The sequence below is a fragment of the Haemaphysalis longicornis genome, unplaced genomic scaffold (assembly GCF_048455015.1).
Source record: "Haemaphysalis longicornis isolate Haplotype H1 unplaced genomic scaffold, Haemaphysalis longicornis Haplotype H1 scaffold_6, whole genome shotgun sequence".
Classification (NCBI taxonomy): Eukaryota; Metazoa; Arthropoda; class Arachnida; order Ixodida; family Ixodidae; genus Haemaphysalis; species Haemaphysalis longicornis.
In genome coordinates, this window is record NW_027526407.1 from 186,452,116 (window position 1) to 186,596,294 (window position 144,179).

Consider the following 144,179-nt stretch of genomic DNA (forward strand, 5'->3'; position numbering starts at 1 on the left):
ACACGTGGAGAACGCATGGGTTGGAACTTTCGAAGGCGACGAAGACGATGCGGGCACGTAGCTCTACAGACGCCTAGGAAGAAGACGAAGACGACTAGGAGAGGTGACGAGATGGCTACTTACCCCCCGGTTCACTGCACATAGTGCAAATAGATGTGCTTTTTTTGACAACGCCCTCTTCCTTTGCCTTTCTGAACGTTTTCCTCATGGTGCCAAAACCCGGGACGTCATGCGACATGACGAGGTGAGCCATGGAGCGGAAATCTACTCTTCGACCGCATTACTCACCTCGAAGCGAGGAGCAGGTGTCAAGACAGATGAACCGGCTGAAGATTGTACAGAAAAGCCTTCTTGAATTCAATTAGAAGCTCATCGCCGAAGTTACGCCAACTCTGGAGCAAACGAAAGACGTCGAGGCCACTGTTTCATTAGCTAGGCTCCAGCACAGCGCCGACCGACTTGAGAGACTCAATAAGGAGCTGGAAGCACTGTTTAGTGGCGCCAACCTTGACGGCCAACACGACGACGCTCTAGAGTCGGTGGAACAAGCTGACAGGATAATCGCCTTAGTGAAAATAAGAGTTCGCGAACGAACTACTTCAACGACATTGATGGAGGTTCCAGTAGCAGGTGATCAAACCTAAGAATCTTCAAGCTTGCATACATCCCCAGGTCCAACGACGACATGCGGATGTGTGAATGACCAGTCGGGTGAAACGGCGCTTGAAACACGATAGACAACTCCGCCTTCCTTGATCTGAATGGAAGACGCCGTTACACTGAGAACTCCACACCAGCAGAGCGAAGTTATCTAGCAAGAATCACCACAGCGTATGCCAGCTCCATCAGCAACAGTAGAACAAACCCTGCAAGAGGGGTAACTTAAGAAGGAGACATCGTCAACGTATATAAGACTGAAGTACTCGAATCATCGTCTGCTTATACAGTGGCGACATGTCCGGACGACCGTATTCAAAACGACTTTTGCAAGACCCGAAATGTAAGTCTGGATGGCGGTGAAACACGAAGCAAAGTAAAGAAAACTGTGCCAGCCAAAACAGAGTCGTCCGTAAAAGACAAGTCTGACTGTGTTTCCGACACGTGTGACCATGACGAGACTTCGCACGACATATCAAGGCAAACCAAAATGCTCACCGACGGAAGCAACAACTCGTCCATGATATTAAAGGAAGCTGTTCTCCCACCCCAAGATGTGCCGTCAGCTATGACCGAGACAACGAAAGCAAAGCTGTTACCCGACAGCGAGGGCCGGGCGACACAAAGCAGAGTACTTGAATGCACTGACCAGAAAACAACGGACCACACAACCGCGACACGGCAGCGTCACGTCAAGCTGGTCACAACTGAAAAAAGCTGCGCATCGTCTCCTAGAAAGAGAGCAACAAGGGATACCTGCCCCAGCATAATGACATCCAGTATCAACCGGCCTCCAATGGTGTTCCGAAATCAAAAAAGGGGGAGGAGTAAGTGTAGCCACCGAATGTCACAGAGCGCAGAACGTGAATAGTAAAGATTCAAACCGAGATGTCAAGCGCAAACACAGGACCTCGATGAAGCGACTATCTCCGAAATCGGTTCTAACAAACCTATGTGGGAATACACGCTGTTGACTCATCCCATAACATAGTCGTGGTGCAGAAAAACAGATCGAAAGTCCGAAGAGAAGCAAAATCTAGAAGAAAAGGAAGGCTGAAGATCAGAAAAAAGTTTATTGAAGACACCGGCTGGATACGAACGACAGACGGACCTATATCTTCGCCCGGTATTCGGTTACGCGACATTAACGTTTGTTGATAGTACCAGCACCGATTTTGTTTTCCTCGCTCGCACAAACTGTTGTTTGGCGGAGGAATGTTGGAACTTTCGAAGGCTATGAAGACGATGCAGTCATGTAGCTCTACATACGCCTAGGAAGAAGACGAAGACGACCAGGTGGGGAGTCAAGATAGCTGATCAGCACCCGGTTGTCTGTACATAGTGTAAATATATCTGCTTTCTTTCAACGACGGCCTCCCTCCTTGCCACCCTGGACGTTTTCCATAGGATGGTAGTTCCCGGTGAGGGCGAAAAACATGTGAGGCGTAACTACTCTTGCTAGCTGATGTGGTGTGACGCTACACAAGCAGAACCACAAGCGACTAGTGCGCTAGCCTCGAAATGGTGGCTAACACATCATCATCATCATCACCACCACCACCTACATCAAAATCAACTCCTCTTCTACCATCCCCACCACCACCATAATCATCGTCGTCGTCATCAGCATGATCATCATCATGATTTTTTACGTTTAGGCCATTCCAGGCGTTTTTATTGATGCTGGCTACTTACAGTAGTGCGAGTATTCGCTAAATTAGTTAATTCTTCGGCGGATTTTCAAGTAAAATAGAAAAAAAAACAATTATTGACCAGCCCTGCGAGTTCGTTACATTAGGTTCATTGCTGCGACGTTTCGTTACATAGAGGTTGCCAACGCATGGGCTTCAATGGGGGTGGAAATGGGGAATCGAAAAACTTCGTTAAATCAAGGAACTCGTAAACAGAGGTTTGCTACATCTAGGTTTAACTTGAGTCACAAAGAACACTTCTAGTATTTTGGTAAATAGAAAGAATATAATCAATTTCATTCTCACCAAGCCGAAAACTGGGGCGAGAAAGCAGTAAATAACCTCGCCTGCATTTATTAAAATATATCGAGATATTGTAGAAGTGTGTGCATAGGATATCTTGATTGGTTGGTCACTTCTTGGTAGCAAACAATAAACTACGTATTTCACCTACTCACATTTGTGAAGCGAAAACATACAAGCATATGTTACAACATACATGCTACGGCATACATAAAAAAACAGTGTGCAAAAAAGGCTACCTGAACGTGGAGAAAATATTTTCAGCTGTAATACTTTGCATACTCAAATGATACACAGAGAATAGTCCCAGAAAAAGACCACAAACGATCATTTAAATGCCTAAATCTAAGGACTGAAGTTCATATTTGAAATAATCGGAAACCACATATGGGCTAAGGCAGCATAGTAGTGGCCCATAAATACAGTTTCACCAACTGAGAATCTTTAACTTGCCACAATACCGAGGCACACAAGAATTTTCGCTTGTTGCTTGCTCCAGGAAATCGGCAACAAACATCTCGGAAAATTTGTGGGGGCATCTCTACATAATTGCCAGGTCAATAAAAATAATATTTCAACAGCCTTTTTTCAGTATGGGGCCTCTTGCAGTGCATGTATGCAATTGATGCTGTGGTTTAAAGAAATCTAAATAAAAAAGAACACTAGGTGTCATTAGATTATTGTTTGTTTCTTTTCTTCCCAGTCGTATTTTAACTGACGGTCATCCCACGAACAATGTTTTTGTATTCGTACTGTGTGATGTTTTCTTATCATTTTTTAAGCCACGCTCTGTTATCCTATCCCGTTAGGCAATATCGACGCCTCTGTCTTTCGTGTGGTCTGCCGAGCGAAGGTTTGTTTTAAAAAAGATGGATTTTCCTGTTACACCTACACTGTGCATGGCTGATTGAATATCTTCCAGACTTACTTGAACGTTACCCGAAGGAGACAGTTCTGAGATGAATACACGGAGAACAAAGGTTACAGAATTCATTTGGCCGACGCCCTACTGCCCACAATATCGCGAAGATATATCTCTCTACAAAACACGCGGAATAATACAAGAATGTTTTCTCCGTCTTGATCGTGAGAGAGTATCGCCGGAGAACACTCCAACATACCTTTTCGAGCACGCATTAGGCAACCATGTACCTCAAATGGCTACAGGTTGGAATGAGTGTTTCAGCTCCAATCACTTCATTTGTGCTGACCGTTCAAGGACAAAAGAGGCTTTGGTGAGTGTCGCAGAGATCACTGTCAGTTAGCATGTATGACAAAACATGAAGCCCGTCGATTCATTAGTGATTATGACGGAGGAGGCTCTAATCCTTCCACCGCGTCGAACGCAAACTTTTGTGACGTGCGCCAGTCTCAAGATTTAGCAAGGCTTGAGAGGATCCTCGAATGATTTGATGTCTCCCGCCCGGTCTGCAGGTACTCGTTTGCCCACTTCCGCCAAAACGTTTGCAAAAGATCTTGCCTTATTGTCCGGAGGTTATCAAGATAGGGATGTTTAGGTGTCCGACATCCAATGATGTCGGGCAAGGAACAGAGGTCAGCTGGTTCACAGTTATAGAGTGGGCTGGAGTTTTCGGCTGCGGGTTCCGGCTGTCACTGAAACCATAAGGGATTGGCCTGGAATTATTAACGGCCTCCACTTTCGTGAGGACGGTAACAAGTTGATTTCTTGTCACACCATGTTGTCTCAGTCTTTCAGTGCTAGCTTCACTGAACGGATCAGACGCTCGTAAAATCTTCTCCACCACGATGCCCATTGCAAGACGAATTTTTGTTGAATGGTGTGCTTGACAAAGGAGTTCTTCCATTTTGAATATCGAATGGTATACGAAAGTTGAATAATTGTTGTGTTGCTCCGTTTGAAGGTGCGCACTTTATCTGTGCTCACCGCAGAGTGAACTCCTCTACACGAAACAAAGCAATGAAATGCACTCAAGAAGGATAGGGCTTTATGGTCGTCTATTAGTTCGAGATGTATAGTCCTTATTTCCGCGCAAGTAAACAGCACCAGGCCTTACGTACAATCAATGGTCTTTCGACGTGGATGCCGATGACAGTGAACTGGTCGGTATCCACGACTGTATGAATTGTCAAAGTAGGAACCACTTCCTCCAGATGTTTTGAATGGTGCCGTCGACAAACAGTAAATTCAGAAATAACTGACTTGACCAAGGATGCTGTACCGCTGTCGAAGCTGCATGGGCGTGTTTTTCGCACCAGAGTGTAGGAGCTTACAGGGAAGGTTTGCACAAGAATCTTGGAGTAGTTGTGTTACTAAGAGAGAGAGACAGAAAACATCTTTATTTGTCCTGCAAACGCGACGCGGCCTCACGTCGTGTCAGCCGGCCAATCGGCTTCCGTCACCTACTCATGCCTACCCCCGGGTGGGGGTGACACTTTCGGGCGTTGAAGCTCGAGGGCGTCCGACACTTGCTGGACGGCCATGTGTTGTATGACGTAGTCTTTGCACGCCGCCGCACTGACAAGGTACGGCGGGAACGTCTCTGCTGCACTTGCCTCGCTCGGGTGTCTTCTGCAGTCCCACAGGATGTGGGCCGCCGTGGCCCTGTCCTTCTTGCACATCACACACACATCACTGGGGTACACCTCCGGGCATATGTGTTTAGCTATTACTGGAGTCATCAGCGCACGTGTTTGCAGCTGCCTAAACACCACTGCTTCGCGTCGCGTCAGCTTAGGGTGGGGTGGGGGTAGCGTCCGGCGGTTAGTCCGGTACCACTCCAGGGTGTCCTTGTAGGTGGTGAGTGGCACCACCTCGTCGTCTTCCTCCGCCGCAAGTTGGGGGCTCGGGCTCGCGCCGCGGCTGGTGAACGCGCGTGCCGCCCGGTCCGCCTCCTCGTTGCGGTTCTCGCCCGTGCTCAACGGGCCGGCGTGCGCCGGGAACCACTTAATAGTCACGGATGATCGCCTGGGGAGTAGGGCCCCGCACACCCTCACAACACTGAGGGAGACACTATTCTTAGCGTAGTGCGAGATCGCCTGTCTAGCGTCACTGATGACTGTGGTGCACTCTGGGTTCGTAAGGGCTAAGGCGATCGCCATCTCTTCGGCCTGGTCCGTGCTCTTGGCCCTGACGGTGCCAGCCGTGTACAGCGCCCCGGTGGTGGCTGCTACCACCGCCGCGGCGTACGTGTTGGGCCGGTCCGGGTACTTGGCTACGTCCACGTAGTATGCTCCGGTGTCCATCGCGTGTGTCGCCGTGAGTGCCTTGGCTCTGGCGAGCCGTCGTTCCTGATTGTGCTCAGGATGCATGTGCCGGGGGATGGGTGGCACGTGGAGGTTGCGGAGCAGGTCCCGCGGGAGCGAGGCTCGTTCCGCTGCTGCAGTGCGGCCTCAATGTGGCCGTCACTGCCTCCCGTCATCCACAGGGTGATGTCGTCGGCGTAGATCGTGTGCTTGACGTCCGGGAGGCCGGCGAGCCTGTTGGCCACCCCGATCATCACCATGTTGAACAGAATAGGCGATATCACCGATCCCTGCGGCGTCCCGACACTGCCCAGCGTCTTGGTAGGTAGCTGTATATCCCCGACGTTGATTGCCGTCGTGCGCTCGGTGAGGAAATCCCTGATGTAGGCGAACGTTCTCTGCCCCATGTCGAGGCGGGACACTTGCTCAAGGATAGCTGCATGCTTGACGCGATCAAATGCACTTTGTAAATCTAGGCCCAGGACCGCTCGGTTGTCTAGAGAGTGGGTCGCTTGGTCGATCACCTCCTGCTTAAGCAACAACATGGCGTCCTGAGTGCTAAGCTGAGCCCGGAAGCCCAGGATCGTATCGGGGTAGAGTCCTTCTTCCTCCAGGTACGACTGCCATCGGTTGAGAAGCACATGCTCTAGCACCTTGCCCACGCACGACGTAAGCGATATCGGACGCAAGTTGGCAAATGTTGGGATGGAGCTCAGAATAAATGGCGGGACTAATTCATGATTCATAGGAGCCATGCAACATCCTAAGAAATCATGTTCACTATGACAAGATTTTTTAGCACAATACGTAAAAAAGAAATTACACATCGTTCATTTGATACCTGTGATATCCGTACTTCTGTTGTAAAAAACGTCATTGTAAGTCACGTGACTAATTCATGATGCATAGCAGTCACGCGACATCATAACGAAACATGCTCGCCCTGACAAGAATATTTTTTCACATCACGTGAACAAGTAATAAAACACCATTCATTTGACACCTATGATGCAATTACTCGTGAGGTAATGAACGTCATGGTAAGTAACGTGACGAGGCCATCATCCATGGAAGTCATGCGACATCATAAGAAATCATATTCACAAATAACATACTTCCTTCGGGCATCAAGTAGACAAGCAAGTAAGGAGCGTTCATGTAATGGCGCTGACGCGGTTGGTCGCACAAGTGCGAGCGATGTATTAAAGCTTACGGTAGTAAAGCTTAGGGTGTACTGTTTGTCTTCGTTACATGACTCACGCGTACGCTGCCTGTTACAAATCATTCTCGCTTGAGCTTACAATCTTTGCGCTCTAGCGGAACTGCAGTTCTCATGTGACATGGTATTATGAAGATGTCCCGCCATGTTACACGGTAAGGAGCCATTCAAATGCATTTGATTGATATTCATGACGCCATAATTTAGAGCAGGCTTCCGGTATAGCTAATGTCAGAATTACATGGCTATTTGGTCACGAAAGTTGGGCTTTGTGGTAGTTTCCCCTAACATATTAGGCAAATGAGCAATTTTAATGCATTGTTTTGTACCCATGACACCATCCTCGGGTTTCTATAGTAATTAAGCGAGAGTGGCTGAAAGTCACATGACTCTATTTCTGTGCGCACTTTTTAAGTTTTTTGCTTAAACAGGTTACGCAAGCTAGTTCACCCAACTTGGATAGAAGTGCAGTGCCTTTGTGGTATTCGTTGCGCCTCAGTTACAATGAACTCGCGTCTGTTCTTACCCGAGTTACTCCCGCATTATATTGGTCTGCGCCTGGATTATATTGGTTGGCACCTGGATAATATTCACTGGCGCTGGGAATATATTCACTGGCGGGTGGATTTTACTGAACGGAAGATCCTGTAAAAGTATCTACGGCATCCGTATTCGCGGACCGCAAATAAAACCCGATAATGAGTTCTTTTGGAAAGTACACAAAAATCACGAGACGGAGAACATTAGAGGAGTCCTCTTACGTGTATGGCCTTTAGTCCGGGAATATGTGCCTGGAGTGTATTATTGAGACGACGCAGATTAAGGACATTTGCAGATGAGCGGACAGGCTGCAGAGCTATGTGGCTTTCGATGTGACCTTCCACGATCATGTTCGATTTCGCAACTCAGTCGAGGAGTGTGTTCCTGATGCCTTTGTAGCATTTCGAGGTTGGGGTAAAGCCTGCGAAGGCACCCGATTCAGGTGCCAAAAGTGATGACCTGAGGTACGCAACTTGTCCCTGTAGGTAACCGTCGTATTGTTGAGGACCATGGACTCCAATTCATCCCAGAATGGTTTGCAGTTCCGCCGATCGCCGTAGAAGCTCCGTAGTCGACACGAAGGCACTGGATGCTGAAGCTGGTCTCTCGCAGTGTAGCTCGTTCCATCAAGGAGGCCGAAGAAACAGCGGCTGCAGCCCTCAATTTGATTATGCGTTCGCTCAGCTTGAAAGAGCACGTGACGGTGTGGTTTTTATACTCTGCCGTTCAAAGATACACTTGCTCCAGGCTCAGTTCCGCCAAATGAGCCTCTATGTCTCAGCCAGTTTGCTTCTGCTCGGAAGACATCGCACTAAAGCGATATTTGAAGGTAACGTGGTCCTTCAGACTCACCCCATCTCCAGCGAAGATGGAATCAGTTTAAAATTGAGCTTTGTTAGTAGAGACCGCGGCGACTTTCGCTTACGTTTCGGCAGATCTACGATGGCGCCGGCCGAGGTGTTCGGAAGGTCTAGCTGGGGTGGTTAGGGTAACCTTGAAAAGGTGGTTCGTATTTCATAGCGGTGGGTGCCTTCGCTGCTTCAGCGTTCGCGGGTGTCGGCCCCATGCTTGACAAGACGATGACACCTTTGAAGCACAAAAGGAGGCTTTATTGAGCTTCTCAGAGACCGCCGTCCGTCAGCGTCTATGACAAAATATGAAGCCGTTAAAGATGTATTGCACGTGCAGGGCCCATACCCGAAGCATGCAGGCAGGCCCACCACCACCTTTCGGTCTCACTTTATTTTCCTCTAAAATAAAAACACATGCCTTATGTTAGAATGTAGTGATCTCGCCAAAATTTATATGGAAAATTATTCTATCCTTTCCTAAACAAAAAGGTAAAGGCGTGAACCTAGTTGGTAAACTCGCAATGTACTCAGGCGTTCGTCGCTTGTTGGCCTTGTGGGATTCTACATTTCACACACTAGTTATTTCACACCCCGCCGCCATCGCGCACAGCATACATGCCTTGCGAGCTCCGGCTGAGGACGAGTCCGTTGTTTGCCGAGGCAGACAATAGCAGGAGGCGACAAAGGCAAAACACCAGTGGCAGCATTTATTCCAACCTGCAAATCAAATACACTGCGTAAAGACTAATCGTGGGACATAACGGTAACATTGGAAGCCAGGCATAAACAACGCTAGAGATCGAGATGGTTCGACTCACCGATGTAGTACTGGAGCAGCGGGGCGCCACGCGTGCAAGCACGGCTGCAGTCGCCCAGCTCGCCCGGACGCGTCCCTTTGTGGAGCTTTCCCCAGGTCCGGGCCAGCGCGACAAAACGTCTGCGCACTTCCGTATCCCCAAGACAAGAAACCGTCTTCTCTTCATGCTACATCCAACCAGACCTCGCCAAACAGTGGCGCTAGTGCTGAGAAAGAACTGGTAAGAAAGAGGGGAAAATTGCCCACTCCACCCCGGCGACAACACACACTCCGGTTGTGGTGTGCTCCCGTCGCGTGAGCAAGGCACGCTGTGCAACGCCGGTCGCGGTGGAAAGCTAGGCAGAAAGTGGTTCGCGTGCAAGTCGCGATCTCGACAACCCTCCCTCCTAAATTTCTTGCGTACGCCGGCGCGAGCTGACTACAGGACTAGAGGCGACGGAAAGTTCTTACGTCGATTAAATCGTTAGTCCCTGCAACGGGCTGCCTGCGCCGGCTTCCGTTCGTCCAATGCCACCGCTGGTGGTGTACCAGCAGGCCCGGTTTTCACCAGCTGATGTCTGCAGGCAGGTAGCCCAAGCAAGCGTTGCTCAAGTGGTGGTTCATCCGCGATGGCCTGTGGCCGCAAAGTGGCCAGAGCTCCTGACTCTCTCGGAAAAGCTGGCGGCGGCATGGGGCACCGCGCCGCTTCAGCAGGCTGGACAGCTGCAGACCACACGTCGTCGGGCACAGTATTTAGCAGCATAACCACGCTCCCTCATCTGGTCCAAGCCTTGGTGGCTCAGGTCCACAAAGAAAACTCCCGTACTTTCGGCGTAGGGCGGAACAATAGCTCTCCGATTGCAACGCCTTTGAGGCGCGATCCCAATTATAACTGCCAAGTTGTTAGCATTGCCTTCGCTTTGTAATGTCAACAAAGCCTAAATAATTGTCCAAACCCTAGAATGTCATGTCAATGCCAAAAGGCAAGAAAAACAATGGTGCAGTAGCCCTTTGGTCCCATTGATCACGTCACTTGACGTTGAATATCAAAACAGCCATGGCGTTGGCATATCTACCTGCTTGTTAACGTCAAAAAAGCATTGCCAAATTGTCCTAATCCTGCAGAGTGCAGGGTAGGCCGAATACAAACTCGATTGCATCAATGACGTGACACAATTCGATGGTTCAGCTGCTAAGTTTCTCCGCAATGCCACCGCTCTGGAAATGTCAACTGAGGTGGAACCTGTTCTAACTCTGCACGGTACAGGGCGAAAAGAACACACACGATCAGATCGGTCGCCCGGTGCGATGCTTAACAACACAAATCCGAAATCGTTATTTGCTAGCATCTGTAACACCACATTCATATATATGAACACGAAAACAGTATTAGCTCCCGACGACAGCCCTGTGTTTAAACATATGAACTTCGGTTGCGTAACAATTATGAATTATGTTTCGGCACATTGGCGCTTAGTGCACTTGAACATAGCTTGTACTCTCGAGCCGATCAAGAGGGCGCGTGCGCCGTTGCAATTAGCAGGCGCAAAGTTTGTCCCGCCTAATTATTCCCGTCAGTGGAAAACAGGGAGGGATGAGGCACCCCTTCAGTCCCATCAACAACGTGGCGCGACACTGAAAACAGCTACGTTGCGGAAAAAGGAGTTTTCCACGCAGCGAATGGTCAAAGCAGGAGAAATTTTTTTCTCTCGCGCGGGGCGATTAATAAAAGGGCTTTCTTTCTTTCTTTTATGTTTTGTGGACTACGGGATTCACTGCTCTGGGAGCCGTGTGGTCGGGCCACGTGTGCCGCAAAATACTAGCTGATATTGCAGCCTGGCACGGGTGCACCGATACTGCTGATTTCAGTAGTCGCCATTCGCTCATAAGCGGCTTGTGTTGCAGCGACCACGTACGACCTTAAACAAAGCATTATCTCCTCACGGCTGCACGTACGGGCAAGTTCAGAGTCTCTTTCGTTTGGTCTGTTTTATTTGTTTGTGTTTTTGGATGTGTGTCGTTTGCCGAAGTGAGACGACCTTGGGAACAATGCAAGGGTGCACGGCGCGCTCAGGGGTTTTCGCCGTGATACCGGTGGGACACTTTAACGAAAAGGGAACTGCAGCAGTTGCAAAGAACTTTAAGCCAGTGAACGTGAAATCCACACGTGTGAAATCCAAAGCAGTGGCGCTCTGCAAAGTACTGGAACTACGTAAGCTATCCAGCTATTACCAAGTGTAAAGGATACAAGCTGAATGTGTTTTTTTAGCAAAAACGCATAAGCCCGAGGTGCCATTTACAACGATTGTAAGGTAAAGGGGATCCTGGCAAAATGAGCTTAGTCGGTTTTTTTGCTCAAGCATTTAAGGCCTCTTAAGGTTAACGATCCTTTCGCCACTAAACGTTCAGAAGCGGTGGTCGAATTCTTACAGGCACACGGCTCTTTTGGAAACGCCTTTTCAATTGATGTTGAAGATCTATTTAACTCGGTCCCTCATGCGCCAATGTTTAAAGCAGTTCGAAATGCATTGAGTTTAATGGAGAAGTAGACTTCCAAAATGCAACAGGAGTGACTGTGGATAGCTTTTTAGCCCTGCTGTAGTTTTACCTCAACGCCACCTTTATTAGCTACGACGATGAAACTTACCTGCAAAAACAGGGCATATGCATAGACTCGTGTGTCGTACCTGTTTTATGCAACATTTTTTGGTCCGAGGTTGACCGTGCCCTGCATGACGTACTCGACACCGATGTTGTTGCAAATGTTTTTAGATATGTAGATGACTTCCTGGGTTTTTTTAAGAAAGCGACCTGGTTTTACAAATGACGAAGCCATTGCTGATGTTTTAAAGGCCTTTGAGGCGCATGGGGAAGGTATAACATTCACCCATGAACTTTCATCGACTAACCAAATGCAGTTTTTAGACATCACGATCACCTTTTTTGATAATCTTGTATGTTGGAGCTGCCACCCACGGTAGAAATAAGAGCTGCTCCCTTACGATTCTGCACACTCGAAGACCGAAAAAAAGAGGTATAGCCACTCAGTGCGTCCGATCATCACTTACGAAGTCATGCCCTTATTCTATGCATAACAGTTTCGCTGCACAGCTATCGCGCCTGAAGGTCAGTGAAAGTTGAAGGTCAGTGAACGAGCGATGACAGATGAGCAGCAGCGAGCCACCAAGCCTCATGTCATACGTTATGTCCATAGAACATCCTATAACCTTAAAAAGGTCGCCAACAAGTGCGGGATTAAGATGGTATTTTCGGCTCCTTTGAAACTTCAAGGCATGTGCTCACGCATCGCAGAAAGAAACAAGAAGCGTGAAGGGTGCCGCAAGAAAGACGCCAACCCCTACGGGGACTGCAAAGTGTGTGTGGTGTATCAAATAGCATTGAACTGTGGCAAAGTCTACGTAGGGCTGACCGGACGCTGTATCGATGACCATATGCATGAGCATGACCTCTCCATCAATGACAAAACTAATGCCCACTTGCCCACTCACTGTCTGGCCTGCAGGAGTGGTGAGTGTGAACGACTGCTAAAAGAAGTTTAGGTTCTGCGCAGGTCCAGCGACCCGAAGGCACGGGAAATTTTGGAGGCCTACCGTATAAGAAAGAAGCGAGAGCGATGCGTGAGTGCTACATCGGTGTTTCTTCACAAACCAGAGATTAAGTTTCTTGACGTGTGTGTGTAGTATTGTGATAGAGCTGCCTGTAAAGATTGTATTGATTGAAGGAATTCACATGTGTGACCAGATAGTAGTGTACCTATATGTGTATGATCTGTTCAATAAAATTTAGTTGAGAGTTTGCGCTCGTCCCGTCCGTCCTGTGTGTGGTGTCTTTTTCGCGCAAGGCCCGTGTTCATTCCCCAAGAAGCGGTGCGTTTAGTCGTTTAAGTTCCGCCAGCTCGTCACGCTTCGGTGTATCACGGGGAGGAGCTAGATGGGTCTGAGCATGTGGTGAGAGCGTCGGAACCCAGCTCACCTGTACTCCCATCGCATCTTCTGCGGCTCTTCGCTTGTCACTGGGTGTTCTTCTGCGGGACCTGGAAGTTGATCGTGTTTAGCTCCCGACTGCGAGGGGACCCTTGCATCTGGAGCGGGATCTTTACTCCCGGTGACCCTGGCTGGCTGGATTCGCACTGCTTTTTCCTCTTCTTGACTGGCGGAAGAAACCGTTGCGGGCATTCCTTGATAGCCGTGACGCCGTTCCCGCTGCAGAGTGCACACTTGGGCTTGCAGTCGCGTTCAGGGCCATGTTTAGTCTGCTGGCCGCAACGCTTGCAGTGGGCGTCTGCAAGCATGGTAGACGGAGGACAGATGTCGGCTCCGTGACATGTAGCATGACACAAGTGGCAACAGGCGTGGGTCCGCTTGTAGTTTCTACTCCTCTGATGTACATAAAGAACGAGAAGTTCTTTCCGGCGGATGTTATTAGCACGGTTTTTGACTTGCCAAGTCTTCTGCACGTGAGCGGCTCATAGCCAGGAGCAGAAAGGACCGCCATTTCTTGCTCCGTTGGGACACCGATAGAGATGTTGTGGATAACCCCTTTTCATGATTGGCCGGGTGATATTCCGTAGGCGTTCAACAGGAAAATGGTGTCTTCTATCTTCAGTTGTATTTATTAAGGGCTTTTGCCGCCGCCAAAAACGGAGTGCTCACTACCAGCATGTTTTAGTTTAAATATCCTGATCTTCATGTGCGCTTCTCTCCACGTGAGCTTTGCTTTATGCAAAATGCAGCTGGCATTTGTACGGCCTGATTTTTCGCAGTGCTAAGCCCTTGCGCGGGCGAATCGCCATCTTGTAATTATTCTCCGGAAGTCGGGGTGGTTTCGGCTTGTTTGAAGGTAGCTTGGAGTTTCTGGATGCCATGATTTCCGGTCTGAGCGGGCATCCGCCTACCGCAGTGGAGGTCGAGGGCTGATTCTTGCGTTGAGCTCGCGTGGTGATTTCTATCTATGGTGCAGTGGCGTCTTCGTCGTCTCCTGCGGAGCAGGAAGATGAGTGAGAAGGTTGCTGTTCCATGTCGTCGTCTTCGCCGTCAGGCAAGGGTGTTTGGCCAGGGACGACGGACGACGAAGCCTCCGTGGCACGACGTGAGATGACGTGGCATCCATAGGCGAGGCTCACCAAGCGGTGCCCACCGCCTCAAAGGTTGAAAAGGTCGTAAACTGGCGAAAATAGAACTTACGGCCAAACGTGGGATATTGGCGTGATCCGGGTCACTTATTGAGCACGATGGTAACACTTTTCGGTGATGCTGAGTGATATTTCCTCGAATATTCAAGTTTGATTGCAGAGCTGATGAGAACGAACCAGCTGCACTCTTCTTCACAGAGTTACAGATCGATTCATCCAACAAAGATTCAGACCCGATAACAATGTCACGACCGAAAGATGATACGAGCCCTGTTAAGTCGTCGGTTTTGTTCTTGATGCTTCGGCAATTGATGAGGATAACGTTTACCAGTGCAGGACGGAACGGCACATACTCAACGGGGCGGCATCGAGGAACGTTCACTGCACTTACAGAACCGTTAACTTCAGTTACAGGGATTGGTCGACGCTGTTTAGAGTTCAATTTTTTGCAGCGCAATATTATCAGTATCAGCATCGTAAATGATATCTCGTCCGTTCATAGAAGGCTTATCGTCTCTTAGCTTGTACATGGAGGACCGAGCCTTTGTAAATCGGTAAGTTTACTGTGCGCTAAGTGCACTGAGCAAGATAAGTCTTCTCTGATGGAAATGTCACTTCTATTCAACTTCGAACCCGTCCCCAACACCGCATCCTTATCTGTGAATCTAACAAAGCGAAAAATTATGAGGCGACTTTTATCTTCAGTTTAAGGACCCAGTTAATGCGCTCGATCAATATTAACTGGGTCAAGCGATACACCCAGCTTAGTAGAGCAGAACGCAACCAGTTTCTTCGGCTTGCTTCCAGGTTTCCGAAGGATTACCTTCGAAAATAAAAAAGAGAAAGTTGTTCCTTCGTAGCCTATTTTCGCAATCATCCGTGAAAGCTTTCAAAGTAGCTATTTCTGCAGACCAGGAGGCAGAAGAGTTACTGGACTGCGAGCGAGCTTGCTCTCGAAGGTCGACACGTTCAGTCAAGGTCTTCACGTTTTCGTCAGTGGCATATTTTCGACTCCGCGTGTCAGATAAATCCGACAAAGTTTTTTCTTGAACTCACTCAAGTCTGGCAAGCATCTGCAGGACTGCTGCATACGGTACAGCAGTCCTGTCACAACCACGAAGTTGAGGAGGTGCTGGAAGACCTGCCGGAGAGCGTCTGGACGCGCTGGGGACATGAAGCCTTCCAGATTGTGGCTTGGTGCACCGAGTCGCTGGAAGGTGGCCCGGAGTTCCTCCCTCGCGGTGTCATTCTGGTGGCAAGAGATCAATATGTGCTCGAGCGTCTCGGGCTCTGAGCAGTAGGCGCAGGTGGGGTATCCCCAGTAGCCCTGATGGTGCAGGCAGGCTCCCACGTTGCAGCAATTAAGCCGCAGGCGAAGCAGAAGCTACCGGGCGTCTCTGCTGATGCGTCCGGGAAGGACCCGTGGGGCATGGCCACTGACTACTATGCCAGGACTATGCCAGGATAGTCCTTGTAGTGTCAAATGACACCACATGACTCGAGGCTGGGACCCCTGCCTCGAGAGAAGCACCTTGGGGCAGGGCGTGTGCTACGTTATTCCAAATGATGTCCACGTGCGATGGCAGCCAATGAAGTCGCAGTGCACTGCCCTGGGCCTCCACTACATAAAGTTAGGCCGCCAGCGACCGCTCTACGTAGCCGCTGCAGCTGCCTGACTGGTCCGCAGCTCGCAGACGGAGGAGGGCAGACTGGGCGTCAGTCATGATGATGGTCCTCGGAACTGGGTTCCCTGCAGTAGAAGAAGGTCCTCGACCAAGTGAAGTCCAGCCAGGTCTGCTTGGGTGGATGAGGCCATGACTGGTTGAAGAATTCTAATGACCCCACTTAGAGGAATACTTTCTCGCTCATGCAACTGTGTCGGAGGATAGACTCACGAAAAGGTCGCAAAGGTGCAAATGCGCATATATTACAAATAATGGTCGCAGTATAAATCTTATTTCTGTCGTTATTGAAGGAGCCCCTTATTTCCCGCTTTTATTCGATACATGCATAGCGAGCGTCATTGTTCTGGCAGTCTTGGTGGCATAGGTAGTTTAAGACGGTTCAACACTAGTCGACACTATCCACACGTCGTAGACAGTTGACTCACAGCCCGGGGTTTAGAAAGATCTCCTTAAACCCGAGTAATCCGAGTGGCACTGGCTACCACCCCCAAGCGACGGAAACAAAAAAATACCTTAACATACATACCCGAGAAAGTGGTGGGGAAAGAGCACCGCCAGTAGCGTAGTGGTCATCGCACCAGACCGGTATTCTGGAGGTCGTGTGTTCAATTCTCACCCGGCGGGCATTTTTTCAGCACTGTCTTTCTGACTCTTTATAAAAATTCTTTATCTATTTCTATGACCTACCGCATTCCACCCTTTGCTTTCCGAGGTTTTCTTGACTGCCAACCCTTATTCTGTCTTAATGCAACGAGCCCCTCATTTCCCGTTTCAGATCCGCTACATGCTCTGCGAGGGCCTCTGTTCTGGCAGTCTTGGTGCCAAATATAGCTTAAGAGGGTTCAACTCTGGTCGACCACTCTCGACATGTCGTAGACAATTGAGTCACGGCCCGGGAGTTAAAAGGGTGGTCCCCTTCACCCTGAGTAGTTCGAGTGGCGATGGCTACTACCCTCAGGTTGTTTCCGCTCCTTTGGAGTGAGATGCACAGTACCCCTTCCTTATTTGTTTATTTTCCTAATATTGCTGTGCGTGGGTGGGCGGTGGCTGAAGGAAACGCGCTTCCTAAGTGCCTCGCTTTTGCTTCTCCCCGCGTTGTATATTGAGATGGATTACCTGCGCGCCCAGTCGTGCAGTACGTTTCTTTCCAATTGTTTCTTGCTGTACTTCCTTCTTGTACACTTTTGAAATCATGTGTCCACGTGCTCACAGCGCTCCCTAGGGGCCTACATATACCCTGTATTCGACCCTTGTGTGATAATGTTAACGTTCGGAAGACACAAGGACCACTTGCAGAGACGCAGGAATGAGGGTTCGCAACACGGGCTTCGGTAGAAGTCAGGACGATTACATTTATGACGAACGATCACAAGGATGGGACGGTAAACAGTACAAGAAAAATGGGTAAAACAAAAGCTTGGGGAAGTTAGTCCCAACGGAAGTAGAAATGTTCCTCACAAAACGTTCCTCACACCATGGAGCCCGTGGTCGTGGCGCAGGAAACGGCGGCGAGGGCAACAGGCGATGGGCAGGGGCAAGCGTCTCAGGGGCAGTGGGCTGGGGGATGCGGCACATTGTTGAAGGGGGGCTGGGGAGGACAACGTGAGCAGGACCACGAAGATAATGAGGTTGGTGGCGGTGAAAATACCGCCTCTGTCCAGCGTTGCTAGCGACGTGCTGCCCGGGCGTCCTTACGGCGGCCACAGATCACCTGGCCGTCCCGAAGACAGGCCCTGGAAGTGCCGCCGTGGAGATGCTGCTTCTCCAGCGTGAGCTTCTTCCTCCTTCTCTTCTTTCTTGTCGGAGCTTCCCCCGATCCCTGGCTGACTCGAATGCGGCGACACCTCGCGCCCATCTTTTTCTTCTTCGGATGTCCTTTGTGGTTCCGGGCGCCATGCCACACCTTGTACTTCGCTAGAGGAAGGCTGGATCCCAGCCGCAACGTCGTATAAATATTTTTGTTTTTCGTGGTGACATGTATATATCGTAATGAGGTAACGCGCGCTGCAATAATTAGGAACTGCGGACTAATTAGGAACTAAGTCAAACATCAACAGTCGAACACACGATTGACACTGGCTCGCACCCGCCGCTACGACAACGACCTTATCGCGTTTCCCACAAAGAACGACGTACTATCGATGAAAACGTGGACGACATGCTTAAGCGAGGCGTCATTAGGCCCTTCAACAGCCCCTGGGCGTCTCCCGTAGTCCTTGTGACCAAGAAGGACGGTTCGATACCCTTTTGCGTCGACTATCGGCGCCTCAATAAGATAACTAGAAAGGATGTCTACCCCCTCCCGCGTATAGATGACGCCCTCGACTGTCTGCAGGGTGCAGAATATTTCTCGTCGCTCGACTTGCGCTCCGGGTACTGGCAGGTACCTATGGCCGAGGCTGATCGCGCAAAGACGGCTTTCATAACACCTGACGGCCTGTATGAGTTTAATGTGATGCCGTTCGGCCTTTGTAATGCGCCTGCCACTTTCGAGCGCATGATGGACAGCATTTTGCGCAAACTAAAATTAAAAGCATGCCTGTGCTACCTTGACGACATCGTCGTTTTTTCTCCGGATTTCGAGACACATTTACGCCGATTAGAACAAGTTTTAACTTGTCTTGCCGACGCAAAGCTGCAGCTCAACCTCAAGAAATGTCGTTTCGCCGCTCGCAAGCTCACTATTTTGGGACACGTCGTTTCGAAGGATGGAGTTCTACCCGACACGTCTAAGCTGAAGGCAGTTGCGGAGTTCCCGAAGCCGACATCTACGAAGGCCCTCAGGAGCTTCCTCGGACTGTGTTCTTACTTCAGGCGCTTCGTCCGCCACTTTGCCACCATCGTTGCACTATTGACGCAGCTTCTGTCCGGTACCTCTAAAGAGCTCACTTCGTGGTCCCCTGCTTGTGAAAACGCGTTCGCGACATTGCGGAAGCTTCTTACGTCGCCACCCATCCTGCGGCATTTCGACCCGAACGCCCCACTGAGGTTCACACTGATGCCAGCGGCGTTGGTCTTGGGGCTGTGCTTGCTCAGCGAAAATCGGGCTTTGACGAGTACGTTGTCGCCTACGCTAGCCGTACCCTTACAAAGGCTGAGGCAAACTACTCCGTCACGGAAAAAGAGTGTTTGGTCATAGTTTGGGCACTAGATAAGTTCCGACCTTACTTGTACGGCCGCCCTTTCGACGTCGTCACAGACCATCATGCGCTATGCTGGTTGTCCACACTAATACTGTAGCGGGGGCAGTCCCACACTAGATGATGTAGGTCTGCCCTGGCATGGCAAGTGCTGCAGGTGCTCGGGGCACTGGGAGCGGCCCCACGGCGATGAAAACGATGGAGCAAAAATCAAAACACCCCCTCGCGACCGGCACGATCAAATGCAGAGCATTTCCGCGGGGGGCGTACCTGCAAGTCTTATGGATAACGTATTGGTTGTTGTTGTTGTAATTGTTGTCTTCAAGCGTAGACATTCTCGATGAAGTCGATGGTGAAACGTGAAACGTGCCGTGAACCCCCTGCCGCGGCTATTACGCAACGTGGAGAGGCTACGACGCAACGTGGTGCGGCTATGACGCAACACAATCCAACACAATCCACTTTAATCCAACCCAATCCAAATCTAATCCAAGCCAAGCCAAGCCAAGCCAATTCAATCCAATCCAATCCAATCCAATCGAATCCAATCCAATGCCCTTCGCGAGAGAGTGTTATAGCGCCGAAATCGCGCCACCACGTGAACGCGAACCGAACGCGGCGAGAGAGGGTGTTGCGAGCGGAGAGAAGGCGAGGAGGACGCGGGGGAGAGGGCGCACCTGTGCCCGGCGGTTGAATGAGTCAGGGACATAAGGCGCGTGCGTAACCTTCCATTCTGTGTCGGCTCCGTGGAGCAGTCGGTAAAGTGCCGTGTACCTTGCGTTCCGCCCGCAGAGTCGTGGGATCGAAACCTGGCGCCGGAAGGTATTATTTCTTTATATAGTGTAGGGTGCGGACTACGTAGTGATGCGGACTACGGACGCCAACGCGGGTGACATCGTGAGTTACTAAAATGCTCTGCATTTAAAAGATCCGTCTGGACGGCTAGCTCGCTGGGCTTTACGGCTACAAGAGTACGACATACGTGTCATATATCGGTCTGGCCGCAAACATTCCGACGCTGATGCCTTATCCCGTTCTCCAGTGTCACCAGAGAATGCCTGCATCCTGCCTGACGACGCTGTTGTGTCCCCTCTCTCTCTCGCAAGGACCTATGGATTGCTTCGCAAGGACCCATGAAAACGCAAGGACCCATAGATTGCTTCGCTCATCTCCTTGCTCTCGGACGTCTCCCGAACTGAACAACCTCGGGCCCTGCGCAGACAAGCTATACATTTCATGCTTCGTGACGGGTTGCTCTACCGGCGGAATTACCTCAACGAAGGGCGGAAGTGGCTGCTCGTAAATCCTCGGCACCTTCGCACCGACATTTGCGCATCGCTTCATGCCGACCCAACGTGTGCCCACGCTGGCTTGTTAAAAACATACCACCGTGTCCGTCTCCGCTATTACTGGCCCGGCATGTACACCTTTGTGCGCAAGTACGTTAGGTCATGCACTACCTGCCAGCGTCGCAAGTCTGCGCCTTCCAGCTCGGTGGGTACACTGCAGCCGCTTCCTTGCCCAGAGAAACCATTTGACCGTGTTGGTATAGACCTGTATGGACCTTTGCCCAACACAGTCTCCGGCAACTAATGGGTTATCGTCGCCGTCGATCACCTGACGCGCTATGCCGAAACTGCGGCTCTGCTTGCTGCCACAGAACGAGACGTCGCCTCTTTTATCATACGGCGCTTCATTCTGCGGCATGGGGCGCCACGTGAGCTCTTCAGCGACAGGGGACGTGTGTTTCTGTCAGACGTCATTCGTGCCCTCCTCGCTGAGTGCCGTGTTGTCCATCGAACAAGTACAGCGTACCATCCGCAGACAAACGGCCTCACTGAGCGCTTCAACCGCACCCTCGGCGACACGCTGCCGATGTACATCTCAGCGGATCACGACGACTGGGACCTTGTGCTGCCCTACGTGACCTATGCGTACAATACAGCCATTCAGGCCACAACAGGTTTCTCGCCCTTCTTCCTCCTGTATGGTCGCGAGCCGTCATGTACCCTCGATACGGTTCTCCCCTACCGACCGGATCGCTCTGAGTGCTCCCCAGCTTCTGAAGCTGCAAAGTACGCGGAAGAATGCCGCCAGCTTGCAAGGTCCTTTACGACTGAAGATCAGTTGCATCAAAAATCTCGGCACGGCGACACAGCTACCCACCCGACGTATTGTCCAGGATCTCTGGTGTGGCTGTGGATTCCCTCCACCACACCAGGATTGTGTAGCAAGCTTCTTTCTCGGTTTCACGGACCCTACCGTGTCCTCGAACGGACGTCACCGGTGAACTACGTCATAGAGCCCATGACACCTTCCACAGACCTCCGTCGCCGCGGGAAGGAGACTGTTCATGTCCAGCGTTTGAAGCCGTATTATGATCCCCTAGTGTCGTGTGCCCCGTGACAAGCCAGGATGGCGCTTTATTCCCCGGGGGGTAGTTGTAATGAGGTAACGCGCGCTGCAATAATTAGGAACTGCGGACAATCCCTTGTAATGGCTATGTGCCATCGGTCATCGCCATGTTGCTAGCAGACAGTCAGCCGCTCGTGTGAACGAAGAAGAAGCTCGGTCTGCGCGGCTTTGGGTGTGACCGTTCGTCGGCTCTCTCGCTCTCTGTGGTTCTGGACCTCTGCGACCGTCTGCATCTACCAGCCAATTAACCCCCTTTCAATATATATATATATATATATATATATATATATATATATATATATATATATATATATATATATATAGGGGCTCGTTCAAATTAACACGGAAATAAGGGTTGGCAGTCAAGAAAACCTCGGAAAGCAAAGGGGAGGATGTGGTAGGTCATTGAAACAGATAAAAAATTTGGAAAGTGGAGAAAAAATGCCCGCCAGGTGGGATCCGAACCCACGACCTCCAGAAGTCATGGGTTCGGTTCCCACCTGGCGCAGGCATGGACTGCCAACCATTATTTATTTGTTATATATATATATATATATATATATATATATATGTATATATATATATATATATATATATATATATATATATATATATATGTATATATATAAAGTAAGGCAATGAGGGGCTCGTTGAGGAAATACAGAAAGATAAGTCGGCAGTCTACAACGCCAAAGGAGGCGTAGGGGTGTAGTTAGGCTTTTTTTTTCTACTAGGGTTAAAGAAGTTACCATTTTTTTAATATACGGAAGAAAGAAAGAAAGAAAAACACGCGCCCAGAGTGAGGACCGAACCCACGCCTTTCAATTAGATCTCGAATGCCTTACCAATTCGGCTATCTGGGCGACTGTGTTCTCCTTCACTTTCTGGGCTATTTATATTTACTAGAAGTGTATCTGACACTTAAAGGTGGTAGCCAGCGCCACTCTGACTACACGGGGAAAAGGGGACCTTCTTTTCAGCCCCCGGGCCGTGACTCGAACGTCTATAGCCTGTCATGAGCGGGTGACTGGCGGGAAGCCCTCTTATGCTACTTAGGCATCAAGGCTGCCCCTCGCAAGGCTTTCGCAGAATAATTAGTAAGGAAATGAGGGGCTCGTTGAGGAAATAAAGAAAGATAAGTCGGCAGTCTACAACGCCAAAGGAGGCATAGGGGTGTAGGTAGGCTCTTTCGAGATCTAATCGAGGCATTCGAGATCTAATCGAAAGGCGTGGGTTCCCTACAATGGTAATTCTTCCCAGCCCCTTTCCTATCATTCAATTCATCCCTATTACAACTTCGGTTTTTGCAATTGCAGAGGCACGCCTATAGAGCTGAGAGACGCGCCATCGTAAACGGATGATTTCGGGGAGCATGCTAGGAAACCTGGGCCGAGCCGCTGCCGACAAGTGAAGATTCGAGAGCTCCTGAGCATTATAATACCACAATGAGATTAGCATCACCCGAAACAAAGTTAGAGGGGAAAAGGTCGCAACAGTTGACCTCTTCAACAAATGACACTGTTCGGCCTCCAATGGGTAGACTATCTGCGCTGAGAGCGTGACACCACGTGCGCGCGTGTGGATATTGAAAAAAACCTTTGCAGCTGTTGCTACGGCTCACGGAGCTCAACCCAACCTTTCTTACCACGTAGCTCTAAGGCAGACCAGTTTCTGCTGCCTTCAAAAGAGGCACTAGCGGCCAACCAATGTGAATTTTACGTAACCGCGAAACGAGAGACTGTTAGTCGTTCCGACGGCGACAACCAAACCACTTTTAAAGCGCGGGCGGCGACATCAGAATTGAGCGTTCGCAGATATGGTCGCCCCATTTGTAAGTAAGTCGGTAACATGTGCCCGGAGGACATCCCGCCGCCGTAGCGGCACCATATACCAAAAATGACTCATCATAAAAACGGGGACGTCTTGTCATCCCCGGTTTTAGCACAGATATTGTGGAGGCCTTACCCTGTTGGACCTGCCAAAAGAAAGAGGCAGAGGGTGGCACCGCAGCCACTTTAAGAAAAAGGTTGTACCTTCCGACGGCTTGTCTTTTCGGTGAATTTCTGATGTGTGTGTTCTACTTGTGTGTAATGTGTAAATATAGCAGCCCTGGACTCGGTGTCTCGACTTCTGGACTGCGATTAGTTTTGGTGAATTTATATTTTGCCGGGGGGGAGTTTCAAGTTCAGTTATGAGGACTAGACATTGTGTGCTGTTCTTCTCAAGGACTGGGTGCGTTATGTGTGGTGGACTATAACGGGACATTTTTGAGATAATCAATGCTTAAGTGAAGGGATGCACCACGCGCAGAAATGAAATCTGAAGGTAAGATAACTTGTTGAGAAGAAAGAGGACGAGAAGACCCAAGGACCGCGACGCCATGGTCTTTTCTGCCAGTTACGGCGCCGAGAGCTCGAGGTGAGATCGCGAGCTCTCGCAGAATGCTGGCCAATCGTGGCTGCCAGTGACAGCGGCGGTGAATAGAGGCGATCCCGAAGACGGACGAATAGAGTGGCCGTGTGGGACAGTGGCCGAGATGCATGCCGGTAGGTTGCCCAGACCATTGGCGCGTCTGAGTGGTTGCCCACAACTGAAAACGCTAGTACCTTTATTCAATCGCCTAGAGTCGTCTGGTCTGGTGGTCTCCAAAGAAGAAGGCAGCGCGTCCAAGGAAGGTGCGTTCAAGACACAAAAGGGAGCTTCGAACGCGCCGTGCCAGCGTGGACCAGACTTCTTACTTCGTCGATTGATGCCATCAAGTCGTGGCCGTGCTCCTATGGCGAGCGGTGGGATGGACCCGTAGAAGTGAGAAACAGGTAATCAGTCTTTTTCCTCCGTTCAACATTATCTTGGAGGTATAGCTCGCTCCTACCATTTGTGAGTTTATCTCTGTATGTTCTGTGCATTTGGTTTAAGTTCTGGGTAGCATAAACAGAAAGTCTCGTTCTCGGTGTGTCGCTCTTATTATCATTACTGTCGCGAACCTGAGAATAGGTGTGTTTGCAATAGCGTTAATTTTGGCCAAACATGGGATCAGAAACAACGCAGCTATGTTGCATGCATCGATCACTGTTAGTAGCAATTACTGAGTCTCGCTTGAAAAAGTGTAAAAATTTGTTGAGGTCGCATGACACAAACCTAAGTGGCCAAACATTTTTTATTGACTAATTTAAAAAACTATCCGCATGTACGCATTCCTCTCGTCACCAAAATAAGTGAGTTAAATCGGCCATTACGCATTCCCAGTTGAAAATGAAATTGTGTTTAAATTTATGTATAAATATATATTCCAAACAACAAATTACGTCATTATTAAAAAAAGCATACCAAATAAAATGGAAATATATTCGGATGACATTTTTGGCTGTCTTAGCGCAAGAAAGTTCACCACTTGGGCAGTTTTCCCAGTGTGTTAACCAATGTAGCTTTAAAGCGGAAAGCGTCCAGATATTCCTCTAAAATAGTGGCTTTCCCTCAACCGGGAATTGTAGGCCCGTACGGCGTGTCCCAGCCATCACAATAAACACACACGCCCGCTTTCCTGCTTCTCAACGCAGAGACGCGACTAGAAGACACTTGTAGCTTTTTGATACCTCACAGGCGGCAAACAAGTTTTACCTGGCAGGGTATAAAACCGGCGCTGTGCATAAGTACCGTGCTAGCAGAAGGAGGACTCCATTACTGCACTACCCCACTAACTTCTGAAGAAGGGTAGAAGCAAACATGCTTCGTAAATTGCAAAGGTATGTTTTGTATCTTCGTTTGGCTGGTTGTGTGTCCGTCGGGTTGGCGTTACAGGCTCTACAACGAAATAAAGCATCACTGCTTTGCTGTAACCCTATTCTACCCAGGTGGGAAACTTTTCGCATGTAATAAGTGATCCCTGGCACCTACTTTTCTTTTTAAATAATGCTGCTTCAAAGTGCATTCGTGGGTGTTTGTTTAATAATTTCTCTTCGGCCGCACTCGAAGTGACTGAGGCGGAAGGGCTAAAAAACTGTTGTTTATGGTTGGCGTAAACACGGCGTGTTTACCTTGCCTTCATCCACTTCTTGTGCATATGAATTGCAAACCATGTGCCACGAAATTTTTGTTTAGTTTTATCAAATCAGCATCCTATTTGCTACTAAGGTTCGGAAAGTAAATACCTGTCACTTGTAGTTTTGGCAGTTTCCGTCATTCTCAGCAAGAGACTAGGTTACAGCAAGACCACTGCTGCTTCAGATTAGAAAAGTGTTTTCGCCACAGCATAGGGCTCAATGAGTCCTAGCAAAACCGACGTCATACTTTATCCAGAGGCCCGAATCCTTGAAACTGATTATATCTCGTTAAACACCGGCGGGTAACAAGCACAAACCTGCTCTAACTAGCATTACTGCATCCTATTAAAACGAGCTGAGTATTCCACAATTTTTGAGAAAGCGTATAAAACACCAACGCAAGAAATATATGACCAAACATCCCCACATTCAACATCAATAACTGCTGTGCCAGTAATCACGGTGTGTAAAAGGGAGATGAAATTGGACAGGTCGTTCCACACACAAAGTACTTAGGATGTGCACGAGCACTGAAGGCGACTCTAAAAAATTGTCGCCGGTAGCCAGATATTGCTGCTTCTAATTGCTCTAGAATGGGGCACACTCCCGGCAGCTGGTATTTATTTACCGCAGGCTGGGGCAGAAGAATACGGTGTATGAATGGTAATAATGGAAGATTGTGGCGCAAGAAATCTGTTATTTTTCTCTTGTGATATGCAACGAGTAAATTTTTTGCCATTTTAAACGTGCTTGTTAAAAGCTCAAAATAGAAGCAGCGAAGTCTACAGCACACCGAGAGCCCTGCCGTGTCTCGTAATGGCTATAAACCATTGCGTAATAAATGTCGAAAGACCTGAAGACTGTTTTTGTATTTCTATACTCGTTCTGGGAAGAGGGACGGACGGTGTTTCTCCAGTTCCTTTCTGTGTGCCAGGTTCAAAATGTTGCCGATTGGTGCCACAGTTTTTTATCAGAGTTCTTTTATCATGTAATTATCCATGCAGTTTTTTCTGATCGCGCATTTGACCACAGTAATTAATACACAGGAAATCTAAACTGGGCAATATTGAGCTATCGATAAAGTCAATTAGGGTGAAATGACCCAGAAATTTTCTGAAGTGCCCTAATTACCATTTTACAGAAGAGGGCATGCCAACAGATATTCAAACACATACCGGGTATTTTAGGGCAAATTTATCTCACCGAGTTTTACTTCTGTGAACATGTAGTCTGTGGAGAAATGTTGCATAGTATGGCCATGGCGAATTCGAATCTCTGTGATTTAATGTTTGCTGGAGAGTTGATCGGTTAAAAATGTGCTTTTAAACCTTTTTTCTCTCGATATTTTAGGGGACACACATCCGAATTACGCTGAGTATATGACCTCGGTCGCAAATATTAGGGCATCACTCAAAACCAGCTTAACCGAAGCAGTCAAAGAAGTTCTGCTGGTAGCACCCTAGAACTTTCAAATCAGATTTTTAGGATCGAAGCACCTCAGGGAATCTGGCTGTCGCCGTCTCCTGTCGTTGTCTCCTGTTGTCATGGTAGTGAAACGCGGGGACACCACTTTTCCAACGCCTCGCGCTACAACGTACCGCGCACAAGAAAGGTTTATATTGAATCAAACGGATTTGAAATAAATTGACGTGATTTAAAGATTTGTGGAACGCTCCCTGTCCGCTTCAGCACTCGTTAAGCAGAAGCAGAAACTCCTTGTAAACGGGTTATATTTTGTATTGCACTCAGGTACCCACCGGCTCTAGACACCAGGCGTGATTGGGTCTGGTGCTCAGTTGAAGCAACAAAACGCATACTTACTTGGTGCCGAGGCATCGTTCATATACGAGGACATTCAGTGTGTGAACTGTTGCGGTTTTTATGTTCACTCCCACGCGTGAACTATGGTGTCTGAGTCTCGTGCCTCGGACATTATTGTAAAGGACCTTCGGTGCGGTGTACTAGTTGTTTTGTGAACTTCCATGATCTTCACTTCCTTTTCCTCTGTGGCACATTACGTAAATCCTGTGCTCTGTCGACCCGTGTAGTAGCTAACTACAGCGGGTCCTAGCTGTAACCTGTGTTTAATAAATTCTCTTTATGTGAGGACATTCAGGCGCGGGCGTTCCACTTCTCTCTTTCTTTTGGGGAGGAAAGACGGAGAGGGTAGCGCGGGCTTTCATGCGGCTCCCAACCAGCATGGGGGGGGATACAGCCTTCCATGCATGTCGACAATGTGCAGCGTCCTGGCGTTGCGTAGGTTTGTAGATTTGACGCGAAACCCGAACTACATAGGAAGCAGCTTTCTAAACTACTTCCTGGGCACATCGCGAGGTGTGTTTTACAGTGACCCTTACATCGGCCCTTTGGCAGAGGAACCGCCGTCGTTCTACACCTATGTCACGAAAACCTTTCGAGAACTGATAGCACAGATCCCCGACTTGGAAATTTCGGACATTGCCCCAAGCGAACTTTGCGAGCAACTTGCTGTGGCGGAACTCACTGCGGAGCAGAAAGCGCGCTCTAAAAAGGCGCGCTGGAGGCAGCTGACTTCTTCGGTCCTCCCAGCGGACGTCAAAGATTTCGGGTGGGAGCGTGGTTGGGGCGTTCTGCCCACTAGAGACCGCTTGACAGCGTGGGGCGTAACTCCGTCAGCGCGGTGCCCTCAATGCGGACAAAATGAAACTTTGCGACACGCAATCTTTCAGTGTTCTGTAGCGAGGACGTTTTGGACGCTGATGTCTAGGATGTTTAAAGTACGCCTAGGGGAGCGCACAAAATCGCGCGATGCCCTCGTAACTTTTCTGTTATGTGTGGGGGCCCTGGTTGTGTGGAGGCGTCGTGGTGTCGCCGCACTCCGGTCCAGGCCTCACAAGGCTATGTTCCCCATGTTGCTGCACATGCGCACGCGTCTGTTCGAACACCTGGAAGAGGAGGTCGCCACGCTGGGGGAAGAGGCGTTCCTCCTGCGTTGGTCGTGCCGCTTCATCAAGGTCAACAACGCACGTTTGGAAATAAGAATAGTTGAATATTAGCCCTGTAACTATACTAAAACAAGTTAGAATATTAGCCTTGTAATCAGACTAAATACGATACATAGTTATCTGCAGTGTTCACTTTACCATGTGTGTATCCGTAACTATGTAAGACTGTAGCACTTCTACCCACATTCATTGTGTTTCGACCCTGAAACTACTGTTCGCGTTTGCCAACAACTCGACTTTCTACTCTGTTTATGTTGTACCCTGCGTGGTACAAAATGTTGCAACTTGTGTGTAGGCCAGTGGCAGCCACTTCTGAATTGTTGTTTGTCTGTGTTTCCCTTTTGTAATGTATATTTGTTACCCGATGAGTAGTTCCATCGAGGCATGTTATGTATCTGCTTCGATGGACAAAATAAACCTCTTCTTCAGGCGCGGGCGTTCCACTTCGCTCGCTTTGAAACCTGCCACTACCCAAAACTGGGGTAGATGGGTCACGCAAATTGCTTGAATCCGGTTTTAACGCAAGAGATGGGTGCCCCGCCAGTGCAAGCGGGCAACTCGTCCACCCACCGGCGTTTCTGCTGGGCACAATCAGCGCGCGCCTTGCGGCGAGATGGAGATTTACACTCTGTGTACTCTTATGCACTGCATGCTTCTCCCCGGATTCCCGTTAGTAGGGATGGCCGATCTTTTTTTTTTTGGTCTGCAAGTAATACGGAGCCGGACAAACCATGAAAGGCCATGTGACAAAGCATGACAGGCCATGTGCCAACATTCTTTTAACTGTGCGTGAGATGAAAAGAGGCATGTAAAACTTTGCCCCCGGCTAAAACAAGAAGGTGCAGAGATAGAGAAAATATTTAATAAAAGCTGATGAGGTCAATTCAAGAATAATGTGCAGTCTTTCCTATTTCTTTATGCAATTTTGTAGCGTGAGCTTCACTGGCCGTAGTTGAGCGGTTTCGCGTGGCTTCTGGGAACCCGACGCGCTATCCCATGGACCACGCCGCCGGGCTGGCTCCTGGAAATGCGTGCTCCGCATGCTCGAAGGGGACTGCCGTCTCACGGTGCACAGCTGGCGCGCCACAGCTGCCGCCACCGCGACTGTATTGGATTAAATTGGACTAGATTGGATTGGATTGGATTGGATTAGAATGGATTGGATTCGATTGTATTGAATAGTAAATCGTTTTAGCAGCTGAAAGCATTATAATCAGCTAATCCTAGACAACCAGAAAATCTAAGAAAAACCAGCTGAACGTTATCTTAACTACGTACATGCTGGCATAGCCGAGCTAAGCCACTGATATTTTTTGAATGACGCATTGAAACCGGCGGCGTTGTTTTGATACATAAGGGAGTGTCAGGTTTGCACAATACACGGCTGGGCCTTTCATTCCTCGAAAGGATTTGTGCGAAATATAAATTTTTTCTGTCTATCAATTTTAAAATTTGTTGCGTTGTCTCCAGTATACCTAGTGACATTGCATATGAGCTAGAAGACATGCACTTCATAAAAATTGGTTTTCTGTAACTTCAAACTTTGGGCCCATCAAATGACTCATCAGCACCGCACTTCTTTTTTGTGGTCCGTTTTTTTTTTCGCCAGAACGCGGAGCACTCACTACATTACTGACCTATGTTGCGGAGGAGAATATCTTGGATTTGTCGGACGCGGCTTGTTTTGTCCATTTTTCTTTTTTAACTGAGTATATAGCTGGACTTATCAAGGGAAGTCCCTGGTTCCGTTATGCCTGAATAACTGCTAGGGTTCTGACCGAGTCGAATGCTTTCTCATAATCTATATAGGGGTTCAGAATACTCAGCGCAATTCTGTATCACCTGATTGATCGTGTGAATACGCTTTATTGTTGAATAACCTTTACGGAACCCTGTTTGTTATTTAGGTTGACTGAAATCTATTGTTGCAGACATTCTGTTACCGATTACCTTGGTAAGTACCTTGTAGAAGACTGACAGTAAGCTAATCGGCCTGTAATTTTTCAGGTCCTTCATGTCACCTTTCTCATGGATTAGGATGATGTTCGCGTTCTTCCCGTAGGCTTGCGGTAATTAGGCATTGCGTATACAGGTTTGCCGGTTTTTGAAGTACAATTTCTCCTCCATCCTTCAAGAGGTCTGCTGTTATCTGATTCTCACCAGGTGCTTTGCCCCCTTTCATTTCTTTCAAAGCCTTCCTTACCTCTTCGGTCGTTACTGGTGGGCTGTCTATCTCAGCTGAACTACTTTCTCGTTCGGCATTATCCTGGATGTCCTGGCTACTGTACAGATCCTTATAGAACTCCTCGGCCACTGTGACTATGTTATCCCTATTTGTGATGACATTGCCTTGCTTGTCTTTAAGTGCATACGTCTGATTTTTCCCCACGCCAAGACGCCTGTTTACTGCTTTCAGGCTACCTCCCTTCTCTACAGCATATTCGATCCTCACCATATTATACTTCCGTATGTCAACTGTCTTACACTTATTGATTAACTTAGAAAGCTCGGTTAGTTCTATTCTGTCTGCTGGGGTGGAGATTGTCTTGGTTTGCCGTTTCCTAATTACAGTGAAATCTCCATATAACGAACTTCAGGGGACCGCGGAAAGTTGCTCGTTATTCTGAAAGGTCGTTGTAGCGGAAATCGCCAAATTTAAGACAACAAATAACATTTCAATGCATAAAACGACCTACCTGTAGAGCTGTGCATCCTTGAAGTCATTTTTAAGAAAAATTGCTCAAGTGATCATGAAACAATGTACGTTTATTCAAAGCAGTTGGAAATTTTCTTCTGGTGCGTGCAGCACAAGCTTGCTAGCACGAAGAACTCCAAGTCTTCCACATTCCTGTGGATGGACTCAGTGAACGTGCGGTTTTTCCCCGGAAATATGCGGAGTTTTCGTATGCTGTCTGGCACATCCGCAGTCGTCGTGTGCTCGTCGCAGTCTTCGAGTGCTGCCGCGGCACCCTCTGAGGCATCGTCGTTCATGCCGTCCTCGCTGCCTTCTTCAACCTGAGCGCTCGTGCTCTGAAGATTGTCCTCTGTGGTCAGCTCCGCTGATATCCGTGAAGATCCCGCAAGGAACCCGAGCAGCGGCGGAACGTAGAAAAACTGGATGTGGGGCGCGAATAGCGCGGCCGCGGCTTTCTGGACGAGGCGGGGGGGGAGCGGGGGGGAGGGGTTAGTGAGGAGTAAGGGGGGGTCGTCAGAGCAGCGGAGCACCCATGCTTCATTTTTTCCCCTCCTCCTCAACTTATTTTTCTCTCTCTCTAGCATCGGCTCGCGCATTCCACGGAGCAAGTTACAAGACGTTCTCTTTTGCGCTGCGCTTTGCCGTGTCGTATGCTAGCATACGGCTCCAGTTGCCGCGATTGTTTAACGGAAATCTAAGAATCTCCGGCCTGAAAATATGAGTTCGTAGTACCGAGGCCTTGTTAACATGGCACGGAACTAAATAAAGCGATCGTTATATTGAAAAGTTCGCTATTCTGAAGTACGTAATAGTGAAATAATTTTACATTAAAACTATAAGCAGTCGGCATGGGATTTTTTAAATGCTCGTTAATCTGAAAAGTTCGTTAATGTGGTGTTCGTTGTACCGAGATTTGACTGTAGATCTTTCGTCTCTTGTGAACGTTTACCAGTATCCTCTCTAGCCATCGTGCCCGCGACTTCTACTACACACTTTTTGATAATGCGTGTAAGGTTGTCGCTGGCTTCCTGTGTCGTAACCTCGGCTTCCTCGGTAAGAGCTGAGTATCGGTTATGCAGCGCGATCCCGAGCTCTACTTTACGCCTTACTGTTAGCTCATTAATCGCCTTCTTTCGTATTAGCTTGTCACGGTACCTCCTCAAATCTAGCTTAGTTCCAGATGTTACCATACGATAGTCACTACACCTTACCCTTCCGAGCACTTCCACATCCTTCACAACGCCAGGGATATCGCATAATATGAAGTCTATTTCATTTTTATGGTCCTCATTCGTGCTCGTCCACTTCCACCTCCGGCTCTCCCGTTTAGAGAAGGTAATCATTATGCGTACGTTATTCCGTTCTGCAAACTCAACAAGTAGGTCCCCCTTTTATTTCCGCACCCCAGAACATAGTTCCCAACTGCCTTGTCTCCAGCCTGATGCTTGCGTACTTTAGCATTGAAATCTCCCAAAACTACGGTGTACTGTGTTTTTACTTTAGCCATTGCCGATTCCACATCGTCATAGAAGCGTTCCACTACCTGGTCGTCATGGCTGGATGTGGGGGCATAGCCCTGTACCAACTTGAGCTTGTACATCTTATTGAGCCTAATTACAAGACCTTTACTCCGGGTTAAATGTTTAATTTGGTTGTCACAGTCACGTTAAAAAAAAAACAACGTTTGAGTTTTCCAGTGTCCACAGCGATGTCTCAGTTCTAGTGTAATTATTTTTCGGTGCGTTACAATATTTCTAACGTTGTTCTTAAGAGTCCTTTCAGGAGTTAAAATAAGGACTGGTGGTCTCGGCTCGTGTTTCCGGGCAGGCGCATTGAACCTTTATTTTGTTGCAGAACCCGTACAATAGCTGCTCTTTTGGAATCGCCAGTGTATATGACTGAATAAAAAATTCGCACTAAGCGCGCCCTCAAAGAACCCCGGCTTTGTCAACGGAGGGTAATTTTGTGTAGCACTATTTCAATACAACAAAAAACTTAAGTTTCTTATTCCCCCTGGCCTATACCCCAATAATAATTTATCAAAAACAAACTACAGGTGGACTTCAAGTATTTGTATTTTCTTAATTTTACAATTCCTGCTTACTGGCGCGCAGAAAAGTACACCACTGGTGCATTCAGAATGGAGCAACCCACAAATAACTCATTATAAGCGTAAGATGAAGTTTTTTACGTTTCGAACTGATTTTTGTTTTATCACACCGTCTATAATTCTAATATATTCGTCGGCCCATTCTGTCTTACTTTCACCAAAATTGAGTTCGCCCTTTAGTTGTAGTTCTTTTGTGTGGTTACATAAACTTGGGTGGGTAAATGCCCCTCGCAGCTAGTTTCAAAATGAATTCCAAACAGTAAATAGATAGGCGGCTCTTGAATTATTAATTTTCTTTATTCTCTGTTCCCTGTATTTAGAGTTTTGCGTTATTTACTAAAATATTGGCTTCTACATTGGAATATTCGTTATAGTGTTCATGCTTAGCCAATCTACTTGAAGAAAATCCCCTTCAAAATTCCGTCATTCAAGGGGGGGGGGGCGATGGTGATATGACTCACCACAGACTTCCGCACATTTACATATATCAGTACAATCGGACAGCTGATAAACTATTGCTATTAATACAGAGCTGCAAATTTGTTTAGCGCGTGAACCTCGTTTTAAATATCGTACTATTAAAAACAACCGTTTTTGCACGTAACAAAAAGTTTCCCGAAATTGCTTTGCACATTTCTCAAAATACTTTCTGTGAACTTTTGAATTATACGTAATACGGAGCGGTCAATTGACCTCAAGAAGGCGATTACAAATACCCATTCAGCCGAACATTTTGTGGTCGTAGAATTCTTATATTGCTCTGACGTTGAACAACCGGTAATTTCTGTTTACCTTTATATGAGACTGAGACCGTGGGAAATTACAGAGGTTGCAACGAAATCATCAACACCACCCCGGTGAGAAACAATTCTGAACCGAGTTTTATATATAAGCTACGACTGGAGCAAGACACAATAGCTTCATCCTCCCGATGTTTATTAAAAACAAAATCAATAGTTAACCCAGACTACCAGCCAAGTCTAAAAAAACGATATAAAAACGCCTACTGTGAAGTGGATGGTGTGGGCTTGCGTACGCCTCATTACAAAGAAGATACCGGAAGGTGAGTTTCAGGTTCGGACTTAGATACCTAAAACACTTTCAGGCAAGGAAGATTTTTATTGCAAAACAAATTCAACAAGACTATTAATACTAATAATGGTTTATTCCGAACGAACTCATGTACCAGAAAAGTATCTCACTCAACTAAAAGCAGCTCACTAACAGAAAAAAGAACTGCATGAAAGCGCTTCTTTATTGAACGAGGAGGTCTTCCTATGCTAGCAATACATATTATTATATTACCGCAATTATACACAGTGAAACCTGATGATTTTGTTTGTATGGAATTGTCTTTTTCATACCGCTCTTTTCGACGAACGGATGAGGTTGCTATTTTGGCCTATGCAAAGAACCTGAGTGGTCTCTCTGTTCTGGCCACACCGGCACTGTACCCCAATTTAACGGCTTTATTGAAAACATGACTTCTCTTTGGACCTGTGAAATGCTTTTTCAGACATGTCTGGTGGGCTCTACCTACGTATCATTTGTTGCTATGAAGAATAGCCAAAAACAACGCTTCTAGTTTTTGTGTTCCAGCCTTAGTGTTATAAATCTTCGGATATGGCTTTTGCCCAGGAGGTGTTTCTCGAACTTTTAAGCGATATCAGTATTCTTAGTTCCATCCGTACGACAAAACAGCACGTTTCCAAAAAGCCAGGCCATCGTCGACCACTTGGTAGGGTACTGCAGATATGTTATTCTTCTTCAGGCATTCCTAAAATAAAAGAAGAAATTAAAATCGAAGCCATCGAGTTTTTTAAGTGCACAATGCTGTTGTACCGATTGTTTACGCTAAAGAGAACAAACGTTTCAAAGTCTGCCAAAGGTAGCAGGTGAACTAAGGCTGCCAAGGTATTCGAGCGCAGCATTCTCTGCAGAAGGTTTTGTAAGGGCTAAGATAGCACAGCTCTGAAGCTGGTGGCCGTCCTTTACAATGCTTAAAATATTTCGTTCCTGTGAACTATAACACACCTAAAAATGCATTCACTCAAATGAAGGTCATATAGCTCGCTCCTTGACCAGGGATGCTCTTGCACGAATAAAGGTTTTTATGAATTCAAGTGGCACACATAATTTAAAAACGCAAACGTGGGTCGGGTATCGATACAAAAAGAAAGTACTTACTTTTTAAATTTTGTTTCGGTGTAAATATGCTTAGTATAGTGCGTGTGACGGATCCTCTAATGCAACAATATCTACCTTGTATATGGGAACGTTGCGATCAATGCATCAGGAAGAACAATGAACACAGGAGGGAAGTTAAGCCATTACGCTATGCTGAAAAGGGAGTTTATTCATGAAAGATTTGTGTCATTTTTTGCATTACAGTGAGCAGGCAAGTTAGATTGCCGCAAATCGGAGATCCCAAAAACGGCAAAGAGATATGAAGTAGAGCTTTCTGCAGTGAGTGTTGTAAAACAAGACGCTTGCTTCATTGTTCGTATCAAACATGATTCGGTTGCGGTAAAACGACTATCCGAATGAAATTTTCATGAAGTGGTAGTTGGAGCGAAAGGTCCAGTTCCACGGGGAGCATAAACTGAAACTTACTTTAGTATGGTTTTCATGTGCACGAGTGAGAATAAGGGATGCGAACATGCGCCTTAGAGCACTGCGAGAGAGGTCTTTGAGGAGACGGTGGATATGCATTATATTACGCCACAAGGCGCGGACCTTATAGCGTGGACATTGGTAACGCCAAAAACAAAATAGCTAATTTTTCTGTCCTTATAACAAGCAACACTAATGACTCATATAATACGCTGACAGCCGTAGCTTTTTCATGATCGGTAAAAGACTCAAGTCATTACGCCGGCGTCTCCGGAACCAAACACAACGATCAGCTTACTTATATTTTGAGTGTGGCTCCCATAGGTATTAGGCAGTGTTCAACGCTTTGGTCTGATAGGATCTGTAATGTTGCTAACTTTCATGAAAAGCGTCTCCAATTAATCAGCATTGTTTCCGATTTAGCGATTAAAGCTAAATGCTTACTTTACCTCAGAAATTTGTTGCTAAATTCCATTTTTCTGTATTCATTTAAACAGACAGTATTGTTAGTGTGTGGCTACCAAATGTCTAGCTCAGTATTCGGACAGCCTTTTGTCAACCACTGTGCTTGGTTTACTCAACTTTTGAATTTTCGGTCCTTATTTTATACAGTCTATATTATCTTTTCACCAACAGTTATTTCGTTCTCTCAGCATTTAGCAAAATTGCATCATTTTTCTGCTTGAGGTATAGGCTTTTGATCGGGATAGTGCGGAAAGCAGCCCACGCGTGGGGAAGCACTGAGTGGTCACTGAGTCGGGCACTTTTAATGGTGTTGATTTTGCTAAACCGTACACAACACTGCCCTAGTCCATCAAACAACTTTCTTTCGCGGCGAGGAGAAGGAGGGAGTACTGCCTTTTAATGATGAAGAGAAGTAAGCCTGGCAGCGAGCTTGGCTTGCTACTCCATATAAACATGATATGTGCGAAAGTAAAAAAGTGAAGACACAAACACTCATACCGGCACTATAAACACAAAAAGGCTCACAGAATCTGACAGATGTTAATCGACCAGACTCAGGGTAAATCCCCAAGGTGGAGTACGTTACTGTGAAGGAAAGTTTACATGCACCTGAATACAGCCTTACGTCTACAAAGGAAATCTATACAGCTCTCTGAAACCGCACGGAAGTTTCTAAGAAAGCTGTATAGCTTTCCTTTGTAGCCGTACGGATGTATTCAGGTATACGGCGGTATTCATGAAGGAACGTTTGGCATCCACCTGAATAAAGTCATACTGCTACAAAGTAAAGCCATACAGATTTCGAAGATGCCCGGTATTCAACTGCGGAGTTTCTGAGAAAGCTGTATAGCTTTCCGTTGTAGCCGTACGGATGTATTAAGGTGGATTTGAAACTTTCCTTCACAGAAACAGACAGACGCAGGATGGGTTCGTATGTGTTATGTTGCATGAGTCCTTGCGGATGCATTTCCTACTGTGGCTGATGTTCCTGTATGGTCCTTTTACTGTCGTTCAGATTTAACGGTGGCTTTTGGGAGTGTGCTTGCAGCTGTATTTCTAAATTAGAGAATGAGCAGGGAAAGCATTTCTTTACTTGTAGTTTACTTTCTTTTTTCTTCATGAGCGTACATTGCGACAGGCAAGGCGGACGTCTTTCAGGCTCTGCTTGGGCTATGCAAATAGTTCGCTCGCGCTTCAGTGTCGGTTTCGATTCATCCGGAAGGTAATGCTTTCAATAGTAGTAAATATCGGTTTTCTGTCTCATCTTCTTTCTCATTGCATTCGCTCACCTTCGCCTGCTTATATCTGCTACTGAGGCGCCTAAATTATTTTTGAGGTCTTTATAAAACGTCGTTATCAACTATGTCTTCATGTAGCAGTCGCTGGCCTGTTATTGAGGACTGTTAATTGGACGAGGCATCTTCTTCGGCGCGAGCTACTTTATCGCTCTCGCAATCAAGAAAGCAGGAATAGGATTTCGTGGTGGAGTCCTCCCGACTAGACGCTCTACTTCGCAGCATAATTAGCAGCTTGAAGCTCCACGTATCGGGTTTCGGAGAACTATTTTTGTTTTGTTGGTTCTGTCCAGCTGCTGTTTCAGTGCAGTCCCGTTCATTGAGATCCCCTTAAATGTGAAAAGAACCCTGAAACTTTTTTTTCGTTTCAAAATTCTTTCACAACGTAATCAACATTACATCCACTACTTATAGTGAGTCACAAAGCATCATAGGTAAAAACGTTTTCTCTAGCCCTGCAGATAACAAGAAAACCTTGTCAAAAATGTTTTTTTATTTTCAGAGTCTTGGCGTTTATTGAGCGCTCGATTTAGATCACTGGAGCAATGTAGCGGCTATTAACCGCTGCCTTTCGGCTGCAGTAACGTATGCATTCTGTGCTCACTTAAAAAAGCTGACAAACCAAAGCAGAAACGGAAACCACATATTTCACATAGTTCTGCTGCGACAAGGAGATCACGCACTACGCATCCGGGCTTTTGATAACTATAGCTTCGGCAATGCTTCCGGGTGCAAAGGAAAAACTGAAAGCGGTAGTAGAAGTGTTGCCCAGTCCCTGTAAGATATGTACGCTTCTCCTCAGGCGTATCGGACCCTTCCGTTTCAGCTTGGACAGTACGTGTCGATAGTATTACATAGATTTTGCTGCCATTTCTAGAGTCGCCTATACGGTTGAATGGAGAAGTCACCAATTTACTTCATGCTTGAAGAGGTGAATTTGTTTGTGATGCGACGTCGCGCAAACTCACTTCTCGTAAGTGAGTATAAAAGAAAAGCGGAGACAGGCTTCTTCATAACTGAGGCCCGTAGAGTGGAAATGCCTTCAAGAAACCTGGGTTGCTTGCTTTAGGATGCATTGCTCTGATAAAATGACTTCACGGAATATCACAGTGTTCATGTATTTTTGTTCTTGGTCAATACCAGTAAGAAATGGTTGCATATGATTCTCAGTCTTTAGGAGTGCGTTGGAGTGGCAGTCACAGAAAACCGTAAAGGTACCGGATTCAATCCCGGGGTTTGATACCACTGTGTCGTGACTTCAACGCCTTCGCTAGAGGAACAACCCGCCTTTGTTTTTAATTACATTGAAAACTCGCTCGCTGGCCCCTTTGGTTTCTCTTCGTTGCCTGCCACCAACATCTGCCATCACTTCTTTAACTTAGAGAATAAACGTTTTAACTTATCCTTTCTAACCTGCTAGGTTACTGGCTACTCTTAGATTGCTGGGAAGGAGGTCGCAGATAAGAGGACTGCATCTGCCGCACTTCGTGAGGCACTAGTAAAACAGGGCAATAATACTGCAGTGTGAAACATACAACAAACCACATGCAATAAAAACCCTCCTGCGACACTTCACAATTGACACCTACAATGGATACGCGGATGTTGTCTTGGGCTACTGCTAGGCCACACTCATTTAACGCGTTCTCCCCTGCTCACTGGGCCAAACAGACTACTTTGTAGAAGGTGTGGACAACAGCTATCTGAAATCCACATTCCCATTCAATGCTTGGTGCATGACAGAACTCAACACAAACAGTTCCCAGAAGCTTGCAGACAACATACTCTATTAGCAGCGAAGCTGCTGAGCGAATCGTTTGTGTGTGGGGTCCACACTTAAAATTTTTTTAAAATAATGCTGCACTCATGCACGCATGTTTCGAGCGCACGCTCGTAAAGCTAAGGATGCCTACTTAGGAAAATTGGCTATTATTGGCCAAACGAAAAAAACGCTAGCGATCGCCGCGTGCCTCGACCACGCGTTTGACAAGTCAAACAAACCCACGCAGCGAGATGGGCTGACATAGGCCACACAAACAAAAAAACTCCAGTTTTCGCCGGATCGTGGCAACCCTTCTCGTAGGAGAAAAACACGTCGTAGTAGCCCACGCCTTTTCTTTGTTTGCCTGCGGGTCATCGCGCGCACGGGCTCTGTAATGTCAAAGCTGCTGTACATGATCCTTGAATCCACATGGCCCGGCTGAGGAAGAGGCCGCGGTTCTGGAGGCTCGGCGTGCAAAACATCCACTAGAAACGATAGGTCGCGCTTGCAGAGTGGCGTAGAAAAACTTCCACCGATACAGCGAGCTCACTATGGCCTTGCTCAAAATAAGCTAATTTTTATGCCATTCCACCGACATCAACCACACCGCTACAATGACACTTGAACTCACCTTGTGTCCGTCAATTATCACCTACAACAGCTTCGCCATTGAAGTCTTGGGCGTGAGCGCAGCTTCCCTGATTTTTTTACACTCGCCCTATATTTAGCTGGCAACACAATGCATTTATAATAGCTTTCATATATTATAACTGAGATCAAATTGTTGGCCTTTTTATTAGCACGCACCATCACAACCTGGCAATGTAGACCAGCCCTCTTCATTGCCTTTGAATTCAATAGGCTTTTTTTTCTAACATAATTTAGCATTGATATTTACAATACTGTCATTTAGCAACTTGTTACTAAATTTTGCCAGTAGTAACCCTTGTGACACGAAACCCAAATCATTATCATTTGAAGCCGTCTAAACAAGAGATAGTGGCAGTAAGGAAGCGGGACGAGGGTACTTCTTAAGCAAACACGTTCTACAGGTAAAAGAATGTATAACCTTCATATCAAAAGCCAAAGAGAGCAGCGTGGATGTGTGGGAAGTTTGGTGGTAATGCTGGACAAACGAAGAGAATGAAAAAGTGATCTACACGAATATTATAGGAACATGACTAAACCGATTTGCTCTAAACTCCGGAACAGGGAATAAATGTATGGGGACTTGCACCGAAGGATATAAAAATAGGGTGAGACAGAAGGTAAGCAACACCAATCCAAGAACAAATTTGACCATTTCTAACCGCAAAAAACAAAGTCGCCTCAGAAATACTAAAATCACATATTTCTCAGAGTTCTTAGCAATCTTTTAACTATCCATAATTTGTGTAACGAGAGGAAAATATGCCATTGATATTTTTCGGTGTGTAAAGAAATTCGCAGACTTCCTGTAAAAAATGCGCCTAATGGTAATGCGTGTGTTAGCAAGGAAAAGTATATTATGACATTCATGTAAAATAGCACGCCACAAACAAATTACCCCAGGCTTTTCACACAGGCTTTGCAAATTTTTAGGCAGTCTAACTCCACAACTTTTTATTTTTAGTGGCTTACGTTTTTATTCTGCAAATAATATTTTCACCTATAATAAAAAGAGGTTAACTCCAACCTACCGTGGCAGCATTGACAGCCTTTGCAAAGTCATAAGGAAGCTTTATCTCGGTGTAAAAAACAGAACTCTGCGAAAAGAAAAATTGGAATGATGTATTAGAAATACGAATTGTCTAGACGCTGAATTCAAGTTATTGTTAAGGCAATAAAAGCAAGAATATTGGGTGCTGTGGGGACAACGTAACGGTTTTGAGCGGTTGGGGAAGCACACATAAAATAATTTTTTTCCCGCAGAAACCTGTGCTTCTCATTACCCTCATTTACGACACAATGCTTCCATATATTACTTCCGTTGTGAGCAGTACAGACATTCTCGTAATCATTTTGACCACTTGTTCACTGGCCACAAAGTTCTAAGGAAATCATAAGGATCTGCTGCGACTGCTACTTTTGTTATCTGCATGTCTCTTCGATTGTAATGTAAAAGAAAGCATGAAAACACAGCACCAAAACATTCGTTATAATACAGTGATTACAATTTCATTATTGTCGCGTTAGCGAGGGTTGTTACGGTGCTATGTGGGCCTCCATATTGCTTAGCGTCCGGAGAAATGAAGGCGGTGCCGGCGCTGGAAAGAGTTGGTCGAAGGTGCACCACAGTGCATCTTGGTCGCAGGTACTTTTCGTCTGTGGGTGAGCCTGTATTTTGAGTGCAAAACTTAGGGCGCTGTGGCTTATATCACGTGCCCTTTAACTAAGAAGTTTTTTCCTCGGTCGTATACAAAGTACGGAGAAACAGCCTTGTCTAATCGCCATTGTGAGAACTTGCCACAAAATGCTCTCCTCTTGTGTATATGTTTTGTTCCACCGCCAAGCCTCATGCAAAAAAATTCCAATCAAATTATAGGATGGTGCCGACTAAGCTTAAACAAAGCGCAGCGCGCGAGTGCCCCACTCTTTGCTGTTCTTCGCATATGGGTCATGGTAAAATTACTATGAAAAACTAAATTATCACAGAAACGTTAACATGCCAAAGATCTCGCGAAAGTCCTGTTGCAACCACGGTTGAAGAAAACACGCGAGCAGAAAAAATGGAGATTTGTAGCACAGAGACCCTGAGAACAGCTCGACGGTTTCGCATGCGAAATCAGTAGTTATATGCGTTGGTAAAAAAATACGACACTACAGGCATTCATAATGAACCACTCTGGAGAGATAAACGGGGCGTTTTATGGGGAGAAATCGGCTTACTGCTAAAGGTATAAAATGTGTTTACTGAAGACTCAGAATGACGCCACAATTTTGTGTCAAACTCCGATAAACAGACCCACGGATTGAGATAAAAAAATTGTCAAATTCGGCGCTGGTACTATGATGCCACTGGATCATCACAGCTCAATTATTCTAGCCAATGAAACTGAAGTGTAGTGAATAGGTGGTGTCATTTGATAGTCTAAATTGTGGTAACGACATGTTTGCAGAGCAGCAGGACGACTTCGTTTCTGGTAATTACGCAAGCAGCCATTATGCAAGTTCCTAAGCAAGTACCTTCAGTAGGATGAATGTGAGTTTACAAGGGCGAAGGGAGAAGTCTGTGAGTCATAAAAACTGAAAGAAGTAAACTGCACGAAGAGAAACAAGGTAGCGGAAATAAGAGAACACACGTTTATCACTAGACACGAGCTACTGTAGGCACCTCGTTCATACAATGCCAGGAATTCATTCGTTCATCAATTTGTTAATGTTTATTTGTACGCGCCCACCGACATCCCGTAGACTTAAGCGGTAGTGCACAAGACAGAGAAAAAATGCAAAAGAGCAAATAAGGAAACTAACATAAACGCACCCCTAAATACGTTACAGTTTATCAACGAGTCGCATTGGTGTGGTGTATACAGAACGTGGGAAACATAAATAGGAGGTGCTGCTCCGCCGCCTCAGTGCCACCATTATCCGGACCGTCGTTCCGTGGCACTATGAGCGCGTCGCTGCCGAAAACTAGCCCCTTGCGAAGGCGAGCGGTTTAATCCAGCGAGCTGTATTTTTCCACTTTGACATAACTAGATATTTATATTGACGCATTTAAAGGAGCCATGAAGAGAGAATACAACTTCGTTTAATTTTAAAGAACTAGGATTCAGTATCTCACTCAGCTCAATTAGAGCCACAAAAGATGTTTTTTTAACGAAAAAAAAGCAAGAAGTATTTAAAAACTTTCAAATTTTGCGCCACAGTGACGTGTTATGAGCAAGAATGACGTCATACAGGCCAACAATAAAATATAATTTTCAGTGCGTTAACTGCACGTTAGCATTCAAGTGATGCGGTCAAATGGAACTATAGGCCCTATTACAGACGTCCAGTCATGTGTCGTCGCGACAGGTCAGTTAGGCGGCCGCCAATTGCACAAACAAGGTTCCGTGATGTCATGGAAAAGTTGGGGGAAATTGGCTAGGGGGTCGCGACTGCTTCACACCTTTTCCTTCATATCTCCGTTATTTGTTCGAAGATTGCGATGATATTGTTATCATTGTTATTGGGACTAAGCAGCCTTTCTAATAAACCCAACTTGTATTTTGTCTTCATGGCTCCTTCAAGGGAAATGGTCTAATACTGCGTTGAGTGCTCACCCTTGCGATTGAAAAGATGACGTTTCATCACGTGACACCAGTGAGCGAGCTTTGGGAAGCGTGGTTGGAAGTGCGTGAATTGTTAGTGTGCGTGTTGCGTGTATGAAATATTGTGCGCGTCTGACGGGGAATAGAGAATTACGTTCCTCGTATGCTAACGTGTCATTAGACTGAATGAACACCTCGTATGGCGATATATTCATTATAAAAGGGAACAAAACTGGTTGTAGGTGCTGTGCCCTCGTACTCACCTTGTTTTGTAAGGCGTCATTGTAGCAGTCAACGACCTGTTATACAATAAAAATAGGAGTTTGTGGTGTAAGGTACACGCATTTTTGTCGCCTAATTTAGCACCCAAAAACAGTTTATAGGAAAAGCGGGTACGCCACCTGTGAAAAAGATTATGGCACTTGAGGCAAAAGTTCGCGCTGCACCTAAATAAATATCTTAGTCTCTACACGTAGCACTTGTAAGGGTAATTTTAAGTCTCTTAAGTTTTTGCAATGGTGTTCGTGACGCTGATATTTGGAGTATTTTTAAGTTAGCCTCGTGAATATATCTCTCCGCTCACAATTTTTCGCGCCTCCGTGTTTTGACGCAATATTGAGCAACAATTTTTTTAGAAATGTGTGCAAGCGCTGCAAGAAAATACAGAAAATTGGAAATGAAGCCAAAATAAGATATTACGGCTCGCAATGCCTGAATCGAAGAAAAGTGTTGTAGAACCGATTTGACTGAGACCTGTCATAAACAGTACAAGTTTGTTCAATTTTAAATACTAGGCTTTGGCAACTTGCTCTTTTCTGTTTTAGGTCGAAAGACGTTTTTATTTGAAAAACGGAACTATATTAAAAACTTTCAAGTTTTGCGTTGCAGTGACGTTGTTTGTTGATCATATCATCATTATATTTTTTATCATTAAAGGCCCTATCTCGGGCATTATATAACAATGGCGGAAAGGACAGCTTGTGAATGGTCATGATAACTGAGAGAAAAAAACACGACAACAGGAATAACAAGAAGATTACACAAAAAGGGGAAATGAACAAATATGGCATTGTATGTAGGTTCGTTGAAAAAAAACACGAGGAAAAACATATCGAACAGCCAAAGGAAGAACATGAGCCAATATGTAAAGCAGGGTTAAGACGTTTACGGAAACACTAGAGACGACTGATCATACAAGCAGTTTGACTTCATGGGGTAACAAGGGTTTAAGGGAAGCGACAAAAAACGGAAGGACGTAATAGAAGAAGACATATACCGCCAATATTAAAAGTATCGGGCAGCAGTAGGGAAAATAAACACGCAAGGTTGGCGCACAGCAGGGTCGGAATGATCACCGCCGAGGTGTCAGCGCACGTAGTCAGAAAAAAACGGAGCGAAACAGCACATTCGGCACCACTAAGAGAATATGCGTCAACACTAAGCAATGCAATCAAACACTGTTGGCACCCAAAAGGACAAAAATCAGTTCAGTGCATGTGGTATCCGGGATTAAAAAAGCAAGCATAAAAAGAGATTAGGAGGCATCGGAACTACACACTAACATCTGGATTAGATTGTACTGGAGCCTGTTTAGTTGTGGGATCTAGTTGTACACGTGGACTGTAAGGATATTTTGAATTTGTTTGGATCACATTCAAAAACTATTGATTCAGGTAGTTATTCCAGCCCTGTATAGCAATAGAAAGAAATGGTTGTTGAATGTATTTGTGGAACCGTGCAGACGCTGCTTCTCCTTGAGGTATGAAGGGCACAATGGCGATACTATATCGGGTACTTGAATGGTGGTACTTGAAAAAACATGGTATGAGTGTGTTAATCGTCACCTTTTAAACGATAGGGAACATGAGACCACGATGTGGAAACACAATAGAACTTGAACTAAGATATAAAAATAAAATGAAACTTGAGACCACACTACAATTTTCCAGTCATGATTTTGGCGGTGGCTTTAGATGATGCCCTCCATTCGGGCACAACACTCTGAAACGTCGCAAAAAAGTCACCAACCGTGGCTGGGGAGCCGACTGACTTAGATATCTTTTCTTTATGTTCCGGATTATTTCATTAAATTTTCTCGTCAAATTGGTAGCATTGTTATAGAAAAAGCGGGTTTTTGAATGAACGAAACTTGTATTACATCTTCATGGCCTCTCAACAGACCCGACTTGGCACTAATGAAATTGCAGTAATTGAATTACAGTAATTAAATTACTTTCTGCTGCAATGAGTAATGTAATGAATTACTTTTGAGTGTTGGTAATGTAGTAATGTAATACATTTCTTGAGGCCAGTAGGTTCATGGAAATTTCGCAATACTTTTCAATTACTTTTGACTTGTATATAGCCTGTACACTTCTCTTACTGCATAAAAAGTTGACCAAGTAGAGTTCCAGTTCCCAGAGAATTTCTTCGCATTGAAACTCTACAAACGCCAAGAAACAACACTTCGATGAGAGCCCTGCCTGCTTTCCTTGCCTCTTCGTTCCCTTTTCATGCGTTCCGGGAATGCCGTGGTGACAGTCAGTCAGGTTAAACAAAAAATGTGCAGATTGTGTTCAAGGCTTCGTTACACTGGCCAACAGGGACAACTTTCTGATTCCCACTTTGAATCGCAGCTCCTTCTGAGGTGTAATAAAGACATGTAACATATCAATGTATAACACTGTAAATAAACTGTACATAAGATGGTTTATAAACAAATATTTTTGAGATTGCAGTGTATATATACATGAGTGTAAATAAAGTGTATATGAGTTGGGAGTGTATGAGTGATGAATTTTTGTTGTAGCAATTTTAAAGTAATTACATTACTTTTGAGAAGTAATGGTGAAGTAATGACATTACATTCGGCCACCTGTCATTACTAATGTACTTTATTTACATTTTTATAAATTCTACAAAAATAATGAGTAATGTAATTTTATTACTTTTAGAAGTAATTTTGCCATCTCTGCAACATACTTGGCAGTAATGAAATTACAGTAATTCAATTACTTTTTCTGTAATGAGTAATGTAATAAAATACATATGAGTACTGGTAATTACAAAATGTAATAAATCACTTCAGGCCAGCAATTTCATTGAAATTTCTCATTATATTCCCAATTACGATGACTTCTTCAAGATCAGAAGTACCGGGCCCATTCAATCGTCAAGCTGTGGGTTCAAGCGTTGGAGGAGCAGCGGCATCGCTGATCTGACTGTTATCTAAGGGTACCAGAACAGGAAAAAGTTCCTTGTTACGTTCAACACAACCGTGCCCTCATCCGCGCCACATGAGCGTTTTTTAGCAGGAACTCCTCAATACAAACGGCTACACCTTTCCTAGGCTGACATAGGATCGCGGCTCCTTCTGAGATGCACTAAAGATATCTAAGATATCAATGTATAGCGGTGTAAATAAACTGTACATAAGTTTGTGTATAAACAAATATTTTTGAGATTGCAGTGTATACGCATATCAGTGAACATAAAGTGTACATGGCTGGGGAGTGTGTGTGATGATTTCTTGTTAACGTAATGTTAAAGTAATTTTATTACTTTGGCAAATTAATATTGATGTAATATCATTACTTTCGGCCACCTGCCGTTTGTAATCTAATTTATTTACGTTTAGGAAAGTTCCAGGAAAGTAATAATTAGTGTAATTTAATTAAATTTTGGAAGTTTTTTTCATCTGTGCCTCATACCTCTGCTACACGAGCATTGGACAGGACGTTTTAGTCGAATGCCCTTCGAAATTTCAAATGCCATTCGAACTTGAAGGAAGGAGTTCCACCGATCTACACGACAATTCTCAAAGGCAGTTGAAAGATTCCACGTTGGCCCGCCATTTTTCGATGTCGCCACTGCTCCCTGTTTTGTTTTTGACAAGAATTTCATTGTAAAGTTAAAATGAGCAAAAACAGTCATTAGCAATCAAATTTATAACATTTTACAAGCGTGCACAAAAGATCTGCTGACAGCCAGTTTTTCTTTTTTTCGCATAACCTTTGCTGGGAGTACCAAGTTACCTTGTGATTGTAGAGCGAGTAATAGAAAACAAAAACAAGCGAGGTATTACGAAGATTGTGCACTTTAAACCAAAATTTTTACTCAAAAATAATTGTTTTTTGTAATTACGTCCTAGAGAACCAGCTCCCGAGGGCACGACCATACGCGTTTCGAACGGCTTTGAGAATTTACAAGGTCAGACTTCGTCCTTCTTCGACCCAAATGACGTTTCAGTCAAATGCCTTCAGAAAACCTCGTGTAGCAGCTCAAAAGAGTCATTTGAGTCAAATGACACTCCACTCAAAGGCCTTCGAAGTGCTCGTGTAGCACAGGTGTTAGAGACTCTGGCACGACCTTATATTTTCCCACTGATTGCTCCATAGTGGCCCAGGGGCCGACGGGAAACGCATCGAGTGCTTCAGAAATTAATACATAAAGTGGCTTATGCATTCGCATCCTGAATTCAATATTCGTGAAGTTTCTACAGCTCACATTTTCCTCGCCGTCGCCAAAACTCTGGAATATTTAAAACTCCGTGTTCCCATATATATCTAATTGCAGCCATGGTTAGTTGCTCCCTGTTTCACAGCAACATATGGTTGCTGTGAAACAGGGAGCTGCGATAGAGCGCGAACCAATTTAGAGCGGCAACTAATATGTCACTATAGTAAAAATTGGGCTTTAAAATCCCCATCCAACAAAGTTTTAGGAACAGAAATCATAATTACGGACGTGTCGTTCACCAGCAAAACAAGTCTATTATCAAGACGAAACCTGTCCACGTTAATTGAAACGAGCGACTAGGGTGCCATTTTTCTTTTACTCTTACCTTTCACAATCTCTCAAACTGCCGACTATTGAGTCTCGTGCCTGCATAAGGGATCCTCAGTGGCAGTTACACAAACCATAAGGTTGCGTCCTGACCTCAGTGCATACTAATGTGCAGAGAAAGGTTTTCTTAGAGAAATGCATACGGTTAGTGGTACCACAACCTTTTTTATATACCGGCCAAGTGTATCGGGGAAGTTGTGTCCTCTCCTTCTGTGGGCTCCTTCTGTGTCCTTTCCTTCTCGTTGAAATAAGACAGAAATAAGAATTGGCAGTCAAGACAACCTCGGAAAGCAAAGGGGAGGATTTAGTACGTCAAGATGAAGAATTTGGAAAATAAGAAAGTGGAGAAAAATGCCCGCCAGGTGGGATCCGAACCCACGACCTTCAGAACACCGGTCTTGTGCGATAACCACTACCCTACCGGCGGGGCTACTTTAGCCTCCACTTTCTGAGGTATTTATGTTCACGTGTTTTTGTTTCCTACGCTTGGGGGTGGTAGCCAGCGCCACTCGGACTACTCGGGGTGAAGGGGACCTTCTTTGTAACCCCCGGGCCGTGACTCGAGCGTCTACGACATGTCGAGAGTGGTCGACCAGCGTTGAACCCTCCTAATTTTTAGCTAACCTTGGCACCAAGACTGCCAGAACACAGGCCCTCGCTATGCATGTAGCGAATCAGAATACGAAATTAGGGGCTCGTTGAAATAAGACAGAAATAAGAATTGGCAGTCAAGACAACCTCGGAAAGCGAAGGGGAGGATGTAGTACGTCAAGATGAAGAATTTGGAAAATAAGAAAGTGCAGAAAAATGCCCGCCAGGTGGGGTCCGAACCCACGACCTCCAGAATACTGGTCTGGTGCGATAACCACTACGCTACCGACGGAGCTACTTTAGCCTCCACTCTCTGGGGTATTTATGTTCTCGTGTTTTTGTTTCCTACGCTTGGGGGTGGTAGCCACCGCCACTCGGACTACTCGGGGTGAAGGGGACCTTCTTTTTAAGCCCCGGGCCGTGACTCGAGCGTCTACGACATGTCTAGAGTGGTCGACCAGCGTTGAACCCTCTTAATTTTAAGCTAACCTTGGCACCAAGACTGCCTGAACAGAGGCCCTCGCTATGCATGTAGCGAATCAGAATAGGAAATGAGGGGCTCGTTGAAATAAGACAGAAATAAGAATTGATGGCCAATTCTGATTTCTGTCCTATATATATATATATATATATATATATATATATATATATATATATATATTTACATATATATAAGGGGCAGTCAAGAAAACCTCGGAAAGCAAAGGGGAGGTTCTGGTGGGTCATAGAAATTGATGAGGAAATTTTAGGTGGAAAAGAAAGTGGTGAAAAAATGCCCGCCGGTGGGATCCGAACCCACGACCTCCGGATTACCGGTCTGGTGCACCAGACCGGTATTCTGGAGGTCGTGGGATCGGATCCCACCCGGTTGGCATTTTTTTACTAATTTCTTTTCGACTCAAAAAATTCTCCATCTGTTGCTATGACCCACCACAACCTCCCCTTTGCTTTCCGAGGTTTTCTTGACTGCCAAACCTTATTTTCTGTCTTATTTCACGGAGCCCCTCATTTCTCATTTTCTGATTCGCTATATATATATATATATATATATATATATATATATATATATATATAGATATATATATATTAAAGCTATGAACACCTTTGTGGTTAACTTGTTTATTATAAATTAGTCCAACAGTTTTGGAAGTGGAACTTCCTTCTTAAGTGACAATCTTACAATGCACACAGAACCCTTATGCACACTGCAAGCGAGGGATTTCTCTCTTCCTCTTCCTTTTCAAGGAGGGGAATACGAAAGAAAAACAAACCCGGTAACAACACTACACTTGCCGGGCTTCGTGCTGAGAGGGAGAGGTTTAAAACTAAGGAGAAAAAAAAACAGAAAAAGCGTGCGTTTTAGTGAGAGAGAGAAGGAGAGGAAACGTTTGTTTGAATTAAAAGGTCCTGATTTAACTAGGGTAAGTTTCCTTCTTCCAGTGCCCCTGTTTCCTTTGCCCCAGTCTTGGCGCTAAAGATCAGATACTTCTGAGCCCCAGGGTCAGAGCTGGCCAGAGCTTCCTCCCATAGCTCATATAACTTGTTGTTGGTGTTTAATGAGAGCCATACAGTGCGACAACCCCAGCATACATAGAAATGGGTGGATATTTTACTGCACTTATTACATGTGTTTGAGAATTTCTCGGGGATCATCTTCAATAGCCTGAGGATGTTTGGATTGGTGTTCGTTTGTATTTGTCTGAGAGACTGATGCTCTGCAGCTGTTAAGCTTTTTTCTGGTAGAGAAAGACAGCTCTGGATTTTCTTTGAATGTTTAGCCACTCACCGAAGGTATTGGGGAGAGGGGTGAGTAAGCTAGGACTACTGGCCTAATGGTTAATAAGTTCTCGCGCAGCTTCATCTGCTCTCTCTTTACCCTTAAGCTCCATATGTCCCGGTGTCCAAATGATAATTTGGAACCGAATTATATTTAGAGGCAAACCTTTCGCAATCTTTTTGTGGATTCGGTCATTTTTAATGTTTTGTACGGCTTTCTTAGAGTACGTAATTACTTGGAAGATTTTTCCTTGGAATTCTCCCTACGTTACGGCAAATAAAAGGGCGCAATTTTCGGCCTTCACTGTGCTGGGGTTCGTTAATGTGAGGCAGTCCCTGACTACGCCTTCTTGGTTGACGATGACTAGGGAAGCATTGATCTTGCCCTAGAAGGCAGCGTCTGCATATACAACGTTTGGGTTTTTTCCAACTATCTGAGTATGAAATTGACCCTGGCTTTTCTTCTGTCTTCATGCAAGTGGGGGCCATGTTTTCAGGAATGGGGAGCGCTTTCAATTTCTCTCGGGCGGCGTTGCTCAGGTCTTCTTTGTCGAGAATTGAGTGTACAGCTAACCTGGAGCCTACTTTTGCAGAATGGCCCTGCCAGTTCTCGTCTTTTGCAACTTTTTCTTTTGTGAAACAAGGGTAGCTTCACAGATTTCTTCGAAAGTGTTAGAAACGCCGAGATTGATGACTTTTTTGTTGGCCGTGTAGTTGGAAAGACCGAGAGCCACTTGGTATGCAGCACGCAATATAATGTTGGCCTGTTCATTTTCCTGCCTGCTTAGTGAGTGGACAGACAGACTGTAAGCAACTATCCTTACTACAAATTACCTGCATGGTACGCAAGGTATCTTCTTCTTTCAGCCCTGCACTCTTTTTGGTTATCCTGCTATCTTTGCAATTGGCCGGGTGGATTCTTTTTTATTTTGCAATTGTGAAGTTGCTATGCCATTGCTTTAAGCAATTCTAAGGATTCCTTATTTATCTTTCTCTGCTACTTTGTGGTCCCCAAGCTTGATTTTTATCTCCCCTGGGCTCCTACATCTGGTGTCGTGAACTCTGATAACTACAGATTTTTCTGGATCTTTTGTGCCAGGGAGCCTTTAGTGACCCAGATGGTAATGTCGTCGGCGTACATATTGGAACCTATGCCGGTGATGTCTTGGAGTTTCTTTGCTATGTTAATCATTATAACATTGAAAAGCAAGGGGCAGGTAATAGATCCCTGTGGCGTTCCTTTGTTTGGCATTTTGAAGGCGTCGGAACGAACGTCTGCAATCCTAATGCATGCTGTGCGGTCTGATAAGAAGGCTTTGACGTAGTTGTATGTCCTCACTCAGCAGTACAATTTGTTAATTGCTTGTAGAATGGCCCGTTGGGACACATGATCAAAGGCTCCCTTTAAATCTAAGGCCCAGATAAGGTGCTCGCCTGCGCTTGGAATGTTCTGTAGCACTTCTTCCTTGAGGATTAGAAATGCGTCCTGCGTGGAGATGCTTTTTCTGAAGCCCAACATGGTGTGTCTGTGGTACAAGGTTGTTGTCCTCGATGCAGTTTGACAGTCTGTTCATAATGACTCTTTCAAATATTTTCCCCACACATGATGTCAAAGATATGGGTGCCAGTGCGTCAATTCCTGGCTTGTTTCCTCATTTCGGTATTGTTATGACATATGAGTACTTCCAATCGGGAGGGGCTTCGGCCTTGATCCATAGATTATTGTTAATATATTCTGTAAGTTCTTCTACTTGTCTGTCATCGAGGTTCCTGATCATCAAATTTGTGGTACCATCGGATCCTGGGGCGCTGTTTGTTTTGGCAGCCATAATGGTGCTGTAAACCTCTTCCTCGGTGATGTCTTGGTCCAGAAGTTGGTTTGGTTTTCCGCTGTACACCTCATTGTAGGGCTCTGCGATCTGTTTGCCTTTGAGATTGTCTTTTATTGCTTCAATGAGGTACCCGTTGCTACCTTCAAATGTCTGGGCTATCCTTTTAAGCATGTGGTTCATTTCCATCTTTGTTGCAAGGGGGTCTAGCATGCTTCTAATGATCGCCCATGTTTTAAGTGCGAATGCACTTCTTAAGCGAGCCTGAATCGTCCGCCGCTGTCGTCCGCATAGCAACAGCTGCGGGTGCGCGCGCTCCTCGTCTTCCCTAGCAACGGGGGGAGATGGGCGCGCGATACTCTCCTCCTCCTCTCTCCTCTCAGTGACTGCGGGTGTTGGGCGCCTCCACTCCACTTCGGGCGGGAGAGCTCTCGCTCGCGTTGCGGGCGCTCCGCATTCCGACTCGTGAGGGCGCTCGTGTAGCCCTCGCCGTAACGGCGGGCGCTACTCTCCTCCTCGTCTCTCCGCTCAGTGACTGCGGGTGTTGGGCGCCTCCTCTCCACTTCGGGCGGGAGAGCACTCGCTCGCGTAGCGGGCGCTCCGCATTCCGACGCGTGAGGGTGCTCGTGTAGCGGCGCGTGGCGCGGGAGGGTATTAGTCGAGCGCGCGCCGTCGTCGAGAGCGGTCGCTGGTCCTGCATCTCGATAACGATGATGGCGGACCGGGCAACGGTACCAGCAATAACGAGTGAAATATCTTTCTTTGTAGTTGTGTGCGTGTGTGTAATCTCTCGACTACTCATTAAGATCACGATATCCACCGTAATCGCGCAATCAATAACCCTGCATTCGCACTTACACACTCTCCCCCTCGGGGAAGTGCGAGGGAATTTTTTGAAGTGCTCAATGGTACTTGCATCGATTCACAAAAATGGTTCCAATTTTGTTGCCAAGACATCGGCATATTCTCTCGCTTTCTTAGTGATTTCGCAATCCTTCTTTTTAACTTTCGGTTTCGCTTTTGCCTCTTCCACCTTCTCGTCAGGCTATTTCTTGCTTCCCATACGTGCGCCAGATGGGAGTCGATATTTGGAGTCTGCTTTGATGTTCGTAAAATGGCTGTGGAGCGTTTGTACTTTTTTTTCAGGTTGGCACACGACTCCCTTACGGAAGTAATTTCCTCCTGTTTGCTGTCACCACTGAAGTATTCCCTGAACTTTGTTCCAATCGGTAATCCTACCTGTTCCAAGACACCGGCGAAATTGGACAGTCCGGATTGAGATACTAATTATCGAGTGATTGCTGCCCAAACTCTCTGCTAAATTTGTCCACGTGGCGTCTTCTTTCTCCTTTACGAAGGTTAAATCGGGGTGTGTATCCCTTGCATTTTCTCCGCCAGTTCTGTTTGGTTGATTAGAGTTACTGACGACAGCTAGGTTTCAGATCTCCGTTGAGGTAATAATATTGTCTCCCTTTCTCGAGTTACGTTTATAACCCCATTCTCTATGGGAAGCATTGAAGTCACCTAGTACGATGACCTGATTGCCCTTTGATTTCCTGATAGCTTCCTGGAATAGATCCTCGAATCTGCCATCACTTTTTCTCGGAGGGCTGTAAATGCTCAGCACAAAAGTGCTTTTTTTCCCCGTCTTTGTTTGGACTATCTCTATGAGAATGGCGTGAGAAGTGGCTGTCTCGAGCGCGTGTTGTATGGTGGTTATGTCCTTTCTGACGAGAGTAGCTATTCGGGTTTCTTCTTGTCCTTTATTTGTATAGTAGCCTAGCAGCCTGGCGTTGTTGCCTGCTTACTGTAGACATATGGCATCAGGTTGGATTGGTGCTGTTTCTGTGTATTTTTCTAAACTGCGTTGTTTACGTGGTAGAGTTCTGCAATTCCACTGCCAGATTTCAAGAGGATTCTTAGTAGGGGACATAATTTTATTCTTAGTCGCTAAAGCTGAAATCAGAGTCACTCTCATCGTTTTCTAGGATCGGCTGTTTTTTTTCCATGAATGTTCCGGCCTTCCGAGATTCTCTTACTGTCAGTGCTTATTATTTTATTTCCATCTACTTGTCTCTGTAGCATGTCGAAATGGTTGTTCATTTCATCGAGCATTTCAGCTAGGAAGACCCCAATTCCACTGGGGTCTTATAGGAGACCTTCCGGAAACGAGCGCTGAGGTATAGGTGGGGGGCAGAGTTTGAGGGAATGGCATGCGGTTTTGGATTGTGACTGATGGTTCTCGCGTACTATTTGCCTGGGGAGTTGCCGTAGTTGTTTTTGGTGGTCTGCATTCTCTGCGTTAAGTTTGCCAATTTGTGCTTTGAGCTCCCCAATTATTGGATCTTGGTCTGATTTGTGTGTGTCAACTTTCGAATTAGTGTTAGCCAAGGAGGCAGCGACGGTAGACCAGCTTACCTTGGGGGGTTTCTTGGTTTCTGCGCCTCTGGAGTCTCTGGGCTTAACCATCTTTCTTTTTTGAGGTGCTGGGGACTTGTGTTGGGACGTCACAATGGACTGGGATCTGTCTCTTCCCTCTTTCTGCTCGTTCAAGTCCGGCCACTCGGTGCTGAAACACCTTCGGCGTTGTAGTTTTCAGTCCTTGGTGTGTTCTCTTCTTAACTTCCTTTGATTTTCATTATCTTGCGGTATCGTTGCTTTTCTGAGCTTCAGTGGACATTCTTTTGAGCCGGTAGGATGTTGTTCGTTGCACAGCACAGACCTGGGCTGACACGGGTGACCATCTTCTGGGTTTTCAACGGCACAGTTCGGGCACTTCTTGACTGCGGGGGTGGGACACATCAGATCGGCATCCGGGTGTAATGATATGTAGCACACTTGCCTGGTGGGTCTTTATAAATAGCAGGGCATCTCTAAGCCGTAGAAGTACACCACTTTTGGGACGTTGTGGCCTTCAAAGGTAAGCAAAGCACCCATCGATTTTCGTAGCATGCGGGCTTGTATAATTTTGGTGTTGTGGGTACGGATACGTAAGCCGTTCATGAGTTCTGATGGGGCCATGTCTTGCGAAAACCAAGCACAACTCCTTTTACCTCCTCTTTCCGAAAGGCTACGTAAGTCACTACCTCGTGTGAGGTGCATCTTACGTTAATGCGGGAGATTTTTCGCAGCGTGTTCTCCGCTTCCGTGTCTGGCGTGCTCATTACTAAAATATTTGAACTAAGACGCCGGCGTACGACAAACTTGTGCAAATATTTTCCCCCTTCCTCGCATGCTTCAGCAATGGCTTTCATTATTTCGATGGTGCTGTAGTCTTTTAGCGAGAGGCCCTTACGCGGCTTCATTACTATTTTGACGTCGTGCCTCGGCAGCGGTGGGATTCGCCGGCGTTGAAGTTGTAGTATTTTATTTTCAGATTTTCAAAAAGGCTTACTTGACAGTGAAGCCTTTTCACTCTCTTTCACTGTCAACTCTGCATTCTCTCTCTTGTTCCACCTCCGTTATTCTCTTCTGCTCAGAGCTTGTATCCATCCCACAGCGTCGTTAGCGTCCATGGTGCCGGTGTCCAAAATCGGCTGGCCAGCAGCGTCGCCATGCTGGTTCGACGCAGAAGGCACTTCGCTGTGACATTCTTCCATTTCGCTGACTTGACATCGCTCACCTTAGGTGCGCCTAATGCCTTGGGATTCTTGAGGGGATGTTCCGTGGCTCTTCGGGGTTTTCTTCATGGCTGCCGAAGTCCTCGGCTGCGAGACCAGCAGCCGCGGGCGCCGCTGAATCGATCGGCGTGGGCTTATCGCGGTAGCGGGCAACCGTTAGCCCCTGATGGACTCAAAATGAAACACAATTCATTCACAGTCGAAGGGGTGGTATCCGCGAGTTTCGCTTGACGTTAGCTAGTTCGTCACACAAGAAACGTTTGTGTGTCTTGCGATTTTCCAGGGGGAAAAGAGATTTCGCACGGATCCCACACGGAGCCCGTTCGAACGCTGTAGCCCCTATGTGGAGGACCGGTTTTAGTGAGAAAATGGCACGGGTGGGGGAAGGGAACACGAGCAACGTTTGGTGTCGGCCCGCGGCGGCTATGATGAAACGGAAACTGACAATCAAAATACAGACAATGCCTGTACACAGATGGGAAGAGCGCGGCGGCGGTGTAGCAACTAAGGACGCGGTCTTGGCTAGGAACTTGTTTCGTGGGTTAACACAGGACAGACCAATAGGCGGAGAGGCATTGCTTTTACCAAGAAACCGGTGAAAATTCTAGTTTGTTTGGCCTTTGAACGTCCACGACATGGTGACAGAGAAAGGCACTAGGTCAGACAGCGGCTAGCCCCAGAATGGTCAGACCACGCGAAAGACAGGGATTATGTTACACAGGGGCGTGGTCAGTTCGAACAAGGTGACGAGCGCCCCGGCCATCCTCAGCGGCAGCGTAGAGCAATTCAAAGGCACACATACGGCGCAGCATCCGCGAAATTGAGTAGAGGGCCTAGACAGAAAACCACTGAATGACGCCACCGCTATGTCTTGACAGAACGCGGCAATTTCAAGGTACGACCAGACTGGCACTGCCGTTCAACGTCACCTCCCTCACTGTTCTAAATTGTCCCAAAGTGGACAGCATTTATCGCCCAGCATCTGCAGTGCGAGGCTTAGGCGGCTTTTAAATGCAGAGCATTTCTTTAACTCACGATGTCACCCGTTCTAGGCGTCCGTAGTTCGCTATCCGCGCGATCAACATTCGATAGCGCGCCCAGGCACGCTTCAAGGACACTCTCTCCCCTCCCTCGGGCTCAACGTGCGCCGAGGCTGCCAATTTTACTGCTGACGAGCCCTCTCTCGTCAGCAGTTGCCACAAGTGCAACAACATTAACGTAACGCAAACTACTTAACGTCGTGTGCCCCGGGAAATGCTCTGCATTTGATCGTGCCCCTCGCGAGGGGGATGTTTCACTGCGTCGCCATGCGACCAGTTTGCCACGCTTTAGTTTCGAGTTCGCCGCATCTTTCGCCGCCCCTCGCTTCTTACGGTGCATACTAGTCGTTTCCTAAAAATTAAGCTATGACGATAGGTCGGCGTAGTCACTCGTGAGTACACTCATGTGTACTCATTTAAACCGGTTGAATCGCATGAAGTGTTAGCGGCACGAACCAAGACTGCCATTTTCCTGTACCTGTGCTACTCGCGGCCGCCACTACGAACTAAACGATGGCGGTCAAGCACGCCCCCCTCGCCCCCCCCCCCCCCTACTCCCCCCCCCCTCTGTCAACAACAACAAAAAGAATTCTCGCCGTCGGTAAACTTCAGTGCCATCTGCGCCGACCCGTCACCCGTTTCTTTACTGCCGGGCCGCGCCCGGCTGTTATCTACTTTCCTAGCAAACCGTTTCATCCATTCTTTATTTTGGGCGGCGCTCCCTCTCGGTGTGCGCCCGCTGTCTGAGGTAATGGTGAGTGGTCCTGAAAAAAAAGCTTTATACGATGAAAAATAGGGGTGAAGAAATATGCAGCCATCTCCTGTTGTCAATCAATGTCCATTGTCCTCCGGAGGCACGACATGCTGCCAGCGCTCTCCTTGATACCATGAGTGAGCGTTTTGAACTTTTAAATAAGACACGATACTTTCTGTTCACGGTCCCGTTGAGTGTAAAAACTGGTCTCTAGCATGGTGACTTTAATTTCGTTTAATTGATGTCCTGGGAGGCTGACATGTCTGGAAATAGGCAAGTTCGGTTGTGTTTTAGTGGGGAACGATGGTTGTTAAAGCGTTTAGGGAAAGCGGGTTCTGTTTTTCCGATGCACTGTATGCCACTGATGTCACGGTGAATCATGTAGACGACATTATGGCTGTCACAGTTTAGATGCGCATTTATTTTGAACACGTAATCTGAGGAGCTGGCTTTAGCAGGAGTGGTGGTTGTCAGGAGTGAACAGACCTTACAACGCGTTTTCTTGCATGGCTGGCATCCCCGTTGAGTGCCCTTATTGGCTCTGACTAACATATCTTTCAGGTTTTTTTATTTACGCAACGCAGGTGAGTGGGTGAAGACAAGATTTGTCTGGTTTTCTTCATTCCTGGGATTACCTCCATGTAGAATTTCCTCGCGATTTAGGTTGCGGGCTCTGTTGATGGAGTGCTCGACCACTGCTGCGGGGTACATTTGATGAATGACGGCATTTTTGAGTTGTTGGAGTTGTCGTCGAAGTCGGCGTTATTAGAGCAAATTCTGCGGTATCAGTGGGCCTGGGATTGTGGAATTCTCATCTTGCAATGCCGTGGATGGTCACTTTCAAAGTGCAGGTACTGCTGCCGATCTGTGGGTTTTCTGTATATTGCTGTGATTGTAGTCGTGCCCTCTACCTGAATGGAGACGTCGAGAAAGTTTACCGATGTCCCTGAGAAAATGTGCGTGAAAGATATGGAAGGGTGGACCGCATTGAAATCCAAAGTGAACTTAAGCAAGCTTGCCTCGTCGTGGAGCCAGACAAAAAAAAAGATATCATCCAGAAATCACTTGTACATGAGCTGGCGAATGGGTTGAGCTTCCAAGAAGGGTCCCTCGAGTGCCACGATGAACAAGTTCGCGTGAGTTGGTGCAATTTTTGTGCCTACAGCGTAGCCGCTATTTTTAACGTAATGTTTGTTTTCGAATTCAAAATAATTGTAGCGAAACACCAGGTCGAGTAGTATAGCATGTGCGTGTTCATTGATCTGTAGTGCCGTATCAGCGTTCCGACGTGCGTTGCGAACAGTCCCACCCCTTGTGAAACACCGGCACTGCGGGAATACCAGCGGGCTCCCCCTTCTCCAGAGGTCTCTCCCACCACAGCTGTGGCCCCGAAGACTGCGCCACGCTGGGGTAACGGGACACGAAGGCTTCCCCTCAGACGACTGGCGAGGGTGTTCAGAACCACTAACTACGCACAAGTAAAGGTACGGCCCGCATGACGCGACCCTGGTCGCGCTTTTTTTTTCTCTTCGCAAAAACATAAATAGGCGCGTGCGCTACCCTTTGCACAGTGCTACTTTAAAATCATATGTAACATCCCGTAAAATACATCAAGGACTGCGGCTAAGGCTGACACCGGCAATGACTGATCTAAATGCCGATGAAATTGCACGGTGGAACAATATTCTCGAGGACGCATCCTTGCAGGTAATGCAAGTAGTAATAGGTCACGGTTAAAGAAAGACATTATAATTAGAACGGTTTAAAAGTTCTCTTCGGAGAAGTCCGGAGAAATTAGAAATGGAAATAATGGAACTCAAGAGATACGAATCACAAAAAGAAGGAGGTGTAATGAACCACAAATTTAAAAAGATGCGGAGAGACAATATCCCCATTCCAGATCATTCCTTCAGGGAGCAGGGAGTTGGATGCTCAGGAAGCCAAACCAGAACTGATAATTCTTTCATTCCGGATAATCCCAGTGCTGTACATTTGGGTGAGGAGAAAAGCGTATGTCCTGTGAGGTAAACCAGGTCTGAAAGTTCGGTGAATTCTGGATTCAACCTTGTCAACCTATCGAACGTACCGCTCCTAGAACCGGACCTTACTGCTATCAAAAGGTATCCCATTCTGTCCCTCTATGGGTAAATGTAATGAATTTCAGCTGTACTGAAGTATTCACGAAGGCGAGGAATTTGCTCCTTCGTGAATACTTCTACGACCAGGAAACGAACCCAGACAAAAATGTACCGGGAGCATCAGACAAATGTTGGACACCGAGCGATGGTCGGGACAAAATCTCAATATGTAGATAGCGGCCGTTTAAAAAGAAGTGTTGAATGCATTACCGAAAACAAACCCTCTCCCCAACAACCTATCAACCGATGAGCGCAAGGCCCTTTTCACCCTCCACCGTCGTGATGACATTGTTATATAGCCGGCGGACAAGGGCGGAGCAATAGTCGTAATTAACAAAACCGACTACAATAAAGAAGGGCTCCGACACCTGAGGGATGAGAATTTCTATGAGGAACTGCCTGCGGACCCAACACAAACGTTCGTATCAAAAAGCACCCGTGAACTCGCACGGCTTCTTGGAAACGGTGATATAACTAAAGACATGTTGAAAGCAATGACGCCCTCCCAATCAGCACGAGGACGCTTTTACCAACTTCTCGAAATTCACAATACTGGCAATCGAGGCCGCCCTATTGTCGCTTGCAATTGTACTCCAACATAATCAATTTCCAGCTTTCTTGATTTTATTTTGAAAAACGCAGTTCCCACAATTCCGGCCTATATCAAGGACACAAACCATTTTTTTTGAGATAGATGTCTGGACTCGTAACCCCCCCTAGCAGCTTCCTGGTTACTATGGATGTCTCATCGCTGTACACCAATACCCCCATTCAAATGGCATCAGGTATACCGCGGAGGCAGGTCGATACTCTGATATGGCACTAGAGATTAATTAGCACGCCCTTGCTACCATACTCGACCTGGTGCTTCGTTGCAGTTATTTTGAGTTCAAAAACAAACATTACCTTCATAATAGCGGCATGGCTATGGGCACAAAAATTGAACCAAATTAAGCGAACTTGTTTATGGCGGCACTCGAGAGACCCTTCTTGGAAGATCAACCCGTTCGCCAACTCACATACAAGTGATTATCTGGATCATACCTTTTTTTGTCTGGCCGCATGACGAGGCAAGCTGCATAAGTTCACTTCGGATTTCAACTCGGTCCACCCTTCCATATCTTTTCCGCACAATATCTCAGGGACATCGGTAAACTTTCTCGGAGTCACCATTCAAGCAGAAGGCACGACCACGATCACAGCACTATATAGAAAACCCAAAGATCGGCAACAGTACCTGTACTTTGAAAGTGACCATCCATGGCATTGCAAGAGGAGCACTCCATATTCCCAGGCCCACAGATACCGCAGAATTTGCTCTAACAACGCCGACTTTGAACAAAACTCACAACAACTAAAAATGCCCTCCTTCGTCAAAAGTGCCCAGAAGCAGTGGTCGAGGACTTCTTCAAACAGAGCCGGAAACCTAAATAGCTATGAACTCCTGCATGGAGGGAATTCCAGGAATGAAGGAAACCTGACAAATTTTCTACTAATCCGCGTTGCCAAAACCTAATTATATTCTGTCGATACATGTTATTATACTGCAACAAAGCAGCCAGCTGTCTTCGAAATTCCAAATGCCCCCCCCCCCCCCCGATTAGTTTATCGCCGCGAAAAAAACCTGAAAGGTATGTAAGTCAGAGCCAAGACGAGTACCATTAAGGGCACTCAGCGCTGATGCCAGCCATACAAGAATACGCGCCGTAAGGTCTGTTCACACCTGACTACCACCACTACTGCTATAGCCAGCTCCTCAGATTACGTGTTTAAAATAAATCCGCATCTAAACTGTGACAGCCACAATTTCGTGTACATACTTCACTGTGACATCTGTGGCGTGCAGTACATCGGCCAAACAGAAACCGCCTTCCGAAAACGCTTCACCAACCACCGTTCCCACGCTAAAACACAGCCGAATTTGCCCATTTCAAGACATGTCAGCCTCCCAAGACATTCATTCGACTAAATTAAAGTCACCCTGCTAGAGACCGGTTTTCACACTAAACGGGACCGCGAACAGAAAGAATCGTGTCTAAGTTATAGGTACAAAACGCTGACTAATGATATCAAGGAGAGCGCTGGCAGCATTTCGTGCCTCCGGAGGACCATGAACGTTGATTGACAATAGGACGTGGATGTACTATGTTTCACACCCTTCCCCCATCGCATAAATATTTTTTTTCAGGACCACCCACCATAAGCTCAGAGAACGGGCGCACACCGAGAGGGAGCGCCGCCCAAATAGCTGTCTAAACCTCGCACTGGACGTGCTGCGCGATAAATGCTGTCCACTTTGGGACAATTTAGAAGAGAGGGGGAGGTGACGTTGAACGGCAGTGCCAGTCTTGCCGTACCTTGAAATTGCCGCGTTCTGTCAAGACATAGCGGTGGCGTAATTCAGTGGTTTTCTGTCCCGGCCCTCCATTCAACTTCACCTATGCCACGCCGTATGTGTGCCTTTTTATTGCTCTACGCTGCCGCTGAGGATGGCCGTGGCGCTCGTCGCCTTCTCCGAACTGACCGCGCCCCTGTGTAACATAATCCCTGTCTTTCGCGCGGTCTGACCCACTGTAGCGCTAGCCGCTGTCTGCCGCGAGTGCCTTTCTCTGTCACCATGTCATGAATTCTCTAGAATTCTCACCGGTTTCTTGGTAAAAGCAATGCCTCTCCGCCTAATGGTCTGTCCTGTGTTAACACACGAAACAACTACCGAGCCAAGACCGCGTCCTTAGTTTGTACACCACCGACCCGCTCTTCCAATCTGTGTACATGCGTTGTCTGTATTTTGTTTGTCAGTTTCTTTTTCATCATGGCCGCCGCGGGCCGACACAAAACTTTGCTTCCGCTCCCTTCTTTCACCCCCCCCCCCGTGGCGTTTCCTTAGTTTTTACCCTCTCCCTCTCAACACCAATCCCGGCAAAAGTCGTGTTTTTACCGGATTTTTTTTCTGCCGTATTCCCTTCCTTCAAAACTGAGAGAAAGAGAGAAATCCCTCGCATGCAGTGTGCATAAGGGTTCTGTGTGCATTGTAAGATTGTTCCTGTAGAAGAAAGTTCCACTTCCGAAACTGTTGGACTTATTTTTAATAAACAAAGTAACCCAAAAAGTTGTTGATATCTTTTACCTGAATGTTTCTTCATACCCGCTTCAAAACTCATCAAATTTATGTATATATATATATATATATATATATATATATATATATATATATAAATATATATATATATATTAGCTGCTATCTCTCTATGATACATAGAGCAGACGTAGTATCCGAAAATAAAAGAATAAAAGAAAAACTAACGCTTCGGTTCCAAACAACCTAACCTGGTAAAATCAAAACACAAGCCCAAATGTATACTCGCCCTACGTCGATTCTACGTATGCGTGTAAACCAATAATTCTTCGTGTGTACATTACACTTTCTTCAGAAGCTAGCGGAGTTAGGGCTGTGTATTTAACCTGAGAAATGTGATATGAAAAGGCTGCAGGCGGGCATAGACAGCTGGGATGGTTAGTATTTTCTGGGAGCTTTTCAGAGAACAGTGGATGCATATGAGGCGTTTTTTTTAAGGAGCCATACGCACACACCAAAACACAGTTAGATAAAACTGCTGTGCCAAGAAAAAGTCGGCAACGTACCAATAAAAAAGAGGTGGCAAGAAAATAAATGATATAACACCTTGAAAACGTGTACACAGAACCTAGTTCATATCGAAAACGTCAGATGCATTTGTTTTGCTCATCAAAAGAAGCACATCCATCTGTCTAATGGGAGGTTTCTTTTGGATTGACCGTTCGGACTGTTTCGTGAGTGTTCTCAGAAACGTTTTTTTTACTTTATCGAGCTGGCTTATCATAAATTCAGATGACAATTACGAGATAGGCGAAATATCTGTCCCCAGACGTTGACGACAAAGTGATCGAAAGAAGAAGAGAATCATTTCATCTCGTCTCCCCTGCCAGACAGAGTAGTACTGATTGTATTTATTTTTTACTCCAATATTTAATATTTTTCTACTCAGCCAGATAGCCGCCGCTTACAAGCCCTGGTAAAACTACCCCGCTCTTCACACACGTACACGTTCCGTGGGCACGAACCACCTCATTAGGTAAAAAAATTCCCGGCATTTCCCCGAGGGGAAGAATGTGAAAGTGCGAATGCACGAGTTGGATTTGCGCGGTTCGGTAATGTTCGCGAAAGAGAGATCACACACACACACACAACTACAAAGAAAGAAAGATTCATTTATTCACAGACACCTATTTGTGTTGTCGTTGTACTTGATTGCTAGAGCGTATCTCAGCTTTGAAATTTCGTGTCAGTACTCCTTTAAGCAGGTGCATTACCCCTTCTCACGCCCGATTCTTGGCCAATCCCTCACGTGGGTATGTGCCATGTCAGCGGCCAGGCAGCGCGCGCCCATCTTCCCCCGTTGCCAAAGAAGACGAAAAGATTCCTGGCCAATCCCCCACGTGGGTATGTGCCATGTCAGCGGCCAGGCTGCGCGCGCCCATCTCCACGTGCGCGGACATCGCCGCTGGACTCAGGTTCAGGGTCGCTTAAGAAGTGCATTGCACTTAAAAGATGTAAGCAGCCTTTTTTGGAGCGTTTTGGAAATTTATGGCCAGGTAATGAACAGCTTGCCTACTTCGTTAGTTCATTCAGGCGCACCTCAAAAATTATCATATGATAGAATTCTAAAATAACTGTTAATGCTTCCAATAAGACCCATATTTCCTTATTGTATATTTTTACTGTTCGTGAAGCCTTTTTTTATATGTTCATTGCCTTTTCCTTTAAAGCTAAACACACAACACAATTCTTGAAATTCAATTTAAATAAAATTTGTAAGAATGCCTTATCAAGTTAAGAGTTTCAGTTTATTACAAGCCAAACCCAAACTTATCATTTCAATGTATGCTGAAATCCACCGCATAATTTTTAAGTACTTCTGCAATAATCGTCGGCTCGCTGACAAGTAAAACATACAATAGCGTTGACAGCTCTTCGTTTAGGTTCCGTGAACAACTTCCGGTTATTTCCAAATTTGTTTTAGGTGGATATGACTTATTTTAAAAGCAAAAGACGTCATATACGCGTGGGTGAACTTTCTTTTGCGGTCTCTACGCGTGAACCGCAATATTTGATAAAGGATGACGCGGGTCTCGCACAATTGAAGACCCGAATAGATGGCCAGTCATCTATCTTGCGATGTTATGAAAGTAAGTGGTTACAACGTTGAAAGGCGTCAGCACGATATTTTCTGAGCCTTACGTCAGAAAAACATACAAGACGGTGGAGATAACAGCTGAAAAGAAAATAAAAACCCCCTCTGACGAATAAATATGTTACCCAAAGCATTCTGACGTAAACAAAGTATGGTACCAAGTAAGAGCGTGCGGCAGCCTCAATATTTCTATTTGAAATGCCCCAACATTCCCTTTCGGCGCCTTGCATCACTTTCAAGATATTTTTTGATATAAGACACGTGCGTGAGCGTATATAGAGCAAAATTGGAGAAATTACTGAGGCTTTAAAATGAGAAGGCCCTCTACTGAGTATGAGTGGGCCGAGAAATATTCGGCACGATTCGTTCAACGGAGGGAAACAGAGCGGAGAGTCACGACCGAATACAATAAAAGCTTGTTCGAAGCATGTTTCTTTAACATTCCTCATAAACTGCCGCACTTTTAACACCACTTGTAGGTGACATGCAACCTGAATCGTTCCTTCCTTCGGGTTAACATAATTTTGTATCTCAGAAACTATTCCGTAACAAGCCTACCACGTATTTCTCAGTGTATCTTATCTATGTGTGGCACGCAGGCAATCTTTTAAGATATTTTTTTTGTGTATGATAGTGTTAGTAATAATACAATACGGCCCCAGACGTTCTCGATCTTCACGAAGGCTACCATGTGGTCTATGATAAGTTTAAAATGTTCAAACATTATGTAAACTGCTTAGACAAAGACATTTTGCGGAAAACCTATTCTTGACAACACACATTTCTCGAGCATTGATAAGAAAGCAATAGGCTTCAAATTGGCTCAGGGTATTGCTATGTTGACATTTGAAATGACATTTGTGCTGCATGAAACAGTGAATTTGCATGGTTAAGTTTTAAGGCATGTTTAGTTTGGGTGCTAGCACCTCAGCCTGACACTTGAGTATTTAGTTTGAATTTTTTTTAATAAATGCTCAAAAACGTCACTACAAATTTGCCGTAAACCAATAGACCAAATACGATTTCGCGAAAAGCTTTATATCACGTGGTTGTCAAATGCAGGATAAACGCCCAAGAAAGCAGTCATTCGCCTGTTGCACATAAGAGAATCATTAAATCACAATTCAATTTGAACTCTTTCGCAGAAAACTCTTTCGCAATAAGCAGCGAAGAGAGTTCGGTTTTGATATTGAACCACTGGGGCTTGTGCTCAAGAATGCACCCGATATTGGCGATAGGTTCATTGAAAGACACGGAGCATGCAATACCGTAGGCAGCAAACACAATAGTGCGACCCCTCCCTGGAAAATAAAATTTATGGGCTAGAACCAGGCAAAAGCGTTCTTGTGGGAAAATACCAGTACCACATTCACTATAAAGGTGTGCCAAATGGTGGAAGACAGAAGGAGTAGCAGATATTAGCACCAAAGGATGAAATCTCATTGGCTTCGCAGAACAGCAAACTTGGGCTCGGAAGTTGAACGTTCCGGGTTTCAGCGATTGGGTGAAGTACGACTAGGAACAATGCACGCGACCTGGGGTTATACAACTACACCAAAGTTGTGAGAAAACGTAAAGCCTCCACCTCACATTTTTTTAGTGTTACGTGTTCTTACCCTGTAAGCTAACATAATTCAGAAATATAGGTATACAGTCGAATGAAAAGTTTTCAGTGCAAACAAAATGTGCACCTACCGTGGCAACAGTGTGTTCAGGGAAGTTGGTCCTGCAGGCATTCACCACTTCACAAAATGCAATAACGGTCTAGAAAAGAAAATTAAGGCCGAGTAACCAAACGTTCCACTTTTTTAAATGCTGCCTAAAGCATTTGCATTTTCGTTGATACACTTTATACTGCAAACAATTAACGAAAATAGAAATAAACAGCCTTTATATCATTTCAACTGGGACAATGATAAAGCAGATTTACACATTGTCCCACGGCAGGATAGCTTCAGTATTTTTGTCGCGCTGCAAATGGTATATGCTACATAACAATTGGGACATCTCGCGATCAGCCGGGTAGATGAACAGCAGAACGAAGGGTGTGGACGGGCTTTAGGCTTGCATGATCTCTGCCCTATGAAGACACAATGCCCCGTCCCGTCAGTCGTCTGCTCACATCCGTGGCACCCTTGACAGAAGTGTCTGGGCGGTACACATCCGGCAACGTTGTTACGAATCCTCATGGGGAGAGAGGCCGTGCTGGGCTCTCGTGACCCGAGTAACCATTACTACCTCTGAAGGCCACTCTTCGGCAGTAACGACGAGCAGCTGGCAGCACCATAGCAAACCGAGGATATTTGCAGGTAAAGTCGAGGATGATTTCAAATAGTTCCTACCACATTACCAAATATTTGACAAATACAACCTTTCCGCGCGACGAAAGGAACGAAAATTGTGTTTTCTGGAATACAGCGTTAATGTCACTGCAAATCGATGAAGCATTCACCACATCAAATTTATTCGCAAAGAAAAAAGGAGGTTCTTTGGCGGCTATGTACTAAAAAGAAGAGAGATGACCAAACACTGCTTCAAAGAGCGCAGGTGTCTGGAATAAAACCCATAGTACATAAACGAGATTCTGACGTTTTGCCTTGTTGACGCCAGAACGCAAGACCAGTGAGCTGGATATGTGCCTAAGAGCTTTTCAGAAGATGTTTTCAATTTCCTCATCGGTAAAGACCATCCGAATACAATATCCGACATTATAACTCATTGAATCCTGTTTAAAACAGTGAAGATGGATAGCACAACGTGAAAGCTCGACCGACTAGCTAATGCAACAGCATTGGCGAACACGAAGGTCAGCCTGTCTGTGGACTTCGCATTGACAGTACGACTAATTCTTCGCGAGGTGCTGCTTGAAGACTACGACCTCAGTTATTCCTGGGAGCCATCTCATGACAGCCACTCCCTGCACGATGCACCAGCGAATTGTTATTTCTTTACGATGCGCGACCCTTGTTGACGCTGCTGACTTCCACGACAACCGCCGGCGTGATGTGTACATATGGCCGATTTACTCGCAGTTGCGAAGCCATCTCAATCATCCACGAGACGCCTAATACATTTACAAATAGAGGCGCAGAACAACTCCCAGTTGTCAATTTCTGTTCGGGAACTTTGACCCTCGTCTTGTGCCACACGTGTGTTACCGATGTAAACTCACCGTTCAAGTAGGAAGAACCCCTTTTCGATATGCTTTATGGAGGACAGCTAACTACGCTGCTTGAGGCCGCCGATATCGGCTGTGACACCCGAGGATCACAGCTTCGGCATCTAAGGGAACCTCCGATGTGCGCGGGAAGCGCACCCTTTGCCCAGTTCATACGACAGACGAGCAACGGGTGACGCCGAACACTACATACTCCCACGAGGAGACACCGAGTATCGCCCAACTACCCTTGATTGGGTTCTGACTCCAATCAGAGGACGCGGCCTGAGTGAGAAGCTTCTGTGACAGTATATACAGAATTTAAAGGCATCGTGACAAGTTTGGTTAAAAGGCTGTTCCCGACGGTGCCAAAGGGATATCATGCCAATAGTCGCGAACGTGCATTACCAGAAGCGTTATTCATCCGAATGACAGGCTTCTTCTTGTTGCTGTTCTGGTAAAAAAGTTCCCACATAGTTTTTTTTTGCATTTTTATCTATTATTTGTAGAGTTTCAGTAAATGACCCTAATGTTTTAATGCACATGCCTTTTTTAGGTTTGTAGGCCCTTTTATCCACGAAACATTGTTGTTAATTCTCTGGTACTGTATGTGTCAAAACTTTTGGAACTTTTCAGATTAGTTTCAATTAGTCAGAGGCGATTGCTCGGCCACCAAATCTTTATTCGACTTTTTTTTATCCCGGCCAAAATATTGATAATGCACACTGTGCGTATATCTAATGTACATTCGGGAACGCTAAATTTTTAATTGCTGGCACATGCCGGAAAATGCATGGTTTTCCAACATACGGGTGTTCCTGTTGATAAGAAGTACAAATGTCTATTCCATTTATACGTCTACAATTGGACGATCTTCCCTGGAGGAGATGAAGAGTGCATCGATTTCGCTTTATCAAACGGGCCTTATGCAACAGAGGCCCTTCCTGTACTACCAAGTAAAACGAATACAAAAACGAAGGAAAAACATACATACATATACATACATACATACATACACACATACATTCATACATACATACATACATACATACATACATACATACATACATACATACATACATACATACATACATACATACATACATACATACATACATACATACATACAGACATACACTTTTCCATTTTCATTTGACATCTTAAAGGAAAGAAAACTAAAGAAAATTACGCGACATGTTCAAACCAAAAAATTACTCAATTTTTGGTGACTAGATGATTACACTAAATCGCACAGTATTTCTTGCGTTATTTCCATTAAATTATGTGTATGTGTACGTTAAATTTTGCACCAAAATATTGTGAGGTAGGGTTGTTCAATATTGCCGCTAACTGGCACTGTCACTAAGATTCTTTTGCAACTGCAAAAGTTGTTCGTTTGTGAAATTGATGTAAAGATGTCGGATACAACAAAACCAGTGAATCACATCTTACCTTCCGCAGTTTGTGCGGTGGAATCATTGTTGCTTCCGCTAGTATTTCCTTGTGACAATCTCTTATCGACTTCCCAAAAAAGGCTTTCGCCCTGTGCAGTCTTGGACCCGCAGCTGCAAATGTCATTTTACTTTGCATTAGTAGCAATGAGCTTCGGGGGGCACAAGCTAAGAGAACGTGAAATATGCACACTTTCTAATTAGCAACGTTAGGAATATTTTTCTTGCACTTGATTAAAATTTCTCATTGTTGTAGTGATGCAACTTCTCAGAAACAAAACCCTGCATAAACATACAAAAATGGATGTATTCCAGAGCAACGATTCAGTTTGGGAAAAAAATCACGGTGGTGTTTTTTTCTTTTATGTAATTGGTCCTCAAAATATACGGCATCTGACTTTAGAGGAAAGGAAGTTAGAGTGAGAAAGAGAGAGAGAGAGAGATAGATAGATAGATAGATAGATAGATAGAGAGAGAGAGAGAGAGAGAGAGAGAGAGAGAGAGAGAGAGAGAGAGAGAGAGAGAGAGAGAGAGAGAGAGAGAGAGAGAGAGAGAGAGAGAGAGAGAGAGCGTCTGTGTGAGGAAACGGTGGACGTGGAGCCGTCGGTCTATGGGGTTGGTTTCGCTAATTCTGAACAACCTTTGACTTTGGCTGCAGCCCAAACGGGGATCACTTGTGAAAACTAATCCGCTTGGAGGCAGCTGGTCAGCAAGCATTCCCACTGCTCTCTTGAAAGGCTGGATTAGGTGTAAGAAATGGTACGTCTTGGCATGTGCACACCTAATTTTAGCTACTATAGTGGATTGGCAGAAGTGCTAGTTGAAGTGTGATTTGGTAAAGAATATAAAGTGGAGGATGGGTGTTTTGTCACAGTATTTAGAAGAGACGCCAGATGAATGCTTCGGTCTTTGGTAATCGACGATGGGATGAGAGAAGGTAACGAGGAGGTTGCGACAATGGTAGAGCAGGTCGTAGTAGCTTGATGGAACAGCGGGAAGTTAGTGAGATTGCGCCAGCTCGATTTGTACCCGCATCTCTCAGTACAAGACACCCTTCTGCAACTAAGGAATGACCTATTTTAAGTTGCGAGACAGACCACAACTAAAGCAATGTTTTCTTTATACCTCAGAAGAACACTTGACAATGTGGTCTGTCCCAGCATTCACTAAAACTTCAGTGATCTTAGCACCGACAAAAAAAGGTATGAATATAGCCGACTTGATCACACACAGACAAGCCCTCCGATACATCTGGTACAAATACTGCATGAGCAGTTGTAATTCGCAACGGGATATTTTCTCCCCGTAGTTGTTCAACGTACCTCTGAAACTTCTCACATGAAGCTCTCCGAAATCTAGCATATTTATCACAAAGTATGTGCCAACGACAATAATGCTTGGATACAAAAACCATTGGCAGGAACCATGCAAGACTGCCTCCATCATTGCGCCATTATATTTCTGGCCAACGTAACAGGCTGTAGACTAACCTGCGCTCAGCTCAAAACTTTTGTGCTTACTTGTGCAAAAACTACATGACAAGATGTTCATCTTGGGATATTTATTTCAACCTTTTGCGTGGTCATTATGGCGTTTATACAGTGGTTTCTTCGGGTTCTTTCATGTTTTTAAGTGCAGCTGATGGACACTGTTGCGAAAAATTTAAAACAAGGGTGACTATATTTTGGAAGGAATTTAACCAACCAGTTGTGAAACATCAAGTCAGCGTGTGAAGGTACATAGGCCCATTTCTTTAATATTACCGCGGGAGTGCCCACATTTGGTGCATTAGCTCCTTATCACGGGAAAACCGGCTAAACGAGTGAGAGTAGTATCACGCGCAGAACAATCACGCCACAACAAAAGTCATCTGCTGGGCTGGTCCTAATACCTTCCCGCTGGTAACCGGCCGGCAATCATCATAGCCGGTCGGTGACGATTCAGCGTCTAAAGGTCCAACGACAGGAAAGCTCCAACGAGACCAAAGGTCTAACAGTGGATCTTTCGTCTCTGTAGATCTTTCATCTCATTGGACGTTCAGGCTCGATGGCACTTCGGTGTAGATCTTTGGTCTGGGTGGATATTCAGGCTTGATTGGACCTTCCGTCACTGTGGACTTTTCGTCTCCGTGCATATTCAGGCTCGAGTGGATCTTCCGTCTCATTGGACCTTTCATCTCGGTGGATATTATGACTCTTCCGGATTATATGAACTTCCGATGCACCCTACAATCACCTTCACTGCCTAATTAAGCAAAATATTCACGAGAACGTCTGCGTTGCAGGTGCATATATATATAATTTCACTATACGCGATAGTTGAATTGAAACGTACTACCGGCGTTCGCCTTTCCAGAATGGCAGGGACACTATTTCCGAACAGCTTCAAAAAGATGAAATGACTAGTCTACAATGTATATATATATATATATATATATATATATATATATATATATATATATATATATATATATATATATATATATATATAAAACTGCCGTGCTTGCGATGGGGCCGAAGGCGTGGTGGACACAAAGAAACCTCGGTAACAGCAAAAGCGGAAGGTTTATTTCGACGTTTCGACTTCGAGACAAGTCTTCTATCAGCTTCGATCACTTCGGAAGAGAGCATATGTGTCGAAAGTGGAAAGCGGGTTTACGAATGCCCAACAATACCACACACAAACATACGTGAATAACACAAACACGAAGCGGGAATCTTCCTTATTAGAAGAATTAAAAAAAATGAACAAAAATTGAAGAACGAAGAGAGAGACGCCAAGATAGTTAGAAAAAAAGGAGAAAAAAAGCAGAAAAAAAGAAGAAAGGGAGACGAAAGAGCACTGAACAGAAATTAGAGTGGTGGCGGAAACGCGAAAAGCTCAACAGCTTCCGAAAGTGGGGTTGTAGACCAAAAGAGAGAAGGCAATATATCTTCCGCAGCTAGCCGTCACTATGCAAACGCCCAGACGCTCGGAGAGAACGCGTTTCCGTTGATTGAAAGCCAGTGCACCGCCATATGTTCGCAAAGTGCGAACAAGGCATTTTAAAGCCCGTTTATGGGCCCGTTCCGGAGCTGAGACAATTAAAGGACCTTTTGTGGTCGTGCAGAAGGAAACGGTCCGCCACCATTCCACCGTTCTCTCGCCGGACGGACGGCTTCCAAGAACGGAGCGCTAGGCCGAGTTTTAAGGTCTTTGTTAAGAGCTGCCACTTTGCAGCTCAGCGACAACCCGTGCGTCGTCGGTGTCTCCCCTCCGCTGAGTGGGGGATGGGGGGGAAACAGCCAAACCAGAACCCAAGCTGCTCAAGGGGATGGAGCGGAAAACAGAGAAAATAACGCCGATGGTTCGGTAGCCAGGGTTAGAAGACGACTGTAGGTGCAAGGGAGGGAAAAATAGATTTTCAAGCCTTCAAAAATGTAACCAGTCCGCGGGGGCGAGTAGTGATAACAGCAGCAAAAATATGTGCGCACGGGTTGTCGATGAGCTGCAAAGTGACAGCTCTTAACAAAGACCTGAAAACTCGGCCTATCGCCCCGTTCTCCGAAGGCGTCCGTCCGGCGAGGGAACGGTGGAATGGTGGCGGACCGTTTCCTTCTGCACGACCACAAAACGTCCTTTAATTGTCTAAGCTCCGGGAACGGGCCCATAAACGGGCTGTAAAATGACTTGTTCGCAATTTCCGAACATATGGCGGGACACTCGCTTTCAATCAACGGAAACGCGATCCCTGCGCGCGTCAGGGCGTGTGCATTGTGACGGCTAGCGTCGTCGGTGTCTCCCCTCCGCTGAGTGGGGGGTGGAGGGGGAAACAGCCAAACCAGAACGCAAGCTGCTCAAGGGGATGGAGGGGAAAACGGAGAAAATAACACCGATGGTTCGGTAGCCGAGGTTAGAAGACGACTGTAGGTGCAAGGGAGGGAAAAATACATTTTCAAGCCGTCAAAAATGTAACCCAGTCCGCGGGGGCGAATAGTGATAACAGAGGCAAAGATATGTGCGCACGGGTTGTCGATGAGCGGCAAAGTGACAGCTCTTAACAAAGACCTGAAAACTCGGTCTATCGCCCCGTTCTCCGAAGGCGTCCGTCCGGCGAGGGAACGGTGGAATGGTGGCGGACCGTTTCCTTCTGCACGACCACAAAACGTCCTTTAATTGTCTCAGCTCCGGGAACGGGCCCATAAACGGGCTGTAAAATGACTTGTTCGCAATTTCCGAACATATAGCGGGACACTCGCTTTCAATCAACGGAAACACGATCCCTCCGAGCGTCTGGGCGTGTGCATTGTGACGGCTAGCGGCGGAAGATATATTGCCTTCTCTCCTTCGTTCTACAACCCCACTTTCGGACGCTGTTGAACTTTTCGCGTTTCAACGACCCCTCGAAATTCTGTTCAGTGCTGTTTCGTCTCCCTTTCTTCCTTTTTTTCTTTTTTTTCAACTATCTTGGCGTCTCTCTCTTCTTTCTTCATTTTTGTTCATTTTTTGTTCATTCTTCTAATAAGGAAGGTTCCCCCTTCGTGTTTGTGTTATTCACGTATGTTTGTGTCTGGTATCGTTGGCCATTGGTAAATCCGCTTTCCACTTTCGAGATATATGCTCTCTTCCGAAGCGACCGAAGTCATCATTCCCGTAGAAGACTTGTCTCGAAGTCGGAACGTCGAAATAAACCCTCCGCTGCTGCTGTTACCGAGGTTTCTTACTTGGTGTTCCCCATGCCTTCAGCCCCATCGCCAGCATGCCAGTTGTTTCAAGACCGGCCCCTGGCGCACCCTTGGAGCAGCAACTCACGCGCAGGTTCCCCAAACATCCGCCTACCTCTGCAGTGATCGGAAATTCACAGACTCGTTACCTCCACCAGCACTTCAAACCGTATGACACAGCGGCACCTGCCTTCATCACCATCCGAGGAGCGACCATGTTCGAGATAGAAAGTGAGCTTCCAAGTATTCCAAGAACTGTGAGAACACTGGTGTTCTACGTCGGTACAAGGGAGCTGGAGCATTACGGCTGCGATGAGACCCTTCCCCGTCTTCGCCGACTGGTAAACAACACCCTTCGAACCAGACCGGACCTCCAGAAGTTGGTCGTGTCTTATGTGTTGCCACGTCACATTACCGCCAGCTTGACCAAGCAAACGACCACTTCGTGAAGTGGTTTAATTGGGAAGCCCGCAAATTAAACGAAACAATCCGGAGCTACTGTCGTCGCCCAACCAAAGTGACGTACGTGGACTATCAGTTTGACTCACTCCCGCCCCTGCGTTTCCTGACTGCGAACGGGCTTCACCCCAGCTTCCTAGGAGTCGCTGTGATGGCGCAAACTTTGAGGGGTCTTCTCATACGGGATGCAACAACGACGGCACCCGCGTGGTCATCAAAAGCGGCCACTGACAGCAGTCCCTCGCATTACCAACCTGCAACCCAGACCAACAGAGTTCCGGTTCGCGACGCCGCGTCAAGTGAGCCACGCATCCCGATCATCATGCCAACCAGGAGAACATCAATGCAGCAAGCCCGGCCGCCATTGCGGAGAACCCCGAAGACCACTCTACCCCCCTATTGTGGACACGGTTCAAGTGCCCTTTCCCGGTGTTCTGGCTGAAAACATCGACATGGAGTTTCCGAGAATCGCCCCGAGCATGACGCCCGGAACACCTGTGCAACAACACCACTCCATATTGACGACCGATAACCTACGCCAGCCACCCACACCTGCTCCCCGCATTAGGACCGATTGATATGTAAATGGTGAGTCCGGTTCTGGGCCTACATTCTACAGGGCCACATTCCTAAAATAAGAAAACTTTCTGACAAACGAATTAGGCATGATCTTCATAAATCAACGCTTCAAGTGTACCTAAAAGCTTAAGTAACCCTTAAAGGTATCCCTCTGTCTCACGCGCCTTCTTGATCATCAGGACCGACTAGCACGGCAGAACGTTCTCTTAAAGGCTTCTCTCGAAATTGTAAAAATTGCCATCAATCATTGCGAAAAACTGGTGAAAAAGCTAATTGCCCAAAGCAAAGTTCGAAAAAGCTAAGCACCGTGACCTCGTAGACGAGATAGGGTTCCCAACCCTACTTTGCATGAAATCTCGCCTTTCAACTATAGCCCCGACCCTAAACCACTTTCTTGCATCGTGGATAACCAACCTACAATAGAACCACGTCGCACCGCTATCGTAAACTTATCAAGTACTGCCCTGTCACCTGATGAAACAAAACTACTCTCGAAGGGGCTGAACTTCTGCCCCACAACAGGCTGCTTTAATGAATTCCAGTTACTTCAAGACCAATATAACTCTGCAAGAAATTTAGGACTAAGAGAATACTTTTTAGATAAGCCTCCTAACGTTCAAGATGCGCAGACACGCCCAAACAGGTATTGGACGCCAAGCACTCAACGTGACGATTGCCTGAACTGTACATCGCCGCTGTGCGAAAAGATGTCATGTGGGAATATGAAATTCACGAAGGGAAACGTCAAAATTTAACAAAGTCTGAGAAAGCGTGCTTGAAGGGTTTGGAAAATAGAACTGACATAACAATTAAGCCTGCCGATAAAGGAGGAGCGATTGTAATCATGAATACGGTAGATTACATTCGAGAAGGGCACCGGCAACTTGGTGATTCAAACCTTTATGAGCGCCTTGCGGAGGACCCTACGATTGAGCACCCCAAAATCGTACCTTCAGTATTAAAATATCTCTTGGACGGGGGAAAATAAAGCCCAGTGAGCACAATTTAATGCGACCAGTGCAACCCTGTCCTAGCCGACTTTACATGTTTCCTAAGATCCATAAAGCTGGCAACCCAGGGCGCCCAATCATAGCCGGCATTGGCACAATCACCAAACACATATCGGGGTTTGTGGACAAGCTAATAAGGCACATTCCCAGCGACCTGGATTCGTACATTAAAAGACACCACGGATTTCCTCAAATTTATTTCGGATCTTCGCGTACCAAAGGATTCGTACCTAGTAACCCTTGACGTATCTTCCATTTACACCAACATTTCCCATGACGAAGGGATAGCCACACTAACCAGCATGTATGCGCTCCATTAACAGCCAGATACCCCAGACTGCCATGTAGTTTCGAGGTTAGCGGCCCTCGTCTTAGAACTAAATTCATTTGAATTCAACAATGAGTACTTTCGGTAAGTTAGTGGGACCGCCAAGGGAACCAAGATGGCACCAAGCTACCCCAATCTGTTTATAGGGAAGTTAGAGGCCACATTCATGTCTGAATCCCACTTAAAACACCTACTGTACAAAAGGTACATTAATGATATCTTTTTTATTTGGACCTACAAGGAGAATGCGCTCCTCCACTTCATCGACTGTTACAATTCTGCACACCCGAACATCAATTTTACTCACACCTACTCTCAAGAGAGTATAAACTTCCTGGATGTGACCGTGAAAATTGAAGACGGTGAACTCACGACAAAGCTGTATCGGAAGCCAAGGAATCGCCAGCAATATCTGCATTACCAAAGCGACCACCCACGTCACTGTAAGAATAACATTCCTTACAGCCAGGCCCACCGTTTCAAACGAATGTGCTCAAAATTGGAAGATTTCACTACCAACGCCAAAAATTTAAAAACCATGCTGGAGGGGCAGGGGTACCCAGCGCCTGTAACTGATGACGCCATAAAAAAGGCCGAAGGACTCAACCGCGCGGACCGAATTGCGAACCGTCCCCCACAACGCGACTTACAACAAACAGACCTATGCTTAACGTACAGCACCAACTTTCCTAACGTAAAAAACATCTTGAAGCGGCACTACAACATTCTCGAACAAAGTGAACGCCTCAAACGGGCGTTTCCGTCTGTTCCAGGCGTCGTCTACCGACGATCCCGGAACCTCAAAGACACACTCGTGAACGCAAAGACACATTCTTTGTCCGCGCATAATGAATGCTGGCCATGCCTGAAACCACGGTGCCTTGTCTGCAAGACAATGTACAGACAAGCACTGCTCAAAGCTCCAACTCAGAGTACTCTTTAAAAATTCGCGGGAACATGATGTGTGACACTTCCAATGTGATTTATTTGATTGAATGCAATGTTTGTCGAATGAAATATAGGCCAAAAAGGGACCACTTTCAGGCTCCGGTTCAATAATCACAAAGCGCAAGCCAAAACGCGCCCGACCCTGCCCCTCTCGACACCTCAGCCTTCCAGATCATTTTTTCGATAAACTGATCGTCACGCTCTTAGAGACGGGGTTCAGTCAGACCGGGAACGAGAACAGCGTGAATTATACCTCATATACGGATTCAATACAATCAAAAAAGATATAAATGAGGACCCAGGCACACTTGCAGCGATTAAAACATTGTCATCTACCTAACCGTATCAGTGGCGCTCTTTATGTAGCCGGAACCGGATTCTCGAAATCACATGCGGGTGAGCGTTTGTTCAGTGGATTTTTCACACATTGCTGATGTCTTTCCGTTTTTGTTTTCATTTTTCTTCCTTCTCTCTTTTTCCGCTATTCGTGTTCACTCCTATCCTTTTCTCGTTTTTTTAATTCTCTCTTTTATAATATTTGGTTATAACTTTGGAAACCTCTTCTAAATCTCCGTCACTATCTTACAATTAAGTAATGTTGCTTAGTGCTGGTGCTGTTTAAACAATTACTTCTGTTTACCTTCTCCCCAAAACACGTGTTCAAACCTTGGTTTGGAGATTTGAACGTTTGGATATGGCGCATAACCCGGAAAATAACCAATACAATTCTGGGGTCTGTGTTATTACTCGAGCGCCGATATCTTTGCCGCTGTTATCACTATTCGCCCCCGCGGACTGGTTACATTTTTGACGGCTTGCAAATCTATTTTTCCCTCCCTTGCACCTACAGTCGTCTTCTAACCCCGGCTACCGAACCATCGGCGTTATTTTCTCCGTTTTCCCCTCCATCCCCTTGAGCAGCTTGCGTTCTGGTTTGGCTGTTTCCAACCCCATCCCCCACTCAGCGGAGGGAAGACACCGACGATGCATTGGTTGCCGCTGAGCTGCAATGTGGCAGCTCTTAACAAAGACCTGAAAACTCGGCCTAGCGCCCCGTTCTCCGAAGGCGTCCGTCCGGCGAAGGAACGGTGGAATGGTGGCGGACCGTTTCCTTCTGCACGACCACAAAACGTCCTTTAATTGTCTCAGCTCCGGGAACGAGCCCATAAACGGGCTGTAAAATGCCTTGTTCGCACTTTCCGAACATATGGCGGGACACTCCCTTTCAATCAACGGAAACGCAATCCCTCCGAGCGTCTGGGCGTTTGCATAGTGACGGCTAGCGGCGGAAGGTATATTGCCTTCTCTCCTGTGGTCTACAACCCCACTTTCGGACGCTGTTGAGCTTTTCGCGTTTCCGCCATCACTCGAATTTCTGTTCAGTGCTGTTTCGTCTCCCTTTCTACCTTTTTTTCTCCTTTTTTTCCAACTAACTTGGCGTCTCTCTCTTCGTTCTTCATTTTTTGTTCATTTTTTGTTCATTCTTCTAATAAGAAAGATTCTTCTAATAAGAAAGAAAGATTTGTATTATTCACGTATGTTTGCGTGTGGTATTGTTGGCCATTCGTAAACCCGCTTTCCACTTTCTACATATATGCTCTCTTCCGAAGCGACCGAAGCCATCATTCCTATAGAAGACTTGTCTCGAAGTCGAAACGTCGAAATAAACCCTCCGCTGTTGCTGTTACCGAGGTTTCTTTGTGTTCACCACGCCTTCGGCCCCATCGCAAGCATGCCAGTTATATATAGATTGCGTTGTGTTGTGTTTTATGGCACATAAGCAACTAAGGCTATCATGCGCCAAACAAAACGTTTCGTGTTTTTTGTGGATAATAACCGATTGCTTTATGTCGTTATAGCTTGTTTAGAAGTGAAGCTTCTTTTAAAAACTACAGAGGGAAGTTTGACAACAGCATTCTCTCCTAGAAGTAGGCTGGGGTGAAATGGAATTTCCTCGCTGTAGAACCGCCTAAAATGTTTAAAGCAAAGCTTTTTTACCTCTACCCCCCAAGGGTTCTTTCGCGATCGTTGGTGTCAGCAGAAAACTCCAGCGAACAAATAAAAGAATTTACTAGCACCGCTCGGAATCGAACCAGGAACTAATAGAATAACAAGGAGAGAGCCCGTCGTCTTACCGATTTAGCTACGAGTCAACGCGAATACTGGGAAGACAGGTAGTGTACTCACCAAGCACATCTACGGGTTCACCCGCTGCGTTCTAGCTGAATGCCACGTGAAAGTGTCACGCGACCACTCACGCCCGTCTAGCGGCCCTGTGCGCACCTTTCTCATGTGCTAAGAGCTTCAAAAATTAAAGGAAGCTCACACCAATGCATGGCATCTCACTTCTAGTACGCCTGTGGCCTCCAGTGTTCACGTAAACAATCACAGATCCTTGTCGTCCGCCCTAACGCCAAACCAAGGAATACATTCAAATACTCCTTGATGGCCAGGCCATCACTCCAACTTGCTCCCACATTTTTTGTATGCGACTGAGCTGTTTGTAGACGAGACGTAATTTTTCCATGAATCTTTCTCGGCGTTCCGCCGGATGTATCGGGCTTTAGCTCATTTCCTTTTAAACTCTAATTAATGTTCTTGCGTTGGATACCTTTGCAAGACTCCCCATGCTTTGTTTTGCTGCTTTTTGGCTTCCTTACAATCTTGTGTCCACCATACTTTGTTGTTTTGTCTCACCATTTCAGAGGACTGTGGAATAGCTAAACGTGCAGCCTTAAGAATGCAAGACGTAAGCCTTTCATTCAATTCGTAGATGCTCAGTGTGTCCGAAAAAACTTGGTCTAAAGTACTTGCGAAACTAAAAAGATTCCAGTCGGCAAACTGAAGTTTCCACCTGCGTGGTTTCGTCGGGATAATGGTTGGTGATGATGATGTTGCGCTAATGATTACAGGTAGATGATCGCTTCCGTATGGGTTGTCAATGACATCCCACTTAATATCGCTAAAAACACTCGGTGAACTAAAGGATTAATCTATGCAGCTCATTTTTCCTGAGCTTGGAGAGCAGAATGTAGGTTTGCCGGTGTTTAGAAGACAAACATTATTGGATTGAATAAATCTTCTAAAACCTGCCCCCTTGCGTCAGTTTTTTTGCTCCCCCAAAAAGAAGAGTGGGCATTCAAATCGCCAACTATTAAAAAATGCTCCGGTAGTTGGTTTACCAAGTTTTTCAAAATCTTGCAGTGTTACTGTGAGGTGTGGTTCAATGTACACACAGCACACTGTTATTGCTTTAAATGCAAGCCGGTGACCGCCACTGCTTCTAGCCTAGTTTTAAATTTGTCTTCTCGAGTTGCTACGCCATTTTGGACAATTATTGCCACTCCGCCTGAGAGCCTACTCACCTGCTCTCGGTCGCAGCGAAAGACCTGGTACCTTTGAGTTTAGGACCTAATGGTGTTTAGAACCTAAGTTTGTTTCCTGAACACAAACGGCTGCAGGAAAGTGTGTGGCGAAGATGTCTTTGATGTCATTTAAATTATTTAAAAGTCCTCTGCAATTCCAGTGGACAATGAACGCCCTGCTGGTTTTTTTTGGGGACTGAAAACTAGGTTTTCGGTCCTGTGATTCGGGGCTTGTTTCTCTTTATGTTGTCTAGGGAGTTCCGCCGCCCATCCGACGTAGAGGGCGCAGATCCTCCTTCAGTTGTGTCCATCGTCTCTTCAGAGACGCTGGAGGTTCGTGCAGAACGCACGTGTGTCGAACTGTGTGACCTGACCTTGTGGGGTGAGGCCTTGGAGACTGCACATCCAGGGGTCCGTGCAGCCCGCTTTGGAGGTGGTGGCGCAGCGCTAACTGCTTCCACCGGGGGCGCGGGGAGCCTTGCTGGAACCTCACTATGTGTGGCTTCAGCAAGCGCCGAAGACCGCTGTGATGCTGCGCTCTGTTGCACCACAACGGAGTAGGGTCGCGTATGCGCCGGGGAGAGTCGCCTCCGTGCTTCGCTAAATGTCAGGTTCTCTGTTACTTTGAGTGTTATTATCTCGTTTTCTTTTTTCGTGCAGGGCAAACACGTGAGTACGCTGCGGGGTTGCCCTCACAGTTTACAAAAAGGTATGTTTGGGCTTGACTGTTTTCAGGAGGGTGTTCATTAGAGGCACATTTCGCGCATGTCTGTTGGCCCCGGCAGTTCAGTGAGCCGTGGCCGTAGCGTTGGCATTTGTAGCATCGGCGTGGGTTGGGGATGTAGGGTCGACGTTTCAGCTTGGTATAGCCCACCTCCACAGATTCTGGAAGGATGCTTGATGCAAAGGTGAGCACGATATGCCTTGTCTGAATTTCTTTGCTTTCTCTTTCGATTTTGATAAGGTAGACATTTGTGACATTTTGTTCCTTCAGACCTTCTAGAAGCTCTTCCTCGGACACATACTTTAGGTCGTCATCTGAAATGACTCCGCGGACTGTATTTAGTGATCGGTGCTCACTGACAGAGGAATTTCTCTGGAAGAAGTTAACGCTGAGAGCTTGTCGAGCTGATATTTGTAAAGTACTTCGAGTACAAGGTCTCCGTTTGCCAGCTTCTTGATCTTATAGCCTTCCCCAATTGTGGCAGTTAGGGTCTTTGCGACTAGAAATGGCGAGACAAGTCGGGCAGTTTTGTCTTCGTCACTGCTGTGTATTACGTGGAAGCGTGGAAAGTTGGCAACGTTCTTCGTAAAAAACTGGGCGGTTGCATCGGTGCCCCCTCTTTTACGAGAGGGATCAGATGGGCGTAAAAAGGAAGCCATAAAATGCAAAAACTGTTTGGCCATGGTGCCAGCCGCCCACCATGGAGCCCAACAATGGGACGGGACAGGAGCTCGCGAGCAAGTCATGCCCACGCCAGCTCTACACCGCGAGTATAACCAAATACGGCTGAACACAGGGTTGTCCGCCACAAAAGGTTAACCCGAACCGCCAGGAAAAAAGGAAACTGAGCAAGAACGAGACGACAGGAAAGTTGTTAGAGAGAAGCTAGGAAAGTGAAAGGTTGAAGGGGAGGACAGGAAAAGGTGACGGCCGATTCCCCCCGGGCGGGTCAGACCGGAGGTGCCGTCTACGAGAAGCGGAGGCCAAAGTGGTGTGTTGCCTTCGCCAAGGGGCCTCAAAGGTCCAAGCACTCGGCGTCGGCTCAACCACCAGGACCCTCTTTTTCCCGGTCACGGCGCTGCCACGCACGGCTAAACGTGGGTGCTCGGGGTCTTTGGTGTCGCACAGTACACGCAAACATCTGCTTTAGTAGTTGCCCCCTGCGGATATGCGGTCACTATCGTATCGACAGTACAACGTCCACAACAAACATTGTTGCCGATGCGCTGAGTTTTCCTGTATGCGTATGTGAGTGTCTGTGTGCGGGTTTGCGGGTTGGCAAAAACGCGCCGTCCGCCTACCTAAACACAGTACTTCTTACGAACGACCTCAAGTTCCTTCCCGCGGCATAGACAGGTACGCGTAAAGAAAATTTGCTAATATTTACTTGCTCAATTGCGGATTGGATATTGTCATTTATAATTTAGGTGAGTTTGCGCGAGCGCACAAGTCCCCTTTATACCATTCATATCATTTCACACTTTCTAGCTGGAGCCTAGAGATTTATAAATAACAGAATTTAACGCATTTTACTGTGCCGCATTTCGATCCTGCGGAAGGCTTTACGCCAAACCGGTCTCACCAGAGTGAGTGGATAAAGCCTAGAAGTCTGAGTTCGATTCTTCGATGATAGTTCAACTGTTCTAATAAACTGAGTAAACAGCGACAATAGTGGAGCGTGTCGTCGTACCGTGATGAAACCGCGTGAAGTTAGGGAGATTGTAGATTGTTGCCAGTTCGATTTGTGCCCGCACCTCTCGATACAAGACATCCTCCTGCAAATAAGGAATAATCTTACGTGCGCTGTCAGACAGAGCACAGCTAAAGCAATTATCCTTTGGGTTACATAACTGTGGGATATTCAGCCGAAGAGCGAGAGTGCAGTGGAATTATGCGACCCTTCTACAACAGGGTTGCTCTCCGACTTCAATTTCCCAGCCAGCGACAATTGCGGTGTTGGGACGGCGGCTCGGGGAAATCCTATCGCGTTCTTTATCGCAGCTCCAAGACGAAGCTTTGCGATTTATTTTTGTTCACTTGTAAAAGGCGAAGGCGGATATTTGTGGCACGATGGCGGCGCTACGTTTAAAGCGGTCTGTGGAGCGTCTGAGCACGTATTTGATGGTTTAGCAGACGGCAATACCTGTGTGATTTGTGTTGGCCATGGGGTTGGCCTAGGGTTAGGAAAACCCGCCAAATTCTTCAACCGTTCAAACGTGACGACGAACGGTTTTTTCTCGGAGAATAGAAATATGCACCTTTAACAGTAGGAATGACCATAAACTTTAGCGGACTACCTGTTACGTCGTGCCATACACATCACCTTATGTATGGAAGTCGAACTACCTTTTGGGCAGTAAAGCGATTGGTAAACATGGCGGGGTTACGTGCGCAAATTGGAGTCAGGAATCTTTACGTAGGTTTTCCGCGGCTCGGGGTGCATTTACGCGACTTTGTGTAGTAGAAAAGTTTGATTAAATGTGCTGTTCTAGTTTGTGCTCCTCTTTGCCGATTTTTATGACGCTTCGAATGATGCGTACACTTGTAGGCTTACATTGACTACGGCTACTGCCAAAACTCCCCGACCCTCTGACAGGCAGTAGAACTGCCGCCAGCAGGCCCTCGCAAATCCTTCGCTCAGGTAAAAATAAGCCACGACAAAATTTGTAATTGGAGGAATGTGGCGTTGTTTTGTTATTTTGTAAAAAGACGAAGTCAAACGTCGAAGTCTACACTAGCGCAATGCAGTACACATATTGGCTTACGACGCTTTGCTAATTCGGCTTCACTGGAGCTGTAGGCTGCATTTGCCCATGCCACTGGTGCGCTGGCCGGAAGCAAAGGCAAATTAAAATTTGGAGAAGATTCAGCGAATATAATGTAGGTAATCGGCAGAAAAAAACAACCAATATATTTTTCGTAAGGCGTAAAACCAAGGTACCGGAAACACTTTCTACGCAGGGTGACCTAGCACAGAGGTGAGCAGCACAACCTCCCATTTTCGACTTTTTTCCCCGCTTAAAGAGCACTGCGACCAATGACTAGATACTTGTGGAGATTTGGGCGAAGTAAAAGCGTTTTTCTTTATGCGGCCTACGTGACAGCTGCTTCCGCATAAAGAAAACGCGCCTGCGCGAAACAGGAATGTCTATCTCGTGGTCGGACGATTGCCGCTTATATCAAATAAAAACCATTATTTGTTGCTTGGTTTTGGGCCGGGATGCGGTGTTTTTTTGGCATGTTTTGCAACGAACTGGTAAATAATCCCTTAACAGTGTTCCAAAGGTCGGGATTTTGCGTGCGCAATCGCTGGAGTACTATCCAGAGAACGTCCTGCCTAAAAAGGTTCAAAAGCTTAGACTATTAGCCGAGTTATCATTCATATAAAAGGGCCAGCAATAAGGCCAGGAGCTCCTATCCTCTCATCGGGCCTCCAAAGCACTGTGGATGCTGTGACGTCACGCACCAGGCGCAAGACCACTTAGAAGAACAGGGCAAGTTTCTAGATGCACGCAGCCATTGCTCCACTTGGTGGTACCGTCCTCACGCGCACTTTTGACAGCCGGCGCCTCCTATAGCAGGCGCCTCTGACAACTTCCGAGCGGGCCCACCCCGCTTCAATTGACGGGTGGCCGTGCCCCTCGCGATGGCCGTAGTCGCGTGGGAACGTCAGAATAAGGGAACGAGCATTTGAAAGCCAGATAGGGGTGTTCCAAACACAGCATGCTCACTCACGACAGTATATGAAGATTTACACCAACGACTAGCAAAACGCTAACGTTCCCGCGTGCGGCGCTGTGCCCCTCAACATGCCCCTCCGAACATGCCCCTCTGAGGCCGATACTCAGAAAAGGATTAGCATGGCCGGAGTTATACAGTCGCCGCATTCAAAAGCGCACCGACGATGACTACAAGCCCAAACTATCACTGCACTGTTACCCCTCTCACGCGCTTATAAACTGATTTTCAGCAATAGTCCCGCTCTGCCTGGGGTGACCAGTTTTAGCTGCTTCGGTGTATGCCGTAGCGTGCATACACCGCAGAGTGGGCGTTTTGTAGAGCATCAGGCAGATGATTGGGGCGGTGAAGATGCGTGAGGCAATACAGCAAGAGCCTGTGAACGCTTTCAAAACCAAGAACACCGGCTTACATTCAATGACGTTCTGGGAACCCTGGAAGCTGGCACCTCACGTCGACCGGGATAGGAGCCGTAACAAGCACCTCAACCGTCCATACCTGTCCCGGTACGCTCTAGTACAGGGACGGTTAGACCAAGTTCCGGAGAGAACCCTCTGTCTGCTATTTTTGTGGATGCGTTGGAAACATTGCCCGTGATTGCCGTCCCGTCGCCAAAACAATGAGATTCGAACAACGGCCCGTGTTCTCGCGCACTACATACTATGGCGATTTTGGTGGCGACCGACATCCGCAGTCAGCACTTCCACCTAGACTGGACGCATTCCAGCCAGCTCGTCGAAACAACTCTCCGGTGTTACGAATCGGCCAACGCCACGTGTTTTCCCGCATCAGCTTCCACGTGCGAAGCTACGACGTGCGCCACACCCTTCAGGCACCAGCGTGGCGGTGAGTCACGCCTCGACATACCCGGCTCAGACGTTTCGCTATCGGCGCGATCAACATTCGATAGCGCGACCCCGGCACCTTTCGGGGACACTCTCTCCCCTCTCTCGGACTCGACGTGCGCCGAGGCTATGAATAACTCACAAACTGTGGAAAGAGCGTCGTGTGTGTCTGTGATGTTCGTGGCGTGTTACTACTTGGGGGCGTTTGACCCTTGCTGCTTTTGCGTATAAATAGAAGCAGCACAAACGCTGAAATTCTTTCCTGTCTGAGCAGCGAATCCATGCGGTCGCTCTGCTCGAGTCCTGTATTGTAACCTCGCCCGTCGGGGCATTATATATTTTTTGGATTCGGCTCACCTCCCGCTATGAAGTGAACATTTACGTTAGCCTACTGCTTCTGGACTTCTTCACGACTGCAACAGCGGCTGGCCGCTCGCATCATACACGCTACCCATCGTGTGTTGGAGGCCACGGAGAACGGATCGGGTGCCCCCGCCTGGTCTCAATAACTGGTGACAGCGGTGGGATGACAACTTCGTGACACATGGAGCCAGCGGTGCGAGACCCAACACCACGGACGTCAAAGCGGCTTCGGACTTCGCAGAATTCACGGCGGTTAAGGGTGAGTGCGGGACTTTTCTTCACTGACTGTTATCAGGCTTCTGAAGATAGCTGGTAGGGCGTGTGTTTTTGTCGCGTGGGTTATTCGCGCAAAACATTTTTGGAGCAGTGGGAAAGCAGTACTCTAGACCGGCCATGAATTTGACGGCGTTGAAAAAAACCGCAGTTGTTGGAGCTTGCAAAAGAGTTGCGCTTGGATGTTACCGACGCGCTGAGAAAGCCAGAGCTCATACAAGCTATACTCGCTGTTGGGACTGACGATGACGAGCTGTCTGAGTGCATTGAGACGATCAATGGCAGGGAGACCGCTAAACGTCAGGCTGCAGAGGCTGAGCGACAGCTTGAGGAACGCGAGGAGAAAAAGCGAGAACAGGAGCTCGAGAGGCAGAAAGAGGAATGCGAGAATAGAAGGCGAGAACAGGAGCGACAGCATGAGCTGGAAATGAAGCGTCTAGACGTCGAGGCGTCTCGACCTAGACGTCAGAGTGGCAGCAGCGTGGAGTCTGCGGCGACTGAGCGACCTACGCTACGAATGTGTGACCTAATGCGACTCTACAAGGTAGGAGAAGACATCGGTCTTTTTTTGGTCAACTTCGAGCGTACGTGTGAGAGGGCCCAGTTTAGCCGAGACTCATGGCCGCAAAAGCTGCTTACTCTTTTGCCAGGTGAGGCATCCGACGTGATGGCCCGCTTGCCAAAGGAGGAGGCGGAGGACTACTAGAAAGTCAAGTCGACCCTCCTGCGTAAGTACAGGCTGTCAGCACAGGCGTTCCGCCAGAAGTTCCGTGAAGCCGAGAAAGCTAGGGGCGAGTCATACTCGGAGTTCGCCTACAAGCTTAGGGCAAATATGGAAGAGTGGCTCAAAGAGGCAAAGGCTTTCGGAGAGCACGACAAGGTAGTTGAGTGCTTCGGTCTTCAGCAGTTTTACCGCCGTCTACCAGAGAACCTGAGATTCTGGGTGCAAGATAGGCCAGGGGTAAAAACTGTGGATCAGGCAGCTCAACTTGCCGACGAGTTCGTCGCACGACGAGGTGCGCAGGGGCTGACAGACGGCCAAAAAGAGTTCAGCCCGAGGCCTGATAAGTCAGGGCCGAAAGGCAGAGCTCCCCGGGAAGATGGTGGAACAAGGGAAGTCGTTCTCGTGGATAGAGAAACTGGCCACGATAACGAAGAGAGAGCAGCAGACGCTGAGGAGCAGCGCAGAAAGAAAGCTTTCGAAGCGCGCAGACAGGCTGCGTGTTACAACTGAGGCGAGACGGCACATTTCGCTGCCAGTTGTAAGAAAGTAATACTAGTCTTTCACGTTCTAGATCAGAGTGAGGACAGCAGGCAGTTTCTAGAGCCGTACGTACGTGAGCTAGTCGTCAATGGTAAACCGTGCCGAGTTCTTCGCGACTCCGCGGTGACGGTAGACATGGTCCACCCTTCGTACGTTTAACCGGATCAGCTAACAGGGCGGTGTGTTTGGGTGAAGCCAGCCGTAGGTGCACGAAACGTGCGTCTGCCGAATGCTAAGGTTAGCATCGGAGGTCCGTTTGGTGAACTTGTGACGCAGGCAGTAGTATCCCCACAAGTTCTGCCGGAGTACAGGTACCTATTCTCGAACAGGTCGGATCAGCTGTTAAGCGAAAGGGGTACAATTTTAAGACACTGCCGAGGAAAGAACCAGCTGGGCTCGCTGCGAAGAGCTCGAGTCGCGATAGGGGGGCCACCTCTGTGAGGAATGGCGAAACTCAGACGGAAAGCGATGATGGGGCAATTCTGGAGACTCACGACGGAGGGCAGCGTAAGTACACTGTGTGTAAGGCCCCTACGGTGAGCGGAGTTCTTTCGTCGCCATGTTCGAAATGCGCTAGATCACGCGAGGCTCTGAAAACGGCTGTCGTCCCGAACACGCGCAGTTCGCGAGATAGTGAGGTTTCGCTGGAACGCAGAAACCATGAGGCTACCAAAAGGCGACACAAGTCCGCTGAAACGGAGGTTGTTCCTTCGAACCGTAGTGCAGAATCGAACGACGTGGTGGGAAAGCCTGCCGTCGAGGCAGCAAACGGTTTGCAGTGTTCAGTTGGGAGTCATGGCGATCTCGCCACTGGGCAAGCTTATTCCGTCCTGCCACCAGCTCAGGTAGCTGACCTCGGGCAACGGCCAGCCGGGCTCGTAGAGATTCAGGTGTCGCGGGCGGCTGAGCCGTCTTTTGAGACAGGGCAGCCTGGTTGTAGTGTAGTTCTGGCAGTGAGGAAGCAGAACGGGAACACGCTTCGGTCTTCGCGTGCCGAGGCTGTCGCTGAAAGCGCGAGGGATGACGAGGTAGGGACTGTTGGGAACTGCAAGGTGTTTACTGGGCTTGTCGTGCCCGTTTCACTCCCAGCTGATGCTCCCTTCGATAGGCCAACATCGGCTGAGCTAGTTGAGGTTCCGGTGTCGCCTTCGGCTGAACCGAAGTCGGAAACCGACCAGCCTAGAGAAGTAAACGTAAACGCGTTCCGATGTTCGCTTGCCGAACGCGTTCGCAAAAAGGTCAGTAACGAGGAGAGATGGAAAACTTCTGCGCGTACTTGCGGCACGTGTTTCACTGCAGGCACGCAAAGGGGTAAAGCCGTGAGCTCGCATCGCGCCAAGAGAACTCCGCCTATAAGCAGTGCGCGCCTAACGTATGAACGGTGGAAAATCCCGCTCGCTCCTCCGCGCGCTCGACCTGTGTCGAACAAGACGACCTGTATCATTTCACGCGGTCACAGCATCGTTGAGAGAACGGCTGCATCTAAAGTGCGGTACAGAAGGGGAAGAGCTCAGGGCATTGACGAGAGCTCAAATCGCAGCTCTCGGCGCGAGAAGTGGCCTGTAGACGCCTGACTTTCTGAATTTCTTTGTTTTTCCTGAAGCAGGTTTTGCTCTTAACGATTACGTTTTTTGTGTGTGTGGGGCATTTCCAATCACGCGAAATGTCACCTTTCAAGTTTGTCACTTGTCTAAAGTACTGCTGGGCTAAAATACAACTAGTGTAGTTAGTTATTAGCGTATTTTACCGCAACTAAAAGCCTGGTTGTTCTTCGGTGTAGATTTGTCTTCGCGCTTGCCGGCAATGCGGTTGTGTCTTCCTGAGTTGTTCTGTTGCATGCCTGGCCGATCCTGAGACGTTCTTGGAGAGCCACTTCTCGTCCAGTGATCGGCCCTGTGAAGCTCCAGCATGGTGTCGTACAGCCCAGGCCTGGAGTCGAGCGTCTGCTGAGCACTTCACTTCGAAAGCATCCCTCCGGACAACGGTTGAAGACCCTTATCCATCGGGATCTCGGAACCCCGGCGGAGAAGCTGTTACGAATCGGCCAACGCCACGTGTTTTCCCGCATCCGCCGCCACGTGTTTTCCCGCATTAGCTTCCACGTGCGAAGCCACGACGTGCGCCATACCCTTCAGGCACCAGCGTGGCGATAAGTCACGCCTTGACATACCCGGCTCAGACGTTTCGCTATCGGCGCGATCAACATTCGATACCGCGACCCCGGCACCTTTCGGGGACACTCTCTCCCCTCTCTCGGACTCGACGTGCGCCGAGGCTATGAATAACTCACAAACTGTGGAAAGAGCGTTGTGTGTGTCTGTGATGTTTGTGGCGTGTTACTACTTGGGGGCGTTTGACCCTTGCTGCTTTTGGGTATAAATAGAAGCAGCACAAACGCTGAAATTCATTCCTGTCTGAGCAGCTAATCCATGCGGTCGCTCTGCTAGAGTCCTGTATTGTAACCTCGCCCGTCGGGGCATTGTATGTTTTTTTGGCTTTGGTGCACTTCTCGCTATGAAGTAAACAGTTACGTTAGCCTACTGCTTCTGGACTTCACGGCTGCAACAGCGGCTGGCCGCTCGCATCATACACGCTACCCATCGTATGTTGAAGACCACGGAGAACGGATCGGGTGCCCCCGCCTGGTCGCAACACCGGCCTCTGACACGAGTGTCACACCACGACTCAGCGCGTACGGCGGTCTACCTCTGCATGACGTCGCTCGCTCCAGCCGGAAAATTAGCCGGCGCGGCCGCTGGGGTGACGTCACGGGAAAGTCTTCTTTGGAAGTACTTGTGCCTATCTTAATGCTAAAGAACAAAGTCGACGTTATATTTGATAGAATTCCCGTAAGAGCTTTAGTGGGCACTGGATCTACGGTTTCGGTTATGAGTTTGAGATTGGAACAGAGTTTACGCCGAAAGGTGATATTCCATTGGGATCAACCGGTTACATTTCGTGGAGTTAGGGGTGAGGTGTTGCGTCCGCTTGGGACCTGTTTAGCACGTGTGCATCTCGGTGGAAATGTGTTGAAGCCAAAGTTCACCGTGCTTTGGGTTTTCACGCACGATATCATATTGGGTATTGACTTCCTTAAAGGGTGTGGTGCTACTGTTGATTTCGCAAATGGAGAAATTCACCTGCCAGATGATGTTTCTTCACCCCTGATGGACGATTTGACTGATATCGCCGCGATTTGTGTATTGGAAGACTATACCGTACCAGCACTTTCGGCAAGATTTATTGTTGTTACTTCGCCCACAATACGTTCATGCTCGTTACAAGCCTCGTTGGAGCCAGTACATGAAAGCTGAGTAAAAAAAAAACGTACTGGTTCTGCGCAGTGCCGTCCCAGTTGCTGGTGCCCGTGCAAGATTGTGGGCGGTGAACTTCTCGAATGACACCACGGAGCTTCCCCAGGGCATGAAAATTGCTTCGTACGACGAATATGTCGCAACCGCAATTTCTGCACTGAACGATGCCCCAGTTAATTCTCTCGATCCCTCGCCCCGGGAACCAAAGTTCATTGGAATGATTGATAAATCTCTCCGCTCTAACGAACGCCGGTCTTTGTTGAGGATTCTTTCACAATACTCTGCTATATTTGATTTTTCCTAGATCCGCCCCGCGCTGTCGTTTTCAAACTCCCGGGCACATCACGCCATATATACCTTATCAGCAACACCAATTCGGCAGAAACCTTAACGAGTGTCACCATCTGAGCGGAAAGTTATTAATCACTGGTTCGGCGAAATGTTGAAGTAAGCCGTGATTCAGGAGTCCTTGAGTTCTAGGGGAGCCCCCTTTACTCTCGTGAAGGAGAAACAGGGATCCTGGCGATTTTTAGCTGACTACCACCGCATGAATGCTGTCACCAAAAAGGAGGTATATCCTTTACCAAAGGTTGACGACTCTGTTGACTGCCTCCACGCAGCTTCTTACTTTTCTTCCGTCGCCTTAAGGTGCGGACACAGGGAGATTCATTTGCCTCCCATGGACAAAGAAAGGACTGCTTTCGTCACTGCAGATGGGCTCTACAAATTTTATGCTATGCCATTTGGCTTGTGTAACTTCGAATGGTTCATGGACGCAGATTTTGGGGTCTGAATCGGGACGTATGCATGTGCTATCCCGATGATGTCGTCCTTTTCGGTCGCACTTTCTACGATCATAATGCCCGTCTAGCTGATGCGCTGACTTCATAGAGAACGCGGGCCTCGTATTGAAATAAAAAAAATGTCTCGGCCAGCGCCAAGCTCTTGTCTTAGCCCTTTTGGTTGACAAGGATGGTGTGCTGGCAGATCCCTACAAGACTGAGGCTGTCGCATCCTTAAAAGAACCGCAGTCTCTAAAGGATTTGAGACGTTTTCCTGGCCTCTGCTCATATTTTCGACGCATCGTGCTCAGATGTGTTGGCATTGCGTCTCCCCTGACGGGCCTGCTTCAAACGAACATCCCTTTCATCTGGACTCCAGAATGTGATTAAGCTTTCCACCAGTTGATGTTTATGCTTACATCGGGGCCAATCTTGCTTCATGTTAACCGCCTATCCCCTAATGAAGTTCACGCGGACGCTAGCGGAGTGGGCATTGGTGCCGTGCTAGTTCAACGTCATGATGGCCGTGAACATGTTATTAGTTTATGTCAGTCGTTCACTGAGCAAAGCAGAGCGTAATTACACGGTCACAGAACAAGAGTGCCTGGCAGTCATATTCGCGACGCAACGCTTTCGTCCTTACCTGTACGGCCATAACTTAACCGTAGGTACCGATCACCACTCACTGTATTGGCTTGTGAACCTCTGCGACCCTTCAGACCGCCTTGCAGAGTGGGCTTTGCGTCTTGAGGAATTCAACTTTGTACATTCACCTACAACAGCGGCCGCAGAAGCAGACTCTTTTCCGCCTCCCAATGATAACAACAGATGGCGATTCTGATAAGGTCGACGACGGTTTTTCTGCCGTGACAGCAGAGTTCCCCGACCTCAGTACATTCAAGAAAGCACAACTGCAAGATCCGAACATAGCATTAAGGTTCGATTCAGCACGTCACAGTTTAACGCGCAACTCCTTCTGTGTGCACAATGGGTTTTTCTACAAAACGAATTACTCGTCAACCGGTTTCCGATTGCTTCTTGTGGTTCCTCAAAGCTTACTTTCTTCGGTTCTCCACGCTATGCGTGACGGTGCCACTGTGGGCAACATGGGACTTGCTCGGACGCCTCACCGCACGCGCCAGCGCTTTTACTGGCCCAAAATGCATCAGGTAACCGAAACATACGTTGCGAGGTTCCCCGAATGTCAACAGCACAAAACTCTTGCCTTCACGCCACTTGGCCAACTGCCCCTTGTAAACACGCTGCACTCTCTATAAGAGAAAGTTCGTATCTACCTGCTCGGTCCATTCCCACGGTCACAGCACGGTAACCGTTGGATAATTGTCTGCGTGGACTACCCTTCGCATTACACAGAGACAGCTGCGCTCCCATCAGCTACTGCCACCGAGGTCTCAAACATTTTTTGCAGCGTATTCTGCACCGCCACGATCCGCCTTCCGTCATCACCAGGGATTCTGGGCGCCAATTCACTGCTGGTGTTGTCGAAGAACTGCTACGGCGTTCTTTCTCGCAGCTTCGCCAATCAACCCCTTATCATCCGCAAACGCATAGCCTCACTGAGCACACCAATAAGACACATACCAACATGATAGATATGTACGTTGGTTGCAAACACAAAAACTGGGACCTCATTTTGCCCTTCATTACGTACGCGTATAATACCGCCCGCAAGGAGACCACAGGATACAGCACTTTCTACCTCCTTTATGCGCGTCCGCCCCCCCGCATTCTGGATACGAGTATCGTTTTCTCTTCACTATTACCGCAGCGTAACCAAGGCTCCCTGCCTGTCTGAAGAAGCCCGTCGACTCCCTCGGTTGCGTACACCGGCCTCACAAGACGGGTAGAAGTTGCGCTACGACAGCTGCCACCCATACATATCGTACAGCAGAGGAGATTTTGTGTGGCTTTGGACCCTCCTCCGCCAACGTGGTTTGTGTGAGAAGCTGCTGGCACACTACAAAGGGCCATTGGTGGTTCCCAACCATATAAGTGATGCAGAATACATCATCCCATGGCCCTTTAAAAATAGCAGACGAAACAGCAAGGCTCAAACAGTTCACGTCACCCTACTCAAATCCTAGTACTCGCGCGACATGCTTTGACTAGCCTGCAGGACAACGTCTCCACAGGGGGAGATGTTAACCCTTTCCTGCCCAACATAAAGATTTTAGAAAAAAATGGCCACAAGTAATTAAATTGTGTGTATTTACCCCTTCCCAATGATGCTTCGACAAGTTAAAATGGAAAGCCCAGAGTATTTCACACAGAAAACAAACCCACACATATGTGTGGGCTGGGCTTCTATTTGTTTGATCTGCGGCTAGTAAGAAGAATACCTTAAAAACGACATCAGGCGCACAAAAACTACATGTTTACGTATTCTTTATAAGTTTTAGGTTGTGTTCAGGAGTACTTATATTATAAATAGGATTTTGTGAAAATAAAGAATAATGAAGTTTAAATTAAGGTGATTAATAATTATAATTAATATTATCATCACAAGTATTTACGCAACGAGTGGAAGGTTAAGGCGCAAGAAAACATTACCAATGAGGCAGCACAAAGCCGCGAATAAATGAGACGCCAAGAAAGCAAGAACAAATTATTTATCGCTAGCGCTGCAGTGCACGAGCCCGCCACCCTGTGCCGCCCAGAAACATTTTTGTGACGACGAAAGCCCAGCCCACACATATGTGTAGGTGCATTTTTCAAGCGTGATGACGGAACGCACACGAAAGGAACGGGTGTATTTCTTAGCCGATCGTGTTTCTCCAAGTCCTGCAAGTCGCGTCTTACGCTTGTTATTCAGAAAAGACGAGAACACCACGAAGAAATATCAGTTTCCATCTTGAAGGCGGCTAGCGTGATTGCGCCGGCTTGGGCGCCATTTTTAATGTGCGATTTCTCGGCCCCTGGTGGAGAAATGAGTAAACTACCGAAACCAATAAAGTCCCTGAAGCGTTCGCAGTGACTACCCAGGGCTGTGAAACCGAAACCGAAACAGGTGCCACTGAGTAAACGAATTTGTCGACCTGGGCCGTAAACGGTTAAGCTGTCTACTCATGTTCCGCAAGATGAAGTGATCCAAGGAATTAAGCAACGAATTTAGTAGAAGGTGCTTAAAAAACAGGAAGACGAGGTTGCTAGCGTTCGGATACAGTCGGACAAACGGAGCTACCCCTTGTATACTTGACGATAAAATTTCGTTCCCCGTACGCAAAAATGTCAGGCTACGAGAACATGCAAGGATGTTTACAAATAACAAGTATATATGTCAAAGCCCCTCCCCCGTCACATCGGACATTGCTGTTTCCTTGTTGGATTGGAGCACTTTGAGCTGCTAACCTGAGCTATGCTTGAATAACATCTGAATAGTACGCTTTACCAAAGCCCCCACAAAACATCTGGTCATTGAACGGGAATTTGTGGTCGGTATGACGGCTCGTCTGCTATTTCATCATGTGAAAGGTTTTACGGTTCGAAGATAAAAGAATCAGTTTGTTTTTTGCTTATTACGTACATTACTTCGTTTTTAAATGTGTTTAGATTTTCTACACACGGACCCGTCACAGATGTATTTGTAGCTTACGGCGAATCGTCCTACGTCAGTTATATCAAACAATACTTACTAGCTACAAATGGCGACAGAAGCCTTAACCGGTCCGTATATGAAGTCAAAAACATGTGGCCAGGAGGTCATTGTGACTCCTGAGGTATGGCAGAAGCACCATCACAGATATCGGTGGAAGCCGTGGGCGTGTTGCACGGCAAAACCAACACCGTAACTAGTTCAAACTGTCCGAAAAGTAGCTACAACAACAATATTCCGACCCATAGTTGTTGCGAAGTGCACTAAAGTATTTCCTAAAAATTATTCACGCAAATACAGGTGCGTAAGCACGAACAGTGAAATGCTGGTCGTCATCCATTACTTTGCAAGATGACTTGGCGTCATTTCGGGTCACTGCTGGAGTGTTTGCGGCCGCCTCAGGCCTCGCTTGGTATTTTATTCTGTTTCTGCGTTAGCGGCCGTATAATACTGCGTTAGCGACCGCATAAACGCCGAAAATGTTGTTTAGTTTCACCTATCTGTGCAATGCAGCACAAACAGGATATAACCAGATTAAAAAAAACTGTTGGTTACGACTTAGCATTCCATTCCTAAATTCTTTAAATTCCAACACGCCTTTTTTTCGAATGTAAAATGTTCCCGGCACTCTTCATGGCTCGACCTTCACCAAGCAGTTCAGTGACTCTCCGAAGATGAAGTAACTCCTTGGTGTGACCCTTCGGCGGGGATCTCAGAATAGTGTAACAGTATTGCTGCATTTGCAGCGATGGCGTAGAGGTAGAACACCCGCCTCGCGTGCAGAAGGACGGTGGTTGGAATCCCGGTGCCGGACAAATCCCACCGGATAAAAAAAAAAGAAAAGAAAATGGACACGTTCTATGTTACCGTGGTGTAGAGGACACAAAAGCACTGGGCGTAGAGTTCTAGTCAATAAAAGCATAGCTGGCAACATAGAAGAGTACTATATCATTAACGAAAGGGCAGCAGGTCTTGTAATTAGACTCAATAAGAGGTAAAAGCTCAAGGTTGTGCAGGGCTACGCGCGCACATCCAGCCACGACGACCAAGTAGTGGAACGCTTAAATGAAGATGTGGAATCGGCAACGGCTAAAGTAAAAACACACTATACCGTAGTTATGGGGGACTTCAATACTAAAGTAGGCAAGAATCAGGCTGGAGACAAGGCAGTTGGGAACTATGGTCTTGGCTGTAGAAATAGCAGGGGGAACCTACTAGTTGAGTTTGCTGAACGGAATAACCTACGCATAATGAATACCTTCTTCTGTAAACGGGAGAGTCGGAAGTGGACCTGGAGGAGCCCGAATGGGGAGCACAAAAATGAAATAGACTTCATATAATGCGATAACCCCGGCGTCGTGCAGGATGTGGAAGTGCTCGGAAGGGTAAGGTGTAGTGACCACCGTATGGTAAGATCTTGAATTAGGCTAGATTTGAGGAGGGACCGCAACAAGCTAGTACGAAAGAGCCGATAAATGAGCGAACACTGAGACGTAAAGTAGAAGAATTCGGGATCGCTCTGCAGAACCGATATTCCGCCCTTAACGAGGAAGCCGAGCTTACGACACAGGAAGCCAGCGACAACCTTACACGCATTATCACGGAGCGTGGAATAGAAGTCGGGGGCACTATGGCCAGACAGAACACTGGTAAACTTTCACAGGAGACGAAAGATCTAATCAGGAAACGGCCAACTATGAGTATCTCTACCGCAGCTGACAGAATAGAACTAGCCGAGCTCTCGAAGTAAATCAATAGGCGTAAGACAGCTGACATACAGAAGTATGATATTGTCACGGGTTGGGCATGTACCCTCTGAAAGGAATATGGAATTTTCCCCGTAACAATATGGAGAGGATCGAATACGCTGTAAAGAACGAAGGTAGCCTGAAAGCAGAGAAGAGACGTCTTGGCGTGGGGAAAAATCAGATGTATGCACTTAAAGATAAGCAAGGCAATGCCATCACAAATAGGCATAAAATAGTCACAGTGGCCGAGGAGTTCTATAGGGATGTGTACAGTAGCCGGGACATACAGGATAGTGCGAACGAGACAGTAGTTCAGGGGAGATAGACATCCCACCAGTAATGACCGAAGGAGTAAGGAAGGCTTTGAAAGAAATGAAAGGGGGCAAAGCACTTGGTGAGGATCAGATAACAGCAGACCTCTTGAAGGATGGCGGAGAAATTGTACTTGAAAAACTGGCAGACCTGTATACGCAATGCCTAATGACCGCAATGGTACCGGAATCTTGGAAGAACGCAAACACCATCCTAATCCATAAAAAAGGCGACATGAAGGACTTGAAAAATTACAGGCCGATAAGTTTACTGTCAGTCGTCTACAAGGTATTTACCAAGGTAATCGCTAACCGAATCTCTGCAACCTTAGATTTCAGTCAACCTGAAGAACAAGCAGGGTTCCGCAAAGGTTATTCAACAATGGACCATATTCACACGATCAATCAGGTGATAGAGAAGTGCGCTGAGTATACTGAACCCCTATATATAGCCTTCATAGATTATGAGAAAGGATTTGACTCGGTCGAAACCCTAGCAGTCATTCAGGCATTACGGAACCAGGGGGCAGATGAGCATTATGTAAGAACACTAGAGGATATCTACAATGGGTCTAGAGCTACCATCATCCTCCATAGGGAGAGCAGAAAAATACCTTTAAGGAAGGGTGTCAGACAAGGAGACACAATCTCTCCAATGTTATTCACAGCATGCTTACAAGAAGTATTCAGAACGTTGGATTGGGAACAGGTGGGAGTAAGGGTTAATGGAGAATACCTCAGTAACCTCAGATTTGCTGATGACGTTGCCTTGCTAAGTAACTCGGGGGACGAATTGCAAAGCATGCTTTCCGCACTGGGCGAACAGAGTAGACCCGTGGGCCTGAAAATTAATATGCAGAAAACTAAAGTAATTATCAATAACCTCGGGACACCACAGCAGTTTGAGATAGGTGGCGAGGCAGTGGAAGTGGTAAGCGAATATATCTACTTAGGCCAAGTTGTGACCTCAGAACACAACCATGAGGCAGAGATAATTAGAAGGATCAGAATGGGGTGGGGTGCATATGGCAGACATTCTCAGATAATCAATGGCAGCCTACCATTGCTGCTGAAGAAGAAAGTGTATGACAGCTGCATCTTACCGGTACTCACCTACGGGGCAGAAACTTGGAGGCTTACTAAGAGGGTTCAACTTAAATTGAGAACGACTCAGCGGGCAATGGAGCTGAAAATGATAGGTGTAACATAAGGGACAAGAAGAGAGCGGAGTGGGTCAGGGAGCAAACTGGTGTTAAGGACATATTAGTAGAAATTAAGAAGAAGAAATGGACGTGGGCAGGGCATGTAATGCGAAGGCAAAATAACCGCTGGTCATTAAGGGTAACAGAGTGGATCCCTAGAGAAGGCAAGCGTTGCAGGGGGCGGGAGAAAGTTATATGGGCAGATGAGATCAAGAAGTTTGCGGGGATAAATTCGTCACAGTTGGCACAGGACCCAGGTAATTGGAGAATAATGGGAGAGGCCTTTGCCCTGCAATGGGCGTAAATGGGCTGGTGATGATGATGATGATTGCTGCATTTCCAAATATTGATCTAAGAAATGCATTGATATAACCGGTAGCGGTGACTCAGTGGCTAAGGCGTTGTCCAGCTGAACCCAAGGACGTGGTTTGGACTCCCGGCCGTGACAGCCGCTTTTCAATTGCGCAAAAAATGCGAAAACGCCCGTTTGTTTGAGATTTAGGGGCACGTTAAAGGTGCCCAGGAGGTCAAATTTATTCCAGAGCTATCCACTAACTGGGCACCGCATCGCCTGTGTGGCATCGGCGCCTTAAACCCCATAATCAATCAATCATTTATATAGGAGTCTTAATTGAAACAATTTTATCTGTAGAATATGAAAGCTGGGCGGATGAATAAGGTGCGGCGTTTCTGAACACGAAGTGTCGGCTTGATTCAATGCAATGACACTAGCTTTTTTCATGAAGCATATACAAGGCAGTAGATGAGCATATACAAGGCAGTAGAACAATGAAGTAGCATGAGCAAAAACGTATATGTACTTCGAGTGTTGCGGACGTTAAAATAAATTCGGCCCCATAAAGTGCTCTGTAGGCCCTCCTCCCTCTGCAACGGCTGTCCGCAAAAGCTCACATATTCTTTTGCTTGCAAATTTGGAGTTTCAACTAGGTTTGAACAATTTGTACGTGTTTGTCTCAATCAGATCACCTTTCGCGTACCACCTATGTAATATACTACAAGTGCAAAATACTTAACAGCGCTATTTGAAGCAGCGGAGCGAAAGAGTGACATGACAGTTTTCCAATGCTCCAGCGATTTTATTATACAGGGTGATCAAAGTTAAGTCGACAGGTTTTTTATAAATTAGCCGCTGAGCTGTACGAGAAGAACACCTCTGCTGTAAGGTTACGTACCCAGGGGGACACAGATTGAGGTGGTAAATATTGATGTCGGTGGCTTAATTAACTAAAATTGCATAATTAACTTTTTAGTGACTGCAGAAAACCAACATGTTTATATTGAAAAGTTGGGCGCAATCGTGTTTCTACACAGTTTCATTTGGCAGAATTTTTCTAGCGCATCTGTAATTCGAGATATCGAATTGCGAAATTTAATTGCCGTTTGCGTGATTACGCATGCAAGGCGGTGGCAGCCGGCGCAAAGCTCCTCCCTTTCGTGACGTACCTGCTGCGTACGAAGTTTAGTTTGACAACGGGGTGGAGGCATAGGCAAAAGCGATAAGTGGCACACTTATTGCTTTTATCGTCTTGGCTTTTGAAGTCAAAGAACAGCAGTGTGGTGTGACATGCGCAGTGACCTTTACCGGGTTACAGCTGGGAGCGGAAGATAATTTTACGGCACATTTTCAGTGCGGTTTGAAACCGCTGTGGGAAATTATCTTGTCAGAGTGTTAGCTTCTTGACCGTGGCCTGATGCTTTATTAGCGCTGCCCGTCGAACGACAATCAAGAAAAGCGTTGAGACCCGCTATGTTGCAATGGCTGCTTCCACCGGCACAAGGTATTCAACAGAAACAAAAGTTGACGTGGTACTTGCAATGGCCAAGACGGATGGAAACGCCCTGTTAGCGGCGCGGCTGTACGGGGCTCGGTACCCACACCGTCCACTTCCGTCTAGGTCAACGTTTATAACCACGTTCCGGCGATTTTGCAGAACAGGCTCTGTCCACCGTCAGCGTCAGAAGAGTGACACCGTCATCAATGAAGATTTCGAAATTGATGTTCTCGCGTGTGTAACGTCTATGCCAGAAATCAGCATCCGACAGATTGCCAACGAGTCAGGACGCAGCTTCGGAACAGTCGCAAGAGTGCTAAAAAAGCATGGGTTGCATCCGTACCATGTTTGCCTTCACCAGGACCTAAGTGAGGCAGACTTCGAAAGGCGGCTGGACTTCTGCAATTGGGGCCTCATCAAAATTGAAGAAGAGAGTGACTTCCTACATAGAGTAATGTGGACAGACGAGGCTCGGTTTTGCCGGAATGGCACCGTAAATGTTCACAACGCCCATTATTGGTCACAACAGAACCCACACTGGCTGCGACAACACAAGCACCAAGTTCGCTGGAGTGTGAATGTGTGGTGTGGCATACTAGGAGACAGGATTATTGGACCCTACTTTTTTGAGGGCAACCTCGACAGCAAAAAGTACACCCAAGAAATTCTTAGTATTGTCGTCGACAACTTTGCCTGCGATCTTTCCTTAAATGACTTGCGAAAGGTATGGTTCCAGCATGACGGAGCTCCACCGCATTTCTCCACCTCTGCAAAAAGATGGTTGGACCACCATTTTTCAGGACAGTGGATTGGGCGCGGAGGAGCGATGTTTTGGCCACCAAGATCCCCTGACCTTTCTCCGCTCGACTTTTTTCTTTGGGGCTACGTGAAAGATCAAGTGTTCGCAACGGAGCCAATTGACATCAACGATATGAAGAACAGGATAACATCTGCCTGTGCGAGCATCCGACCAGAAGTACTGCGCAGAGTTACCCAGTCAGTGCGAGAGCGGTTTATGTTTTGCATTGCTGTCGAAGGGAAGCACTTCGAACATTATTTAAAGCACTGATACATTAATAGGTTTCCATAAAGACCCGGCAGTGGTGGGTGAGAACAACGACTTTTAAATAGTGCTACACCAATATTAGCTGGCCACTTCGATGACGCGAATGGTTGATCGACAAAAAACTACGACGTAATTTTGTCTCGGGCTGTCAGCTGGACTCATTAGCGCTGGAACAACTGCTGTAAATAGCTCATGTAAATAGTTTATTGCTCATCCGCCTCTTCATTCTTGTCCCAATGCCACAGCAAAGAATTCATTAGCGTAGGCAATACCTTTGTTGATTTCAATAAAGATTTCAATGTTGAGAATTGAACACTGAATTTATTTTGCCTATCCCAAGTTAGCGATGTGACCGCTCATCTAGATACCATCACGCATGCGCAAAGCCTCCTCCTTCTCCCCCACACCGCCTTCAGCGCTGGATCCCTTATCTCGGTATTGCAGTTGCTACCATCAAGACATGCCGATCGGTTCCGTGTTTTGATAGCGGTTCGAAGAACTGCAGCTTGCGATTACGCAAGCGGTGTCAGTTATCACATTTGCCTATGCCTCCACCCCGTCGTCAAACTAAACTTCGTACGCAGCAGGTACGTCACGAAAGGGAGGAGCTTTGCGCCGGCTGCCACCGCCTTGCATGCGTAATCACGCAAACAGCAATTAAATTTCGCAATTCGATATCTCGAATTACAGATGCGCTAGAAAAATTCTGCCAAATGAAACTGTGTAGAAACACCATTGCGCCCAACTTTTCAATATAAATATGTCTGTTTACAGCAGTCACTAAAAAGTTAATTATGCAATTTTAGTTAATTAAGCCACCGACATCAATATTTATCACGTCATTCTGTGTCCCCCTGGGCGCGTAGCCTTACAGCAGAGGTGGTCTTCACGTACAACTAAGCATCTAATTTTAAAAAAACCTGTCGACTTAACTTTGATCACCCTGTATATTCCACTATCTGTCGAGCTGCTTTGTCTGCAGGACAATCTTAACTGAATCAAGTGTTGCCAGTGCACCGGCCAACTCAATAAAATGGATCACGCGTTGATTTCAAATAAAATGACAAGGGCAGGAAGTCTGTTTTTCTAGCATACGGGTAATTATCGAACTGTTGTGATTTCTTGACGCCAATCCTCACGTGTATTTACTGATGCCACCGCACTGCGTGAGGAACCCAACAAATCAAACTCTGACGGGTTGAAGTACTGAAACCGAATTTTTATTTTTTGCTTTAGCAATAAACCATATTGCTGTAATTGACGTGAACATCGCGAACAATACGATCACGTGAAACAGCCCCATATACGCATAACTGAGCGCAGCATGCAAAAGACGAACAAAGTTGTTAAAATGGTCAGTTAAGCTTGATGGGTAAATATTTTACACAACTGATTCAAGCCCATCGCTATCAGCTTTATTCTAATGAGTAGAATAAACCTGTATTTTTGTTGGGCCTTTCGTCTCGTGGATCTTTCATCTCGGTCGGCATTCAGGCTCAATTAGACCTTCCGTGGCAGTGGATCTTACGTCTGGGTAGATATTCAGGCTCTTTTGGACGTTCCGTCTCAGTGGATCTTTCTTTTCGGTGGGCGTTCAGGCTCGGTTGGACCTAATGTCTCAGTGGATCCTTCGTGTCGCTGATCACGTGACCGATTGGACCCTGCCTCTCGGTGAATCTATCCTCTCCTTGGACATTCAGGCCACAACCGATCGGTGACAGCAGTTCTCACGTACACTCTGTTCATGGCAAGGGCGCTTATTACCGTTGGAAAGTGTTTAGTCGTGCTTGCCGGTGGTAGTAGCCTAGCGACGATGGTTATGCAAGCTGGATTGCTCTGCACATGTAAACTAACCTTTTTAGGAGTTTAAAAAAATAGGTAAAAAGACGGCGCAAAAGGAAAGTACGATAAGACGAAACAGAGGCTGGAAAAGAAACAACGGAGCATGTGTTTTGATAATTCTGTTCGTTGGTCTGCTTCTCTTTCCGCCGGTTTTTCCCAACACACTTACCCAAACTATTGAGAAGCTTTTATTAGAAAAGTCGTAAAGAGTCCGGTTGAACGTATACATTGTATTACATATTTACTTCACCTTCATGGCATTATTCTTATTAAAACGAAGCTTTCAATGACTCACTCATGGCGTTTCTTGCGTTAAAAAGTACTGAAGAGTGAAATGACTCTGATGATGAATATGATCTTGTATGAAGTGAGAAAAGCGGTCCCCGTGGTACACATCGAATCATGGTTTTTCTTGTTATCAAGCCTAAGTTCGTCCAATTCTGCCTGTTCAGACATGCACGATACCGTGCGGATTTGGAAAGGGGTGCATTGACGGACAAAACTGGTCCTAAAAAATGCGCACACCGCCGGCCAGAGAAAACGACAGTTAAAGGCGATTCTTTCTTCATAAGAAATCAAATGCCGAAGGTTCAAAGTCAAATGCGCTGCGATCAAAAGTCCAAACTCAGTTTGCGTCGGAGCAAACTTTAAGGATTCAAAGTGCAGAATTAGGCGGGGACCAAGGAATTCCTCACTAAAAAGCTTTGTGTTCTACCGTCGTCATCATTTTGCGGAGTGGTGCATCATTTTATTCGATGCTAGAAATAAAAAAAAGTAGCTCACGAATTTTTAATAATATGAAGGTGACGCTGACTTAAGGACGGAAAGTTGGGCTAGTTGGTTAGACGATGATGGGTACATTTTACTAGCGCAAAAGACGAACCACACTTCCTGTGTTTTTCTTACTCGTGTGGTCCGTCTTTTGCGCTAGTAAAATGTACCCATTATTATCACCCCGTCCACCGGGTTGGTCAGCGCCCTATCACAGTTGGCAGAGGCAAAAAAGCCGAGTGTAGTTGTGAACTAGTAGAATAGAACGGTTGCCTGTCCTTCGTCAAGCTGATTTACTGCAGCTTTTAGTTAGGAAACCATCGATAATTCATTCTGGAAATAAAAAGATTTGATTTGATTTGATTTGATAGGTTTAGTAGGTACATTTTGAAGGCTGAGAAATACTAGCGAAAGAAATATGCACAACAAAGGTGATATGAGTCCATAAACACTCATGGTTGTCACCTGCCTACAAGATGTGTATCGTTTTACTCCACTTTGTTTTGCGCATTTTTAATAGTTTTTCTCAACCTTCAACATACACCAATTGGTCAGTCAGGCACTCACTACTTCAGAAATACCCTCTCTCGTTTTGCCTCTTCCTAACGTGACGAGGAAAGACACGATGTTAGGCCTATGATGTTCAGTGGCCTCCGATTGTGCTGCATTGTTATATGAGCATGAATTTGATGTTAGTAACTGCTGTGATGGTGTTTTTATAACGTCTATAACATTCTATTTCGGTGCTTGCGCCTCAATGCCTCTAAGTGCAGATAAAGACAAATTTTCGCCATGGAGCCTTTAAGAACACTATTCATCCTCAACCTGTGGTTTCGAGTGCCGTTTGAGAGAGTTATTTATGCCACCTGGGGAATAGCATTGACCGTTAAGGTCTCTATCTGTTTCACCCTAATCATACATTCAAACAACAACCGAAAAAAAAACCGGTTACCGAAAAGAAAACCGGTAAACAGCCGGTATTAGCAGTGGAAACGGAAGTATTGACTTTTCGAAATAAACATTTCTTGAGATGGTGGCAGCTTGTATTGTTTTCACAGTGACTCTTAGGCTACGTTCCGCGTGCTCCACAAACAGGTTAATTCAAACATGTTCAGTGATGTACTCGTCTCTAGAAGCCCACAATAATCCAACACTATTTTCAACGCAATGGGTGATCATGAAACACGTCTTTGCTACAAGATCATTCCAATATTGAAAAGACAAGTTCTAAACATCCCGGCGCAGCTGCATTTCCTCGCGCCTTAAAATTGCCACTGCCGACGGGCTCTAGTACAAACTTTTCCGTTAACAACGTCCTGTTGCTATGCATCTTTTCAAAGAGTATTTAACGGATCGGAACTATATTTGGCCATTTCGAGACGCCTCGCATCCACAATTAGGGCAATATCACTGTACACAAGACACGCGCTAAATCAAACTCGGATATAAAAAAATTTGTGTATTTCAAACAAATTTGTCCTCTTCGGTAGGGCCATAATGTCTTCAAATTGTTTGAACGCCGCTTGATTCCACCAGGCCTATTGCGTAAATTCGCTTAATTCGTACTTTTTGCTTGTCTGTTTGGGAAAATATCTGCAGAATGTGCCATTTCTAGCTCCTCACCTGCATGCTTGGAGTACATTGCTAGGGTCCGCAAGTTCTTGACTAATTCTGAAAGCTCTGGCAATAAACTGGCTGCTCTTCCTCGCATGAATAAATGATTTGAACACTCATGCAAAAAAAGCAGTCATAAAGTAATGATTTCATTTTCAAAGCGTGAATATCACTTTGGTATTGTTGCTCAATGTGGCAAATGTGAATGTTTTCTTGCAGCACATCTTCGTATACTTGTTCTTGTCATATTTACGAGAAATTGTAGAAATTCAAACTTCTGATAACTCAACCAATATTCTGGGGTCCCATTGAGTTCAAATTATCGCGAGTCTACTGTGCATAAGAAAATTGCCTGAGTTGCAGCTTACAACCGTCAGCTACAGGTATGTTATTTTCAGGGTGTCGAACCGGAACCGAACTGAACCGAAAACTGGAACGGAACCGGTATTTTGACCGGAACTGAACCCGAACCCGAACCGTTATTTTTTTAGAACGCTGAACCCGAACCTGAACTGAACCGAAAGAGGAAATAATGGTTACCGGTTCATGCCGAAGCGGTTCGACCCTCCGGTGTTGATACTGCACAGTAACTGCAATTTAGGCGTTTTTTTCTTTCACGTACCATCAAATTCGTACCCACTCGCGCACTTTCCCCTACAGACAATTGAATATTATCACACTCTACGTAACAACAGCGGAAATGACAGAGCACCTTGAAGCAATGGTCTGTTGCTGCTGGAAGCGCGAGCATAGTGCAAGCTGACCAAACTAACTGTCATTCTCTGCAGCTTCCAGGGGATATAACATGACTTTGTCCTTCCCTAGCTGCGGCTTTATTGGATCAATCAGGCTGCATGAGTGCTCCACTGCGCAACAGCGAAAGCCCACACCCGATGTGTACAAGCTTTCTGCGCTTCATAATTTGTTTAAAAGGGCCATAACCTGCAAATTGTTAATACTTGACACGTGTGACCGCAGGAGCTGCTCAGTGGCTAAGCAATTTGCTGCTTACCACAAGTGGCCGCGATCTCCCTTCCCTACGACCCTTTTTATGAAGTAGATCAAAATCGAGAACGTGCCTGTATTAAGAGTTTGATCCACTCTTATTATCAGCAGCTGGTTAAAATAAGTCTGCCGGCCTGCACCGTAAGCTGCTCCGTGGAGGAGAGATACAGCACGGCGCATCAAATGCGCCAGTTTATTTAAACGTGTTTAAGTAAAAAACAACAAAAAGGTACCCAAAAAGTAAAACCGAATAAGTAAAAAAGCACCAAAACGTGGATATTGCTCTATACTTGTCTTTTCTCTGCCTTTCACAACCAAACGTGTCATTATAGCAAAGGAAGTGAGTTCCGTGATCAGTCTTGAAGTACAGTACAGTGGACAGATACAGATACAGATACAAATAACAAGAGATATGTCAGGGAGAACTGTTAAGGTGCACACTTAATCCCTTGGCAAGAAACTTCAGCCCTCAACATTTTCTTGGAAACAGGAACAAATATTAGGTAGATGACACCTGCAGAAAGGCAGGCCGGTAGCTGCCACTGTCTCATTCGCCCAGCGATCATGTTGTCTGCATGTTTTGCAGTTTTGTCTTTTTCAGGTCTGTTTTTTTCCAAGGTACAGTGTTACTGACTGCCCAACTCGCTACATTACTTCTACTGCTACTCGTTCCAGAGGGGAGTACTGCTCTGGACGAATTAGAGCGTGTCTACCAAAGAAGTCCCATCTCATGCTCCACGCGTGAAATTTCCCTTTTATTTTGTTACAGCATAATCTCTTTTAGAATTCCGCAATGTAGCACACGGAACGATGGCCGGGGGTAAGGTGGTTAGATGACATACTGATTGTTATGCACACATCCGGTATAGCTATCGCAAAAGGAATCGCAGTGGTCAGAGCAATAATGCAGTGACCGAGCGTTGACTAAGCCTACTTTTAACAAAAGGGTGGCTAACACACTCGATAAGGTGACAGCTAACAAATTATTCAGGGTTACCCAATAATCTAATCCATTGGTAGTATTTATGTGCCTGTTGTAGCATTTTTCTGTTTTGTTACAAATATTACAAATGTGCGCCATTGGTAATAACCGCTGCTATTTGAACACGCCAGTACGCAGGCCTAAATTTAAGGCTTCAAGGTTAGCGTGATGGGCGATTCCATAGCGACGATTGCGATTTCAACAAAAAGGGAAAAGGCAGAAAATATATCCCACCGAAGAGGGCAATTGCTTTATGAACATTCGCAAGACAACATTAAATTTGGGCGAGAAAGTAGGTGATAAATCGTCACCACTTCATCTGTTTTTTTTAATATCTCGTAATTGTTTAACGTTTGCTTTGCAGTTGCGCCACTGCCCTTGGGGAACAGCAGCATATTGAATTTTTGTTTGTATTTTGACTTGCCTGTCATTTAAAACTAATAAAAGTTTTTTTTTCTAATTTTAGGAATAATTCAACTCATCGAACCGGTTCGCCAACCAATTCGCTACGTGATTTTGTCGAACCGCAACTTAACCGGAACGAAATGATTTCGCCTGGGCCAGAACCGCAACCGAACCAGCATTTTTGTCGGTTGGACACACTATTTAATTTCTAATAAATATTAATCTTTCGAAGTTATTACTAATGTCTATTTTTAGCGTCTTTATGTTGCGTCCTGAAGGCATAAAGCAGTATATAGAACAGCAGTTACAGCTTTCAATTTATGCCTGTTATTACATGCCACTCTCGAGCAAGCCACAGTGGCAATTGAACGAAAATATGAGCAGTGCGCTTGGTGAATTCCACCAATTATTGTCTTCAGTAAAGCAGTGTTAAAGGATAATTGAAAGGCTTTTCACAACTTTTGGCGCCTTCTTGCTTCAAAAAGAATAACAGTTTTGGTTTTGGTATCTTACATAGAGGTCGCGCACGTCATTGGATAAAATATATAGCAATAATAGAAAAATATGGCGACCATAATTTTGAATTCGGAGGCCTAAAACATGGTTTTGCGTCCTATCTAGGCGCTTAACAGTGCAATTCAATAGCAAGAATTTTGAGCTCGAGTGATAAGGCGCCCTAACCCCCATTGCCCCCGTTTGGTCGACGCTTCGGCGTCATATTAGAATTAGCCTATGGTACCTTTTTGAGTTGGAGCATTAATGATAAGAATGGTGTGAATCATTGAAAAAATATTTATTAGAGTTTGCCTGTCCAACCTATTCGTTAAGAATATATTAAAATAAGGTTAGTACTCTTCTATTAGGTATGTTCTGGTTTAGAGCGCAGGTCGGCAACCAGCGGCACGCAAGGCAGTATTATGAGGCCCGCAGCACGCCGTCACAACCCCCATCCCCTGTCACTTCCTATCTAAGAGCCTACACTCCAGTTTTGACCTCAAATTAGGTTAGGCAGGAGTAAAGAACAGATAATTTAAAACGTTGAGTTGGCCTTGTCCCCTATGCTCGTCCGTAGTCAGATTACTGTCACTAATTGTGAAATATTATACTGAAATTGCTGAATTTTTTCTTTGCCTCCAAAGCCGCATCCCGCCGCCCCCAATCCTATTTGCCATTCGGCCTTCCGCGGTGTCCATTGCCAATCCCTGGTTTAGAGGTACGGGAGTCGGAGGACGATAATAAGACGCAAGAAAACAAATGTCTTTGTTTGGAAAAAGTTTACCTCCGACGACCCAACGCGCAAGTAACCGTCACCAGCGCAGACCGGCACCTGGACTCATATGCTTATGGCTCAGATAAAAAATAATCTGGAGTAGTGCATCTGAAAGCAAAGCAGATGTTTTATTAATTTTAATTAGAACCGAAATTCTATCATACGAAGGGCCAGAATTCCTAGTGCAGTGCACTAACGGTAAGACACTTGGGCTTCCTTAGTCGAGGTAACAAGGTATGCCAACCAAGCGGTTGGTCGCACCTTCCGCCTTTCGGTATTTCATTAAGAGATCTTGAGGGGATTTTCGTTCGTGCGCAGCGTACTTCGCTCTCCCCAGTTATCGTCTTCTCGTGTCTTCTTAGCATTTGTTCTTCGTCCTGCTAATGCACGCTCATTCACTGTGAATTGCACACGTCCTGAGCACGAGCTCGCGGGTTCGATTCCCGGCCGCGGCGGCCGCTTTTCTGATAGAGGAGACAAGCAAAAACGCCCGTGTGTACGAGATTTCGGCGCACGCTAAAGATCCCCAGGTGGTCAAAATAATCCGGAGGCCTCCACTATGGCGCGCCTCATCGCCTACGTTGCATCGCGCGTTAAACCCTACAGTCAAATCAATTGCACCCATCCTCACCAACAAACCCAACGTTACTTAAAGACTTGCGCACACGCTATAAGCTAGATCTTCAACAACGCACTATTTTCATGCGGCAAGCTTCGGTACAATACATGACCTTAATATCCATGATGTAACGCCCATAATGACACCGGTACAATAATGGGGGACGCTTCAGGTTCCCAGAGAAGACAAGGGCATCTCCGCAATCCAACACCGCTCACCCACCCAGTTTTCTCGATTGGTTACTGCGATGAGGCAGCTTCCAAACCTGTCACGGCAGTCATTCCACGCACTGGAAATCTAGAGGCACCCGGCCTTGGTGAATCTCTGTTTCCCCTTTATTTTTGTGTTTCAGCGCCGCGACTTGCGTCGCTCAGAATCTTGCGGAACAAAGTGAGAAGGTGAAAAATGTTAGGCCACGAAGTGTGAGGGTAAAGGTCGAAAAAGCAAGGAGCCGTCGAGCAGGTGGGGGGAGTGCGAGCCGCGGCGAAGATTGTCGATTGGGGGGAAGTGTGTGGGCATCGCTCAAAAAGTGGTGGTATGTAGCACAGTCAGAGCACACGTGGACGAAATTATACACACAAACAAGAACTATGAATGACAACTAGCCAAGTCAAGAGCTTTACTGAAATATTGCGTCACTCAGAACTTGTCGCCACGAAGTGGATAGGAGAAAAATGACAGGGAAAGAAGTGCGAGGGGAACTGGCGAGTAGCCAAAGAGCCTACGACCAGTTGGGGATAGTGCGCGTGTGGGGGCCGATGTTCGGATGAAGATTTACGCGTCGGGCAATAACTGTGCCTATTGATAACATGGTCTCTGACGTACAGGGGTTCTCGTAGTACAGAGAGATTGCGTTGGCTCACTGCATTTTTGCCCGATCTACCTATAAATGGGCGTACCCAAGAAAGTGCTCACTAGCGCGGAAGAAGCGGAGTGTCGGCGAAAGATTTGGTAAGCCGATATTAAGCTTTTCAAGCGGGGGAGCTGGTGGTCTTCACCAATAGCAATAGCAGCAGCCTTACTAGAAGAAGAGTACAGTCGGAAACACGCTTGTCTACAACAGCAATTTAAACTTCAACCAGCCACGTAAGAAAACTGCCGAAACATACTCGTTCCAAACATGTCGGAGGCAAAAGCGAAGGGCTAAGACTTCAGAATTCCGCAGTAGTTTTATTCAAATCCCGCACCGGCGGGGAAGGATAGGGCTGAGAGAACGAAAGCTGTGTTAAAGACAAGCCTTTTACAGGCGGTACATAATTGTGGTGTTGTGAAGGTGAAGTTACTCAAAGCCAAGCTAAAAGACTGTAGAAAAGACAACGTTAAATCTCTCGAACTGCCGATTTGAAGGATAAAAAGAGACGAGGTTGTAGAGCCTAAGCTAACAACTATGAAAAGGGCACGTACAAGGAACCAAGTTAGAGGTATAGAAAAGCCAAGTTGAAGACATAGTAGAAAAGCAACGCTAAAGTTAGAGAAAAGCAAACGTAAAGCAACAGAAAAATCCAACTCAAGCCTGTAAAAAAGTAAATTTAAGGCTAGTTTAGAGCAAGGGAAGACTCCACTTTTTCCTGCGTCTTCGCACCTCAAATTGAAAGAAGAAAATTTCTTTTCTCTCTTTCTTTATGCTTCTGTCCCCGTTCTTTTTTTCATTTCCTTCAACAGAAAAAAAGACGTGCTAGTTCACAACGTGGTAGCTGAAGGACATAAATACATTGTACCGCCAACCATTACCAACAAAGCGCATATAGCGCAGGCCGGGCGAACGCCAAGGTATGACAAAAAGCTTAATCCTAATACTATGATTCAAGCTATGACGCGGCCGGCCAGCGCACTGAGCTCTACCTACAGTGATTTTAAGCGTGCACGGCAACCCGGTGACGTTCACGATAAGATAACATATTTTATGGGCTGAACCTGGGCCTAACATGGTACACACTAACATTTTTTACCCGCTTTTAACAGGGGAGTGGTTCAAGCTTTTATATTTGTCGGGGGGCGTTAGCACATAACTCAGCCCAGCCCGGCACACGCGAGCGTGGGCCTTGTGAGGAGCACCCGGCATCGTTCTGACTGGCGCGTGGGCTTTCACCACGTGATGAGCTCACAAAAATAGAAATAAAAATCACCGACAGCACGAGGGCGCGCACCTCGTGAGGAGCTCACGGCGTGTGCGAGCTGAACCTCAAAAACACTGCGCAGCGTTGATGGCGTTAACTTTCGCGTATTGTTCTCATCGCCAGTTCACGTGCGTTCGCTGCTGAAGTGAAGAGCACCGACGCCGAAAAGCACCGACTCTGAGCCCTTTGCCGCGGGTTCTAATTCGTGCTAACGCGGTCTACTTTAGGAAAGGCGTGAAGCCTGCGGATAAAACGATCCGGGCCTGCCAATCACGGAGAAATTTTACAGGCAAGCTGGGAAATCTACAGGAGGTACAACAGCCGGGACTCCATCGATGACAGCGGGTCCGCTAGCTGTGCAGGTTCTCCAGCCTTGCAACAGTAGTGTATGCTGGCGCATTGTTTTATGAATTGGGGTATCAAAATGTTGAAAAAGATGTAATAATGTCCGTTGATGAATCAACAAAGTTGACTGAGTAAGTTAGGATAACAGGTCCGTGAGGAGCTAACGCCGATTCATCAATCTTGGCTTCAGTACGTACCTACTCACTCGAATGGCATCGCCATTGTTCAATCCGGTATTGCTATTTTTTCGCAAAAACACACATGAAAGGCTTAGCTTCTATAAAATTGTCTCTCTGGGACATGGAATAAATGAGCTTGTTGAGTAACAAACGCTTCTTTCTGGTTGAGAGCATGAAGCTCTTGTTATTTACAAGAAAACGGAAATACGTGCCCGGATTCTGGAAATGGGGTCGGGATTCTCGCGATTTACAAAATGCACAAGGAAGAAAATCCAATTTCCATCAGGCAATTCACGAGTAGGGTTCGGCATTCTCATGACAGAAAAAAATGCACAAAGAACAAAAGAATTCTCCAAGTAATTGACGAAAAGACAAATCGTGTTAAGCCTTGGAAAGAGCAACCAGTTAATAGGTACAATCAATATAATACATAAGATATAACGCTTAGAAAGAACGAAGGAATACGTTACGTGGAATCTCACTGTTGCAGGCCTCAATATATTGTGTCATCATGCCTGATGATAGCAGAAATAATATTATTCTGGATAAAATGGGAGTGAGCATTGCAGCTTTTTCTGCGAATAGCGCCGCTTCAATTCCAAATCAGCTTCCCTAAAGAGAACGAAATTTTCAAAGTCAGCACCAAAATTTCGGGCGAGCTTCTTGCCAAAATATATTCCAGAAACAAAAGATGATTAACGAGGGGGAAATAGCTACACTATGTAGCGTGCGGTGGCGAAAAGCTGATCCCTAATGTTTCGCACGTATGCCAGCATTACTGAAAGTGGCATGGTTATTAATTTCCTGGAGATTTTCTGGTAGTTTGAATTGTGGGTGTGCGGAGCACTGTTATGAACTCTTCGCAAACTTGCTATTATTTCAAGTATGTAATGTTTCACATTAAAAATATTATTTATTGGCAAATGCCCTTTTGAGGTCGGTTTGAGAGCCATATAAACCATGAAAACGGTAATGGGCAGCCTCTATCTATGAAAGTAAAATTCTGTTGCGCAATACTATTGAAATTTTGGTACATATTTTCTTTTTGGTATTTCTCGGATCGGAATAATAGATTGAGGAGCGAAAAACAGGCCACACCGCTCGGCGGGCTCGCCCTGATAAGATTCTCTTAGACCGTAAGCGAAGGAAGGTTGACACTTCACAAAAGTTTTGTGGGAATTCTCGCAGCATTCTTTTGTGCAAGTACGGCTGCATCCGGGGGGGGGGGAAATATTAGCAGTATGTATTAGCGTCTACGAATGTTTTCTTTTACTCAGTTTTGAAGGTTCCTGTTTTTGTAGTGTTTGTTGTGTTTTTGTAGTTTTTGATCGATATTCTTTGGTAGCTGGGTTCCTGAAAATTGTTAAGTGGCTGACTGTGGCTAATTTGTAAGGGTCTCCACATTGGCTTTCTTGCTTTAAGTATATAAATCGTATATTACCCGCTTTAGCATGGTAAGCAACGTCCGCATATATTTCATACCCCATCGTCAAAATAATCATATTTCGTTTAGCATAGCACCAAGAGAATATTCGGTAACAACTATAGATGTGCCATAGGCAGCGCCTAACTTAGTAAAAGTTCACATTTTTGAATGTTTTTGAGTGTTTATGCGATAGAAAGAGCGTTTATACTTGTAAAAGAAAATGGCACTATACCTAAACACACTGCGGAACATTTTGGGGGTTTCAGGGAATGACATGAACAAAAGAAGGAAGGTATCCCGTACGTATTCAGTTCAGAAAATGTGAAGTTTGACTTAAAAGTAAGCTGATCATCGTGTGCAGTTTTATGTACAAGTGCTCGTCAAAAATAGGTAAAGCGTAACTCTACCAGCATACTTGCCTTCGTGTGAATTCTGCCTACTAGAAGGGTTCTCTGCCGTCCAACCTGCTTCACCAACCAAAGAGAAATGTTTCGGTTTAGCCAAGCACAGTAAACCCCAAGAGGAGCTATGTCTCTGTACATTTTGACCGTACCGGACTATTTCTTTATCTCTCCTGATTTTTTGCCGTTCCTTTAGTGAGGCTTCCTTTCTATTCCATAAATTGTGCGGAAGGAAGCCTGTCAGAAATTCACTTAGGTCTGTTCAAATATGGGCTAGGGCGCGCGTGCTTGGCTTTGCTCGATCGCTGAGTACACAGTTATATTGGTCATTCAACGGTTGCTGACGATGACAGCGCAGCTTCCTCTTATCAGTAAAGTACCCAGATTTTTGTGTGGAAAATAATTTCGTTGAGTACACCAGCACCAAAATATTTTTATCAATTTACCTCAAAAGGAGGGCCACATTGTGTTGGCAAAACAACAAAAATGATTTTCTCCATAAAAAAAAACTGTTTCCCTAGTAACGTGTTACGCATGCACAGTGCAGTTCCTTGAACAGAAATGTGTGCCATAAAATATGAAGTAAGTTCTGCTATGGCAAGACCATTCAGACAAACTCTGTGCAAATATAAGACCCAGAAAATATGTTTACATAACGTGCTGCTTTCTATCTATCTATCTCTGTCTCTCTACATGTGTGTGTATGTGTGCGTTTGTGTGGGTGTGTATATGTGAGTGTGTGAGCGTGAGCGCGTGTGCGTTCTGGGCGCGTCCCAGCCGCAAATGTTAGAGTATCAAACAATAAATTCTGGGTGTGTTAGTGTTGCCGCAACAACATGTACTACGCCGGTTCGCTGTGAGGTCGGAAAGCTCTGAACGTGTTGCTGTTGTAGCGGAAGCTGCTTAGAACCGCCGCATTTCTTTCTCTCCCGTCTGCAGCCGGCCTTTCGACAGCGCCCTTTGTGACAGACTGGCTTATCCGGCCTACTCCTGTGATTAGTCCTGGCGGCATTGCCGTCTGCTCGCTCAGGGGGCCCTTTCTCCTCTCTCTTTTAAAAGGACACGGGAGTTCCCCTTCTTTTCCTCGTCGGGGAGAATTTTTGGCACTCGCATCTTTGGAAAATATACAGTGTCTCTTGAAACTGCAAACCAGCTCCACGTGTGCTTTCTCGCTTCCTTCGGCAGCCGACATTCCCGGCTGCTACAAAATTGGTGACCCGAACAACGCTTCAACAAACACGCCGCGATGAGCTCCTACACCAACACTGCTGCCTCCACGCCTGCAGTCATCGCCACAGAACTGAAGCTACCAAATTTTTGGCTTAGGAATCCAAGAGCTTGGTTCAGCCAAGTGGAGGACCGTTTTCAGCTCTGGTACGTCACCTCACAGTCGTCGAAGTACCTTCACGTCGTCGCAGCCCGGCCCCCAGAAATAGCCGACGCTATCGACGACATTTTGGTTTCCCCCTCCACACAAGTGGAATACGACCGACACCCTCCAAACTTACTCCCACCACCCCTCGCGGGAACCCCTGTGTAGATGCGACGCATATGGAGGGTTCCGTTGTTGTTTCCGTTAGGTTGATTCTCCCATCCCGTGAAACGTGCCCTGAACCCCCTGCCGCGGCTATGACGCAACACAATCCAACACAATCCACTTCATTCCAATCCAATTTAAATCCAATCCAAGCCAAGCCAAGCCAAGCCAATCCAATCCAATGACCCTCGCGGGAGAGTGTTCGCTATCGGAGAGGAGAGAGGGTGAGTGGCGGAGAGCGCAGCTCGCGCGGCGAGGAGAATGAAGGAGGGGTGTGGACGGACAACGATAACGCCGTATGAAGGGTCAAGGCGAGTGAATGAGATGCCGTCGTATCTAAAAGACGGTGCTGGACCACCTCGAGGCGCCTGAAGAAAGCAGACTTCAGCAGCTCTTGTGTCTTGAAGAGCTGGGCGACCAACGACCTTCCCGACTGCTGCACCGGATGCGGGAACTACTCGCTGTGCACGCTCGTCAGGACGGCCGACTCCCACTTTTTCGTGAACTTTTTCTGCAACGGCTGCCCCAGTCGGTGCGCGTGGTTCGCGCGGGTGCGAATGAGACGTCCCTTGATCGACTAGCGTAACTTGCCGATCGCATCACGGAATACTCTACTCCAACCTTCGCGCCCATAGCTGCGGCAAGAACACACGTGCAACCAGATCGCCTGTCACGCCTTGAGGAGAAAGTGCAACAACTTACTTACCAAGACCATGCAGCAACTTTTGCTATCTGGCGCTCCCCAACTGAACGAGCAACGACGCAACCAATCCCCTTCAAGACAGCGAGCTCTTCCCAGAAAAGCCAGTCACGAGATAGACAAGACCGAGTTTGCTGTTAGCACCGTCATTTCAGAACGGGTGCTAGCCACTGAACGTAACCTTGCTCGCTTCCGGGAAACGCTCCGGCCAGTCATTAACGGCGGCTTACGACATCGGCCCTCCACCCAGCCGGCTGTTCTTCGTAGTAGACCGCGCATGCAACTCGTGCCTGCTAGTCGACACGGTACCTGAAATCTCTATAGTCCCGGCAACCCCCGAAGATCGCCGACGTAGCAAGAACACATCGTCGCTGCAGGCAGTGAACAACACTGCCATCGTACGTACGGCTTCTGCTCGCCAACAATAGACGTCGGGCTCAGGCGCCTGTTTTGCTGGGTCTTCGTTGTGTCGGATGTTAATTCTGCCATACTCGGAGCAAACTTTCTCAACCACTTCTACCTGGATGTGAGAGTACGGGACAATTGCCTGAGGGATAACAACACATCCGACAAAGTACGTGGTTTGGAGTCAAATATCTGCTCATCTGGCAACTGCACCTTCGAGCCAGTATCTGCCTACGACCATGCCCTGGCCGAATTCCCTTCTCTCATCAAACCGCGCAACACGGAACAGCCGGTGAAACAACGTGACTCACCACATCGTTACCACCGGGCCACCAGTTACCGCCCGGCCACGACAGCTGTCCAGCAACAGCCTTCAAGCTGCACGCCGTGAGTTCGAGCATATTCTGCAGTTGGGAATATTTCGCCCTTCGTCTAGCAACCATTCATCGCAGCTACACATGGTGCCTAAAGACGACGGGGACGACTTGCGCACGTGCGGTGATTAGAGAGCCTTGAACGCATCGACAACGCCGGATCATTATCCTCTGCCATACATTCACGAGGACCATTATCCTCTGCCACACATCCCGTCGAACCGGAAGACGTACCAAAAATAGCCATAATAACTTCCTTTGGCCTGTTTGAGTTGGTCCGCATGCCCTACGGCTTAAAAAATGCCGGACAGACCTTTCAAAGGTTCATGGATGAGATCACCCGGGGTCTTCCTTTCGTCGTTGTCTACCTGGATGACATTTTAGTGGCCAGCAGAACGCCTACGAACCACGGAGAGCACCTCAGCCACCTCTTTCAGCGTCTGCATGAACATGGCCTGGTGTTGAAACCTCCAAAGTGCGTGTTTGGTGTCAAGGCGCTAAACTTTCTCGGCCAACGCATCACTGCTGAAGGCATTATGCCATTGGAATCGAGGGTGCAATCCGTGAAGAAGTTTCCAGCTCCAACGTCTTTCCGGAAGGTGAAAGTGTTCCTCGGGCTCTTAAAGTTGCACCGGCGGTTCATTCCGTCTTGTGCTCGTGTACTCTAGCCATTGACCGACCTTCTGCGCCGAGGCGACCCAAAGGCACCAGAATTTTGATGTTCTGACGAACACCAGAACGATTTCCACAAAGCTAAGGACGAGCTGGCCGAGGCTTCCCTTTTCATTCATCCACTGCCTGAAGCTCCTACACGCCTCTTGGTGGACGCCTCCTCCACGTCTCTGTTCCTTTCATTTCATTTTTTATTGCCTTGGTCGTTTCCCCTGCACTTCCAGGTTTCATATACTTTGTCCTGAGCCGTCTGGTTCTTTTCCTCCATTGTGTGTCCACGCTTTTCATGTACTTTGTCCTGAGCCTTCTGGTTCTTTTCCTCCATTGTGTGTCTACGCTTTTCATGTAAAGATACCGTAATACTTTGGCCGCCCATCTCTGATCATCCATATTTCTAAGTCGTTCTTCAAAACCTATTTTGCTCTGTGCTTCTCTCACTTCGAAGGATGCCCAGCCCATGTCTCTTTGAACTGCCTTATTTGTTGCTTTACTGTGTGTTTCGAATGCCAATGGAGCTACGGCCCTTTGATTTACTTCTAGCCCTGATTGAATCTCTGATTTGACACACACTACTGCGTCTGAAAAGGTGAGTGCTGGTACCATTACTCCCTTCCAGATTCCTCTCACTACTTCATATCTGTTATATCCCCACAGTGCTCTGTGCTTCATGATAGCGGCGTTTCTTCTGCCTTCCATTCTTATATGCTCCTCGTGAGTTTTTAGATACGCCTGACGTTCGTTTAACCATATGCCCAGATATTTGGATTCGGTTATCCAGGCATTGCTGCTTTTTGAACGAATACCGATTCGTTACGGGTGTTGTCATTAACAACTAGAACTCCCGACTTTGCTGTGCTAAACTCTAACCCCAGTTCAGTGGCTTCTTCCCCGCAGATATCTGTGAGCTGTTGCAGACACTGTTTGCTATCTGCTAGTAGTACAATGTCATCTGCCTATATCAGTCCCGGGATATGTGCATATATCAGTCCCGGGATCAGCCACCGAGGTGTCCGCGCCACCCAGCGGCTGATAACACAATGCCTCGTTTGGCCTCGAGTCAACGCGGACGTGCGACGTTGGGCTCGGACATGTGAAACGTGTCAGCAAGTGAAGGTGACTCGCCACACTCGTGCTGCACTACAGAAATTTCGGACTTCTGAGTCGCGGTTTGACCACGTTCACTTCGACCTGGTGGGAACGCTACCGCCTTGCCAAGGTTTCAGGTACCTGCTCACAGGCATCGACAGGTACAGCCGGTGGCCCGAGGCTGTACCAATTGCGGACATGTAGGCTGATACCGTCGCGGAGGTCTTCATTCAAACATGGGTGTCTCGATTTGGCTGCCCCGCCCGCTTAACAACTGACGGGGGACGGCAATTCCAGAGCAACCTTTTTTCCGCACTTTCAACACTCCTCGGCCCGAGGTTGCAGCATACAACCGCCTACCACCCCGCCAGCAACGGAATGGTTGAGCGCTTGCACAGGCAACTCAAAGCTGCACTTGCAGCGAAACTCGATCGCCAGCACTGGGTGGAGAATCTCCCGCTCGTTCTTCTTAGCCTACGCTGAACGGTGAAGGAAGACATCGGCTTCAGCGCAGCGGCAATGGTGTACGGCTCAACAGTGTGCCTCCCGAGAGAATTCTTCTTCGACCAGGCACCTTCCGCCCCAAGATCCTCCGATGACATCGAGAAGCTGCGCGCATGGCTTGTGCAACTCAGGCCAACAGCACCTCGCATCGCCCGCAACACGAAGGTTTTCACTTTTCCCGACATGGACTCAGCTACACATGTGTTCGTGCGTCACTACGCAACGAAGCCGCTCCTCATTCCGCCGTACGATGGCCCGTTCAAAGTTTTGGGACGTAATAACAAGACCATCACAATCGAAGTGAGGGAAAACGAGAAGTCGTCGCCGTTGACGGCGCCAAGCCTGCCCATATTAGGTTTCTGTTCATGCAGCCTCTCACGTACGCTTTCAGTGATAGCCAGTGGACTCTGACCTTTCGCCAGTAATCTGGAAACTGCTGCCGTCTTTAAAAGTTCCGCAATCTAGGGGGGGGGGGGGGGGGAGGGAGCCTCTGTAGCGGAAGCTGCTTAGTACCGCCGCATTTCTTTCTCTCCCGTCTGCAGCCGGCCTGTCGACAGCGCCCTTTGTGCCAGACTGGTATTCGTGACTCCGGTGCCTGCTCCCTCCCCTCTTCGGAGAAAAACTTATCCGGCCGACTCCTGTGATTAGTCCTGGCGGCATTGCCGTCTGCTCGCTCAGGGGGCTCTTTTTCCTCTTTCTTTTAGAAGTACGCGGAGGTTCCCCTTCTTTCCCTGGTTGGGGGAAAATCTCGGCACCCGCATCTTTGGAAAATAAACAGTGCGTCATGAAACTGCAAACCAGCTCCAAGTCTGCTTTCTTGCTTCCTTCGGCAGCCTACATTTCGGCTGCTACACAGTGATAAATATTTACATATTGTGAAAAGAAACGTATTTTCAAGTGAACAAAAATACGATTTCTGTCCGTTTTTTTTCTACGCTTTGTTCCCAGTTGTAGCATATTGCGCAAATACATTCCGTGCTACAAAAAGAGGGGTTTATTATAAATGGCTTTTTTCAACAAAATTGGTGCAACTACAACTTAAACTCTAAACAGTGTTGAGTTGCTAATATGAAAGCAGATGATGTAATGAGAACTAGAATAAATACCTTTTTGTGATAGTGGTGCAAGGTGGTCCAAGCCAAGCATACAGTGCCGGGAAGTTAGTTTCAGTTTCATAAATTAAACCAGGATAAAACAAAAAAAAGAAACAAGAGAAACAAAAAGGAATAAAAGAAGAAACTGAAAGCAATCATACACAGTGCCGCTTTGGTAATGCATAATCAAAGATATTGAACAAGAAGTAAAACAAAACCCTAGGTCACTGAATTTCAGAAGTCTTTATTTAAATACAATTGCAGTGCATTTCTCGATGAACTGTAGAAAATAGTATTTGTCATTGAGTTTATACAGCGCCTTTATAATAAAGTCGTGCAAAACTTTCAACTCGCTTTCAATATCACGCGCACTCGAAGTATAAAATAAAGTATCAGTCGTGTTGTCGGCAGAAAACAAAGCAAAAAATTTGTATTCCACACATGACGGCATATAACACTGTGCAACGATAATGTATCAAAAGAAAAAGTGCGGTCACAAAGCGGAAAATTGCTAGTATCTTAAATAGTATTGATATATAAGCAACGCGTCGTAGCACCAATTTAAAAATATAGTTTATTGTTTCCTTATAATGTGAAAGAAGAAAAACAAATAGTGTGATTTTATGTACCACGGCACTGCACCCAAGTGCGTGAAGAATAACCTTACATACTAGAAAAAAGAGGATGAAGCGGCTTTTATAAATAGTGCATGATAAAGCCCGGAGTTTATTGCGGAGATTAGAAAGGTTACTGTCGTATGTCAAAGCAATCAATAATCAATCAATCACACGGTAACGTTTATTATCGCGCCCGCGAACAGCCAAGGCCTTAGAGCTGGCGTATGGGTATGGCATAAAACCAAAATACAAGAAACAAACACTACAAGAAATGAGCAAACTGCGACGCGCACCCCGATTAGGTTGGTTTAAATGAAGTATACATAAGATACACGGAGGAAAAGGTGAGAAGAGGCGTATGGAGAAGCTGACCAAAAAAATGGCCGCCATCCCGCCCCGTGAAAGTGGATGTCTATCGAAGCTGTTGTAAACCACTACACGAGCTGATGGGGGAGGGTATGAAATGTTCCCCGTTGTCGCGGCGGGCTGTCGCTTGCACTCGACTTCTCTGGCAGCAAATGCTGAGTCGTGCCTAGCCTGAAGCATGCGCTCGGTGTCTTGGGCAAGAATTGATCTATTCAGTGACACTAATCTTGCCTAGCCTTCAAAAATAACCTACAAATATAATCTTCACTAGGAACACATGGTGGGGTAGTCCCATTGTTCCAAGGCGCCTTATCATCCATAATGCGATTCAGATGCTTGTTTTGTGGGTTTTCAAAATGAATACTGAGCCCTCTGCTGTATTCCAGATTAGCCCGACGCATGCGTTCTGCGTCTTAGGCGAGAACGGCTGGGTCCTGCCTTGGTTTTTTGTTTACGACACAAAATTTTCCGACCAACGAGGGGCTAACAGCTTCGCTCTAAAATACTATTCCCGCAAAAGCGAAACTACGGCAACTCAGCAGTGAAGATTGGAACAATGAGATACATCGCAACAAAGCGTTAGCGAGGAGGTACGGACTACGGTTTCCCAGTAATAAGACCGTTTGAATATTTACCCTGTTTCTTGCCAGAACAGATACGTTTATGTATTTTTTTATTTCGGGGAGTTCGGAGTGAAACGGATTAAGGGAACCATATTCTGCAGGCATTACAATATGCGTGTTTTCACTTGCCGCTGTACTCCAGTTTGCTCATTTTCTTGCACTTGTAGATCCGCCTAATACCCTTCTTACTTGAACGAAGTGTGTCCGGCAGTATGCATAAAATAATTAATTCACAAATAAATATTCAAGGAACAACGGAAAGTGAATAAAAAATAAACACGATCACGTGCACATAAGAAAGATAATAAAATGCGGCACTAAATTTGCAGTAAGAACAGAGGGTCGCTCAGGCCTTAGCATTTTTTATGTATTTATAAAACAAAGGAAAACTTTGTAAAAGATCTGGAAGATTGCAGTAGTAATTATATGAACATTGTATCCCGTGACGGCGGACGTCAGGTAACTAAAGCATCTTCTCTGGAAGACCAGAAAAATATATAAAAGTTTGTTCGGCACGCTTCTTTGGCAAGAGAAACCGGGTCATCACACAAAATAGCTCCATGAATATGTTTATAAAGAAAGATTAGATGGGCTCACATTCCTTTACACCAATGATCTGGAAAATGTGTCAGAAAAGACGTGTCACTGGTTGGGTCTGCTTGCCTGCGGCGGAAACCTAAACTCCACTTTTATACGGAAATGAACCTATTTCGATCCCTTTTCATACGGCTACTGTTTGACTTGCATGTTTTATTCAAGACTATTCACCCGTATTTAAGAAGACCAAACCACAGAGCCGATTGCAACTTCAAGTAAGGACAAGGACCTTAAAACTCTCGACAATATCAGCAAACACCGCATTCATGCAAGAGAGCGTCGCGCAACTTGTGTAAAGTGAGGCGAGAAAGAAAGAATCAAAGATTAGTCCCAAGTCTAAACTTTTCGTCCGCAGGCAGCGCACTACCTACAAGTGTATAGGTATTTTCATTTTTCGATTGCAATGGACAACTTTTGTCTATGATGGATTCGAAATGAAATGGTTATTAGTGCACTAACCATGGAATGGCATGGTATCAGCCTTCGGCAATTACAGTCCGGAACACTTCTCACTTCTTTAAATATTTTATATCATCAGCACGCAACAACACAAATACTTTTGAAAGGTAGAAGCAACAACAAAAATTAAGAAGTGAAAACAGAAGGTGCCCAGAACACAGGTCTGGGCGCCACTATTGGTTGCATATCATAGCCGACGATAATTCCTAAATAATAATTTGTCGATGGTTGAAAAACAGAGCAATGACCACTGGTACATCGTGAACCACGAAGGAGGACAGTGCGATCAGTTTGCATGTGGGAATTGTCAAAACGAAAGAGATTTGTTGTTTGCCTGTTTATTGTTATGAAACTTTAAAAAAAGTCAATGGTCGACTATCACCTTGTAGCATTGCAGTTAATTTGCTTAAAATGAAGTGCTTGGCATTATTAACAGCGTACTCATTATTTCGCAATGGCGTTTACAGTTAGACAGGCTGTTGACATGAACGTCGTATAGTATTGGAGATAGCATGCATACCTGTTTTTACAAAGGATTTTAAACGCACTTTCGCAATGCGATGACCACCCATCCTAACTACATATGAACAAATTAAAGAAATTATTCGTTAAATAATTGTTAAACGTACCCCGAAAAGACAGTAGACATAGCTTGAGCAAAATTATTGTGGGGCAACCTAATCAAACGCTTTTCTTGAATCCAAAAAGAGCCGTTTATATGGAGAATAAACCTGATAATTGTTTTAAAATTTGAACAGTCGTATTCCAAGAAATGAAGCAGAAGTTGCACCTAGGCGATAAGTTGTGTTTTCGTGCAGGTGGTCAATATTCCGAACAAGTGTTCTTGTAAAATTCGACTTCTCCCCGGTAAAACTCAATTCGGTGTGACTGTCAAACTGTTTGAAAGAAGCATTTTTGTTCAACGGTTCAACAACTGCAGTTTTAGTATGTCTGAAAGAAATCCCAGCACTGTGTAACCATTGAGGAGAAACAAATATATATATTGTGAGACCAGTGGTAGCCTCGTTTGTGGAAGGTCGGAACGCTGAATGCAATGTCCCACTGGAATGCAATCATCACTGGCGCCCGGTTGCGGCCACGGCTTCTTCATCTCTGTATATACTCATCATCACCGATTCTTCTACCTACTCGAACTATCATCATCGGTAACCTGGGTCGGTCGCCATCTTGCCGCCTTGCAGCTCGGCCTGCGAATAAAGCGGTTTGTGCGTACTCGTCTGCCTCGCCTACCATCGGCCTTACAATATATATATATATATGTATATATATATATATATATATATATATATATATATATATATATATATATATATGTATATATATATATATATATATATATATATATATATATATGTACCTACAAGTGTATATATATATATATATATACATTGATTGTAGGGTTTAACGCGCCGACGCAACGCAGACGATGAGGCGCGCCGTAGTGGAGGGCTCCGGATTAATTTTGACAACCTGGGGATCTTTAACGTGCGCCGAAATCTCGTACACGCGGGCGTTTTTTCTGTTCGCCTCCATCAGAAAAGCGGCCGCCGCGGCCGGGAATCGAACCCGCGACCTCGTGCTCAGCAGCGCAACGCCTTAGCCACTGAGCCACCACGGCAGGTCATAAATATATATATATATATATATATATATATATATATATATATATATACAGATATATATATATACTTAATTGGAAAAGATAAGTTGCAACTTCTGCACATACACTCTACGTAAAATTGGGGCGTTCGTTTGCATGAAATTGAATATCATGTTGCGCGAGTGATAAACGGTGATGAAAGGGAGGAACGCAGAGAACACTGAACTGCTAATAACATCAAAATCGTAGAGAGCAGCTGAATGCGTAGCCGACGATTTTTTAGTGAAGTGAGCATTGAAATCAGTGAAAATGTTATACCAAATACAACTGATTGAGATGGCAGTCCAAAAACGTTTGAATAATTGTTCACCAGGTTTTCAAAAGAGGTGCCTCTATTGCCTCCAAAGAATTTACTAAAAATGAGTGCTTTTCGTGCCGAAGTAACGCAGTTGATGTATTTCTATGAACTTTGCATAAATTGTTAAGAGAAGGGTTGTTGGAAGAGTGCCTATACTTTTTCCAAACATTGTCTTGCGGTGTTATCAATCTAATAATGAAAGGGCTAAGCCAGGGCAAGTCAGTATTGCGTTTCTTATTTTTGTTTTTGCTTTTGCGCCCAGCACTAAAATGTATAAATAATGTTAACAAATGTAGTACAGACATCCAGCACTAAATTGTATAAATAAAGTTAACAAATGTGGTACAAACGTTTTCAGCACTTGCCGCAGCCATGAATGCATTCGTGTAAAAATAAACAGCTATAATAATAAATTTCGTTCTGTAAAGAATTGATGCGGGAAGTGTTGATATCTTTTTAAGCATGGACACAAACACGCGTCAGCCCACGAAATAGTGGTCGGCCAGTTTCTCTTTTAGTACTAACTTTCTGATACAGGAAAATAGTGTTTTATTATTGATGTGGTCAATGCAAGGCGCCACTATCTTCATACCAAAGTAGTCCTTGTCGTACCGCAGCAAATAGCGGGAACAACCTTTGATTTAACCGAAGCGTGTAGTAATTCCTAACGATTGTGCGCACCGCTTATAAACACCCGTATTCCCCTTCCACGACAAACACCTTACTAACGGCCGCTTATTTTACGTCCTTTTCTGAGATTGACACGCGGCCATCCTTAGTAGCCAAAACTGGCGTTGTTCCTATTCAAAGGTAAGGAGTAGGGTTTAGTAACTCCGCCCATTTTGCGTGAATACCTGCACCGCCACGCACATGAAATGTGGTACGTATGCAAGCCACTCCGGGTTTAGAAAACTGAGACCAAAGTTCCCTGCTGGGTGGAAGCGCTGCCTCAAGCAATGGATCACTCTCGATGCAAGAAGCGCTGTCGAAAACAGTACGCTTTTTTGATGTGCACGTGACAATCCAACCTTCAAAATCAGGTATGATGCGAAATGTTCGGTGGCATTAGCGATGGTACCGTCAATTGTGCAGTTTTCTACCAAGCGGAGAATCAAAAGGAAGGTACCACCTGCTTCACCACAGTACGGTTTAACAACCCCTACGCAAATGCAAAAAAGAATGGAAAAATGCAACGCACGTATTTTGTGTTTAGTTACCGGGAGAAAACCCGTTAGTTCTGAATTAAGAGTTCTGAAAACGTTAGCGCGAGAAATACACCTGATGCTATAATACGGTGCAAACACTTTAGAACACTTCTGGGGGGTCATAAGGAATGCAGACCACAATATTAAAGTGTTGTTATGGGCCACCAGAAGGCAATTTGGAATTTTAAAATACACATAAAAAACTATATTTCAAACACAAAATAGTTATCAACGTCCTCGGGGCAAATTTGTTCCAAACGGGAACCCTACTATATTTTGCCTGCTCCCAGCTTGACGCTGCTTGTAGACCGAGCCCTACTAAAGAGAGAAAAATGCACAAAAATCTACCATATAAAATGATCTTTATTCCACCTACCCCACGAAATTAAACGCTAGCGCCGCTGCCATTAGCTATACAATTATTAGATCAATATTTTTTTACAGACAGGCGAGCAAGCATACGTAGACAACACTTTGGCGAACACATAACATCTTGCGCCCGCCGTGGTGGCTCAGTGGCTAAGGCGTTGCGCTGCTGAGCACGAGGTCGCGAGTTCGATTCCCGGCCGCGGCGGTCGCTTTCTGATGGAGGGGAAAAGCAAAAACACCCATGTGTACGACATTTCGGCGCACGTGTAAGAGACCTAGGGGGTCAAAATTATACCGAAGCCCTCTACTACGGCGCGCCTCATCGCCTGCGTTGCGTCGGCGCGTTAAACCCTACAATCAATCAACATAACAGCTTACTGTGTTACCTCCACAATACCTAATGTTCGCATACAAAAATGACCTAAGCTGCCATGAGGTATACAATTAAACTATAAATGTTGACATACAACCGTAGATAGCTAACATTTAAAAAGAACACTTGGACAACACCACACAAGCTTCCACTGTCCCCTCTCACAATAATTATTGTTCGAATGAGTATATAAATATTCCGACCAGTGAAGAACTACGCATATGGTGTAACGAAAAGACTACTTTTACAGCAACCCATGCCACGCACATAGCATTGCCACCGAACGGTAGGTAAAGGGGAATTTCCTTCTTCCACAATATACCCTTCATTGCCATATCTCTCATTCAGCAAGAAAAACTTGCGATTGGAGATAAAGGGTTGCCTCTAAAATATTGGTTCTAACTGACACCAAAAAAAACACACGCTGCAGAAGGTTTGTCATAAATGCAAAGCTTGTGTGTCACGACGTCGGGAGGGGAAATAAAAATACGCGGATTTGCATTCCCGCGCGAGTCATGTCTCCTTTCATCGCGGCTGCTCGCTAGCTGTGTGTCGTCTGCTGGCTGCGATTTCTCGCCTTCGTGCACAGTGCACACGACGTAGGCCATCCATTTTACGGAAAATTGAGGCGTTGTATGAAGTATTTGGATGGTTCAGTGTGCACGGTCAGTTTGTAGCAAGGACTCCAGAGACGATAGGGGGCCCACAAAGTCACAAGGTGACAGCACACCAATTGTATTACACCGGAGTCCAACGACAACGCCGGAAACGAAAATAGAAAATCGAAATTATTGGTAAGGCATATATTTTACGGTCGCCACATCCGATGTGCCGTTTCTGGGGCAGCGTTTGCTGATACGTCAAAATATCAGCATTTGCTGATACGCCACGTGAATACTTAATCAGCACACGTGGTTTCGTGACCACGTGAGCGCTGTCATGCGTAAGGCGTGCTTAAGTAATCAGTGATACGATGTTTAATAAGTCCGTAGTTAGTACCTGCCCGTGAATGTGGCCCTTTGTGCTTATGTTAACATCACCTGATAGACAAAAGTATGAAGGTAAGGTAAAACAAAGCTAGACGTTCGCATTATCTTTATCATTCGCCGAAATCCCGCACACACGGGCGCTTTTGCTTTTTTCCTCCATCAGAAAAGCGGCCGCCGCGGCCGGGTATCGAACCCACGTCCTCGTGCTCAGCAGATAGCCTTAGCCGGTGAGCAACCGCGGCGAGTGCAACAAACATTGCGAACCCCTACAGGGCTCCGCTGTTGAAATCTTGACTGCGCGATTTCTAGAGTGTCTGTTGGTCAGCGTGCTCGTGCCAATTGAATCAAACAAAGGTAAAACACCCGCAAATGCATTTTATTATTTACGGTGTTTCGTCTGTGTTGGCTCTCTGTACAATAAAATTCCGAAGTTTTCAATACTTCTGATCTTTTTTAAGCGAATGTTTTCTAACAAGGATTGTACTTGGATTTATGTCTAAGAACAACTACTCTAGAAGTTTTACATGTCCTTAAAGTGTCAGGCGTTCTATTCGACAAGCAAATGGAAAGCAAACTTCTTAAGTTGTGTGCCTGTAGCACGCGTTTATCAATAATGCCTCCCTCCTATAAAACATTTTTTTTACTTTCCAAAGCATACGACCCTACTTTGTGTGTGTGTATGTAGGTGTGGGGTTCTTAATGTGTGTTTATTATGCAGCATGCTTGCTTGGTTGCTTTCACTTGCTCACACCTTGCTTTATTTGGAAGCAGGTTCTCTCCGCCAGGAATATAACTGTTGAGGTTCTAGCGATATAGAGTACGTCGCTTATATGCTACACCACCGTAAGCAGAGTTCCTAAATATAAATGTCAAGAGTGTTATCGGCGGTGGGAATCGACAACGGCAGTACCGCAAGATAATGCCGAAAATATACATCAGTGCTTATTAGTGTTGAACGCACTCCATCGTAAAAAGATACAGAAATCGCTGATATCTTTCACTTTATATTTGTGTCACCATGGTGCCGTGCTCTTAAACGTTTCACTGCCATAAACGTTTCAAGTGTGAACTGTCCCAACATTTTTCCCATATTACGCTAAAATTACGCCAAGAAATGTGCGTAGCGACGACATTTCGGAATAAAAAACGAACCAGTATTTTACAGCTGTAAACAAAATATTATTTAAATCAATTCTTTATGATTTTATTTTCCTCTTTCTGGATGGTCATTTTAGGTGTTACCGCTTCTTTGTATCCTTTTATGCACGTTATGCTCCGTTCAGCACGACAATCCCTCTTTCGCTTCTACAAGGCCAAAATATGTGACGAGATGTTTTATGAAAAAGTATTCACATGTATTGAAAAAACAACCTGCGTGACAGGCGAATGGGTTGCAATAAAAGTAACGCTTTCGCCGTTACGGTCCAGGTTTTTCAAGGGACTGACGTGTGGCATTTCTATGTGTGATTGTGTTTGACATACCTGCTGTTTTTTCTTACAATCGTACCGATCGAAGCAAGAAATACGATGCGTACGCAGAGATGTTCCTTTAAGCATACGCTGATGCTCACCAGACTACACAGAAAGCTACACGTATCAGCTGCATGATACACAGAACAGAGATTATTGTGAGGTATTTATTGTAATTTCCCGCGCCATTCTGTCGTTCAGGTACCCGGTCTTTTCCGTCAAGTTGTTCGCGTGGGTTGGACTACGGGTTGCCGGCGTGCAAAAACATCCTTATTCATGCCGTCATGGTATTTGTTTTGGTGACTTCCCATTACTTTTAGGAATTGAAAACAAAATAGCAACATCAAAATGGTAAGAATAGTTCTCGGGATACTTCCGTTTGCTGATGTGTTTTGAAGAAAAATCTTGGAGATGCTTCTCAAGAACGTTTTTATTGCAACGTTGTACATGCGTCTCTTTCATTGCTTCGGCTGTTTCCTCTCGCGGAATAAAGTATTTGTACAGGCAGACTAGTGACATAAGCCACAACATCTTCGAAATAACAGCTCTGCGGGGCTGAAGTGGACATGTTCAAGTCACATGCTCGCATGTTCACGGTTTGGGCATGCTCTTTTGGGAATTTCCCCGCCCGCGGCCAATTAGTGGATGTAGTCTAGGGAAACACAAATATTTTTCAAAGCAGGCATGGGACATGTAAACTTTTTGTCTTTAAAAAGGTGAACGCGAACACTGAGCTAGCACTCTTCTCACGAAAGCCTGTCATAACCCCATTGTTTCATATCAATGATATAGTTTTGAGCGCTCCAACACAGAAGGGGTTGAAGGCGATAACGAGTCACAATAGTTGAATGTATATTGAAGCTCGGAAGACTTGCTCGACATACGTTAAACGGACTGAACGCTGGCATCCTCGCATCAAACAGTACGAAAGATAAATATTCCCGTGTTACGCGTCTCGAGTGATAAAACAACAACAAAATATACCGATTGCGTTGCAACAGTAAAAGTCCGCCAGAAAAATTAGTTCAAGAAACAGCTCGCCTAGACATAAAGTAACTGTTTTGTGTTTCAATAAATGCACTGTAATCATCGCCATCTGGCGTAGCAAGCACTGCCGCTAGCAGAGCTGACCTCTCCAGCCCACAATAAAGAGTTCTCTCTCTCTCTCTCTCTCTCTCTCTCTCTCTCTCTCTCTCTCTCTCTCTCTCTCTCTCTCTCTCTCTCTCCAACAAATATTACACTGTTTTCAAACCCTCTATTGCTGCAGCCAAATTTCAACAGAACTTCTGGAAACGATTACTTTACGATTGGTCCTATATCTCTCAGGTTTAGTTGCTGCAAACCTAAAGTAACTGTAAATAAAGGAAGCTGTCCCAAATAATTTCCTAGAGAGAGAGAAGGCTCTTTATTAGAAGAGAAGGCCGAGATGTTTGCTGGAATTGCGACACCGACATGCTACTCGGCGGGGAAAGGGGGAGGGGAAAAGAAAAGGCCCCATAGATTACAGGTCAGAAGAAAGAGGAAGAAAGAGAAGAAATAAAAGACAGAAAAATAACAAGAAAATATCATTTACTTTGTGAGTAGTGAGATTACAAAGTCTGTCTTCTAAACTCTAAATCACTGCAGTGACGCCAATGTCGTCCAAATAGTCGAACAACGCCTCCAGTATTTTGCGTTGGGCTGGTGGAGATGGCCATGGACCAAGAAGTACTTTCAAGGTCATTGGTCCTGGGCTGACGCGCTCTAGTGTCTTAGCAAGACTGCATCTTGCGTGTATATATGCCGAGCATTCCAGCAGCAAATGCTTCACGGTTTCCGGTGACCCGCAGTTGTCGCAGTAAGGTTTTGTGGTGACACCAAGTCGAAAAAGGTATGCCTTCGTAAGCGCTGCGTTGAGACGAAGTCGGTGATATAATGTCTCTAATCGGCGCGGAAGTATCTCTGGCAGCCTCATCCTGAGCTCAGGGTCTATGTAGCGTACGAAGGCATGGTGGTGATCTGGAAGGGACCAGAGGCGGTTCCGTTCCAATAAAACGAGCGCCTTCGCCATAGTTGTGGCATCACGCTTAGTTAAAAAATCTTCCTCACATTGCGCATTTCCAGGCCCCTGCGAGCAGCTTCGTCCGCCTTCTCATTTCCTAAACCACCACAGTGACCGGGAAGCCACTGAAACGTTATACGGTGTCCAGCGTCGTTGGCAGGTGCAGGTATGTGATGTTGCGAGAGGCATGTTCATGTAGGGTGAAGCAGTCGCTGCGTCGCAGGTTTTGGAGAGCCGCCTTCGAGTCTGTGAAAACAGTCCATTGCTTTGGATTCTGGCGTAAAATGTAGCGTATAGCTTCCTTGATGGCGTGACGCTAGGCGGTCATCGATGATGTCGCACGCTCGAGGCGATAGGAGAACGTCTGGCCAGTAGAGGGAATAAATATTCCGGAGGAACTTCTCTCAGGTGTGCAGGGGCCATCTGTGAAGAAGTGGTTTGCGTGAGAGTGCAGCCAGTTGATATGCTGAAGTGTTAATTTTAAGAGTACGCTTTGAGGCATGCTCTTATGGTAGTCAATTCCGGGGATGCTGCGTCTGATATGTAGGGGCGAAAGGGTTCAGGGTGGAAAATTAGACGGCATTGCTTTTGGTGCCTGGGAAGGAACAAAAAGATTTAATGTCCTGAGTGTTTGCCCGAAACTTGAATTACCATCTTAAACCATGCGTGTTAGTATACGGCTCTTGGCGTGCAGCCGATGTCGCAGATGTATTCACACAGTCTCCTGGAGAAGAATCACGTCCAGAGGCAGACAGCCAGATTCAGCGATCGTACCTAGGCACGACGACCCTTTCGGGAGGCCGAGGCAGATGCGGAGGCAGTTGTTTCTGGCCGCATCTAGCTGCTTTCTGCTTGTGGGCGGGAGCTTTTGGGGGACAGGGAGGCTGTAACGCAATAGACCGTCGACATAGGCTTTGCAAAGCAGTACCATAGACCGACAGTCACTACCCCAGAGACTACCGGCGAGATACCCCAGGATTTTTTAGATGGCGGTGATCTTTGTACGGAGTTTCTTCACTTCAGGAGCCCAGGAAAGATTCCGGTCTAATAAAATTCTAAGAAATCTGTGGGTTCGCACATATTGCAGGGTGCGGCCACTGAGAACAAGTGGATATCGTTTCATGTGCTTGCGAGTGAAAGCAATGGCGACACTTTTCTCGGAAGATAGGTGGAGTCCTCTCGGTGAAAGGTACGCAGATATTTTTGCGAGAGCTTTCTGCAGCCTTTGCTGCGTGGTACGACACGATCGCGACGCACTCCAGATGCAGATATCGTCCCCATAAAGTGTGACGTGGACACCAGGTGGGAGTACTCGCTTAAGGTGGATAAGAGTAAGGTTACATAGCAGAGGGCTCAAGACAGCTCCTCGAGGTACTCCTTTTTCTATAGTATAGTAGGAAGTTGGGCCGTCCGGCGTGGACATGAAAAGTTGTCGCTCTTGCAGGTAACTTGAAATCCAAACGTACAGCCTTCAACCAAACCCAAGAGCAGCAAGGGATGTAAGAATGGCATCATGAAAAACTGAATCAAATGCCGTTTAATGACTCAGAACACGGCGATAGGAACATATCCATTATATTTTTCTTCTTCCAGGGATGAAACTAGAGCACTCACATTGTCAAAGGCTGCTCTATTTTCGCGAAAGCCGTTCATCTGAGGCAGATAGAGGTTTTTGCTCTCGAGGTACCAGGCCATTCTTCTGAATATCATTTTCTCCATAATTTTGCCGACACAGCTTAGCGAAGCTATTGGTTAGTCATAAGTCGTTGGTGGTTTACCGGGTTTTAAGATGGCCACTAGCTTAGCTAGTTTCCATTGGGGAGGTACTGTGACACAGAACCAAATTGAATTATAGTAGTCTAGGAGACGCAATCGAGAGTGATGGAACAGGTGAGAAATGGCCTCGTAAGTTATTTCGTCTTGACCCGGTGAAGAACGTGTGTTCGCACGAGAAATTGCGGCGTTGAGTTCGTATATGGAAAAAGGAAGCTCGATGGCGAGGCAAGCCGCAGGCGGGACTTCAGAGGGGGCACTTGTGGGGCGCGTTTGCGGTTCTGATCTTGTAGACAGTAACCTACAATACTCTTCAGCCGCTTCTTTCAGTGAAATGTCGTCGTGCAATGATAGCGCGCGGATTGGGTGCAGTATCGCTGCGCATTCCCTTAACGACGCGCAAAATTCGCGATAGACGCTTGCGAACGTCCAGTTTTGAGCAGAAGTCCCGCCATCGCTGTCTGCTCAGCTTTTTCGAGTGGTGTCTTACCTGCCTGTGCATTCCGCGAGCCTCTCGGACGTCTTCTGATTTCTTTGTCCTTCGTGCCTTACGTTCCGCACGCCTGCGAAGGGCTCGCAACCTTTCATACTCTTGGTCTGGCTTCAGGTTGAGACGCTCAACCGTGGATCGGGAGCACTCCTGAAGGCAGTTGGTCATGGTTGGAATCAGGTCGTCGTCTCCAGTTGCCGCCATAATTCTGATATTTACGCGGGCTGTGTAGGCTTCTCAGTCCGTGAGTTTGATCCGCTTTCCACCTCGACGCACAGCCGCATTGTGAGAGGATATGAAAAGGGGATAGTGATCACTCCCTCGCGTTTCTAAATCAGTTGTCCAAGCAAATTTTCGTACGAAATGGCTTGATACAAACGATATATCAATGCAGCTGCTGATAGCTGCGTTTTTCAGAAACGTAACACTGCCGTCATTCAGGCGTTCTATACAATATTTCATCAACAGCTCGGCGAGTCTTGCTCCACGGGAATTTCGTTGTGTGCATTGAAATCGCCGCAGACTAGGTGTGGTGGAGGAGTGCTGGTGATGATACGTTCAATCCTGGAAGCATCGAAGGCAGTCCCTGGCTCTACGTAGGCAGCAATTAATGTGAATGGTTGAGTGCCAGTTACAGTCCTCGCACAAACGTACTCTTCGGTTTGATGAGGTGGGACGGCCACTGCTGAAGCAGGTACATCATTGCGAAAACCTATGAACAGCCGGCTAACGCCATTTAAACGTTGCGAATGAAGATTATAATAATTCTTTAAACGAAATGGACCTCCAGCGCGAGATTTATATATCACGACAAATTGAAATTGGTATAAACGTAATAGTTCTTGAAAGTCGGCAAGTTTCCAACGCAAGCCAGGGGCGTTCCTCTGAAAATTGTACAGTTCTTGAGATAGTTATTTTTAGACATTTTCGGAAATGGGGACGGCGGCTGAGTCGTCATTGTTTGGATATTCCATTTCGCTGCTGCGTCGTGAAGCTAGAGGCTATTAGAGGCTCGAGAGCCACAACAGCCTCGACTTCAGGGAAGTGCCGAGAGGAAGAGTTAGCCCGTAGGAGTGCCTTGATGGCTGCGAAGAGCATAGGAATAAGCAAGTTCACAATGTCGGTCCTGCCGGTCGGGCTTGTTGATTCCTCATGGTCTTTTCGAGAGCGCCGCATAGAGGGAGAGGATTGGTTCTGAGAACCAGCACAAGAAGGGACTTTTGAATTTTAGGTGGGTGACTGTTCTTAAACTTTACCCGCATAGGACTTTTTTTGGAGATGCACTTTGAATTGGTAGGTCATGCGTCGATAGAATATCACTGGTAAAGACTAGATCAGGGTTCGGCGGAGGTTAACGTCAACTTGGAACTTTGCCCTGAATTTGCGCTACATTGCGAGCAAGAGTTGCGGCCTTTTTCTTTGGGCAAGCTCCGTACGGCACCGGATGCGGTCCGCCACAGTTAGCGCACCGAGGTTGAGCCCGTGACATGCAGTCTTTATACGAGTGAGACCCGGAACAGAACTTACAGCGTACTGGCCCTCTGCAATTTTTGGCGATGTGGCCATGCCTCTGACATTTGAAACACTGTGTGGGTGTACCCATGTATTCTGTTACAGGGAAGCTGCAGAAGCCAAGGAACGCTCGTGCAGGAAGTGGCGTGCCAGACCGGTACTCTAGAATGACGGATCGCCGGCGAGTTTCAACAATGACGTTGTCGTCGTTACGTAAGTAAAAAACACCTGCGAGCAGATAGAACTCCTTGGTCACGTAGCTAGCTCCCAAGCTCCTCATCCGAGTATTCTAGAGGTACGCCTTGAATTCTCCCGTAAGTCGCCAAGTATGACTGCGGAACTCGAGCTTCAACCACCGTGCCAGCGAGGGTTGATACCTGGAGAAGACGATTAACCGCAGTCAAAGATGACACAGTGACAATCAGGCTGCCATCCTTGTTCAGGCGAAGAGTCAAAGCGTTTTCTTGTGCCGATGTCACGGCCTCCGCTGCGACGACGTTAGGGTTGGTTCTCCAGAGACAGCCCCCTGTTTCTGCCGGTTTAAACACGACGGGGATTCCCGTGGTTCGCATTTTCTTGTACGAGACAGGTGTGAATGTTTGGTGCATTTCTTCCACGTTGTCATCAGGAGCTGCAGCAGCGTCCGGAGCATTGACGATAGCACGCTTTTTGTAGGCTGGTGGACAGTCGGGATCTGCAGGGCCCGGTGTGCCGCATGACGCAGCTGAAGCAGACCCGCTCGGTCCCGGGGGAGCGGGCATGCTCTGGCCAATAGAGTCCATTACGGCCGCATAGAGCGAAGGCAGTGGCGGCACTCTGCCGAGCAGCAGGGTCCGCTCGCCGGCCTCAGCAAGCCGTTTGATGCGGTGTTTGCACCGCCTTGGCGTCTCCGGGTGATTAACAGGAGGCAGCGCGGAGGCGGGAATGGGTTGAAGGCTTGGAACAGCACAAAAAGCGAAGAAATGTCGAGGCAGCTAAGATAACCGGCAGTCGAACTATTAGCAGAGTCGGCCCTCCTACGTCAAGAAATTTGGTGTGGTGTCTTCCCTTTCAATAGCCGTAAGCGGTCATAATGCGCCAGGCATTTTTTTTATTTTTTCTTTGTATTTCTTTTGGCGTCGTTATTTAACAACATACCAGGCGGCGCATTGCAGTTTATAAAGATGAATTAAAAGAGCCAGAACGGTCACATACGAGCAATTTACAAGGTTTAGGTGAAATCCCCAAAATGTTGTAAGGTTCTTCAAGAGAAAATTAAAACAAAAACATAAAACGCAGCCCTACTACTAGAAAGGAAACCTGTACTGCTTTCTCAGAAACTTTCTTTAAATTGGAAGTGTTCGGAAAAGCTGTATCCCTTTCCATTGTAGCCGTACGGTTTCATTACAGGTGGATATCTATTTTTGCTTCATGGTTTTAAATGCGTATGCGCTTTTACATTGAGTGAGTGTTACTATAATTGAATTCTTTCATAAAAAACAGGCCTTTTATCTATAGCTGCATTTTATTTCCGTGGGGTCACCGTGACGTTGCGGGCGTTCGCAGTGGCGTCGCTCTCCGAGTTCCCCGCACGTGCGTCCAGTTCCAGCCGTAAAGTAGTGTACCACGTCTAAACAACGCCAGGCCATCATCCGCGACTTGAAAAGGAAATTTAGTGACATTGTTCTTCTTGAGACAATCCTGGAAGAAAAGAAGAAAATTGATTAGAATGCAGATCATTTTGCAGTATGCCTGCAACCCGCTGGTAATCCTAATCAGAACCGCACTTCTTAGCAGTTACAACAGCCTAAGTCGTTCGTGCTGATGGTTTAGCGTCAACCTAGTTGTCGATTTCTAATGTTGCTCACCTCTTTTAAGGCCGGTGTAAACATGAAAATACTTAGTTTAGATGAGAGCCCACAAAAGCGCCTGCGGTCACTTCCAAAGTAAGGTATTTCCCAAAACGTGTGTTAAACACATTGTATGGTGAGTGCATGACTACGTAAAAGACAGTCAAACCAAATATTGCACGTTCGTTTCCTCACCGTGGCTCCCGCTGGTTTGAAATTTAGGATTACTTTAAGTGTAATAACATTTGCTCAAAATTGGAGGATGATGCTGTCACATTTTATCGTGACTTGCCATTTGGCATTGCTTCTGTTTTACTTTTCTACCCAACCATATACCAAGATGTTCACAATACCCTGTATAACCAAATTCATGATGCTTCGTTGTTGTTTTCATTCTTTATCCTAATGAAATTCCAATGTACTGCGTTTTGTATTTTTGTTCCCCCCTCACGCAATGCTTTTCACGGCCTGTGAGGTACAACGACAAAATAAATAAATAAATAAATAAATAATAAAAAAAAACAAATAAATAAATAATTATATATATATATATATATTGTAGTGCGAAAGACGAGCAAGTGGCGCGCAGCCACCATGCGAGCACTAACGAACAACTGATAAGCTACGCGGCCACAACCACAGTAAGCATTGTCCCTGTGATTGGCGTACGCCCGCTCAAGGGGATTGACCACCCGGATTGTACAGATGACGACGAGGCAACAGGGTGAGCCACTGCAGCCGCATCGTCGTCGGCGTGAAGCTCGTGGAGTGCTCGAGACATCCTGCCGGCTGGACCACCGATCCGTTGGCCACTTCTGAGTGTCCCTCCTTCCTTCCCTTGTTAAGGCAATAAACCTGCATTACATTTTGGTGGAGGGTGCGGGTTTCAGTCCCATCCGGCCCCGAGCTTCACCCCGTCTCGGCTCATGAAGTGGTCTCATCCTGGCTCTTGGAAAGCTTCGGCCCACCCAAGCCCCGGTGAGCCACGGACGCGACATTCCCGAGCCCCGTGTCCCCTGCCCATGCCCCGCCGAGACCAGGCCAACTGACCAGCCACGACCAGACGGGAAGCTCCGCCTACCGCTTACGTGCCTTTACGACGCCCGCAGCCGCCATCTTATCTTCCTCCGGCTTCCTCAGCACCGCTCCACAGCAACCCATGGAGCACGCCCGATAACCGGCCGATATGCTATTCCTGTGGGGTTCCTGCTCACGTAGCGCGCTATTGCCGCCGTCGAGTTCCGCCGCCTGGAGACGCTTACCGAAGGCCAGTCTTTGCTTCTAACGTGTACACTTCTCCGCATTCGTCCAACCATGCCCCAGCTGCCGAGCCGCCATATCTCTCGCCTCCTCCCGAAGCTCCCAATACCCGTCGGTCGTTCTCCCCACGTCGCCGTTCCAATTCGCCGCTGCGCCGTCGTCCGAATGCCCAGGAGGAAGACTGGTCGCCGCAGTTCCGGAGGCAAGAACTGCGGCGCCGTCGAAATACCAAAGCCCTGGCCTGTCTGTTACGAACGCGATTGAAGTCGTCATTGATGGACTCACCACATATGCCCTTGTAGACACGGGAGCAGACATCTCTGTTATAGCCGCTAAACTTTGCCGCAAATTACGAAAAGTGACGACCCCTATATCCGGTTTCCATTTCCGCACAGCTACGGCGCATAACGTGGGGCCTTTAGCCGTCTGCACCAGCCGTGTCTTTGTACAAAACGCGATGTATGTAATCGAGTTCGTCGTTCTTTCCTCATGCTCCCATGACATCATCTTGGGGTGGGACTTCCTGTCGCGTCACCACGCTCTTTATTGCCTGTGCCCGCGCGGAGGTCACCTTATTTCCCATGTGTGATACTGCAATGCACAAGGTAACCACTACTTTTAAGCTGTGCGCCGCCGAAGACCCCACAATTCCTCCAACCTCTGCCGTTATCGTACCAGTAATCGGTGATATGGTGCCGGCCGCAACTGTTGCGTTTAGCCCCTCTAATCTCTTTATGCACCGACAGGCCGCCCCTCTCCCCTACGCCATTCTTGAAATCGAAAATGGCGCTAGCATGATCTCCATCTGCAATACCTCGTCTTCACCCTTAACCGTGCATCGGCGCGAGTCTCTTGGACGCGTCGAAGCTATTGACACTCAACTCATAAACGACTTCCCAGGTGCGTCCCACGTTTTTTCGCTCAGCGTGCTAAGCCCTCCTCTTCCCCGTGCATCTGATTCGGCCGCTTTCGTTCCTTCCGTAGACGGCAACCTCGACCCTGTTAAGCGCAACCAGCTACTCACTCTTCTTCACCGTTTCCGATCCACCTTCGATTGCCAGTACACTTCCTTGGGCCGCACGCAGACAGTCATACATCGCATTGACACTGGCTCTCATCCACCTTTGAGGCAGCGACCATACCTCGTAACTGCCAAAGAGCGTTCCGTGATGGAAACACACGTTGATGAAATGCTTCAGCGTGGTGTCATTTGGCCTTTTAACAGCCCGTGGGCTTCACGGGTCGTTCTTGTTGCCAAGAAAGATGGGTCTGCTCGTTTTTGTGTCGATTATCGACGATTGAACAAGATCACCCGGAAAGACGTTTGCCCGTTGCCACGCATCGACGACGCCTTAGATTAGCTGCAAGGCGCCGAGTTGTTCTCTTCTTTGGAACTCCGGTCGGGTTACAGGCAGGTGCCCATGGCAGACGGCGACCACCCCAAGACCGCGTTCGTGACCCCCGACGGGTTATACGAATTCAACGTGATGCCGTTAGGGTTATGTAATGCGCCTGCCACTTTTGAGCGCATGATGGACGACATTCTGCGTTGCCTCAAGTGAAAACTTGTTTATGCTACTTGGATGACACCGTTGTATTTGCGCCTGATTTTGACACCCATCTCCGTCACCTGAAACACGTTCTGCAGTGCCTTACCGACACTGGGCTACAGCTGAATGTTAAAAAGTGTCATTTTGCTGACCGCAAACTGACAATTTTAGGCCATGTTGTTTCAAAGGGCGGTGTTCTTCCCGACCCTGCTAAACCACAAGCTGTTGCCGACTTCCAGAAACCGACTACCGTGAAAGCCCTGCGCAGTTTCGTCGGGCTGTTCCTACTTCCGAAGCGTCGTGCCAAACTTTGCGTCCGTCATTGCGCCTCTAACGAAGTTGCTCAGCGGACGTCACGACTTGTTAATCTGGTCCCCTGCTTGCGATGAAGCCTTTGTAACCCTACACAGCTTACTTACGTCACCTGCCCTTTTGCGTCATTTTGATCCTTCCGCGCCCACCGAGATCCATACCGACGCCAGCGGTTTAGGTCTGGGGGCTGTGCTTGCCCAAAGGAAGGCGGGATTCGACGAGTACGTCGTCGCATACGCGACCCGCACTCTTACAAAGGCGGAAGGTAATTACTCTGTCACAGAGAAAGTGTGTTTGGCCATCGTGTGGGCTATTTCAAAGTTCCGACCTTACCTCTACGGTCAAACTTTCTATGTGGTCACAGACCACCATGCCCTTGCTGGCTATCGTCGCTAAAGGATTCCTCCGGTCGCCTGGCACGCTGGTCCCTTCACCTTCAGGAGTAGGACATCAGGGTGATATATCGGTTTCAACTCAAGCACAGTGACGCAGAAGCTTTATCTCGTTCACTTTTCTCCATTCATTCGCCCGAGATTACACCCATTGATTGCATACAGGCATCTAAATCACTTGAGGAAATGCAGGGCAGCAACGCAAGGACCCTTGGATATCTTCCATTTTTGACCTGATTTCGAACCCTACGAAACGTAGCACCTCGCGGGCACTGCGACGTCAGGCCGTGCATTTTTCCATTCGTGACGGGCTTCTGTATAGCAGGAATTACCTCTCCGAAGGCCGTAAGTGGTTGTTGGTCATCCCTCGTCACCTGCGCTCTACAATCTGTGCTAAATTCCACACGAATGCGCAATTCGCCCACACAGGACTCTTTAAGACGTACCAGCGGTTGCGGCTTCGCTACTTTTGGCGAGGAATGTATTCCTTTGTAACGAAGTTCATCAAATCATGCCGATAAAGCCAACGCCACTAGCCTCCACCGTAGTAACCAACCGCGCCGTTACAGCCTTTGCCCTGCCCCGCGCACCCTTTCGACCGGGTGGGGATAGACTTATACGGCCCTCTGCCCCTGACTGCTGCCGGCAACCATTGGGTTATCGTCGCCGTCGATTACCTTACGCGATACGCTGAGACAGCCACGCTACCGGCTGCCACAGCGCGTGAAGTTGCTACCTTCATTTTGCACCATTTCATCCTGCGACATGGAGCACCACGGGAACTTCTAAGTGACCGGGGCCGTGTCTTTTTGTCAGAAGTGGTCGAGGCTCTCCTCAAAGAATGCAACGTCACCCAGCACATCACTACAGCCTACCATCCACGGACTAATGGGTTGACGGAGAGAATTAATCGCACCCTTGGTGACATGCTCGCGAAGTGCGTGTCTGCTGACCACTCCGATTGGGACGTGTTTCTCCCCTTTGTGACTTACGCGTACAACACCACGACGCAGACTACTACGTGGTTCTCGCCGTACTTCCTCCTCTATGGCCGTGAAGCATCCTGCCCTCTCGATACCATTCTACGCTACCGACCCGATGCTTCCGAATACACGCCTGTTTCTCAGATCTGCAGCCACGCTGAGGAGTGTCGTCAGCTTGCTCGCAATTTTGCCTCCCAAGACCAATTCTACCAAAAACATCGTCGTGACGGTGATAACCAACAAGTGACTTTCTCGCCCGACTCTCTCGTATGGCTTTGGGTACCAGCCACTACGCCTGGACTTTCTAGCAAGCTCATTTCCAAGTTCCATAGACCGTACCATGTACTCGAAAGAACTTCCCCCGTTAATTACGTTGTGGAGCCGCTCACCCCGTCGCCTGACCTGCGCTGCCGCGGACGCAAAACGGTACACATGCATCACCTCAACCCGTACTACGACCCTTCCGTCATGACGTGCCCTTAGGTCGCCAGGGTGGCTCCCTTCGCCGTGGGGGGTAATTGTAGTGCGAAAGACGAGCAAGTGGCGCGCAGCCACCATGCGAGCACTAACGAACAACACATAAGCTACGCGGCCACAACAACAGTAAGCATTGTCCCTGTGATTGGCGTACGCCCGCTCAAGGGGATTGACCACCCGGATTGTACAGATGACGACGAGGTAACAGGGTGAGCCACTGCAGTCGCATCGTCGTCGGCGTGAAGCTCGTGGAGTGCTTGAGGCATTCTGCCGGCTGGACCACCGATCTGTTCGCCACTTCTGAGTGCCCCTCCTCCTTCCTTCCCTTGTCCAGTGTCCAGGCAAACAACCCGCATTGCAATATATGTGTATATATATATATATATATATATATATATATATATATATATATATATATATATATATATATAT

The 144,179-nt window shown here is 46.6% G+C and overlaps 1 protein-coding gene and 1 non-coding gene across 2 annotated transcripts; both read right to left on the bottom strand.

The window, feature by feature from the left end:
* Positions 1 to 34,653: 34,653 nt before the first annotated feature.
* LOC144142108 (uncharacterized) lies at positions 34,654 to 115,843 on the bottom strand. The gene is made up of 7 exons (XM_077673516.1): positions 115,728 to 115,843; positions 114,353 to 114,494; positions 70,307 to 70,419; positions 67,393 to 67,461; positions 44,137 to 44,172; positions 41,318 to 41,383; positions 34,654 to 35,280 (listed from the first exon to the last, which is right to left on the bottom strand). Exons 2-7 carry the CDS (start codon positions 114,444 to 114,446, stop codon positions 35,179 to 35,181), a joined length of 480 nt encoding a protein of 159 aa, XP_077529642.1. The 5' UTR covers positions 114,447 to 114,494; positions 115,728 to 115,843; the 3' UTR covers positions 34,654 to 35,178.
* Trnat-agu (transfer RNA threonine (anticodon AGU)) lies at positions 49,529 to 49,601 on the bottom strand. The gene has a single exon. It is a non-coding gene; the product is annotated as a tRNA-Thr (tRNA).
* Positions 115,844 to 144,179: the final 28,336 nt, after the last annotated feature.

What these genes read in the sequence shown, in the direction of transcription:
- LOC144142108 (XM_077673516.1), bottom strand. Translation starts at nt 114,446, where the DNA reads ATGCTCACTCCCATTTTATCCAGAATAATATTATTTCTGCTATCATCA. An exon ending in CTGCAACAGTGAGATTCCAC is followed by an intron (nt 70,420 to 114,352) that starts GTAACGTATTCC and finishes TGACATTTGCAG; the next exon opens with CTGCGGGTCCAAGACTGCAC. An exon ending in CTGAACACACTGTTGCCACG is followed by an intron (nt 44,173 to 67,392) that starts GTAGGTGCACAT and finishes ATTGTATAACAG; the next exon opens with GTCGTTGACTGCTACAATGA.